Genomic DNA, 140,324 nt, shown 5'->3' on the forward strand with positions numbered 1-140,324 from the left:
AGCTACAAGAAAGATCTCCATGTGATGAAGTAGGTTGGAATAGAGGCGTGAGGTTGGGACCTGTGCCCCGAAAGGGTTGTGAAAGGAAGAGAAGGTCCACGTTGGCGGGTCCTTGCTCTAGGGAGCAGGCAGGTTGAGCCAGTCTGGACAGCTCAGTCATGGGGTCCTGTACAAAGGAGACAACACTCCTTGGCTGCTGGGAGAACTGCTGGGACAGACAGAAGGGCTACAGAAGCCTAGACTCTACTTGAGAGGAGTGTGTGTGCTGGCTTGCCAACAATCAGGGTGGAGAGAGCCTTGCACTGATGACTGTTGCTTTGTCAGTCTTCCCAATCCAATGGGACAAACACCTCAGCCTTGCTCACTCCATACCATAAGTTGGCATGAGATCTGGGCCAACCGAGCCCTGGAAAAAGATTTAGTCTAGCTATGCACAGACAGACTGGGGGCGTGCATGTGATCTGGGTGGGGCAGAGGTGGCCATTGTCAGTGCATGCACGGGGAGGTGGTGTAGGAACGTGCACGTGTTACTTCCCAGAGCACCCTGACCCTGCCCACCCCATCCTGCAGCTTAACACAGCATCTGGGGCAGACAGGTCCTGGGAGAAGACTGCCACAGAGGCAGCCCTGATCTCTGGCAGCAGCACAGACACCCCAGTCCTGGCAGCCACAACACCCTCACTCCCAGCCCCAGCCTGGTGGATGTTCTGGTTCCACCCACTCCACACCACAGCCTTGCACTAGATCTGGGATGACCACAGCAAGGGAAAGGACGCTACCTTGGGCTGTTCCTAAGTGGAGCCACAGATATCTACACAGGTGGCGTATCTGTCCTCAGTGAGCACATGAGCCCCACTTGCTTTAGAAATCACCTCTTTGGGGGCACGGCATGCACTCAAAGGAAATGGAGACTGGGTGACTTCTGCTCCAACAACTGAGGGGCAGACCACACCGCACCCTGACAAGGTGGTGACAGCTATTAAGCAGAGGGGAAGCCCCCACCTCACACCCTACATAGGCTTTGAATCCCCCGACACCAACCACACCCCCTTCAAGGTGAAAATGTCCAGCAAACCCTGAGGAAAGATGTGGTTGGTGTCCATATCAGAAAGAACTCTCACACCAAAGACATCAGACACACACAGTGTACACAGGGATGCTCCCACATAAAAACACTCCTTCCAGACCACAGTAGATAACTGTTTCTCCTAAATTCAGAGTAAAAGAAAGTTAGGCAAAACGAAAAAGCAGAGGAACTACTCCCAATTAAAAGAGCAAGAGAAATCCCCTGAAAGAACAAATAAAGTAATAGAACTCATAACTCTACCAGAACCTGAGTTCAAAAAAAGCGGTAATAAAAATGCTAACTGGGTTAAGCAAGAGCATTAATGGAAATGCAGATCACTGGAACAAGGAATTAGAAACTATAAAGATGAACCAATAAAAAATTAGATAATTCAACTTCCAAAAGCAATCTAGAAACAGTGAATAGTCAACTAAATGACACTGAAGAACAAATAAGTGTTGTGGAATATAGAATAATGGAAACCAACCAATCAGAATAGCAGATAGAAAGACAAATTTTAAAAATGAAAGCAACATACAAGGTCTATAGGGAATAATATAAAATGTGCCAACTTATGCATAATAGCGGTTTCAAAGGAGGAAAGAAAAAGGGATGAAAAATGTACTTGAAGAAATTATAGCTGAAAACTTCCCAAATCTGAAAAAGGAAACAGATAGCCAGGTACAGGAAGCGCACGCATGCACACGTGCTCAGGAAGCACAGAGGGTCCCAAACAAGATGAACCCTAACCCCAACCCTAACCCTAACTCTAGTTATATGCATGGCATATAATTAAAAGGGCAAAGGTTAAAGATAAACAGAGGATTCTAAAAGCAGCAAGAGAAAAACAAAGTCATATACAAGTTTTCTAAGAATTTCACCAGACTTCTTTGATCTCATCTAATCTATTAACTTCCCCTCAGTCTACTCTGCACGCATGCTCCATCGCTTCAGTTGTGTCCGACTCTTCGTGACCCCATGAACTATAGCCTGCCAGGCTTCAGCTCTAAATCTTAAACTTCTCTGTCTGCTGCTCTCAACAAATATTTATTGAGCATCAGTTATGTGCCACACTTTGTCCTACATACCAGGCATACAGAATTGAAATACTCCTGTCCTCATGGAACTCATGTTCTATTTATCCTCAGAACTAGCCCAGCCTGAATATCTTAAACCCTGGTAATATTCTGTCTTATCACAAGCGTTCACCCTCTCATTTTCTCATCCCCTCACTATTCCAAATCCCGTAACTTCACCTTACAAGGTCCTCCAGTCTCTTGGCCACTCCATACATCCATGCCTGACCATGCTTTCCTTCTCACAGAGTTTGGACCCACGCATAATACAGCACTTCAGCAACACTCTTTATCTGCACACCCTCATGCATGAGGATTTTCTTAGTTTTAATTACTAACTATATATCCACCACAGAAAACTCTCATAACTCCAGGTAATTCTTCTGGGTCCCATTCCCATTATATCCAAGTACCTGCTAGATGTCCCCACCTGGATGTCCCAAACTCAACATGTCTCAGATAGAGCTCATCTTCATCCACATTCCCACTTTTCCTTAAGTGTTCTCTATCCTCATCAATGGTACCACTGATGTCATCTTGGATCCCCACCTTCCCTCCCTCCATATCTAATTAATCACTAAGACCTGCCAACTCTAAATCATAAAATCTGTCTGCTGCTCTCTGTCCACAATGACATCATTTCTCTCCTCACTTTTATAATAGCTTTGTCACTGGTCCTTCTGCTTCTAGTCATGCTCCTTCCAAGCATTCTCCACATTGCCTTTATCTTTCTAATCATATTTCTTACCATATTCAGTTCAGTTCAGTTCAGTTGCTCAGTCATGTCCGACTCTTTGCGACTCCATGAATCGCAGCACGCTGGCCTCCCTGTCCATCACCATCTCCCGGAGTTCACTCAGACTCATGTTCATCGAGTCAGTGATGCCATCCAGCCATCTCATCCTCTGTCATCCCCTTCTCCTCCTGTCCCCAATCCTTTCCAGCATCAGAGTCTTTTCCAATGAGTCAACTCTTCACATGAGGTGGCCAAAGTACTGGAGTTTCCGCTTTAGCATCATTCCTTCCAAAGAAATCCCAGGGTTGATCTCTTTCAGAATGGATTGGTTGGATCTCCTTGCAGTCCAAGAGACTCTCAAGAGTCTTCTCCAACACCACTCTTTGGCGCTTAGGCTTCTTCACAGTCCAACTCTCACATCCATACATGACCACAGGAAAAACCATAGCCTTGACTAGACGGACCTTAGTCAGCAAAGTACTGTCTCTGCTTTTGAATATGCTATCTAGGTTGGTCATAACTTTTCTTCCAAGGAGTAAGTGTCTTTTAATTTCATGGCTGCAGTCACCATCTGCAGTGATTTTGGAGCCCCCAGAAATACAGTCTGACACTGTTTCTACTGTTTCCCCGTCTATTTCCCATGAAGTGATGGGACCAGATGCCATGATCTTAGTTTTCTGAATGTTGAGCTTTAAGCCACTTTTTCGCTTTCCTCTTTCACTTTCATCAAGAGGCTTTTTAGTTCCTCTTCACTTTCTGCCATAAGGGTGGTGTCATCTGCATATCTGAGGTTGTTGATATTTCTCCCGGCAATCTTGATTCCAGCTTGTGTTTCTTCCAGTCCAGCATTTCTCATGATGTACTCTGCATATAAGTTAAATAAGCAGGGTGACAATATACAGCCTTGACGTACTCCTTTTCCTATTTGGAACCAGTCTGTTGTTCCATGTCCAGTTCTAATTGTTGCTTCCTGACCTGCAGATTTCTCAAGAGGCAGGTTAGGTGGTCTGGTATTCCCATCTCTTTCAGAATTTTCCACAGTTTATTGTGATCCACACAGTCAAAGGCTTTGGCATAGTCAATAAAGCAGAAGTAGATGTTTTTCTGGAACTCTCTTGCTTTTTCCATGATCCAGTAGATGTTGGCAATTTGATCTCTGGTCTTATCATATTACTCACTGCTTAAAGCTCAAAATTTCCTGCAAAAGTCTTTTCTTCTCCATGATATACTTGGCTTTTATGATCTGGTCTCTGTCTTCCTCTACTGCCTCAGTATCTTAGTCAGTTTTGGTTCAGTTCAGTTCAGTCACTCAGTCGTGTCCAACTCTTTGCAACCCCATGAAACGCAGCATGCCAGGCCTCCCTGTCCATCACCAACTCCCGGAGTTCACCCAAACTCATGTCCATCAAGTCGGTGATGCCATCCAGCCATCTCATCCTCTGTCGTCCCCCTCTCCTCCTGCCCCTAATCCCTCCCAGCATCAGAGTCTTTTCCAATGAGTCAAGTCTTTGCATGAGGTGGCCAAAGTATTGGAGTTTCAGCTTTAGCACCAGTCCTTCCAAAGAACACCCAGGACTGATTTTCTTTAGAATGGACTGGTTGGATTTCCTTGCAGTCCAAGGGACTCTCAAGAGTCTTCTCCAACACCACAAACAAAATACATAGACTGCATACTTTAAACAGTGAACATTTATTTCTCATAGTTCTGGAGGCTGGGAAGTCCAAGATTAAGATGCAGGATGACTAGGTGTCTGATGAAGTCTCTCCTCCTGCTTGCAGACAGACACCCTCTGTGTCCTCACATGGTAAGGAAAGCAGGAGGTAGTAGGAGCAAGCTCTGGTCTCTTCATTCATTCCAAAATAAAGACCCCACCCTCATGACCTCATCTAAACCTAATTACCTCCCTAACACCCTATCTCATAATACCATCACACTGGAGGTCAAAACTTCAACTTACAAATTTCCTGGAGGACATAGACATTTAGTCAGTGACACTTAGCTTCCATCATTCCTTCCACTCTCCCGATCAAGGAATTTTCTAAAATTCATCCTACCTCTGTGACTTTTCTCTAGCTATTGCCTCTGTCTAGAATTCTCTCCTCCTCTCACTTGGCTCAATGTAAAAATAACCACTTTCTTTTAGGCAAATTTGTGCTCTTTCATCATGTTTCAACTCTTGTTTCAACTTATTGAGTAGCCTTCTCTGGCTTCCCCCAACAGACCAAAAATCATCTCTAGAATTCCATTACATTTGCACACATATCTATTATAGAAATCACCATGAGGTGAGGTGAAGTTGGTCAGTCATGTCCGACTCTTTGCGACCCCATAGATTGTAGCCTACCAGGCTCCTCCATCCATGGGATTTTCCAGGCAAGAGTACTGGAGTGGGTTGCCATTTCCTTCTCCAGAGGATCTTCCCAACCCAGGGATCGAACCCGGGTCTCCCACATTGTAGGCAGACGCTTTACCATCTGAGCCACCAGGGAAGCCAGAAATCACCATATTACTGTCTATTTATAGGTTTATTTCCCATATAATCTATGGTTTTAGATACAAGCCAGTCCTAGTTACTTAATAAATATTTGTGAAATGAGCAAGTAAATATATGGACAACATACACTTCTAACAACACAGCATACTAGATCTTCTGCTTTGAAATGGATTTACTATTCAGAAAACATTTATAGTACATATATTTTTTAACGTTGGAAAGCAATTTAGTCAACTCCTCAAGTTCAATGGTTTTCTTTAATAAACTTTCAAATTGAGGTATAATATACATATTGAAGGGGCTTCCCTGGTAGCTCAGCTGGTAAAGAATCCGCCTGCAATGTGGGAGACCTGGGTTCAATTTCTGGGTTTGGAAGGTCCCATGGAGGAGGGCATGGCAACCCACTCCAGTATTCTTGCCTGGAGAATCCCCAAGGACAGAGAAGCCTAGCAGCCTACAGTCCATGGGGTTGCAAAGAGTTGGACATGACTGAGCAACTAGCACAGTAGAGCATACATATTGAAAATAAGCATACAAAAGTTTACAGCCCAGTGAGTTTTCACAAAGTGAATACAGTGTGGTACCTACCAGCTGGATCAAGAAACAGAGCATTATGCTCCCTGAAGCAGCTCTAATGCCCTTCCTAGTCACATCATGACCCCCCAAAAGAATCACCATTTCAACTTCTAACACTGTAGGTTAATTTTCCCTTAATTATATGTTTTGAACTTTTTATAAATAAAATTACAGAGTACTTTTTTTTTTTTACATCTGTGAACTCAACTATCTTTTCTTTACATTTTTTGCCTACCAGCTTTCTTTTTTGGAACCGGTTTTACTGAATTCATGTAGAAGTGTTTCAGCCATTTAAAAAATAAGGCATTTAATCCAAGCAAATTGGCTTATGGAAAATACAAATTTCATATTACAAGCCTTGGCTATCAAATATTACATCTCTGTAACAATTTCTCAGTCAACATCTTCAGGTGACAGCATTCATCATGAACACTTTTTTAAATGTTTCAGTGAAATTTTCATTTTAGAATATTTTTAGACTTACACAAAAGTTGTACAGAGTTCTCACATACCTCTCACTTGGTTTTCCCTATCATTAACATTAGAATGGTACATATGTCACAGTTAAAAAACTAATGCTGATGCATTATTAATAAGTCCTGACTTCATTCAGTTCTCCTTAGTTTTTATACAATGCTCTTCTGTTCCAGGATCCCATGCACGATGTCACATTACATTTAGTAATCATATGTCCTTAGGCTCCTCTTGGCTATGACAGTTTCTCAGACTTTCCCTGTTTTTGATGACCTTGAAAATTTTGATGAATACTGGTTAGATATTTCATAGTGTCCCTTAATTGGGATTTATCTGTTTTCCCACGATTCAGCTGGAGTGAGGGGATTTTAGAGGAAGACCACAGAGGTCAAGTGCCATTTTCTTCATATAATATCAAGGGTGTGTGCGTGCTTTCAGTTGCTCAGTGGTGTCCAACTCTTTGCGACCCCATGGACTGCAGCCCACCAGGCTCATTTGTCCATGTAATTTTTCAGGCAAGAATACTGGGATGGGTTGCTATTTCCTACTCCAGGGGATCTTCTCAACCCAGAGATCAAACTCACATCTCTATCTTTTCTGCATTGCAGGTGGATTCTTCACTGATGAGTCACTGGGGACACCTATCAAGGGTAGATACTACTTATTGTTGCTGATTTTGACCTTGATCACTGCATTGAGGTAATGTTTACTAGGAGTGTTCACTACAAACTTACTCTTCTTTCCCTATTTCCATACTATGGAAGAAAGTCACTATGTGCTGCATACACTGAATAAATTGTATGTTATGCTCACATGCCTTACTGTTCTACTATCTCGTTCTTCTGTTTAGAACTAAAATTCTAGAAATATAGAATTATTTGCTGTTTAGCTCTAAACATCTAGAAATATTTAAAAATTCCATCACTGATATTTTCCCATGAATGATCTCCACCCTCATGTCATATAAAGCAGTGATTGAAAGGCGAAATGATCTGCTTACCCTCTACTCAGAAAAACTCCTTCCCTTACTCCAGGACTTGAACTGAGGCAGACTCATTCTTCAGAGAAATCTAAGGTTCTGTAGCATAACATCTGTCTGGCAATCTCTTGAGATACTTTTCTCTGCCTGATTTCTCTAAAGTGAGAGGCATTAAATTTGCCTCCACACTTACTTCATCTGCTTTTTAAAAATCATTTTATCCTGCCTCTCAATTACCCATTTCCTTGAGTCTTGTTATTCATAGCCACTGTCTTACAATTATCCAGTAAAATCAGAAATTCCAACAGCCTCTTTTCTTCTATTTTCCTGCTTTATGAAAAAGCTTTTTACACACTCCATTGGACTTTAAGCTACTTATGAGAAAGAGGCATTCTGAAAAGAAATGCTCTTCACTTTATCATTTCCCTATGTTTTTTTCTTCAGTTGGCTTGAAAAGAGAAGTGTTTTCAGATTCCTACATTTGCTTGAGGCTTTTAGAAATATTTCTTTGTTTGATGTACTTCAGTTTTTAAAAAGTCACTATATACACTATGCAGTTTGTTTTTTAAGTAATGAATAACGACTTTCTTGTGGTCAATTCTGGGGTCTCATTTTTTTTAAAAAGCCCAGTCAACTCTTTAATTGCCAGCGTCATATCAGCTATCTTATCAGTATAGTATCTGAAATAAGCCTACTCAGAGTTTGTATGCATATTTAATAAAAATATGAATTAAATACACCAAACATGTACAATATTGAAAAATACTCTATCATTAATCCATTTTGAAAATCTCTTCTCACTTTCCAATTATAACTTGAATTTACCCTCTCGCAAATATCTCCAAATTTGTTTTCTTATTTTGGCAACTCCAGCCATTTGTATAGACTTAAGTTTTATTAAATGCAATTTTTTTCTAACAGTTCTTAATATTAGGCCAAAAGCCTATAGAATCTAACATTCTCATGTTCAATAGATAAATGGACATATATTATGCACCTCTATGAATTCAACACATTAAGTTTTAAGGGAAAAAAGACTTGTTAATCCTTAGTCTGGTAGTACAGTAGAGAATAAAATATTAATAATCAATGAATACTTGATCCTGCCTATATTAAAATGATAATTTGAACCCTAGGCCACAAGTTTTAGTTGTGTTTAATGAAAATTTCAGAGTGAAATGTGACACAAATCATTTTTAGAAGGTAAAGCAGAGTTAGCCATTACCCTTCATTTAGAAAGATAAGGGAGAAGAGTCGAACATACACATGCCAGTTATCATAACATTTAAGGTGAATCTATCTGGTCCCATCACTTCATGGGACATAGATGGGGAAACAGTGGAAACAGTGTCAGACTTTATTTTGGGGGGCTCCAAAATCACTGCAGATGGTGACTGCAGCCATGAAATTAAAAGACACTTACTCCTTGGAAGAAAAGTTATAACCAACCTAGATGGCATATTGAAAAGCAGAGACATTACTTTGCCAACTAAGGTCCATCTAGTCAAGGCTATGGTTTTTCCTGTGGTCATGTATGGATGTGAGAGTTGGACTGTGAAGAAAGCTGACCGCCAAAGAATGATGCTTTTGAACTGTGTGTTGGAGAAGACTCTTGAGAGTCCCTTGGACTGCAAGGAGATCCAACCAGTCCATTCTAAAGGAGATCAGTCCTGGGTGTTCTTTGGAGGGAATGATGCTAAAGCTGAAACTCCAGTATTTTGGCCACCTCATGAGAAGAGTTGACTCATTGGAAAAGACTTTGACGCTGGGAGGGATTGGGGGCGGGAGAAGGGGATGACAGAGGATGAGATGGCTGGATGGCATCACTGACTCGATGGACGTGAGTCTGAGTGAACTCCAGGAGTTGGTGATGGACAGGGAGGCCTGGCGTGCTGCATTTCACGGGGTTGCAAAGAGTCAGACACGACTGAGTGACTGGACTGAACTGAACTGATACTTCATCATCATGAAGTTGGATTTCTGTCTAAGTCTGTTTACTAAAAGAAGTACTTGGGCTTTTTTTCCTTATTAGTAGTACTGGAATTTTTTTGGAAATTAGAAAAATATCTTTATTATTTCTGCAATATTCCACTATTCACTGTAAAAATCATGATAATGGCTTTTTCACAACTTCATAAATTATGTAAAAATTATTTTCCACCTTCTTTACAGAAGTCCTCCCCCCAGCCACCCTCCTTTGCTAAGTCCCAGAGACCTGTGAGCCCTGTGAGGGAGGCTCAGCCCACACACATCTGTGGCACACTGAGGCAGGCCACCCACAGAAGGCTGGCAGCATGGCACTTGTGGATTACAGGCCACCATACAGAAATTTAAAAAAAAAAGAAGTAAAGAAAAAGTCTACTTCACCTATGAATATGGTTTTTACTACACAATAAATATTAATTTTGTTCTCCATCCATTGCTTAGAGCAAGGTTTTCCCTATTTCCCATGACATACTAATATCCTAGAATATATGAAAAAATATTCCTAGCAAAAAAGATTCTGTGATGAAATAAGCCCAGGAAATACTAGACTAAATAGGAGTAAACTGCCTTCTATTCTACAGAATTTCTCAGGGTCTTTGATATTTGAACATGTGTTGTAATGCTCCAAGATAGAGATATGGCATGTATTATTCCCCAATGACATTTGGCCAACAGAACACTTCCTTCAAGAAACACCTGTTAAAATCTCCAGGCCAAATTTTTAGAAGTGAGAGATTAATAGAGAGAGCAATGGAGAAAGAAATTAAAATGACTATTGGGAAGATAGTGATGCTATTAATAGCAATAGGAAATAGAGGAGAGACAAATTTGCAATGGAAGATTATTTCATCTTGAACATAATGAGGTTCCTTTCCTGTCTGGTGGAGATGAGCAGCATATATGAGACTCAAGCTCAGGAGAGAGGTCAGGTTATTGATTATTATTAATTAGAAGTCTTCTACTATATAGCCTTAGCACTCTGATACATTACAGTGGCTTGTGAGATAGGTCACAAGTAACTTTTTACTAACATTGGTTAAAGTACCAAATTTGCAAAAGCTTTACACTTTTGAAGAAAATAATATTATAGGCTTTTCTGCATGTAATGAATGATACAAAGAAAATTTATTTTCTCAGCAACTAGTGACTGAATGGGAACTTTGATAAATCTGAGGGTGGCACTGGGCTTCCAGGGCCTCACATCAATAGTAGTAGGCAGATTCCCTGCATGAGACCAGGAAAAGGGTATGAGTTCAAGTCTTAAAATAGGAAATGGTTTGGTGAATGGAGGGATGCAAGAGAAGGAGGGGGATGAAGAAATGTGAGAGCAGAGACACTTGGTGGAGGTTTTCAATTAAACTGCCATGTGCTATGTGATATAACTTACCCTCACATCCCAGTAACTGAAGCAAGTTTTCAAAAAATCATAACTGAGTATGGTTTGATTTTTTTTTAAAGAAAGCAATGGGGTTTTTTTTTTTGGCAGAGCATCAAGACAACACTCAGATCATGAAAAGAAGGGACAGGCAGAAATAGGTGGCCAACTTGGTGGATTCTGTTGGCTACCTGCTCAACATCTGCTTTCTTCCTGACACCCTGCTTTACATCAGGTAGCCGTATAACAGAATCCAGTGGAAGCCAACCCCATTTGTAGTTTAGGAGTAGATTCTGGCTTGTCTAAGCCAGTCATGGCATCTCCCTTACCAGGGATGTTTTTAGGAATGTGCAAGTGACCCCATTCTGGCCACTGAGATATACATGAAGGAGACTCAGGGAAGTTTTCCTAGCTTCTGAGAAATGCATCCAAAGAAGAGAAAGTCATTCTCTTTCCTCTGAACATTTCATGCCTGGACATGAGGGCTGAAACAATTTTATCCATTATATAGCCAGTCTAAGGAGGGCAGAGGCAAGAGAACGCAGGAGCCAGGTACAGCAGACCAAGGGCCTGTCCTACCTTTGAACTTCATGTTACATGAGATCATAAAAGCACTTAGTGTTTCAGCCAATCTAAGAATTTTGTTTCTTGCAAGCAGAAGTATGTGAACTACGAATGCCTATAGTAATATCACTCTCACTGACCTACATTCTGAAAAGCTTTTCCAGGTGGGAGAGAAAGCAGCACAGTTAAACCCAGCCTGATCTAAATATTTCCTAATCTGTAGCCAATCTAATCTATATCATACCCTTATAAAATCCTTTACTGACTGTTATGCCCACCCTCTTCTCCCACCTGAATGCATTCTATGCACTGTTATATTAGTCAGGATTCTCCAGAGAAACAAAACCAACAAGGTGTATGTGTGTGTGTGTGTGTGTGTGTGTGTGTAGATAGATAGATTTTAAGGAATTGACTCATATGATTTATGGAGGCTGGAAAGTCCAAATTCTGCAGGGTGGGCTCTCAGGCTGCCAGGCTGGGGACTAGGAAAAGCTGATGTGGAAGTCTGAAGGAAGTCTGTTGCAGTATTCCTTCTTGTTCAAGGGAGGTCAGCATTTTTGTTCTATCCAGGCCTCCAAGCGACTGGAAGAGGCCCATCATATTTTAAAGGCAATCTGCTTTACTCCGTCTACCAATTTAATTGTAAATCTCATCCAAAAACACCCTCACAGAAAATATCCAGAACAATATTTGATGAAATATCTGGGCACCGTAGCTCAGTCAAGTTGACACATGAAATTAACCATCACAACTATTTTTTTTTAGTTTCCAACCAATTTCCTGGGACCTCATTGAACTTTGGGCATATTCAAGGCATTATGTCATACATGTGAGTATTTTCTGTCATTGGCATCATAACAAATAAAAGAAAAAAATGAATTCCTCATAAAGGTAATAGTAGAGTCTAAGACACTGTATGCAGAGAGCAGGATAAAAGTCAACCCAGGGCAACACCTGGGTATTACAGCTAGGAAAAGGGAGACATGACAGTGAAAGAGGAGTTGAAGGGGGCAGGGTAGTGCATCCATGACTCACAAAAAACTCCTGGGTCAATATTGTCACTGTTGTGAGAAAGGGAGGGTGTCAGGGTCCAGAAGACAATGTTGGGACTAGGTCTGTAAGAGCGCATCTGTTTAGGGATCCAGGCAGGAAACAGATAGCTGTTTGATTTGGTTTATTTAAGAAGCATTTAATATAGTATTGAAAGGTGTGGGAAATATTAGAAGGAAGCAGGGAAATGACAAGGTACCCAGGTACTATTAAGGACGAACAAAGAAATGTGAGCACTGGAGAAGAATTTACCTTCTCTGTGTTAGAAGAAACCTGGGAAAGGTGAGGCTTCTGGAACCAAGGACTGCATAACAAGAGACGGGACCATCTGTCAATGGATAAAATCAGCCTGTATCAACTTAGTCAGGAGGGAACAGGACAGGGAAATGCTCTGACTTCACTTCGATTTCCTTGATTACCTGTTGATGCTCCCACTGACTAAACCAATGACTAAGCCAGAGTGGGGTTGCCAGATAAAACACAACACATCCAGTTAAATTTGAATTTCTGGTAAGTCTAAGTATTCATATTACATATGACATGGGACATACTTGCATTAAAAACTTATCTTTTTACTGGAAATTCTAATTTAGCCTGATGTCCTATATTTTCATTTGCTAAACCATTCAACCCTAAGCCAGAGGGCAATGGAGTCCACCGAAGCGTCTCTAAAGCACAGCCTCTCAGGGTCCAGAACAGGAAGAGGAAGTGTGGGGAGTGGATCTGAAGGGCAATAGTTGATAGGAAGCACAGATGATCGCAGAAGCCAGACAAGAAGGAGTGGCTGGGGCAAAAGGTGCAGACAACCAAGTATCATCCACTTTTTGAGGATGCCACCGGTGGTTTGAGAGAGTAGCAGGATTAAGGGGTGGAGTGCATAGATGCAGCAAAGTGCAGAAGGGACGACCTCTCAAAAGCCTATTTGGAGAGGCCACAGCCCTTTACCTCCCCATTTGCGGGGCTCCTTTAATGCTTCTCCTCCAAAAGTCATTTATGTTGGTGCTCTGGATGCTCTCTAGAAAACACTCTTTATCTTTACCTTGAAGGATAAAGACATAAAAAATTATATTTGTGGATAGGCGAAAGTTTCGAGATTTCATGTTTAACTTTTAACCAGATTGCTCATTAGTATTAAGCGACTCAGGAGAAGAGATAAATCTACTTTCTCTCAAGAATTCTCAGAACTGAACTTTTACAGGTTTTTCCTTGCATTGCTGTATACCAAGACTGCAGACTGTAGAAAATCTTCTCTTGTTACAAATTTTACTATTTGGTCAGTCTCTATATTTTTAAGATTTAGGTAATGTTAATATAAATTAACCTTTCATAAAGAGAATATAAATTTTAAAATAATATTTTTATCTGGAAGTTGGGAATTGGTACGTGGTGTGTTTTGTTTTGTTTTTAGTGTTTTTTTTTTTAATTTTAAAATCTTTAATTCTTACATGCGTTCCCAAACATGAACCCCCCTCCCACCTCCCTCCCCATAACATCTCTCTGGGTCATCCCCATGCACCAGCCCTAAGCATGCTGCATCCTGCATCATACATAGACTGGCGATTCAATTCTTACATGATAGTATACATGTTAGAATGTCCTTTTTCCTTCTAACTGAAGCTCTGTAGAGTACTCACTTCCATGGCTAATTCTTGGTCATCTATGGTGCTGTAAATAGGTATGCCATGGAGAAGCCAAATTTGAATGTCATTCATTTTGATATTTTGGTTACTTATTTCAGCATTTTGATTCCTTTGTTTTACTTCACTGGGACAGCTACTGTTCACTCCCAATATGTGATAGAAAGGTGACTTACATCAGTAAGATAGTTTGTGTTCAGACAACCAAAAGATGACAAAATCCTGTCACTTTTTAAATATTTCTCAAGCCCATAACACAAACAGAAGGCTTGAGTAGAGATAAAATGAACCATTACCAGGGACCTTCAGAGTGCTTATGAAGCAATTTCATTTTCTACAGTAAGAAATTTAAGCAGGAAGGCTTGAGACAAATACAAAAAAGGCAAACTATTTATCCTCAAACATCCAATTCAGGAGCATCATTCTCCAAGTTTGTAGCTACCACGGGCAGTTGCACTTTACATAACCAAATCTGTACACAGACCGTGAACCTGAGAGAGCTAGTGAGCATGCTGATTTTCTTTCAGTGCAACATTTCTTCAAAACAACTTTCCTCTCCACTCCTCTTCCATGCCATCTTTTCAGCCTTCAGTCTTACTAGCTGCCTTCATCACACCTATTGTGCTACATTGTTCAACTTTCACCACTTTGGGGACATGAGAAGTACTCATTCAAACTGATGCTCTGGCTTGTGAGCAACTTTTTTTTTCTTTTTTTACTTTAAGTAGGATTTCAGTCAGATTAATAGATGCTTTGGCAAACTGTTTACCATGCAGGGCATAAATTTTTTTAGGTCAATTTTGCTATGTCCTCCCATTTTCCCAAGATTATAACTGAAACTCTTGGTAATATAAACCTGTTAATTAACTGAGTCTTTTTAGCTAACCCCATTCTGATCATATGGATTGCAATTATTGTTATCCATACACTCACCATACCAGTATATGATTATGACAGATGTCTTCATATCAATTCCCTCAGCATTTCTGAGTGCCCACTGTGTTCTAGACACAAGTGGCCCCCAATGAGTAGACATGATGCCTCGTCTCCAAAAACTGTTAAATGGTAATCAGAAAAGCAGGTGAGTGCCATAATAGAGAGACACACAAAAAGCACAAATTGCTGGGGAACAACTAATATCAGACTTAAGGAGAATTTGGGGATAATGTTCAGAGGGAGAAATGTTTCTAAAACAGTCAGAAACGGTCACAATTCTATGTTTTGAGCCTCTAAGTCATAGCAAGCTTCTATCTTTTGGTTCATAAAAATAATGGCTGATAAATCATTAATACATGGAAAAACAAGAATTTCACATACAGGTAACATCAGGCAGAAAGTGGTCAGGCTAAAGAAATCAAGACCTAGCTTTCTATTAGGAAGATCAGGTGGGCCATGGATTGTGTGCCCAGTTGACAAACTGGCCACAACACAGGACTGGAAAGTCACAGGCTAAATGAACAGTATCTCCTTAATCTCTAAGAGTTGAATCATACTTTGCTCAACTGTGAAGATGTGAAGAGTTCTGAGATTATTTTCAGATGATCTTGGTTTGAATTCCAACAAGTCCCTTCACCAATTTGAGGCTTAAGTGCCAAAGAGAAGTACTAATGATAATCACACACACACATACACATATACACACACAGTATTCACAGATTTTGTTGTGATGATGAAATGTAAATATACTAAAAGTGCTGGCACGTCTAATTATCAACTCTAAATCTGTACACTCTGTACTTTATCCCCTGATCACTTTTAAGAAACTGAATTTAGTTTTCTCACCTGCGTTAATTATCGCCTCCTACAACTTACAAGCCTGGATGACTTGGGTTCAGGGTATCAGCAAACCTCCTGAAATGGTAGCCCTGGATGGATGGTACTATCCTGTCGTTCCAGACACTAAGTCGTGTCTGACTCTTTGTGATCCCATGGACTGCAGCATGCCAGGCTCCTCTGTCAGCTCTTTGCATCAGCTTCAGCAACAGTCCTTGCAATGAATATTCTGGGTTGATTTCGTTTAGGATTAATTAGTCTGACTTCCTTGCCGTCCAAGGGATTCTCAAGAGTCATCTCTAGCACCACAGTTTGAAAGCATCAGTTCTTCAGCACTCAGCCTTCTTTATGGTCCAACTCTTCCATCCACACATGACTACTGGAAAAACCATAGCTTTATAGTTTTTTGGACTATATGGACTTTTGTCAGCAAAGTGATGTTTCTTCTTTTTAATATGCAGTCTAGGTTTTGTCATCAGCTTTCCCTCCAAGGAGCAAGCGTCCTTTAATTTCATGACTGCAGTCACCACTGCAGTGATTTTGGAGCCCCCCAAAATAAATCAACTCAATGGACATGAGTTTGAGCAAAGGAGTTGGTGATGGACAGGGAAGCCTGGTGTGCTATAGTCCATGGGGTTGCAAAGAGTTGGACATGAATGAGCTTCTGAACTGAACTGAAGAAAATAAAATTTATCACTGTTTCCATTTTTTCCTACAATGTGCTTAACTTAAGGGCTAGTTGCCTCCCTGAGTTAGGAACTGCTTTGATTCTTCAACTGCAGTGGAGTAGTTCTGGAACATCAGGAGATAGAAGTCAATGCAATATTTTTTCTTATCCCTTTTTTCTTTGTTTACACTATTCCAGATATGTGACAAAGAAAGAACTTCTCATAATTCTTAGCTATCCAGGACCCCTGAGTGGAGGGATTCACTTTGCCTTAGGAATGGATCCAAAATGTTATCCTAGCCCATAACTAGGTTCCATGAACACCAACAACTTGGGCCGCAAGTGACAAAAAAGCACCAAATTATGTTACCAATTCATGACAAATGGGAAAGGTTCCCTCTCGACTCTCTTGCAGAAGTACTGAGCAGGAAGAGGCATAATTTTTGTACAAAGGACTTTGCATAAGAAGCATGCAACAGCACAGACTGTGCTCAACTGCAAAAATAGAAATTACCCCCTCCTTCTACCCACACTCTTTGGTAGAGCCCACCCACACAGACTCCAGGCTGGCCTCCTGACTTGCTCCAGCCAGGCTTTAGTAAGCATGACACAAGCAGATATCTGACAAGCCCTTGTGCACAGAAGTATCCCCATCTGCTTCTTTGGTGATCCCTGCACTACTACCAAATGAATAAGCCCAGTCTGTTCTGCCACATGATGAACTAGTCAAGGCCAGGATGTCCCTTACATCCCAGCTGTCTTTGAACCAGGTGACAACTAGGGGAGGCCATCCTAGAACCATCCAACCCCAAAACAGAAACCACCCAGGGGGCCATAGAACAATAAGAAATAGTACTTTTTCTTTTAAGTCATATGCTTTTAGGTGGTTAGCAAAAGCTAATTGATAAAATTATGCATTCTCTTTCATGGTTGCCAAGTATAAATACATTATATGTATGTAAGTGTGTACATATATATATATACGTATATGCATGTATCCTTTATCTTCTGGAAATGGGCACACAGACCTTAATAGTAACTTGTTAATATTCACAATTGATTTAATCTTCTTCCAAAGGAAAGGAAAACTTCATTACTTAGTGATGTTAGAATATTTCTCAATATTCTTAGCAGGAATGTTTGTAACTTTTTCAGGGCAAAGGTCTGGATTTCATCAGACAGTCAAAGGAGTTCGTGAGCATAGCAGGGTGAGATCCACATTTCAAAGGAAAATTCTAGTATGAAGGAAGAATGTTAGAGAATGAGCTGAGTTTGGGATATTTCTGATATTTCCAGGATATATCCTGGAAAACAAGCCCTAGTAACTATCCTGATAAATGAAAAGCAGAACTGAGTGATGAAAAGTTAAAGAACAGAATTTTATGAATAATTTCAGTATTATTTACTGACTCACTGTATCATCACTATCATTATCAAAAATATTGGTTAAACCACATGTGTGCAATACAAATTTTCATTTGACAGTGCTTTCCTACAAGATCTTCCAGGTTCTATTCATTTTCAAATATTCTGTTGTGTTGGAACAGAAATACCAGTATTTGTTTATAAATGAAATCTCCCAAGCTACTTCTCAAGCCAACAAAACTTTTTTTTTCAGATTTATGTGTTTCAATTGCTTGAAAATTATATTACAAATAGGTTATGATCTTAAAAGCTAAATAACCCAATTTAAAATGGGAAATGGATCTAAATAAAGGCTTCTCCAAGGAAGATACACAAATGGTCAATAACCACATAGAAAGATGCTCAACATTACTAGCCATCAGGAAAACACAAATCAAAAATTGCAAATAGAACTACTACTGTATGACCCAGCAATCCCACTGCTGGGCATACACACTGAGGAAACCAGAATTGAAAGAGACACATGTACCCCAATGTTCATCACAGCACTGTTTATAATAGCCAGGACATGGAAACAACCTAGATGTCCATCAGCAGATGAATGGATAAGAAAGCTGTGGTACATATACACAATGGAGTATTACTCAGCCATTAAAAAGAATTCATTTGAATCAGTTCTGATGAGATGGATGAAACTGGGGCCGATTATACAGAGTGAAGTAAGCCAGAAAGAAAAACACCAATACAGTATACTAACACATATATATGGAATTTAGAAAGATGGCAATGACGACCCTGTATGCAAGACAGGAAAAAAGACACAGCTGTGTATAACGGACTTTTGGACTCAGAGGGAGAGGGAGAGGGTGGGATGATTTGGGAGAATGGCATTCTAACATGTATACTATCATGTAAGAATTGAATCGCCAGTCTATGTCTGACGCAGGATACAACATGCTTGGGGCTGGTGCATGGGGATGACCCACAGGGATGTTATGGGGAGGGAGGTGGGAGGGGGGTTCATGTTTGGGAATGCATGTAAGAATTAAAGATTTTAAAATTAAAAAAAAAAAAACTCTCCCCCCCCGCCAAAAAAACCCCACAATGAGACACTACTTCACACCCACTAGGATGGTTATAAGCAAAACAATAGAAAACAACAGATGTTGGCAAGTATATGAAGAAACTGCGATCCTCAAGCATTGCTGGTGGAAATGTAAAACACACTAGAAAATAGTTTGGCAGTTCATCAAAAGGTTAATCATAGAGTTAACATATGACCCAGCAGTTTCACTTCTACCTATATGCCCAAGAGAAATGAAAACATATGTCCACACAAAAACTCATACGTAAATATTCGTAGCAGCATTTTTTTAATAGTCAAAAGACAGAAATATCCCAGTGTCCATCAACTGATGAATGGATAAACTGTAGTATAGCTATAAAATGGAATATTATTCAGACAAAGAGGAATGATGCACTGATATTTCATTCAACATGAAACCTTCAAAACGTTGTAAGTGAGAGACACAAAAGACCAGGCATATGATTCCACTGACATAAAATATTCTGAATAGGCAAATCTATAAAGACAGAAAGGACTTCCCAGGAGGCTCAGTGCCACCACGCAGGAGACACATGAGACATGGGTTCAATCCTGGGTCAGCAAGATCCCCTGGAGGAAGGCATGGCAGCCCACTCCAGTATTCTTGCCTGGAGAATCCCATGGACAGAGGAGCCTGGTGGGCTACAGTCCAAAAGGGTCACAAAAGGTCTGTCATGACTGAAGTGACTAAGCATGCACACACGCACACGTGCACATAGAAACAGAAAGTAGATTAGTGGTTGTTCAGAACCAAGAGATGGAGAGGCAATGGGAAATGACAGCTAGTGGGTAAGGAGTTTCTTTGGGGGATGGTGAGAACATTCTAAATTGATTGTGGTGATAACAGCACATCTCTATGTATATGCCCCAAATCACTGAATTATACACTTTAAGAGTGAACTTTATAATTTGTGAATCTTATATCAATAAAGCTATTAAATTTTGATAAAGCTTATGATCTCAATATTTGGAACACTGTGTGGGGGGGAAACAGTTGAAACAGTGTCAGACTTTTTTGTGGGGGGCTCCAAAATCACTGCAGATGGTGACTGCAGCCATGAAATTAAAAGACGCTTACTCCTTGGAAGAAAAGTTATGACCAACCTAGATAGCATATTCAAAAGCAGAGACATTACTTTGCCAACTAAGGTCCGTCTAGTCAAGGCTATGATTTTTCCAGTAGTCATGTATGGATGTGAGAGTTGGACTATGAAGAAGGCTGAGCGCCGAAGAATTGATGCTTTTGAACTGTGGTGTTAGAGAAGAGTCTTGAGAGTCCCTTGGACTGCAAGGAGATCCAACCAGTCCATTCTGAAGGAGATCAGCCCTGGGATTTCTTTGGAAGGAATGATGCTAAAGCTGAAACTCCAGTACTTTGGCCACCTCATGCAAAGAGTTGACTCACTGGAAAAGACTTTGATGCTGGGAGGGATTGGGGGCAGGAGAAGAAGGGGATGACAGAGGATGAGATGGCTGGATGGCATCACGGATTCGATGGACGTGAGTCTGAGTGAACTCCAGTATTTGGTGATGGACAGGGAGGCCTGGCACGCTGTGATTCATGGGGTCGCAAAGAGTCGGACACGACTGAGCGACTGAACTGAACTGAACTGTGGGGTTTTGTTTGGGTTTTCCACCTTTATTTACAATATTTGCCTCAGGCTTACTCCACCACAGCTATTTAGAGGGCCAATAGAGTCAGACACGACTACTGGGTATTGGCAAACTGCCCTCCTGCTCACTCTGAAATAAAGTTAGCTTTGGGCCAGCACAGCTTTAAGAAAGGATCTTTCTGCCTCTCTGTTGTTGATGGTAGCAATACCAGCAATTCTATGGGCTCACCCACCCTGCCACCTACCTGTACTCTATGTCCCATAGAAAGGACTTTTACCATTTCTGCCTAGGGTCTTGGTAAATCTGGAGTTTTTCTGTGCCTTTAGAAAAATGAGCACTGGAATCCAGGGAGTGATTTTCCTCTGTAAATAAACCACTGAGGGGCTTCCGTGGTGGTTCAGTGGTAAAGAATCCGCCCGCCAGTGCAGGAAACATGGATTTAATCCCTGATCAGAGAAGATTCCACATACTGTTGGGCAACTAAGCTTGCATGCCCCAACTGCTGAGCATGTGTTCCAAAACCTAGGAGCCACAACTACTGAGCCTGCGTGCCAGAGCCCATACGCAGCAACAAGAGAAGCCACTGCAATGAGAAGCTTGTGCACCGCAACTAGAGAGTATTCCATGCAGCAATGAAGACCCAGCACAGCCATAAATAGACAAATAAACATTTTTTAAAAATACTCACTTCCTGCCTCAGCACAAAGGGATTCCCAGTATAAACCAGTGGATCTGAGATTTCTCTATTCAGTATTTCTAAGGTGAAGCCATCCACCCACTCTCCATTTCTATTTTCTTTTTTTGGCTTGAAAAAATGTATTATCTTACAGCTTTTTGGGTCAGAAGTCTGGCACAGCTCTCACTGAAATAAAATTAAGGCGGTAGGAGGTTGTGCTCCTTTCCAGAGCCTCTTGGAGAGAATCTGTTCCCTGCTCATTTGGGTTGTTGGAGGAATTCAGTTCCTTGTGGTTATAAGACTGTCCATCTCTATTTTCTACATCATATACTCCAGGATCTTGATTCTTACTTGAACTCAGCCAGATTTGCTGTCCCTACTATGAGGATGTGGCCTCTGCCTTTATCATCTTAATCTCAGACACCAAGAATCTGCCAATTTTGCCATTTTTCTACCACCTCTTTCCCTCTACAGCTTATTTCATAATTGTCCAACCTCTCCTTGTAACGGGTCATGGTGCCTCCATAAATAAGCATACCAGGTGAGAACCGCAGCAAAATGGTGCACTTACCCCATCCAGAGAGGGCTTCCCATCACATCCCTGATGATTGATGCTGTATCAAAATCAGACCAGTGCTACCAGACCTGTAAATGTGCCAAGGACATAAGAATTCAAATTTTAAAGTAAAATGTCCTAGTCTATAAAATGTGGCTCAATTTTCTAAAATGAAAGAAGAAACCACTGAAGATTAAATAAAATTTATTGTGGGCCAGATTTAATCAAGGACCACCACAGCAGTCTGCTCTCTGCCATGGTGAGCTCACACCAACAATTCAGACATAATACCATATAAAGGCCAAAAGAAAAATACTGAACAAATATGAATGCTAACTGTATAGAAACATACAAAATATAGTGTTCTTTTGGTGTCTCAGGTGGACTCTTTCGAAGTATACGTGTGGAACCATTAGAAGATAGCGCAGTCATTTCATAAAGAAGACATTCTCTAACAATATCTGAGTTTTAGCTTTTATTGTTTGAAACAGTCTCTGATACCGGTGAGTGAACCAGTAAAGCAGTTACCTAAAGAAATCCAAATCAACACAAAATAATTACTCCTGAAAAATCTAAGTAATCTTTAATTTTTCCAATGCATCATTTTATTCAACTAGTTTAAATACAACCCCCTTTATTTCATTCTCCTAATCAAACAAAAACTGATTTCTAAATTGATCCCTCATGACAGACCCAGGTTATTTATGTAAAATGTAATGCTAATCATTGTGACAATATAGAATTCCTGCTAAAGACGGTGAATTTTTTATTCTAAGTAAACGGCAAGTTCAAAGGTCAGTATGGCCATTGAGACTTTTCCCTTACAAAAAGAAAAACAAATTATAAGGAGCTTAACATACAGATTTGCATACTTCAAACAGCTGTCCATCCTATATGTTAATGAATGTTCAGAGTGATTAAACTTGAATTTATAATTTTTGGAAGGAAAGGTAAGCCACTAGAATAGGTACTACATAAAGAATTAATATTTCATATTCATATATAATATATATATTTATACATACATATTTGTGTATACGTACAGACACTGAAGCAGCAAGAAAATATAGTAAAGCGCTGCTGGTGAATGCTTCCTTGCCATTTCCACATTTTCTTTATTTTCATTTCCCTTTTCACAAGACTTATGTTCTCACCTGTATTTTGCTAATCACATTAATATTTATCATGAAATACTATTTCATGAATTTCTTTTTTTAAAGAAAAATAATGAGAGTAAATTTAGTTTAGGCTGACCAAATAAATAAACCCTTCCTCAGAAAAAATGAAAGTTCAAATGCACCTCAAAGTTCAACTAGAATCTGCTATTTATGTAACCCTGAGAAAGCTCTTTGAAACTTTATCTCTGCTCATCTGTAAAATGGAAGTGTAAGTCAAAACAACTGCTAAGATTTCTTCTAAATCTAACACTAGATGATTGGATTTTCCATTAAACCCTTAAAGTTTCACTAAGATTCGGTCTGCATGACTGTTACAAGAGGTGTTATATTAAATAAGGAAAATATTCCTTAAATATTAAATAGGGGAAAAACATCCTTAAATATTAAATAAGGAAAAATACCATGCTGAAATGATAATCCATAGTGCAGCTAGCCACCACAGATATGTTAAAGTCTGTAAACAGACACACTCCCCCTCAATACACATATACACACATTCAATACCATCATAGGGCCAGTGTTGCTCAAATTTCAGCAATTTGAGTTTCGTGTGGAATTTGAGAACCACCTAAAGTTTTATTCACTTAAAAGTGGAAGTTACCTCATTTTTTTAAATCAGACACACCCTAAGCAATCAAGAGCTTGACTATGTTAGCTTTATGTATTTTTCCTAATAAAATGTATTCAATAAAATAAATGTTGTCAATAAAATAAAGTACAATTAAATAAAATTCCTCCAAGTACTATCTAGAATTTGTTACATATCTTCAATGATAAACATGCTAAACTTTGGAAATACCAGAGTAGCTTGTGAAAAAAAAGGATATACACACTGGTGTAGAATTTAAGATTTTGTGTTAAAGGAATGTATTGTAAAGTTTCCACTGTATTTATTAGGATAGAAAATCATCAACTGTTACATCCACTACATTTCATTAGTTATAGAATCTGACTCCACACATTATTTTCAAAAGGGAGCAATAGGGCCACCTGTTAATGGGTAGAGTTTTCGTTTTACATATGAATTGGCATAAATCCCACTCTCGTCATGCCAAGTGTTGATGCCACATCTTTTGGAACCATCTAGATCTGTGAACTGAGAACGGCATTTTCTGTGGACAATTGAATAATCATCATCTTGACAAGGATCACCCTATGGGGGGAAAAAGACAATTTTAATATTAAATGACTGAAATATGTATAAAGGAATGATTTCCAAAAGTTGATCTTTAATGTGTTAGTCTTATTATGATCAAAGTTTAATTTTCAAACAATTGATTAATATAATCTCTCAAATTACTAATCACTTCTTGTATTTGGCTATTGTACTTATAAGCATTTCTAATTATGAATGATAAGTCTAATTAATGATTGTCTTAATTATAAAATTATAAATTATTATATGTGCAAAAATTTCTAAACCATAAATATACAGCATAAAGAAATATTTCTACATAAGACAAAAACAATTACAATTTAACTACCATTTAACACCTTTTATATTAATATAATTTTTCCAAAACTAATATCTTGGATTATATTTTTATTTTTTTATCTTTTTTAATATAAATTTATTTATTTTAATTGGAAGCTAATTACTTTACAATATTGTAGTGATTTTGCCATACATTGACATGAATCTGCCACAGTTGTACATGTGTTCCCCATCCTGAACCCTCCTCCCACCTCCCACCCCATCCCATCCCTCTGGGTCATCCCAGTGCACCAGCCCCGAGCACCCTGTCTCATGCATCAAACCTTGACTGGCAATTCGTTTCACATATGATAATATACATGTTTAAATGCCATTCTCCCAAATCATCCCACCCTTGCCCTCTCCCACAGTCCAAAAGACTGTTCTATACATCTGTGTCTCTATTGCTGTCTTGCATATAAAGTTACCATTACCATCTTTCTAAATTCCATATATATGCGTTAGTATACTGTATTGGTGGAGAAGGCAATGGCACCCCACTCCAGTACTCTTGCCTGGAAAATCCCATGGACAGAGGAGCCTGGTAGGGTGCAGTCCATGGGGTCGCGAAGAGTCGGACACGACTGAGTGACTTCCCTTTCACTTTTCACTTTCATGCATTGGAGAAGGAAATGGCAACCCACTCCAGTGTTCTTGCCTGGAGAACCCCAGGGACGGGGGAGCCTGGTGAGCTGCCGTCTACCGGGTCACACAGAGTCGGACACGACTGAAGTGACTTAGCAGCAGCAGCAGCATACTGTATTGGTGTTTTTCTTTCTGGCTTACTTCACTCTGTATAATCGGCTCCAGTTTCATCCACCTCATTAGAACTGATTCAAATGTATTCTTTTTAATGGCTGAGTAATACTCCATTGTGTATATGTACCACTGCTCACTTATCCATTCATCTGCTGATGGGCATCTAGGTTGCTTCCATATCCTGGCTATTATAAACAGTGCTGCGACGAACATTGGGGTACACGTGTCTCTTTCAGTTCTGGTTTCCTCGGTGTGAATGCCCAGCAGGGGGATTGCTGGGTCTATGGCAGTTCTATTTCCAGTTTTTTAAGGAATCTCCACACTGTTCTCCATAATGGCTGTACTAGTTTGCATTCCCACCAACAGTGTAAGAGGGTTCCCTTTTCTCCACACCCTCTCCAGCATTTATTGCTTGTAGACTTTTGGATAGCAGCCATTCTGACTGGCATGAAATGGTACCTCATTGCAGTTTTGATTTGCATTTCTCTGATTATGAGTGATGTTGAGCATCTTTTCATGTGTTTGTTAGTCATCTATATGTCTTCTTTGGAGAAATGTCTATTTAGTTCTTTGGCCCACTTTTTGATTGGGTCGTTTATTTTTCTGGAATTGAGCTGCAGGAGTTGCTTGTATATTTCTGAGATTAGTTGTCAGTTGCTTCGTTTGCTATTATTCTCTCCCATCTGAAGGCTGTCTTTTCACCCTGCTTATAGTTTCCTTTGTTGTGCGGGTTATATTTTTAATAACTGCTATCAGGTCATACTTGCAAGTAAATGCCAAGCTGGAAGTTTCATCCTATAAGAAATTTACCTCAGTATAACCCAGTATAATATTTAAGGTATTTATCCTTAGAGTGGGCTTCCCAGGTGGTGCTAGTGGTAGAAGACCTGCCTGCTAATGCACGAGACATAAGAGACACAGGTTCGATCCCTGGGTTGGGAATATACCCTGGAGGACAGCATGGCAACCCACCCTGGTATGCTTCCCTGGAGAATCCCATGGACTGAGGAACCTGGCTGGCTACAGTTCACAGGGTCACAAAGAGTCAGACACAACAGAAGTGACTAAGCACACACGCATCCTTAGAGTACATCATAAAAACCTCTATCGTAATAAAACAAGACACTATCACTTCCACTTCCCAAAGGAAATACTGATTCACTCAGATTACATCAAGGATAATGGCAGACAAGAAACATAAAGCCCCTGTAATGATTACCTAATTTCTGCTTTAAATTGATACTAATTTTAAAGCACTAGGACAAAATTGAAATTAAATCACCAAAACTATAAAACAATGAAAGAACACCAAAATAGTTCTAATCTTAGATAGGCTTTGTTGAAAACAATTGAAAATTCTAATCTCATAATAATTATGGTGTCTATTTATTTACTGAGTGCCTATTATGGTCTGAACATGGTAGTTGAGTATAACTTTTAATCCACAACTGGCTTTGAAGTAGGAATTATTACTCCCACTTTACATGAAGAAAATATCATTAGCTTAAAATCTCAGGTGAGAATCTAAATAATGCCAGTGATTCAGCCAGGGCTTCAAGCTGTCTGCTTGTAAGACACATTAGTGCACTAGCACCTTCATGAAATTCTTAATAATTCAAAGATAAAATATATAAACAATAAAACCTGAAAGCTACATAATATCCATGTCACTTTCTATATAGTTTGGGGCTTTTGCTTTGTGTTGTTGGGGTTCTATTTCTTTGAAGTTTGTTTGTTTGTTTTGGGTCAGGTAGAGATCCTTTAAATGAGATTAGAGCATCACTTGCCAAACTGCCCTCTAAGTAGGAAGCAGGATCTCCTCACTCCTACCCCTGTTGCAGTGGAACTGAGGAGAGTTTCGCATGTAAGTCAACACCTTCCTTTAGCATCTCCTGGGCAGAGGATGATATGTTTTGACGAGATGAATGATAAGAATAAATGTGATGTTTTAGGAGAAGTATTCTGGCAGCAGAAGGTGCTAAAGACTGAAGATGAAAAAGACTGGATCCCAAAGCTATGATTAGAAATGGATCTCAACAACTTACATGTCATTAACTCACAGATGTATAAACAAAATGTGGTCTATTCACACAATGAAATAATTTATTTGGTCAAAAAAGGAATAAAATACTGGTAGTTCTATAGCATAGATGATCTTTGGAAATATTATGCTAATTGCATGAAACTAAGCCAAACCCAGACTGTATGATTCCTTATATGAAATGACAAAATAGGCAAGTCCACAAAGAGAGAAAGTTGCTTTGCCAGAGGATGGTGGAGGGGAAGGAATGAGGAGTGACTGTTAATGAGTGTGATTGGATCAAAAGGCACCAAGATATGTGGCTAAACATTATTTGTGTGTTGTCCCCATGGACTACAGCCCACCAGGCTCCTCTGTCCATGGCATTTTCCAGGCAAAAGTACTGGAGTGGGGTGCCATTGCTTTCTCCGATCCAGATAAAAGTAGCATTTAAATCGATGGACTCGGTAAGGTAGTTTGCCTTCCCCAATGTGGGTAGGCATCATCCAATCTGTTGAGGGCCTGGATAGAAGAGAAAGGCAGAGAAAGTAAGGATTGGCTCGTTTTGCTTGACTGCTCGAGCTGAGATGTTGATCTTATCCTGCTCTTTGGTGCTTCTGGTTCTCAAGCACTGGCTTTCCTAAGATTTCAGCTTTGGTTTGTTTCTGTAAAGAAACCTGACTGGTACACTGGGTACGTGGTTTCTTTGGGGGATGATGAAAATGTTTCGAAATTGACTGAGGTGATGACTGTATGACACTGGAGATATATTTTTAAAAATCACTGAATTGTACATTTTAAAAGGGTGAATCTTATGGCATGTGAATTAAATCTCAGTAAATTATATCTCAGTAAGGCAATTATTTTTTACAAGTGGATAAGAAGGGGTAAACAATGCTGAAGTTAGGAAAACTAATTAAGAGAATGTTTGCTGCCTGTTAACACACATAAAACTGAATGCCTCCCATGATCAGAGATGGTAAACCAACCTCCCCACCCAAAAAATCCCCACACAACTGATCTGTAGTATTTGACAATTTCTTCATTGTCTATACTCCTACCATGGTTGATTTCAAGTGAAGTCAGTAGTGAACACTGAGTTGGGAAGACATGAACATACTCATTTCATCCAAACTTTAAGAGGTGACTCCAGCTCACCCTCAATCCACGTTTCTCATTTCCCATTAAGCAGCAGCCATGCGATGTGTAGATTAAGCCCCCTCTCGGTCTAGCGGCAGAATCTAACTGGCCTAAGACAATCAGGATAATCTCACTCCACTCTCAACGACAGTGATTAGTTCAGTGTTAGACATGTGACTTCAGTTTGTCCAAACAGCTTAAAGCCTGAGACTTCTGTTCAAGGGTTTGGGGAAGAAAACATTCTTTTTTCACTACTGGATATAAATAAGGGAGCATCTAGCTCAGGCTGCTGTTGGCAGCCTGCCTACAATCAGTATAGCATGGAACCAATACCATAAAAAAGCAGATATGAGAGTCAGTAAAAAGTATGATGACATTGCTGTATCAATCCTTTCCTGAAGCCAGACTTTTCAAAAATATATGGGCCAATAAGTTACTTTTACTGCCTAATCTAGTTTGAGTTGGTTTTTGTACAACCTACTAAAAGCATCCTATCTAATATATACCTGAATAATCTGCAATATTGGAACACTGAGGTACTGAGATGTAGAGCAAGCAAATGGGTCAAAAACAAGGGAGATGGAATTATATAAAAAAGTAGGAGTAAAGGCAAGCAGTAAATTTCTGCCTAAGCATACACTCAGGAATTAGAACGATGCAAACATGAAATAGGTGAAAAAAAGAAGGTTTTCAAAAATAAGAACAAACTATTAGGAACCATGAGGGTATAATTAATATAAGGAAGAAGAATAAAGTATGTTTTTCAAAGTTTAGTACAAAAGGCACCAAATAGAATAGAAAAAAGCAGCTTCATCAACCAAGATGATCCTACATCAAAGGACCTTTTACATTGACTGCAGCTCATACCCAAGGCCAAATTGAGATGCTGGAAGTTTTGGACGAGCAAGTAATTTGGTCTACCTCTGAAACTAAATATATAGGGAGGTAGTAATCATTTCAAAATTGTTAGTAGTTTTCTCTTTTCATTGTATGTAATCACCCATTTCCCCAACGGGTGATCAAAATTTGTTTTAGAAAAAAATGACAAGGAGCAAAGTAATATCACCTTCTAATGCAAAATGCAGTTTTTCCTAAAGACAACAGCCTTGCAATCCAATGCACACTCTTGAGGATTTTAGACCATCAATGACCATACCTGGAAGATTCAAATCATAGATTTCTCCAAGCATGGAGAGAAAACATTCTTTGCCATGAAGCCTTAAACAAGAGTTGGAATAGAGAGTAGGAAAATACAGAAGTTTGGGGCATTGTAGAAAGATGAAAATAAGGGGAAAGCAAAGAAGGACAGGAGAAATAGTTGATGCATTTCCCAGTTTTCCCATCCCTAGACTTAAATCAGGGCTTCCCTAGTGGCTCAGACAGTAAAGAATCTGTCTGCAATGGAGACCCAGGTTCAATCCTTGGGTTGAGAAGATTCCCTGGAGAAAGAAATGGCAACCCACTCTAGTATTCTTGCCTGGAGAATTCCATGGACAGAGGAGCCTGGCAGGCTACAGCCCATGGGATCACAAAGAGTTTGACATGACTGAGCAACTAACACTTTTCACACAGTTTCATAAGCTTCCCTGGTGGCTCAGCGGTAAAGAATCCACCTGCCAATGCAGGAGATGCAGGAGACGTGGCTTCGATCCCTGGGTCAGGAAGATCCCTTGGAGGAGGAAATGGAAACCCCCTCCAGCATTCTTGCCTGGAAAATCCCATGGACAGAAGAGCCTGGTGGGCTATAGTCTATGGGGTCGCAAAGGAGTCAGACACAGCTGAGCTTGCAGCACAGATTTGAACCAGATAGGGTCTCATTGATATGGACAGAGAGAAGTACATCAGATACATGAGAATAATGGCAGAAAGGCATAGAGGTCTCCTGGCCCTCATTTCTCATGAGATCTTTAAACAGACCACCTCTCACGCTGTTCTTTCATTTGACTGGGGCACAGCCAAACCCAAACCAGTGAAGCAGCCTGGTCAGGCAGAGGGAGGCCTGAGAATTATCAGTCCTGAGGCATGTTTGGTATTCTGTGGCACAAACAAGACCCTGAAATTAGTTGCAAGTCTGGAGAGAGGGTTCAACTGTTAGCTGCAGAGCTGAGCACTGAAGCTAGGTATTGAATGGGAATCACAGAAGGCTTCTGTGGGGTCAACAGTATCTATGGAAGTGGAAATGAAGTTGAGTCATCTCAGACAAGCCATGAAGGCTCCAACCAAGCCCAGAGAAAAAGAGTGGGAAATAGAAAAAGACTGAAAGACTCACAGACTATAGCCACTTATCCCAGTAAGAAAAAGAGCAGCCAGGTAGACTTGGGATATCATCCCAGAGACTAGATGTTGATGGAACAGCTACACAACTCTTTGTGCCTGCCTGGGCTTCCTCACAGCATGGTGACTGGGTTCTAAGAATAAGGTTGGCGCAAAGAGAACAGGAGGAAGCCGCATTGCTTTTAAACAGCTACTCCAGAAATCATATAGCATCACTTTCATCACAGTCAGAGTTCACCCAGATTTGGGGGGAGGTAACATGGACTCTACCTCACAAAGTGAAGAGTGTCCAAATCACATTATAAGAGCACACGCCATGGCAGCACATGTGGTAAGCATTTTGGGAAAATAGCAATTTGCCAGAGGGAGAAAAGTAGGGTGTGTTGGGATTCCCAAGACCACCACTAGATTCAGTGACCTGCTCAGAGGGCTCATGAAACTCAACATATAATTGTACTTGTAACTATGATTAGGGTTTCCCAGGTAGCACTAGTTGTAAAGAATCACCCTGCAGATGAAGGAGACACAAGAGACATGGGTTCGATCCCTGGGTCAGGGAAGATGTCCTGCAGTAGGAAATGGCAACCCACTCCAGTGTTCTTGCCTGGAAAATCTCATGGACAGAGGAGCCTGGCAGGCTACAGTCTGTGGGTTGCAGAGTCGGACATGACTGAGCAAATGCACGCACGCACTTGGCTATGCTTGATTACAGCAAGTTGATTCAAAGCAAAGTGGGCAAAGGGAAAAGGCACAAAGGCTAAAGTAAAAAACAAACAAACAAACAAACAAAAAACAGGTATGAAATTCTGAGATCAAAAACCTTCTCCCAGTGAGTCACATGGGATGCGCTTGATTCCCTCCAGCCATGAGGTATGAGATGCTATCTACTGGGGAAGCTCATTAGAGACTCCAAGGCCAGGATTTTTCTTAGGAGCTGGTCACATAAGCACCCTCTGCCTAGCATATACCAAAATTCCAGACTCCTAGAAGGAACATAAGGCACATTGTTTGTGCCAACAGTTTAGACACTGTGAGCTACTTTTATTAGGGAATTCTTATCTCCACGTGCCAACCAAAGGCCAACCTTGTAAGCAGACCTTTTAATAGATAACAGTCTCAGTTCTTTTCTACACATTGAAAGTGGGAGAGGATCCCTGAGAAAGTGAGGTTTTTTTTTTTTCAAGAAAGATTCAATTTTCTTATAGGAGCTATTTAAATCATGGAATCAGACTACGCTTTATGTTGATTAAGAATTAGTATTTTCCCACTGGTGATGGGCTTAGGAAGAGGGCCAATGATCAGTTAGACATACTTCCTCTGCATATGTGAATTGCAGACAAATGGAGTTTCAACACCCTAACATAATATTTAAAGGATTACTCAACATCCATTAAGTGGGTTGGGAAGAAGTGTTTAAAAATTGTATATAGAAAGAGATTTGTGAATTATCTCACATTATTGGCTGACCCACTATTCTGGTGCCACACAGACCCTGAGTTCTGACAAAGTACTCTTAAGATAGGACTATCACTGAATTGTCTGAGTCTTCTGGATACATAAGGGTAACAGAATTCGTCTGAAGTGTGGAATTGGGTGGGCAACAGAGCACAGCAGCTTAAGCAGAGCTGTACTAGAGGAGACATTTCACAGGAAGAATTTAGAGGATGTACCAGCCTAACTGGGGATAAAGAATCGAAGATGCTCATACCTTCAAATCTGGATGAATGGGAGAGTTCTAACACCATTAAAAAGAATTAAAAAGACACGGAGATGAGGAGGACTTGTTTAAGGGGGCAAATGATGAGTCACTTCTCAGACATTTTTAATTAGGGATGATATCAGTACAAAATGCTTATTTGAAAGGTAATTCTTTTGGACAGATGTCCTAGAGAGAAGTCAGTGCCCTATGCACAGCAGTGATAATTGACTGGGTAAAATAGTGATAAAGAATATCACTAGGACCATGGGTTATATTTGAATATGGACTCTGGCTTTCACAATTATCCTGTATCAATTTTCTGTGAGGCTGAAAACTTTACCATGGCTATGTGTCTGTTATTAAGAAATGCACGTTGAATTATTTATAGGTAAAGAGGCACAAAGTTTCCAATCTACTCTCAAATGGTAAATAATTGGTGACTACTCTCAAATGGTAAATAATTGATTATATGGGAGCTCCTTGCGCTGGTCTTATAAACTTCCTGTAAGTTTGAAATTATATAAAAATAAGTTACCCCTCAAAAGTCATGGTTACAGAGCCGTGGGAGTGGATTAATTTTCTGAGATTATGTAAAATGAGAGGAGCAGGGTTCTGGGACCCAATTCTTGGGAATACTTAAGGCTGGCTTCATAAAGAAGCTATGAAAGATAGAGACAAAAAGCCATGGAGAGAGCATTGCAAAGCCAGAGATTCTGAGGAAAGGCAGGGCACAAAGAATGGAGCGGGAGCCAATGACTACTCACTTCCAAAGAGGCATCATAGAGGGCACGACCTGATAAAACACAACCAACTGTAAGAATCAATCTCTTGTCATCTTTGAGTGTGCTGTTTCAGGGAATGACTGGAGAAAGTGAAACATCCTGACAGAAGATGGGAAAAAAGTGTCAGAGAAAGGAACACAGAGGGCAAACAGGTGCTCTAGCAACAGGAACTACTAAAGACCCAGCAAGAGAATCACTGTACAGAAAATCTGCATTAAGGCTGACAAAGTTTTCTTTTTCCTTTCCTTCTCTTTTTCTTCCTTCTTCTTTTTAACAGATAATAGAAAAACAGGTTAGGATATTACAGAAGGGTCCTCTTGAGTGCCCAGTCAACCTTCCCTCATGGTGAAAGACAAATAAGACATGGTTTTACCACTTACATCAGTAAAATGTATCAGTAAGTAATGGGTATTCAATTCTTAGAGTCCCATCTGTTTCCCACCTGATTCCCATAACCTCTAAGCATCATTTATCTTACAAACCATTTTCTCAGGATAAAATGACATTGCTGTTTCTTAGTCAACCATATACCCAGTCCTTACCCATTTCTGTGGTTTCACTTATTCTTATTTGATTTCATCCTGTTTTTTTAGGACTTTTTATTTTTCATAGTTTTATTTCTCAAGGTCATTTTCAGATTTAGGTCTGCCTTCCGGAATATCAATAACTCTACCCAATTTAATATCACTAGATAATTTGAGGGCAGTCTCAGTTCCTTCATCTAGAGAGCTCATCCATAAAAATACATAATGGGTTATGTTTCCTGCCCAAATCAGTCACTGCAAACTAACCTTGTGTCCACCATTACAGATAGCTATTAGCCACCTGGCATTTATACAGCAAAGATCATTCTTCCCTAGCATGCCTTTAAGCATCCTCTTTTTGTGTACCCCATTTACTCTTTAAAATGTATGGAGGCAACAAGCTTATTTATCCAAATGTCACACTGGATGGAATTAAAAGAGATATTACAGTAGATTGCTGTGATATTTTGTTTAATTTCAGTATATATCACATATAAAATTCTTCCCTACTTACATGCACTTGACTGAAGACCTGTCTTCCCCTAATAAGGCTGTCTTCTAAATATACACACAGAGTGATTGTGGGAAGAAAAGAACAATTCCCCTATGGCCAAAATTACTTTACTGACTCTGAGAATCACAGGGCATAGACATTTTAGACAGATTCCTTTGTTCATTTCCCTACATTACTTTTAAATTGATTTCATTTCTATTGGATATTTTTTCCTCAATGATTGAATAAGAGTAACTGGCAAATGCAGCTGTAAAGAACATGCAAATAGTTGGAAATATTTTTATTATCTATTTAAGAAACCTTTAGTATATCTTTTTATTTGGTAAAATTTTACAAAGGAGAAACATTTGTAACAAATAAAGGTATTCAACTAAAGAAAAATAGTCATGGGAAGTTCAAGGAAGTATAGACTGTGAATATAAGTATAAACATCTATATTATTAATGAGTTAGGGTTAGAGTCATCCCAAAGAAAAATATGGAGGTCTATATGAATAGTCACATCAAAAAATAACCAGACTTTTCAGTGCAGTTCAGTCACTCAGTCGTGTTCAACTCTTTGCGACCCCATGGACTGCAGCATGCCAGGCTTCCCTGTCCATCACCAACTCCTGGAGTTAAACCAAACTCATGTCCGTTGAGTCGGTGATGCCATCCAACCATCTCATCCTCTGTCATCCCCTTCTCCTCCCACCTTCAATCCTTCCCAGCATCAGGATCTTTTCTAATGAGTCAGTTCTTTGCATCAGGTGGCCAAAGTATTGGAGTTTCAGCTTCAGCATCAGTTCTTCCAATGAATATTCAGGACTGATTTCTTTTAGGATTGAATGGTTGGATCTCCTTGCAATCCAAGGGACTCTCAAGAGTCTTCTCCAACATCACAGTTCAAAACCATCGATTGTTTTAATTTTATGGCTGCAGTCACCATCTGCAGTGATTTTGGAGGCCAAAAAACTAAAGTATGTCATTATTTCCATTTTTTCCACATCTATTTGCCATGAGGTGATGGGACCAGATGCCATGATCTTAGTTTTCTGAATGTTGAGATAGAGATGATAGATACGATAAATAGATTATCTATATATCTTATCTATCTCTCCATCTTATCTATGTGTCTATCCATCTCTATATCTAAATAAAGATCAATGAGAGAGGCTGGGGAAGCCTATATGAGCAACTGCCAAATGATCCTAGGTTAAAGCTTATCGTTGTTGCTCAGTCGCAATCGTGTCCACCTCTTTTCGACCACATGGACAACAGCATGCCAGACTTCCCTGTCCTTGACTACTTCCTGGAGTTTGCTCAAACTCATGTCCATTGGGTCAGTGATGCCGTCTAACCATCTCATCTTCTGTAGCCCTCTTTTCCTTTTGCTTTCAATCTTTCCCAGCATCAGAGTCTTTTCCAATTAGTCAGCTCGTCACATCAGGTGGCCAAAGTATTGGAGCTTCACTTTTCAGCATCAGTCTTTCCAATTCAGGGTTGATTTCCTTAAGGGTTGATTGACTGGTTTGATCTCCTTGCAATCCAAGGGGCTCTCAAGAGTGTTCTCCAACACCCCAATTAGAAAGCATCAATTCTTAGGCCCTCAGACTTCTTTATAGCCCAACTCTCACATCCATGCATGACTACGGAAAAACAATAGCTTTGACTATATGGACTTTTGTCAGCAAAGAAATGTCTCTGCTTTGTAATAGGTAGTCTGGTGGTGGTGGTTTAGTCACTAAGTCATGTCCAACTCCTGCAACCCCATGGACTGTAGCCTGCCAGGCTCCTCTGTCCATGGTATTCTACAGGCAACAGTACTGGAGTGGGTTGCCATTTCCTCCTCCAGGGGATCTTCCTGATCCAGGAATTGAATCCAGGTCTCCTGCATTGCAGGAAGAGCCTTTACCAACTGAGCTACAAGGGAAGATTTTTGTCTAAACTTTCCTTCCAAGGAGCAAGTGTCCTTTAATTTCATGACTGCAGTAATCACTGCAGTGATTTTGGAACCTAAGAAAATAAAATATTTCACTTTCCCCCCATCTATTTGGCTTCCCAGGTAGCCCAGTTGGTAAAGAATCCACCTGTCAATGCAGAGTATGTAAGAGACACGGGTTCAATCCTTGGGTCAGAAAGATCCCCTGGAGTAGGAAACAGCAGTCCAGCATTTTTTCCTGGGAAATCCCATGGACAGAGGAGCCTGGAGGGCTACAGTCCATGGGGTTACAGAGTCAGACATGACTCAACACACACATATTTGCCATGAAGTGATGGGGCCAGATGCCATAATCTTAGTTTTTTTTGAATGCTGAATTTTAAGCCAGCTTTTTCACTCTCTTCTTTCAACCTCATCAAGAAGCTCTTGTTAGTTCCTCTTCACTTTCTGCCATTAGAGTGGTATCATCTGCATACCTGAGGTTATTGATATTTTTCCCAACAATGGTGATTCCAACTTGTGATTCATCCAGCTTGCCATTTCACATGATGTACTCTGCATAGAAGTTAAATAAGCAGGGTTACAAAATACACAGCCTTAATATACTCCTTCCCCAATTTTGAACCAGTCCATTGTTCCCTGTCTGGTTCTACCTATTGCTTCTTAACCTGTATACAGGTTTCTCAGGAGACAGGTAAGGTGATCTGGTATTCCCATCTCTTTAAGAATTTTCCACAGTTTGTTGTGATCCACACAATCAAAGCCTTTATAGCATAGTCAGTGAAGCAAAAGTAGATGTTTTCCTGGAATTCTCTTGCTTTTTCTATGAGCCAATGAATGTTGGAAATTTGATCTCTGGTTCCTTTGCCTTTTCTAAACACAGCTTGTACGTCTGGAAATTCTCTGTTCATGTACTATTGAAGCCTAGCTTGGAGGATTTGGGGCATTACCTTGCTAGCGTGTGAAATGAGTGCAATTGTGTGGTAGTTTGAACATTCTTTGGCATTGCCCTTCTTTGGGATTGGAATGAAAACTGACTTTTTCCAGTCCTGCGGTCACTGCTGAGTTTCCAAATTTACTGGCGTATTGAGTGCAACACTTTTACAGCATCATCTTTCAGGATTTGAAACAGTTCAACTAGAATTCCTTCACCTCCACTAGCTGTGTTTCGTAGCGATGCATCCTCAGGCCCACTTGGCTTTGCATTCCAGGATGTATGTGTCTAGATCAGTGACCACACCTTCATGGTTATCTGGGTCATGATCTTTTTTGTATAGTTCTTCAGAAGGTGATGGCAACCCACTCCAGTATTCATGCCTGGAAAATCCCATGGACCAAGGAGCCTGGTAGGCTACAGTCCATGGGGTCGCAAAGAGTCAGACACGATTGAACAACTTCACTCTGTGTATTCTTGCCACCTCTTCTTGATCTCTTCTGCTTCTGTTAAGTCCATACCATTTCTGTCCTTTATTGTGCCCATCTTTGCATGAAATGTTCCTTTGATATATCTAATTTTCTTGAAGAGATCTCTGGTCTTTCCCATTCTATTGTTTTCCTCTATTTATTTGCATTGTTCACTTAAGAAGGCTTTCTTATCTCTCTTTGCTACTCTATGGAACTCTGCATTCAGTTGCATATATCTTTTCCTTTCTTTCTTGCCTTTCAGCTCTCTTCTTTTCTCAGCTATTTAGAAAGCCTCCTCAGACAACCACTTTACCTTCTTGCATTTCTTTTTCTTTGGGATGGCTTTGGTCACAGCCTCCTGTACAGTGTTACAAACCTCTGTCCATAGTTCTTCAGGCACTCTGTCTACCAGATCTAATCCCTTGAATCTATTCATCACCTCCACTGTATAGTCATAGGGGACTTGATTTAGGTCATACCCAAATGGCCTAGTGATTTTCCCTACTTTCTTCAATTCAAGCCTGAATTTTGCAATAAGTAGCTCATGATCTGAGCCATAGTCAGCTCCAAGTTTTGTTTTTGCTGATTTATAGAGTTTCTCCATCTTTGACTGCAAGGAATATAATCAGTCTAATTTGAGTGTTGACCATCTGGTGATGTCCGTATGTAGAGTCATTTCTTGTGTCATTGGAAGAGGGTGCTTTTGCTATGACCAGTGTGGTCTCTTGACAAAACTCTGTTTGCCTTTGTCCTGCTTCTTTTGTACCTTAAGACCAAACTTGCCTGTTATTGCAGGTATCTGGACTTCCTACTTTTGCATTCCAGTTCCCTATGATGAAAAGGACATCTCTTTTTGGCATTAGTTCTAGAATATCTTATAGCTCTTCATAGAACCATTCAACTTGACCTTCTGTGGCATTTGTAGTTGGGGCATAGACTTGGATTATTACTGTAATGTTGAATGGTTTGTCTTGGAAATGAACTGAGATCATTCTGTCATTTTCTGGATTGTACCCAAGAACTACATTTCAGACTCTTTTGTTGACTCTGAGGGCTACTTCATTTCTTCTAAAGGACTCTTTCCCATAGTGGTAGGTATAATGGTCATCTGAATTAAATTCACCCATTCCTGTCCATTTTAGGAAATGTGGTCTCTTAGAACTGGGAGAATGCCATGAGACTCAGATTCAGAATTATTTGCCTATAAGCTACAAAATCTTGGCCATATGTACATGTTTCAGGTCAGCACACATATGTACAACACACATTGAGATCTTTCAGGTATGAATATACATCAAGGAAAGCCACCATCTCCTTCTGAACCCAAGTAAGAGAAGGCTGTTTCTGTGGTTAACTAGAAGCAGGATTTTGAAACACCTTGATGTCAATCAAAAAATACTAGTACAATCATGTGACCTCTCTTCCTTCTTCTCCAATTCCACTCCCTCACCACTACACCTCTTTTGCAGAATGTAAACTTCTCTCTCATTTCATTTCAGTCAATAGTACATAATAAGACAAACAAGAGTATTCAGCAAATGGCCATGATTATTCTCTTAGTAGACAGTGAGTCAGAACCTTAACAGAAGAAAAAAGAGAAAATTAAATAGTAGATATATTAAGATGCAGTACAAAGTGAAGTAGTACTAAAATAAAAATCATGAAGACACATTATGGACTCTGAAACATTGCCTAATTAAAGTTCAACCTTAATTTTTTGGATGAAAGCTTGGCAAAACTACAGTCTGTTCTAGACTACAAGGCTTACACATGATTATTCAGTGTGACCAGATTTACAATGAACAACTTTTCATGCTATTACGTTTTTAAAACAATAATAATAACAACAAAAGAACAAGAAAAAAATAAAAAGACTATCTACACTGGAATTATGGAAGATCACAGGGAGACAGAATGGAGCAAAGATACAAAGAGAAGGACTTAAACAGAAGTGGTAATGAAAGCTAATTTAGTTCAGATAGGTAATGTTTCCTACAGAAACCCCAACCTGTTCTAGACTCACTTTCTGACCCAGCTATTGGTGGTTTTCGGTAAGTCACTCTTTACCTTACCTTCTTTTTAAAGCCCCTGTTAGACATCCCTTCCTGGGAAGCAGGAAACTAAGGGTAATTCCAGCCTTTAAGGAGTTTATTTCATGTTTCTGAGCCTGATCGAACAATAAAAGGCTCTTGATGGTGCTCAAGGTGATTCCTAGCTGAGGTGAATCTTGGTTTGGGATGATATTCAAAGTGTTTATAAATCAATACACACCAAGCAGTATGGGCAAGTTTTAGATGCCCCTATCAGGCAGGTGTTAAGCTACCAGAAAAAAATCCGGGCTCGGCCCACTCAGCCATGAGGCACAGAAAGCCCAGTGTCTAAGGCCCATAGTATTTTGAAGTTCCCACAAAAGTGTTTTAATTTATTTTCAAATCAGAATTTTCAAAGTGACTGTAACAATAATGTGAATGTACTTGGTGCCACTAGATGGTAAACTAAAAAAAGGTTAAAATGATACTTTTATATTCTATATATGTTTTACCATAATGAAAAATGCAAATGCCATTTCGAAAAACTAACTCTATTAAATGATAGAAACTCATATTGAAGCCAGGAAATGATGCCAGTAATTTAATACCCATAAACATCTCAAGGCAGTAGGCAATGGCAGCTATTATACAGAAAATTTTGCTTAAAATAGAGTACCAAAGTCCAAAAGTATTTCTCAGGAAAAAATGAGTGTTGTATGATTTAGTTTCATGTAATAACACCCACTGGACTTCCCTAGTGGCTCAGCAGTAAAGAATCTGCCTGCAATGCAGGAGACGCAGGTTCAGTTCCTGGGTCAGGAAGATCCCCTAGAGAAGGAAATGGCAATTCACTCCAGTATTCTTCCTGGGAAATTCCATGGACAGAGAAGCCTGGCAGACTATAGTCCATGGGATCACAGAAGAGTTGGATATGACTTAGCGTCTAAACAATGACAAAAATAACACCCATAGTATACTGACAATTTCAGGAGGGTTAACAATAACATGATCACATAACATGGCTATAAAATACAATAATATAACCACAGTCAAAAATAGGCAAACAGGAAAAACAGTATAAAAATATAAAAGAAAAAGATAGGTAATCTTTACAAAATACCAATGAGAAATGCAGCCTAAAAATACATCTCTTCAATAAGCCTTTAAATTAACAAAAATGAATATAATCCAACCTGGATTATATTTGCCTTTACGGCAATACAGTTGTAAAATAAATTAATTTTTTTTTCTTTCAGTGGAAGAAGGAGCCCATGAAAGTCCTTAGGGCCCAGGTAAGTCATAATGCACCCCTGGGTCCTGGGAGTCCAGAATCCTGGGCTACTGAGGCAGCAGGGTTCTGGAGAACACAGTTCAGTTCAGTTCAGTCGCTCAGTTGTGTCTGACTCTTTGCGACCCCATGAATCGCAGCACGCCAGGCCTCCCTGTCCATCACCATCTCCTGGAGTTCACTCAGATTCACGTCCATCGAGTCCGTGATGCCATCCAGCCATCTCATCCTTGGTCGTCCCCTTCTCCTCCTGCCCCCAATCCCTCCCAGCATCAGAGTCTTTTCCAATGAGTCAACTCTTCGCATGAGGTGGCCAAAGTACTGAAGCTTCAGCTTTAGCATCATTCCTTCCAAAGAAATCCCAGGGCTGATCTCCTTCAGAATGGACTGGTTGGATCTCCTTGCAGTCCAAGGGACTCTCAAGAGTCTTCTCCAACACCACAGTTCAAAAGCATCAATTCTTCGGCACTCAGCCTTCTTCACAGTCCAACTCTCACATCCATACATGACCACAGGAAAAACCATAGCCTTGACTAGACAGACCTTAGTCAACAAAGTAATGTCTCTGCTTTTGAATATACTATCTAGGTTGGTCATAACTTTTCTTCCAAGGAGTAAGCGTCTTTTAATTTCATGGCTGCAGTCACCATCTGCAGTGATTTTGGAGCCCCCCAAAATAAAGTCTGACACTGTTTCCACTGTTTCCCCAGAACACAAGGCCACAGCAAATTTCTAAACAGCACAGAAATATCAATATTTTAACAATGCTGTATCTGTACCAGGGCATAGAATCTCAGTGACAGGATAGGTCAATCCTACCATTGTTGGGAATATTTTAAACAGATACAGCCTCTTTCTTACCTACTGGCCAACACTGCTTAGGTTCCTTGTAATCAATTTGGAATGCATGCCAGCTTTAATACATAACTCTCTAAAAGGTTCCTCAGTTTTTTAATCTCTGAAAGAACTGAGATATGCAACATTTTTGGCTTAAAGCTACACATATGCCTGGAAAGATAATTCAATAGACAGCTCTATTTAGGAAAAAGGATGGTAATTCACACAGTAAAGACCAATCTTCTTCTTCTAAGTCGCTTCAGTTTTGTCCGACTCTGTGACCCCATAGATGGCTGCCCACCAGGCTCCCCCATCCAATCAGATGTACTCAAATGGCAGCTGCACAGCTGGGAGGAGCCATGAATCTCCAAAATGCTCCCACCGAGGGACTGGTCATTTGACTCAGTCTTTGGTCCTACCTTTCTTTCCTACTATCTTATAGGCTGACATCAACACTCATATTTAGAATCTAGCCAACACTCTCACTTACCATTTTTTCACCTTCTCAAGTCAATGGCTTAGATTCCATTATAACACCTCATTCCCATGACCACATCTTGGGATCTATCATTCCCCCAAATTGTTCTAAATCAGAAATATCAATAAATTCCAGTACATCCCCTTCACTCACTACCTCTAATTCTTTTAGCTCTCTCACTCCTTCACTATTGCCATGCTTGTTCTTTTTTTAATTCCCCAGACTCCTCAACTTCCTGAGTTTGCTGGTCCATGCCTGAAATAATGATTTTCCTTACTGATCCTGAGTGTGTTCATTTGACTCTCCACCATTACCTTCTCCTCACTTGTCCTTTGTCTAAAAGATTCATGTACCCTACAAACATCCAGTCTTAGACCAATCTTCTGATGTAATATCTCTGTGACTTTTCCTTTATTTTGGTTCTTTGGGAGAAGGATAGGGAAGATTTTAAAAGAAGGTATCTTTCATTGAAATTAAAAACCCCCTTTAGGAAGTGGAATTCTGAAGAAGTAACTTGCAATTCTCTTTCATTTCCCTCCTTAGAAATAATTTCATAGCTTCCTAATATTTTGGATTTATTCATTCATATGGGGAGATAATTTGCATTCCCTTAAGACTTCTTATAATTCTATCCTACTTTATGCAAATATGAATTAAACAAATGTAAGAGACCACAATATAAAAATTTATAAAGCCTCAATTCATGCACAAAATTTGAGATAACACAAATCAAAATATTTTAAGATTTCTTCAGAAACTGCATAATTGCAAAAGTGATAGGCTAAGTGAATGGTGAGTTGTATTTATGCAAAGGACACATGGTAAGGTCTCTAGCAAGTAAAAAATATTCTCTTTATTTTGTCAGTATTTTATGAATCATACTTTTTTATGTGAATGTTATCTTCTGAGTTCAGTCACTATTCTGCTATTACTTAACCATTCACTGTCATTACAATTTAAAATAGTTTTTATATTCTATAACAATGTAATGCAAGCATTATTAAATGCGAGTGCTAGAAGCAGTACTGAAAACATGCCTCAAAGTCAATTACTTTGACAAGAGACTTAGAAGTAAATGAACAAAACTCTAAATAAAGCCAAACAACTGCCATCACATGCTGCAAGCTGTGCTGTTAACGTGGAAACAAGCAACATGAGAAATACTAGACATAATGCTGAAAAAAATTAAAAGCACAAATACATAACACAGTGGCTGCTAAAGAGTTATCCACCCAAAAAATACATCCCACATTCTTTATATTTATGCTTATGGGAAAATTAGTCCTTTGAATTTTGTGAGTTTTTAATTATGTGTCTTGCAATTTCCTTTTTTTAGAGATGGGGCCAAATCCCATGCAAATAAGGAAATGAGCCTGAAATTCATTTTTAAATAATACACATTTCCTTGTGGTTCTGATTATAAACCACCATGCTTACTACACTGAAAAGTACTGAAAAGTATAATGATGAAGGAAATCACCTAGAATTTCACCATTCACTGGCCAGCTTTTCTAGCATTTAACAGTTTCTTCAGGCTTTTTCCCTCCATACTTTTGGATAAAAGTATGGAGGAAAAATATACATACAATTTTGTATCTTAATGATTTTTCTTGTCCTTAAATAAGAAGATTTATCAAGACACTAAGAACTATCCATGGACTTTCTAAAGTGTGGAATATATAAGTACATAAAATATCTCATTATATGATTACAACCTATTTAATTAGTACTGTCAGAAAGGAAAACAAAACTTTCCTTTACACTTATAGATTCTTCTGATTAGTCTAAGAATTAAACTGACATAAGACAGATTAGCCAGAAAAAGTCTAATTTAATTTCATACATACAGGAATCTGACATACATGAGAAGGTTTAAAGACAGAAAGATAAAATGAGGTATACATGTCATCCTGAGCTAAGGAATGGGATAGAGGCCTGGGGCTTCCAAGAATAGGAATTGTCTTATTTCAAGACAATAAGAGCAGATGTTTGGCCATTAGACATTTGCCCTGCAATATAGATGCAGCTACTTAGCTAAAATTTATCTCCAGTAATAACTTTTTTTTCCCCTGAGAAAAATTCCCAATTTTAACTCTTCTAGGTAGTTAAAGGAGGAGAGTAGGTTATCTTAACCCACAGGGTCTTTGGCTCAAAAAAATCCTCATGCAGGAGTGATACATTTTTTGGAGACTCATTCTGAATCCCTAGAGTACTGTACCCAATTCTAAAACATTAGGTTATTTCCAAGTTTGCCATAATAAATAATTCAGTGATGAATATCATTGGATATAAACTTTATCCCTGGATTGAATTATTTTTCTTGGGGAAATCCTTAGAATTATTAGATCAAATAGTATATCAATTCATATTGCAAAATTCCTTTCCAGAAAGACAAGCAATTTACAATATGTCTGGTAATAGAAAAAAAAAGTAGCCATCTCACCCCAGTGTCATTCAACAGACTATTATTATTTTTAAAAATATCATTGAAACATGTATAATATCATATAAGAAACGAATCGCCAGTCTAGGGTCGATGCAGGATACAGGATGCTTAGAGCTGGTGCACTGGGATGACCCAGAGAGATGGTATGGGGAGGGAGGTGGGAGGGGGGTTCAGGATTGGGAACACGTGTACACCCGTGGCAGATTCATGTTGATGTATGGCAAAACCAATACAATATTGTAAAGTAAAAAAATAAAAAATCACCAATTTTACTAGCAAAAAAATGTACTGTTTTAATTCACACATTCTGTTATTTGTAGACTGGGATTTGCCCTGTATTTGTCAGTTAACTAATAATAATTATTTCCTAATTTGTGAATTGTCTTTATATGCCCTTGGCTCATTTCCCTATGATTTTAACAGTTTTCCTACCAATAAATCTGAATTCTTTATGTATTAAGCATATTAATCCATAAGCCATATTTGCTTTTCTAACAGCTTAATTTCTATTTTTTAATAAGCAAAAATAAATAATATTATAACATTAGTAGTATCAAGAATCTTTTATTTCCATAAATGGTTATGCCACTGTTTCAAAAAACTTTTGATTATTCTCATCTGTTTATACTCTCAAATAACTTTCAGAATCTTAGAGTTCTCAGATAGTAAACAAAGTCCATTGGGATTTTTTAATGTAATTATATTAAATTTATAAATTTAACTTATAATTAATTTAGTTTTCCAGTCCCCTAAACAGTAGTTATTCCCTTGTACTTGGGATTTCTGTTTCAGTTACCTTTGGTGTGTATTTATTAAAAAAAAAAAAAAAACAACAACACCCAAAACGTAATGCCTTCAAATAACAGTTTATTATTTTCTTGCAATCTCTTGTGGTATGTAGTCAGATGACAACTGAAGCTTCAGTCTATGCCCACTAGGCTGGATGTCCAAGATGGTTTCATTGTTCATTAGTTAAGCTCATCATTATCCTTCCTCATGGCCTTTCCCTTCAGCAGAGTAGCCTAGATTTCCTAGCCTCGGTGGCTCAGGGCTCCAGGAATTGGAAGCAGTCTTATTAAAGCTAGCCTAGATTTGGCATAGGGTTACTTTTGTCATGTTCTATTGATCAAATCTGTCACCTGACAACCGTGATGCAAAAGATGGAGGAACATTTAACTCTTGGTGGGTAAGTAGCCTGTCTACCATCTTTGGAGAGGCGCTTCCACATTTTCTTTATTGATCTTTATCTGAGAATTTTCTTCATAAAAGTACTTAAAATTTGTGTTGCTATAGCAATTTGTATGTTTTTTTCTTTTATGGCTTGCTTCCTAAGCAGTTATTGCTAATATGAAAGAAAGATATTATCTTTGACATATTTATTTTATATTATATTAATATTAATATTATATTACTAAGTGGTCTAAACTGATTCTAATTACTTATTATTTTAACATCCTGGTTCTCCTGAGAAGAAATCATACTATCTGAAAATAAAGATTTTTTTCTCCTCTTTTTCAGTAGCTAAGTCTCTTATCTATTGCACCAGTTAGGACTTCTAGAAAAAGGCTAATAGGAAGCAGCCTTGTTTTGCTTTTGTTGTGTAATGTTTTAAGTACAAGTATACTGAAGTTGTAAACTGGACATATTTTATCAGCATACATATTTCCCAGGGCTAAATTAAACCACTTATTTTCATATGCTAACATAATACAAATGAAGAGAAAGGTAGATTCTTATTCTAGATAAATTGAATTTATGGAGCAGGACAATAAAACAAAGATGAAGAAGGAAGTAACTAATATATTTTAGATACTGCAATATTTTCTCCCTGAAATCTATAAACTTGTTCCCAAAATAAATCATAACCATAAAATATTCCATTAACTCCCACAAATAGCTAATATCTCTAGATAAATATAAAACATCATAAATCTCAACAATTTGTCCCTTCTTCTCAAGCTTGACTATTTACATTAGATGTAAAGAATCATATTAAGCACAGAAATATTAGAATATGGCTTTTCAGCTCTCTTATACTCACAAGTGGCTGATATTCATATGGTGGAGCATATTCTTCAGCATATGTTGTCAATGTACACCTAAGAAAGATAAGTCAATATCTGAGAAAAGAATTACTCCAAAAGAAAAATATCTTAATTTTTTAGTAGTATGTGCTTTAAACAAAATAAAAATATTTCAAGGAAGATTAGCCCTAATAAAAATTTTTAATTTTTTTAAATTCCCAGGCCTCATTTATAGTGTTAACTATCACCAGCAAGGTACCTTCCTTCAATTACTTCCACTACCACCTACTATTCTTCTGTACTAATGATATGCTATCAAGTCCCAAAGCTCAGGTGCATTCCAGACAAGGATTCTCTTTTCCACTCACTTTCTACTTTTCAAACTTTTTGACCCTATACCCCATGTTCTCTGCTAGATGGCAACTGAAAAATAATACACAACCAGGTAGTCTGAGATTACATAGTTTCCCCAACCTCCACTCCATGAAATACATAGAAATGCTGAGTGAAATACATCCTTCTCCCCCAAGTCTACAAACACAGCCTAAGACTCAAAGCTAGAGTTTGAACTGCCTATCAAGGGCAGGAGACATGACCTTGGGTTCACAGAAGGTACAGAGCTAAATTGCTACTTATACAAAGGAGTCTGTAAAGGCTGTACCTCCATATGTGTGCGTGCTAAGTGTCCAACTCTTTGTGACCCTATAGACTGTATCCCACCAGAGCTAAACTACTGCTTCCAGTCAAGAGTCTGTAAATGTACCTACATATAAAAGAGACCAAAGAAACTCTAGCCATCAGACTAGGGAAACTTGCAAGAAAGTTTCTCTCATCTGGTACTCAGAATAGGGGAAAATTTTTTTCTCCTATGAGAAATTACTGTCCTGATTCTGCTCCTGGCAATATTATGGGATTAGATGGTCAAAGAAATTCATCTGAGAATTGCAAACCTAAAAATACCAGGAAAAAGGACATTTAAACATTTTAACATATGACTGAGCTGATGGGAGGGTAGAGAACAAGTAGAAGAATTCAAAAATAACTAGGATGTCAACTAAGAATGGTTACTGGGTACAGATGCTAATATTTATCTGGTGGTAACCACCAACTAATTACTGTCAGACTTTCAAGATGTGATTTCCAGAGGCACAACATTAGCATTATCTGGGGACTTGTAAGAAATGCAAATACTTGGATGTCACACCAAGTCCACTGAATTAGAAATTCTAGGAGCAGGCCCCACAATCTTGCTTTAACAAGCCCTTTAGGTCAGTGGTCCCCAACCTTTTTGGTAATAGGGACCTACTAGACTGGGAATGGGGGGACGTGGTTTGGGGATGATTCAAGCACATTACATTTATCGTGCATTTCATTTTTATTATTATTACATCTGCTCCACTGGAGACCATCAGGCATTAGATCCTGGATGTTGGGGACCCCTGCTCTAGGTGATTCTAAATATATAAGTATTGGCAATGAAAAGAACAAAAATTAGAAGTGTAACTTTCAGTCCAACAAATAGGATATTCTTTAATATTTTTAAAGAACAGTCTAATAGAAAGCAGGAAAAGATAAAAAAATGTCAAAAATTTTTCTGCTCAGAAGACAAATTAAAATCATAAAAAATTAACACCTTGGTAATCACAAAGAAAGTAAAGGAATTAAACCCGTCAGTGAAAATATTTTCTCAGACTTAAATTGAAAATCAAGTTGTATTATATAGCCCAACTCTATGGGGTGTTTTTTTGTTTTTGTTTTTGGTTTTGGTTTTCAAGTATAGTTATCTATAATATTATCTTAGTTTTAGGTACAGAATAGTGATTCAGTATTCTTATAGATTATACTTCATTAACAGTTTTAACAAAATAATGGCTATAATTCCCTGTGTTGTACAGTCTATACTTGTTGCTTGTTTATTTTATACATAGAGGTTTTATATATCATACTCCTATCTTCCTCCTCCTCTTTTCCTTCTCCCCATTGGTAACCCACTAGCTTGTTTTCTATGGGTCTGTTTCTGCTTTGCTATATACATTTGTTTTTTTTTACATTACACATATAAGTGATAACATACAGTATGTCTTTTTCTGACTTTTCTCACTAAGCCTAATATTCTCTAGGTCCACCCATGATGCTGCAAATGGCAGGATGACATTCTTTTTATGGCTGAGTAAAACATACCATTGTATATATATACCATATCTTTATTCATGTGTTGACAGACATTTTGGTTGCTTCCATATCCTAGCAAGTGTAAACAGTGCTGCTCTGAACTTTACAGTATATGTATCTTTTCAAATTAAGGTTCCTGTTTTTTTCTGGAAATAAACTCATGAGTGTAATTGCTGGATCATAAGGTAGTTTTATTTCTGATTTTTTGAGAAAACTTCATACTGTTTTCCACAGAGTCTGTACCAATTTACATTCCCAAGAGTGTGCAGGGGTTCCATTTTTCCCACATTCTCACCCACGTTTGCTTTTTGTGTTATTTTTTAATGATACCTGTTCTGATAGGTGTAAGGTGATATCTCATTTTTGTTTTGATTCAGTCAGTTCAGTTCAGTTCAGTCACTCACTCATGTCCGACTCTTTGCAACCCCATGAACTGCAGCACAACAGACCTCCCTGCATATCACCAATTCCCGGAGTCTACCCAAAACCATGTCCCTCGAGTCGGTGATGCCGTCCAACCGTCTCATCCTCTGTCGTCCCCTTCTCCTCCTGTCCTCAATCTTTCCCAGCATCAGGGTCTTTTCAAATGAGTCAGCTCTTCACATCACGTGGTCAAAGTATTGGAGTTTCAGCTTCAGCATCAGTCCTTTCAAAGAACACCCAGGACTGATCTCCTTTAGGATGGACTGGTTGGATCTCCTTGCAGTCCAAGGGACTCTCAAGAGTCTTCTCCAACACCACAGCTCAAAAGCATCAGTTCTTCAGTTCTCAGCTTTCTTATAGTCCAAATTTCACAACCAAACATGATTACTGGAAAAACCATTGCCTTGACTAGACGGACCTTTGTTGGCAAAGTAATGTCTCTGCTTTTTAATATGCTGTCTAGGTTGGTCATAACTTTCCTTCCAAGGAGTAAGCGTCTTTTAATTTCATGGCTGCAATCACCATCTGCAGTGATTTTGGAGTCCCCCAAAATAGCCACTGTTTCCACTGTTTCTCCATCTACTTCCCATGAAGTGATGGGACCAGATGCCATAATCTTAGTTTTCTGAATGTTGAGCTTTAAGCCACTTTTTCACTCTCCTCTTTCACTTGCATCAAGAGGCTCTTTAGTTCCTCTTCACTTCGTGCCGTAAGGGTGGTGTCATCTGCATATCTGAGGTTATTGATATTTCTCCTGGCTATCTTGATTCCAGCTTATGCTTCCTCCAGCCCAGCATTTCTCATGATGTACTCTGCATAGAAGTTAAATAAGCAGGGTGACAATATACAGCCTTGACGTACTCCTTTTCCTATTTCAAACCAGTCTGTTGTTCCACGTCCAGTTCTAACTGTTGCTTCCTGACCTGCATACAGGTTTCCCTAGAGGCAGGTCAGATGGTCTGGTATTCCCATCTCTCTCAGAATTTTCCACAGTTTATTGTGATCCACACAGTCAAAGGCTTTGGCATAGTCAATAAAGCAGAAACAGATATTTTTCTAGAATTCTCTTGCTTTTTCCATGATCCAGCAGATGTTGGCTATTTGATGTCTGGTTCCTCTGCCTTTTCTAAAACCAGCTTGATATTCTGGAAGTTCACGGTTCATGTATTGCTGAAGCCTGGCTTGGAGAATTTTGAGCATTACTTTACTAGCGTGTGAGATGAGTGTGATTGTGTAGTAGTTTGAGCATTCTTTGGCATTGCCTTTCTTTGGGATTGGAATGAAAACTGACCTTTTCCCATCCTGTGGCCACTGCTGAGTTTTCCAAATTTGCTGGCATTTTGAGTGCAGCACTTCCACAGCATCATCTACCAGGATTTGAAATAGCTCAACTGGAATTCCATCACCTCCACTAGCTTTGTTCGTAGTGATGCTTCCTCAGGCCTATTGACTTCACATTCCAAGATGTCTGGCTTGAGGTGAGTGATCACACCATCATGATTATCTGGGTCATGAAGATCTTTTTTGGACAGCTCTTCTGTGTATTCTTGCCACCTCTTCTTAATATCTTCTGCTTCTGTTAGGTCCATACCTTTTCTGTCCTTTATTGAGCCCATCTTTGCATGATATTTCATTTGCGTGACATTTCATTCCCTTGGTATCTCTAATTCTCTTGAAGAGATCTCTAGACTTTCCCATTCTATTGTTTTTCTCTATTTCTTTGCATTGATCACTGAGGAAGGCTTTCTTATCTCTCCTTGCTATTCTTTGGAACTCTGCATTCAAATGGGTATATTTTTCCTTTTCTCCTTTGCTTTTCACTTCCTTTCTTTTCACAGATATTTGTAAGCCCTCCTCAGACAGCCATTTTGCTTTTTTGCATTTCTTTTCCATGGGGATGGTCTTGACCTGTCTCCTGTACAATGTCACATACCTCCATCCACAGTTCATCAGACACTCTGTCTATCAGATCTAGTTCCTTAAATCTATTTCTCACTTCCATTGTATAGTCATAAGGATTTGCTTTAGGTCATACCTGAATTGGTCTAGTGCTTTTCTCCACTTTCTTCAATTTCAGTCTGAATTTGGCAATAAGGAGTTCATGATCTGAGCCACAGTCAGCTCCTGGTCTTGTTCTTGCTGACTGTATAGAGCTTCTCCATCTTTGGCTACAAAGAATATAATCAATCTGATTTCAGTGTTGACCATCTGGTGATGTCCATGTGTAGAGTCTTCTCTTGTGTTGTTGGAAGAGGGTGTTTGCTATGACCAGTGCGTTCTCTTAGCAGAACTCTATTAGCCTCTGCCCTGCTTCATTCTGTACTCCAAGGCCAAATTTGCCTATGACTCCAGGTGTTTCTTGACTTCCTACTTTTGCATTCCAGTCCCTTATAATGAAAAGGACATCTTTTTTGGGTGTTAATTCTAAAAGGTCTTGTAGGTCTTCATAGAACCGTTCAACTTCAGCTTCTTCAGCGTTACTGGTTGAGGCATAGACTTGGATTACTGTGATACTGAATGGTTTGCCTTGGAGACGAACAGAGGTCATTTTGTCATTTTTGAGATTGCATCCAACTACTGCATTTTGGCCTCTTTTGTTGACCATAATGGCTACTTCATTTCTTCTGAGGGATTCCTGCCCGCAGTAGTAGATATAATGGTCATCTGAGTTAAATTCACCCATTCCAGTCCATCTTAGTTCACTGATTCCTAGAATGTCAATGTTCACTCTTGCCATCTCTTGTTTGACCACTTCCAATTTGCCTTGATTCATGGACCTAACATTCCAGGTTCCTATGCAATATTGCTCTTTACAGCATCGAACCCTGCTTCCATCACCAGTCCCATTCACAACTGTGTATTGTTTTTGCTTTGGCTCCATCCCTTCATTCTTTCTGGAGTTATTTCTCCACCGATCTCCAGTAGCATATTGGGCACCTACCAACCTGGGAAGTTCATCTTTCAGTATCCTATCCTTTTGCCTTTTCATACTGTTCATGGGGTTCTCAAGGCAAGAATACTGAAGTGGTTTGCCATTCCCTTCTCCAGTGGACCACAGAAACTTAGATTTGCATTTCTCAGATAATTAACAATGCTGAGCAACTTTTCATGTGCCTCTTAGCCATCTGTGTGTCTTCCTCAGAAAAATGTCTATTCAGGTCTTTTGCCCATTTTTTAATTGGGTTGTTTGTTTTTTGATATTGAGTTGTATGAGCTATTTATATGTTTTGGATATTAACCCCCTGTTGATCACAGCATTTGAAAATATTTTCTCCTATTCAATAAGTTATCTTTTCATTTTGTCAATGGTTTCATTCACCATGCAAAAGCCTTCAAGTTTTATTTGTTATCCTATTTGTTTATTTTTGCTTTTATTTATTTTGCTTTAGGAGACAGACTCCAAAAAGCACTGCTATGATTTATGTCAAAGACTGTTCTGCTTATGTTTTCCTCTAGGAGTCTTATGGTATCTGGTCTTACATTCAGGTCTTTAATCCATATAATTTATTTTCTGAATATGGTGTTTGAGAATGTTTTAATTTCATTCTTTTACATGGAGCTGTCCAATTTTTATGTCCAGCACTACTTATTGAAGGGAGTGTCTTTTCTCCACTGTATATTCTTGCCTACTTTGTCATAGATTATTGGATGATAGATGCATGGGTTTATTTCTAGACTCTCTAGTTTGTCTCACTAATCTATGTATCTGGTTTTATGCCAGTACCATGCTCTTTTGATTACTGTGGCATTTTAGTAGATTCTGAAGTCAGCAAGAATGATACCTTCAGCCTTGTTATTTTTTCTGAAGATCATATTGGCAATTTTTGCCACACATTAACACACATTAGTCTTTTGTGGTTCCATATAAATTTTAGGACTATTTGTTCTAGTTCCATGAAAACTGTCATGAGTATTTTAACAGGGATTGCATTAATTGCTTGCTTTGGATAGTATGGCCATTTTAACAATATTAATTTTCTAATCCATGAACATGGGATATCTTTCCATTTTAAAATATCATCTCTAATTTCCTTTATGTATTTTAAATATCATCTTCAATTTAAATTTATAAAAATATAAATCAATGTTTTATAGTTTTCAGAGTATAGGTATTTCACCTCCTTGGTTAAGTTCATTCCTAGGTATTTTATAATTTTTTATTCAATTTTAAATGAGTGCCCCCCTTTTTTGCTTTCTCTTTCTGAAAGCTCACTATTAGTGATTAATAATATACAAATTTCTGTATATTAATTTTGTATCTTACAACTTTACTGAATTTATTTATTAGTTCTATTGGTTTTTTGTTAGAGATTTTAGGGTTTTATATACACAGTATCAGGGCTTCCCCATTAGCTCAGATGGTAAAGCATCTGCCTGCAATGCAGGATACATGGATTCGATCACTGGGTTGGGAAGATGCCCCGGAGAAGGAAATGGCAGCCCACTCCAGTACCCTTGCCTGGAAAATCCTGTGCATGGAGGAGCCTGGTAGGCTACAGTCCATGGGATCGCAAAGAGCTGGACATGACTGAGCAACTTCACTGGTTCACTGGATACACAGTATCATGTCATCTGCCAATAGTAACAATTTGACTTCTTCCCTTCCACCTTGGATGCCTTTTATTCCCTTTTCTTATGTGACTACTGTGGCTAGGACTTCCAATACCATGTAAATAGAAGTGGCAAGACTGGGCATCCTTGTCTTGTTCCAGACTCGGCATATATTGGGGCATGAGCTGTGGTAGACTAGCCACGGTCACAGTACTGTTCTGGGCTGTCTCTGAGGCATTGCTTGAGTAAGCATTAACAACGGCCACTGTGCCTCCACTGAGAACCAAGTCACTTTTGTATCCCATGGCCAAGCTTTTTCCCTGGTCTTGGCAGTCCTAGATCTCTGTGATGTGAAGTAAGTGAGGCTAGAGCATTTGCTCAGCTCAGGCTGGGGCACATGCCAAAGTGTTTGCAGGAAACTCAGCAACCACTAGAGCTGAGTTTTTGAAGGACTTCCAATACCGTGTAAATAGAAGTGGTGAGACTGGGCATCCTTGTCTTGTTCCAGACTCTTGGCATATATTGGGGCATGAGCTGTGGTAGACTAGCCACGGTCACAGTACTGTTCTGGGCTGTCAGTTGACCTCCGATCTGCCTCAGAATCCAGGCTTCACATAACCCTTCTATTAGTCTCAGCGGTCCTCCAGCCAGCCAAGGGGGCTCATCTCTCCTTTTCTGAGCCCTAGGACTGGGGTACCCAATGTGTGACTTGAACCATTCAGTCTCTGGGACATGTCTCCACTCATGCAATCTTTTCTTCTGGGTCCCCTCCCAGGGGCACAGATGCCAGGCTGACTGCTTTTCTTTCCTCTCTACTTGATTACATGTGGATTTTTGTTATAGTCTTGGTTGTACAGAGGTCTTTCTGCCAGTTTCCAGTTAGCTTACAGTGAGAATTTTTCTATGTGTAGATGTATTTTTTAATGTGTTCATGGGGGGAGGAGAGTTCCATGTCCTCCTACTCTACATCTTGGTTGATCTCCTCCCAACTCTATGCTTTTTACACCTAAAATAAAATTATTTTCCAAAAAATGCTTGAAAATAAAAGGATATAAAAATATATATCCAGCAAATATTAACCAAAAGCAAGTGTTCTTATTAATATCATATGTAATTGATATTGAATCAAAATTATTAATTATAAAGATCATTACCTTCTGATTAAAGGAATAAGTCACTAAAGAAGACATAATAATCCCAAATCAATAAACATAACAACACACAGAATATGTAAGACAAAAAATGACAGAATCACTAGGATAAAATGACTAATTCACAGTTATAGAGGAAGAATGTACCACATGCCTAGAACTTGGGTTTCTTAAACCTAAATCTACATACAGCTTCCAATACCATATAGATTAACAGCAAACAAAATCATGTAAGTGTTGATGCATAGAGTGTAACAGAGGCTAGAAAAGATTACAAACTTCTGTTTACACATAGGTGGGAAAACAATCCAGAATCAGCAGAACCAGATCCAGAGCCCTTTAGGAGCAAAATCATGCAAGGATTACATGGAAGAGGAGAAAGAGAAATACTGAAAACAAGTTGGGAAAATGCTGAAAACAAGCCTGAGACTAGAGAATTTGAACAACGGCTTTCCAAGAAAGCTGGGCTTTCCTGGTGGCTCAGAGGTTAAAGCGTCCCGCCCGCAATGCGGGAGACCTGGGTTCGATCCCTGGGTTGGGAAGATCCCCTGGAGAAGGAAATGGCAACCCACTCCAGTATTCTTGCCTGGAGAATCCCATGGACGGAGGAACCTGGTGGGCTACAGTCCATGGGGTCTCAAAGAGTCGGACACAACTGAGCGACTTCACTCACTCTTTCCAAGAAAAAGACTTGGAAAGTATGAAAGACCACAATAACAGTCTTGGGAAGGCACTGCCTCTAGTAAACTAACAAGGTAAAGAAAAATAAGAAATTAAGCCCACAAGTTAAGCGTCCTAGAACCACCATTCTTTCATAAAAGATGCCATTAACGAAATAAAGCTAATTTCACTGATTCAACAGAAGAGGGCACTCCTGAACCAAGATATTGAGGAAACTGCCCAACTTTCACTCCCTCTTTGTACAATTACATGGTTGCTACTATTCCAAGAAAACTCAACATACTTAAACAACAAAAGGCAACATTACTATGAGAAGAAAACAATAAGTGAAAATCAAAACTAAGCTGATGAAAATCCTCCCAAGAAATATTTTCCCAAATGGTCACAGAAGTTCTCCATCAACATTTCTATTCAATGAAGTACTAAAGATTCTGGCAGATACAGTAAAACAAGAAAAAGAAGCACAAATATACTAATGTGAATGGAAGAACAGTATTCTCATTTTCCAACAGATGATAAGGTTGTATGTTAGACTACCCAAAAGAATCTACAAATCATAAAAACAGGCAACTTTCAGGGAGGTTGTTAGATATAAGATCAATACACAGAAATATAATAGCCATACACCAATAACAAGAAATTAGTAAGTGTGGTAAAAGTGGTAAAATCCCACTTACAACTGCAATAAAATCTCTGAGCTTACTATAGGAATACAGTGGAAGATTGACATTTATGAAGAAAATGTATAAAAGAATCAAAAGGACATAAAAGAACTGCTTTATTTATAATGGATGACTCAACATATGTTACATATGTGTATGTGTATATATATAATTTCTAAAAGGTTTAATGTCTGATATTTTATATATAGGTCTTGATTAAATTTTAATTTAAAAATTCTATTGCTCAAAAGACAGTATAAACAGAGTTATAAGACTAGAAGGAGTTATTATAATATAAAATTAACTAAAGCAAGATTAGCCCAGATTTTTAAAATTCTTACAAATCAATAAAAGACAACATCTCATAAAAATGGGGTTTTTAAATAACCAGTCAATTCATAGTAGAAAAATCAGAATGACTAATAAAATTCTAAAATTAATTAAAGCTTAAAATTCAGACAAATTTAGTGATTAGTGAAATGCAAAGTAAAACTACAATGATATACCATGTTATATCCATTAGATTGGTAAAAACTAAAATTTTTCTAAATGTTGATAAAAATATGAAAGAATGAAAGATTCATACACTATTGGTGGCAATATTTTTACAAAATTGAAGATGCACACCTCTTAATACTCAGGAATTCTGAGTATAAAGAAACCCTTGCATATATATTGAAGGAGACATATGTACATGTAAACATATTCAGTGAAGCCTTATTTGCAATAATAAAAATTTGGAAACTATCCAATGGGTCCATTGACAGGGTGATGATATATTGGATAACTAGATAAATCATTTTTCAAAAACAATTATAAAGCATATGTGATTAAAAATATTAACTTACATTGTAACCAGATAATGAGTTGATGAGTGTTTGAAAGTATTTTATTTGGAAATATTCCATCTTAAAAAATTTAAGTGTGAATAGATGACTATGAATAAACTTATTCTCCTGTTTTATTCTCACCTGATGTTACGACTCAAATATGATTATCATTCAAAGTTTGCTTTGGGCAGGTCGACCTTGAAAGCTAGCACTGGGCATTTTTCAACTCACTTAAAGCAGGCAGAAACCCATCCCCCGAGTTCAGGCCCTTTTCAGTTCAGTTCAGTTGCTCAATTGTGTCCAACTCTTTGTGACCCCATGGACTGTAGCACTCCAGGCTTCCTTGTCAATCACCAACTCCCGGGGTCTGCTCAAACTCATGTCCATTGGGTCAGTGATGCCATTTAACCATCTCATCCTCTGTTGTCCCCTTCTCCTCCTGCCTTCAATCTTTCCCAGCATCAGGGTTTTTTCCAGTGAGTCAGTTCTTCACATCAGGTGGCCAAAGTAGTGGAGCTTCAGCTTAAGCATCAGTCCATCCAATGAATATTCAAGACTGATTTCCTTTAAGGTGGACTGGTTGGATCTCCTTGCAGTCCAAAGGACTCTCAAGAGTCTTCTCCAACACCACAGTTCAAAAGCATCAGTGCTTTGGTGCTCAGCTTTCTTTATAGTCCAACTCTTACATCCATACATGACTACTAGAAAAACCATAGCTTTGACTAGACAGACCTTTTTTGGCAAAGTAATGTGTCTGCTTTTTAATATGCTGTCTGGGTTGGTCATAGCTTTTATTCCAAGGAGCAAGTGTCTTTTAATTTCATGGCTGCAATCACCGTCTGCAGTGATTTTGGAGCCCAAGAAAACAAAGTCAATCACTGTTTCCATTGTTTCCCCATCTATTTGCCATGAAGTGATGGGACCGGATACCATAATCTTAGTTTCCTGAATGTTGAGCTTTAAGCCAACTTTTTCACTCTCCTCTTTCACTTTCATCAAGAGGCTCTTTAGTTCTTCTTCACTTTCTGCCATAAGGGTGGTGTCATCTGCATATCTGAGGTTACTGATATTTCTCCTAGCAATCTTGATTCCAGCTTATGCTTCCTCCAGCCCAGCATTTCTCATGATGTACTCTGCATAGTAGTTAAATAAGCAGCATGACAATGTACAGCCTTGACATACGCCTTTTGTGATTTGGAACCAGTCTGTTGTTCCATGTCCAGTTCTAACTGTTGCTTTTTGACCTGCATACAGATTTCTCAAGAGGCAAGTTAGGCAGTCTGGTATTCCTATCTCTTGAAGAATTGTCCACAGTTTGTTGTGATCTATACACTCAAAGGCTGTAGTGTAGTCAATAAAGCAAAGTAGATGTTTTTCTGGAACTCTCTTGCTCTTTTGATGATCCAGCGGATGTTGGCAATTTGATCTCTGGTTCCTCTGCCTTTTCTAAAACCAGCTTGAACATCTGGAAGTTCATGGTTCATGTATTGCTAAAGCCTCGCTTGGAGAATTTTGAGTATTACCTTGCTAACATGTGAGATGAGTGCAATTGTGCGGTAGTTTGAACATTCTTTGGGATTGGAATGAAAACTGACCTTTTCCAGTCCCATGGCCACTGCTGAGTTTTCCAAATTTGCTAGCATTTTGAGTGCAGCACTTTCACAGCATCATATTTTAGGATTTGAAATAGCTCAACTGGACTAGCTTTGTTTATAGTGATGCTTTCTAAGGTCCATTTGACTTCGTATTCCAGGATGTCTGGCTCTAGGTGAGTAATCACCCCATTGTGGTTATCTGGGTCATGAAGATCAGGCCCTTTTCCCTTTTTTATCACCTCCAGGCATAGAGTCTGATACAAGGTAGACACTGGAAAGTATTTACTAAATGAATAAAGCAATAAAATAAATTAAAACATAAAGAAATATAGAGAATTCAATTCAATGAGAATTCAAAGTAAACAGAGGTAGAAGATTAACTGAAAAGGCAATGATATAGCTAGACAACATGGAAACTTTTACAGTACTGAATAATGAGTTTCAGTCAGTTATGGCTACTTATAGACTCTTAGTGATTCTCCTTTTCTTTTCTATAAATCTGAAGAAGAGAGTAACAATCTTTAAGTGATGTATTTAATCAAATTATTGTTTGAGGATAAAAATATGAAAGACCAACATGAATCTTCCTCTCAGATATCAGCTTAAAGCTGTACCCAAATAAAGAATATAAGGAAGGAAAGAAAAAGTCCATAGAAGAGAAATGGCCTTCAGAGAAACTCAGGAAAGCAAAAGGTGAGAGAGATAAAGGAAGCATTGGTTCTTGGCATATCCTGGGGAAGGGGTATTCTGGCTCATGAATAGAACAGAGCTGGAACATATCAATGTCAGGGCTCCAGTCCAACTTATGGCAGACAACTTTGACTTTAATTCACGTCTGGAGTCATAGGAGCAAGCCTATGCTATGCCTCCTCTACCACTCCATCACCATCCATAGCCGAGAGGGCCAAACATCAGCCTCCAGCCCATGTCTGTCAGAGCTTTCCCCTGAAATATCTTAAGAAACACTAATGGGAAAGGGTCACTCTCCTGTGATGAGAATCATGGGCTATAATGTCCCTGTCCTAAGAGGGAGCAAATGAAGCCGACAGGAAGAGAATCCTGGAGGTTTTCTAGTCCTAATTTCAGCAGTCTCTGAAGCTCAACTCTTCAGTGCACTTTCCCAGAGTTCCATGAGGTACTTGAGTGCTGTTTTCAATGAACTCCCTTTTGGGCCCAAGGTAATTTTAATTGTGCCTTCTCTTACATACAGCCAAAAGAGTCCTATTACAGTCAGGCATTCAAAGCCTGAGGCCACTGATCACTGCAATCATATAGCTAATCCCCTTCACTCTGATTCCAAACAGATTGGCAACCTTCTGATTAGAGTTTGGCTTTTTATACAGTTTTTTTTTTTTAATGAGAGAGAATGCTTTTATTAGGCTGACATGACTGGTATGCTTGAAGATTTTATTTCCCATTATAAATTAACTAATTAGAATTCTGGCTTTTCTTGTAAGTTTATTGTGTACAACTCAATTTCCATGAGTCAGATAAATTCTGAAGCCTAGATAAAATTGTCTTTCTGGAAATGTAAAACTGAAGACCAGATGCTGGTAAATTCACCAAGACATGCCATGCTGAAAGGACACTCGGAAGTTCACCAGCTGGCTTTAATCCAGCACCACCCACAGTTTGCCACTCATGCCCTCTTCAACCTTTAACAGTTGAAACGTAGAGAACAGCTAAAAGTGTTTTGCAAGATGAGAAAGGAAAAGGAGTCTGTTATGGCAGTTATCATTAAAGCCGTGTATTATTTAAAATACCAACACCCAGTAACATCAGTGATAACATGTATGACTCTATAAGACGATGCACCAAAATCTAGGATAAGATGATGTACCATGGAATCACAGCTTCTTAAATCTGGAAAAATTTTAAAGGTTAACTACTTCTTTTCTTTTTTGTCAAGAAGAGGGGCAGATTTTTTCTCACCCCACTTCCCAACAGCCAGAAAAGTGACATGTGACATCTATTCAACTAATCAGATGGTCCCACCTAAGAACCTGAATCTAAGTTACCAACTCAATTAATGAATTAATTTGGAATCAATCCAATCACTGACAGCAGTAGAAGCAGCATCCATTTTTAGAACGAGAATAGCCACAGAGGGCCTTGAATTCTACTTGACATTCTGTGATACAAGGGAGGGGAGATCTTATAGCCGCTCTGGGAAATCTGTCTCACCCTCAACAAGCAACCATCATTTTAAAAAATCTCCTATCAAGCTAAAATGGATATCCCTGTCATTTCCTCCTCCTATTTACTGAGGAAGCTGTGAAGACAAATCTGATAGTTCTTCCACAACTGCTGAATGCCAAGACTATTTTTCAGAGACCAACCTTGAAAAAGCTAGTGAGCAAGAGGTGGGGAAGAAAGAGAAAGTGGAGGATAATTTGAATCTGCTTTTACTCCTGATCCGACCCAAGCCGTGGTTTAGTTTCATAGCAGCTTAGAAGCAGTATTCCCCTCTCATGAGGAACACAGAACTGAACCCCAAAATTCTAATCTCTGCTTTTACAAGCAAGTGGTCATGGGACTTTCGGCAAGTAACTTAAGCCTTCTGCATCTTAATTTCCTTTATTAGTATCTGACCCATATGTATTTATAGAATGGATGGATTAATTAATGAGGAATTGGAGTCCTTTATTACCTCTGTGCTTTGATTTATTCATCTATACAATTAATAAAATGTCTATCCAAATGGCCTTGTAATGATGTGAGGAGGAAAATGATAGAGGATCATGCATACTTTGAAGGATATGGAGTGCTCTTATCCATTTAAGCATGAAAGACAATGTACTAGAAGGGTTAAGAACAGACCCTGCAGTCAGATAGACCAGACAGGAAGTTAAAACCCAGCCCTGGTGCTTATTAAGTAAGGACCAGAGGAAATCCTGGAAAGTTACTTTACTTCTCTGAGCCCCTTTGTAATGGAGATAGTAGCAACATCCATCTCAAAGAATGAGGATTAAATGAAATAAGGTATGAAAGCCCTTAGCTCAGTGCCAGAGTATGTGCTCATTAACACTAAACGAAAAAAAATACTGTAATGATACTAAGTAAACAGAAGAACATGATTTACTTTTCATTTTAATTGTATTATTCAAGCTGCTTAATGGAGAACAAACTGAAAGGGACAAGACTGGAAGCAGAGGAACCAGTTAAGATATTTGTATTAGCAACAGGGTCTGGGTCACTGACTCTTCTCATCCTCCAGTCTCAAATATCCACTTGCTATCTAACATTTACTTTTCCTCCCATCGTCACTGCCTCAATGAATGGCCCCATTAAGCCCTTGCTGCCTAAGCCAGAAGCCTGGTATTCAACTTTGAATCTTCTCTACCTTCATAACTAACCAATCATCAAGTAAATGTTTATTACTCTCTTTTAAGATGTCTAAAATCTGAGCCCTTCTTTCCCTCCATGACTACTGGAAAAGCTCAGGCCTTTATTGTGTCTTGCCTTGATGAGTTCAGCAGTCTTTTGACTGTAGTCTCAGGTACCTACCAATCTGTTTTCTGCTTTCTGAACGCAAATCTGATCTTTCCTACCCCTCAGGTGAAAACTTTTCATTCCTGCCTGCATGATAAAGACCATATTCCTTAACATAGCTTTCAGGCCTTGCTTTGTCCCCAGCATCTCTCTCCAACTTTGGCTATCACCAGGGCAAATGTGTACTCTGAGCCAGGCATGATCATCATAGGTCCCATGTCTGTATGGCCAATATTCTCTGCCTGCGCTGCCCTTCTCTCCTGTTGATCTCAGTTCAGTTCAGTCGCTCAGTTGTATTCAACTCTGCGACCCCATGAACTGCAGCACACCAGTCCTCCTTGTCCATCACCAACTGCCAGAGTCTACCCAAACTCATGTCCATTGAGTAGGTGATGCCATCCAACCACCTCATCTTCTGTCGTCCCCTTCTCCTCCTGACCCCAATCTTTCCCAGCATCAGGGTCTTTTCAAATGAGTCAGCTCTTTGCATCAAAGTATTGGAGTTACAGTATCGTGGCCAAAGTATTGGAGTTTCAGCTTCAACATCAGTCCTTCCAATGAACACCCAGGACCGATCTCCTTTAGGATGGACTGGTTGGATCTTCTTGCTGTCCAAGGGACTCTCAAGAGTCTTCTCCAACACCACAGTTCAAAAGCATCAATTCTTCGGTGCTCAGCTTTCTTCACAGTCCAACTCTCACATCCATACATGACTACTGGAAAAACCATAGCCTTGACCAGAGGGACCTTTGTGGACAAAGTAATACCTCTGCTTTTTAATATGCTGTCTAGGTTGGTCATAACTCTCCTTCCAAGGAGTGTCTTTTAATTTCATGGCCGCAATTACCATGTGCAGTGATTTTGGAGCCCCCAAAATAGTCAGCCACTGTTTCCACTGTTTCTCCATCTATTTCCCATAAAGTGATGGGACCAGATGCCATGATCTTAGTTTTCTGAACGTTGAGCTTTAAGCCAACTTTTTCACTCTCCTCTTTCACTTTCCTTTTAGTGTCATCTGCATATCTGAGGTTATTGATACTTCTCCCGGCAATCTTGATTCCAGCTTGTGCTTCCTCCAGCCCAGCATTTCTCATGATGTACTCTGCATAGAAGTTAAATAAGCAGGGTGACAATATACAGCCTTGACGTACTTCTTTTCCTATTTGGAACCAGTCTGTTGTTCCATGTCCTTTTCTAACTGTTGCTTCCTGACCTGCATACAGGTTTCTCAAGAGGCAGGTCAGGTGGTCTGGTATTCCCACCTCTTTCAGTATTTTCCACGGTTTATTGTGATCCACACAGTCAAAGGTTTTGGCATAATCAATAAAGCAGAAATAGATGTTTTTCTGAAACTTTCTTGCTTTTTCGATGATCCAGTGGATATTGGCAATTTGATCTCTGGTTCCTCTGCCTTTTCTAAAACCAGCTTGAACATCTGGAAGTTCATGGTCCATGTATTGCTGAAGCCTGGCTTGGAGAATTTTGAGCGTTACTTTACTAGCGTGTGAAATGAGTGCTCCTGTTGGTCTAGCTAATTCCAACTCCTATTTCATGATTCAACTCAGGTTTCACTATGTTCACCCTAGCATGTTGTAGGGTATAGAGTGGCTTTAGTTCAGTTCAGTCACTCAGTTGTTTCCAGCTCTTTGAAAACCCATGGATTGCAGCATGCCAGGCTTCCCTGTCCATCACCAACTCCCAAAGTTTGCTCAACCTCATGCCCATTGAGTCAGTGATGCTATCCAACCATCTCCATCTCTGCCATCCCTTTCTCCTCCTGCCTTCAATCTTTCCCAGCATCAGGGTCTTTACCAGTGAGTCAATTCTTCGCATCAGGTAGCCAGAGTATTGGAGCTTCAGCTTCAGCATCAGTCCTTCCGATGAACATTCAGGGTTGATTTCCTTTAGGACTGACTGGTTGGATCTCCTCGCAGTTCAAGGGACTCTCAAGAGTCTTCTCCAACACCACAGTTCAAAAGCATCAATTCTTTGGTGCTCAGCTTTCTTTATAGTCCAAATCTCACATCCATGCATGACTACTGGGAAAATCCATAGACTATACAGACTTGGTCAGCAAAGTAATGTCTCTGCTTTTTAATATGCTGTCTAGGTTGGTCACAGCATTTCTTCCAAGGGGCAAGTGTATTTTAATTTCATGGCTGTAGTCACCATCTGCAGCGATTTTGGAGCCCAGGAAAATATAGTCTGTCACTGTTTCTATTGTTTCCCCACCTAATTGCCATGAAATGATGGGACCAGATGCCACGATCTTCATTTTTTGAATTTTGAGTTTAAAGCCAGCTTTTTCACTCTCCTCTTTCACTTTCATCAAGAGGCTCTTCAAATCCTCTTCGCTTTTTGACATAAGGGTGGTGTCACCTGTATATCTGAGGTTACTGATATATTCTCCTGGCAATCTTCATTCTAGCTTGTGCTTCATCCAGCCCAGCATTTCACATGATGTACTCTGCATATAAGTTAAATAAGCAGGGGGACAATATACAGGCTTGATGTATTCCTTTCCCAGTTTTGAACCAGTCTATTGTTTCATGTCCAATAGATTGGCTCAACCTCTATTCCAACTTCCCTTGTCTTTCTCTACTTTGAAGACTCTTGTAGCCAAGGGTGGCCATGTCATGATTTATCCAATAGATATAAAATGAAGATCCTCTTCATTTTCCAACATCCTCCTTTCTAGAACAGATTGCTGTTGGGAGACATAGTAACCATCTTGAGACTATGAGGATGAAAGCTAATTAGCAAAACTGGTAGAGAAGAAAGACAAAAAGACCCTGTATCCTTGATGGCATTGTTTAGGTGCCACATCAGTCTTGAGCTTCCTTATATTTCATGCCAAATGACCAAATTCCTTAATTATTTAAGTTGCTTCTAGTTAGGTTTTCTATCACTTTCAGCAAAGTGTATCTCCTACTAATACACAAGAAACGACTAGTTATTTTTCTGTTGTTTATGTTGAAAGAATAAACTCAGATATATGGAACAAATAAAATTTGTTTAGGCCTAATAATTTTTGGAAGCTATTTGAAAGCAATATATTGTTCTTACATGTTAGGGTAATAAGTTAACTATGTGAGCAGTAAATATGGGACCAAATTAAATATGGATAGTAGCAAAGATTTCTGTAATTCTGGAAAGTTCATATTCTTGTGAAATCACCTCTGTGGCTCAAAGATGCATAGTATTGTACTATCCACTGGGACCCACTGAAGACTTACTTTAAGTAATTATAAATAACAATAAATTTATGACAATTACATAAACTTCCAATATTATAAAGATTAATACAAGCTCATCATTAATGGGCATAGGAAGGAAACAGGATTAAGTACAAATTACACAATATTGACATTTTGAAAATCTTTACCACTCATTTGTTTTATTAGCTCATCAGTCTCAAAAGTTTGAACTGCTTGCATGCCTTATGGATTAGCTATGACAAAACTATACCTATAGGCCAAATAATGGTAGAAGTAGCCATATAATCATGGTAGTTAGAGACATGAAGGTTGTTTTCAATTACCTATTGCTGTGGCTTAAATGTTCCTGGCTTAAAATAACAATCGTGCTATCATCTCTGATTATTATGTGGGATGGTGGGCTCCACTGGGTGGTTTTTCTGCCCCATGTGATGTCAGTGAGAGCTAAAGTCATTAGGTATCTGACTACACTGAATAGTTCACTCGCACGGCTGGCAGCTGGTTTTGTCTGTTGTCTGGGAAGCTCAGCTGGAGCTGTCAAATACAGTGCCTTTGTTCTCTTCCATGTGTCTTGGTTACTTACAGCATGTCAGCTAGAGTCCAAGAATCAGAAAGCAGCAACTACCAGTCCCTTTAAAGTCTGCACTCAGAAGTCTTAGGACATCAGTTTTGCTACATTCTACTGATCAAAGCTAGTCATAAGGCCAGACAAGAGAGATAACCTCTGCCTCTTGATGGGAGCATGCATATACAGAGAGAGAAGGAACTGCTGGCAGCCATCTCTGGAGACTAGTGACCACACTTTCACCAGTACTTCCTTCAAGAGCTTAGTGCTCAAGGCTAAATGTAGCAATTATCATCTCTGAGTTAGCAAAAGAAAGTGATATTCAGATATCACCTAGTTGATCTATCATTCAGAGAAGCAGCTTAGTAGAGTAGCTAAGACCATGAACTTTGATGTAAGAACTTCTCAGTTCAAATTCTGGCTCATTATTACTTACCAGCTTGAACATGTTACTCAACTTCTCTATACCTCTTATTTTTTCCCTTCATAGAATGTGGATGATGACGGAATCAACTCATAGTGAGTAAATGAGTCGGTATATATAAAACCCTTAAAATGGTGCCTGGTACGTAATAAACATCATATAAATATTTGCTATTAGTAGTGTTACTCTTAAGTTATAAATTATTTAAACTCCATGAAGAGGGAAAAAAGAAAAATACCAGCACAGGTAAAAAGAATATAATCAAACTCTTTTCCCACACCTCTGTTCAGTTTCATTCACAGACATGCTCCACTAGCAGCAAGATGCCCTCTATAACTTGTTACCTGGAACACTAGAGGGCACTTTGCCCAAAACTCTGATTACTATACTAGAGTGCATTCTGATTGGCCTGGCCTGGGTCATATGGCCAGGTGTTTGTGGGTTTGTGAGGAGGTGAGAGTGGAGAAGAGAATCATCCCATTCATCACACAGTCTAATTGGATTGCACTGAATGGGAGAGAGAATGTTATCCAAAAGAAGAAAGTTGGACACAGAAACAAAAGGTCCTACAACAAATAAGAAGAATCAAGAAAAGATATATACCTGCACATTCATAGCAGCACTGTTCACAATAACCTAAATGTCCATCAAGAAGATGTGGTACATGTATACAATGGAACATTACTCAGCCATAAAATATAAAGAAAAAAATGCCATTTGCAGCAACATGAATGGACACAGAGATTATCATACTAAGTGAAGTAACTCAGAAAGAGACAAATACCAGGTTGGCCAAAAGGTTTGTTGGATTTTTCCACAAGATGGTATGGAAAAACCAGAACAAACTTTTTGGCCAACTCAATACTATACATCACTTACACTTGGGGTCTAAAATATCACACAGTGAACTTTCTATTTACAAAACAGAAACAGACTCACAGACAGAGAGAAACAGATTTGTGGTTTGCTAAGAGAGAAGGATGGATTTGGAGTTTGGGATTAGCAGATGCAGACTGTTATGTACAGAATGGATTAAATGACAAAATCTTAATGTAATATAGCACAGGGAACTATATTCAATAACAAAAGAATATGAGAAAGAACATATGTGTGTATATAAATACACACATATACATCTGAATATATATACCTGAATCACTTTGCTCTACTGTAAAAATTAACACAACATTGTAAGGTAACTATATTTTGGTAAAATAATTTTTTAACGAAAGAAAGGAAGTCAATAATTGAATTCAGATGCCAACAAACATAAAAGGGGAAATCAACAGTAACACAATAATAGCAGGGGACTTTAACACCCCACTTTTGCCAGTGAATAGATCATCCACATAGGAAATTAATAAGGAAACACAAGCCTTAAACCAGATGGCTTAATTGATATCTTCAGGATATTTCATTCCAAAACATCAGAATACACTTTTTTCTCAAGTGCACATGAGACATTCTCCAAATCACATTAGTTATTGTTCAGTCACTCAGCATGTCTGACTCTTTGTGACCCCATGAACTACAGCACACAAGGCTTCCCTGTCCCTTACCATCTTCTGGAGTTTGCCCAAACTCATGTCCATTGAGTTAATGATGCCATCCAATCATCTCATCCTCTATTGCCCTCTTCTCCTCCTGCCCTCAGTCTTTCCCATCATCGAGGTCTTTTCCAATTTCGGCTCCTCGCATCAGGTGGCCAAAGTATTTGAGCTTCAGTTTCAGCAACAGTTCTTCCAATGAATATTCAGGGTTGATTTCCTTTAGGATTGACTGGTTTGATCTCCTTGCTGTCCAAGAGACTCTCAAGAGTCTTCTCCAACACCACAATTGGAAGGCATCAATTCTTTGGTCCTCAGCCTTCTTTATGATCCAACTCTCACGTCCGTACATGACTAATGGAAAACCCATCATTTTGACTATACAGACCTTTGTTGGCAAAATGATATCTCTGCTTTTTAATACACTATCTAGGTTTGTCATAGATTTCCTTCCAAGGAACAAGAGGCTTTTAATTTCATGGCTGAAGTCACTGTCCACAGTGATTTGGAGCCCAAGGAAAAAAGTCTATAACTGTTTCCATTTTTTCTCCATCTATTTGCCATGAAGTGATGTGACCAGATGCCATGATCTTCGTTTTTTGAATGTTGAGTTTTAAGCCAGCTTTTTCACTCTCCTCTTTCACCTTCATCAAGAGGCTCTTTACTTGGGTCACAAATCAAACCTCAGTAAACTTAAGAAAATTAAAATCATATCAAGCACACTTTCTAACCACAACTCTGTGTGCTTGCCGCTGTGGTTAGTCCCTCGGTTGTGTCTTGACTATTTGCAACTCTTTGGACTGTAGCACACCAGGCTCCTCTGTCTATGGGATTTTTCAGGGAAGAATACTAGAGTGGTGTGCCATTTTCCTTCTCCTGGGGATCTTTCTGACCTAGGGATCAAACCTGTGTCTCCTTTCTGAGTCATTGGGGAATGAGACTAGATATCAATTACAGGAAAAAAAATCAGTTAAAAAAAAAAAACACAAACACATGGAGGCTGAACAGCACACTTCCAAATAACCGAGATGTCACTGAAAATATCAAAAAAAGAAAGTTAAAAATACCTAGAAACAAAAGACAATGAAAACACAATGACCCAAAACCCATGTGTGCATGCCAGGTCCCTTCAGTCATGTCTGATTCTTTGTGACCCTACGGGCTGTAGCTTGCCAAGCTCCTCTGCCCATGGGATTCTCCAGGCAAGGATACTAGAGTGGCTTGCCATTTCCTCCTCCGGGGAATCTTCTCAACCCAAGAATTGAACCTGCACCACTGAGGAAACCCATATCTTTTTGTAGATGACTTCTATGTAAAGTTCTCCAAAAGTTTTCAATATATATCACTGATCTTCCAAAAACCTATGGGACACAGCAAAAGCAGTTCTAAGAGGGAAGTTTATAACAATATAAGCCTACTTCAAGAAATGAGATATATATAAATGGAATATTTGTTGGTTTTGTTCAGTCATTAAGTTGTGTCCATTTCTTTGCAACCCCATAGCCTGAAGCATGCCAGGCCTTCCTGTCCCTCATCATCTGCTGGAGTTCACCCAAGTTCATGTCCACTGAATTGGTGATGCTATCCAACCATCTCACCTCTGCCACCTTTTTCTCCTTTTGCCTTCAACCTTTTCCAGCATCAGGGTCTTTTCTAATGAGTCTTTTCTGGGCTCTTCACATCAGGTGGCCAAAGTATTAGAGCTTCATCTTCAGCAACAGTCCTTCCAATGAGTAATCAGGGTTGATTTCCCTTAGGATTGACTTGTTTGATCTCCTTGCTGTCCAAGGGGCTCTCAAGAGTCTTCTCCACAGCTCAAAAGCATCAATTCTTTGGCATTCAGCCTTCTTTGTGGTCCAACTCTCACATCTGTACATGACTACTCGAAAAAGCATAGCTTTGACTATATGGACCTTTGTCAGCAAAGTGGTCTCTGCTTTTTAATACTCTGTCTAGGTTTGTCATAGCCTTCCTTCCAAGAAGCAAGAGTCTTCGAATTTCATGGCTGCAGGCAATCTGCAGTGATTTTGGAGAACAGGAAGTGAAAATCTATGACTGTTTCCAGTTTTTCCTTTTCTATTTGCCATGAAGTGATGTGACCAGATGCCATGATCTTAGCGTTTTGAATGTTGAGTTTTAGGCCAACATTTTTGCTCTCCTCCTTCACTCTCATCAAGAAGCTCTTTAGTTCCTCTTTGTTTTCTGCCATTAGAGTGGTATCATATATATATATATATATATATATATATATATATATATATATATATATATATATATATTTCTCCCATCAATCTTGATTCCAGCTTATAACTCATCTATCCCAGCATTTCACATAATGTACTCTGCATATATGTTAAACAAACAGGGTGACAATATACAACCTTGTTGTACTCCTTTCCCAATTTTGAATCAGTCAGTTGTTCCATGTGAGGTTCTAACTTGCTCCCTGACCAGTATACAGGTTTCTTAGGAGACAGGTAAGATCGTCTAGTATTTCCATCTCTTTCAGAATTTTCCACAGTTTGTTGTGATCCACACAGTCAAGGGCTCTCATGTAGTTAATGAAACAGGTGTAGATGTTTTTTTCTGTAATTCGCTTGCTTTCTCTAAGATCCAGTGAATGTTGGCAATTTGCTCTCTAGTTACTCTGCATTTTCTAAACCCAGCTTGTACATCTGGAAGTTCTTGGTTTATGTACTGCTGAAGCCTAGCTTGAAGGATTCTGAGCTTAACTTCACTAGCATAGGAAGTGGCTGCTATTGTCCAGTAGTTTGAACATTCTTTAGTACTTCCCTTCTTTGGAACTGGGATGAAAACATTGACATTTTCCAGTCCTGTGGCCACTGCTGGGTTTTTCAAACTTGCTGACATATTGAATGCAACACTTTAACACCATCATCTTTTAGTATTTTCAATAGTTCAGCTGGGATTCCATCACCTCTACTAGCGTCATTGGTAGTAAGGCTTTCTGAGGTCACTTGACTTCACCCTCCAGGATATCTGTCTCTATGTGAGTGACCACACCACTGTGGTTATCCAGACCATCAAGACACAGAGTATTACTGTTTGTTATCACTGGAATGCAAAAGTAGGAAGTCAAGAAACACCTGGAGTAATAGGCAAATTTGGCCTTGGAGTACAGAATGAAGCAGGGCAAAGGCTAATAGAGTTTTGCCAAGACAATGCACTGCCCATAGCAAACACCCTCTTCCAACAACACAAGAGAAGACTCTACACATGGACATCACCAGATGGTCAATACCAAAATCAGATTGATTATATTCTTTGTAGCCAAAGATGGAGAAGCTCTATACAGTCAGCAAAAACAAGACCAGGAGCTGACTGTGGCTCAGATCATGAACTCCTTATTGCCAAATTCAGTCTTAAATTGAAGAAAGTAGGAAAAACCACTAGACTATTAAGGTATTTGACCTTAATTCAGATTTGACCTAAATCAAATCCCTTACGATTATACAGTGGAAGTGAGAAATAGATTTAAGGGACTATATCTGATAGAGTGCCTGATGAACTATGGACAAAGGTAAGGAGAGGGTGGGACAAATTGAGAGAGTAACATTGAAACATATAAATTGCCATATACAAAGTAGACAGCTAATGGGAAGTTGCTATATAACATAGGGAGCTCAACTCTGTGCTCTGTGACAACACAGAGTGCTGGGATGGGGTGGAAGGTGGGAGGAAGGTTCAGAAGGGAGGGTGCATATATATACTTATGGCTGATTCACATTATTGTATGGCAGAAAGCAACACAACACTGTAAGCAATTATCCTCCAATTTAAAATAATTTTTTTATTTAAAAAATAAAAGAATTCAGTTCAGATCTGTCTCCCTCTCATTCCATAATCATTTCACCAAACAACTCTCCTCTCCACATTTTCTTTGTTGTTATCCTCATCGCCATCACCATCAGGCAATTTTAAACTTTTTTCTTGTAGGAAAATGTTCAACAACTTGGTGTTATTTTACCAAGAAACAAGCCACAATCCAAGTGCCTGAGTAGGAAAAGACAGTAAATGCCTTACACACTGAGGGGGGAAAAAGACCCTCCTGCTCTTCATATTCAGTCCCTTTCCTCTGAAGAGTGCCAAAGGTTTTACAGATGTTATATGCTCCAGGGAGAAGAGTGAATTGGAAGTTTAAACCGTGCCCTAAGCTTGCTACTGCAACTATGAGGTGATCATTGCACACATATATGGATAAGTGCTCTGTGCCAACAATGAAAGCTTAACTGTCTGAACTACTTTTTGGCCTCATTTATCTTGTCCATTTATGCAGCTACAGATGCCTTTCTCCTTTAGAAGCATAAAATTTTAGAGCAGGAAAGGACTTTACAGATCGTTTGGTTCAATCCTTTCACTTTCCAGATGGAAACAACTGGAGCCCAGAGAGGATTATTAGCCAGCACAAGGTCACATAGTAGGTTTAACACATGTCTGAAAGTAGAATCCATGTCTCCTATTTTCCTATACCATCCCCTTTCTTAAAAACCACACTATGGCCAAAAAGCTATCCAGTGATCTAAAACACTACTGATTTCTTTCTTCTCCAGTCAGGTGGATCACATAAATGTTTGGACAATTCTGGAAACAAGACACATTTATCATAAAATTTCAACAATAAACACTAATCACTACCATAAGAAGGCAATGAAATTTGGCAAAAATGATAGGACACATTAGTTAGAGCTGACCTTGTAAGAGATCTACCTTGCTTTTTCTCCACCCTCTAGTAGGTGATTAATACTTCTGGGCTGCCCTCAAACTGGCCCAGAAGCCCATGGATCTGCTTTTCACCCAGAAAATATGTTATATTAGAATTGGCTTTTTCCTATTAAAAAAAGAAAAACTTCTCCTGTGAACCATTATTCCAGAACCATATATAGTTATGTACATATGTTTAAATAAGGGCTTCTGAGAAATAAGATCTTAAAATTACATTTATACCACATCTCTCAAAATTGGATTTGCTTTATACAGTTTTGGCGGTTGTTTGTTCTGTTAGTTTGGTTTCTGCTTTTTTGTTTGTTTAATGGTCATAGACACAGTCAAGACATTATATTGTACATGAAAAACCTTACTTCTTAGAACAAATCAGCTACAACTGTCTGGTTCTATGGACAAATCATAAAATGATTTTGTATTAGATAATAGATATCCAGGAGCCTTCTGACAGTGACTTTTTCATCCCTCACAAAAAGTACTTTCAAATTAAGTGAAAGCTCCTTGAGGAGTCTTAAGAATCAGGTAGAAGGGCAAAGAAAGACCTTTAACTTTTTACAGTTTCCTGTTTCTATCCACTTTTCCTATATGCCTTAAAAGAAATGTGCCTCATTATTTTTCTAGACCTTTAGTCTCTCTATCCATGTAGTAAAAGTAATGTATGTTAGAGACCCCTAAACATGCAACTGTATCCATTTGAGACCATAAGAGCACTGTTGACATCTTTGAGCATTCTTGACTCTCACCCCTTCCATCACTGGCTAACGCCAATTCCTTGGTTATTCACTGATGGAAATGCAATCAACTCTCAAGAGAAGCAATAACTCTAGTTCTGGACAAGCTCACTCCAGCCTCAAGGCATATCAATCTCATTTTTAAAGTGTAAGTTATCAATATCACTTTTGGTCTCAACCTGACCACTCTATATATTGCAGTTGTCAAAAACATATCTCCATCTGGATGTGTGGAAGGAATTATTCACCAAGCCCTTTTCTCTAGTTAAGGTCAGGACTGATAAATCCAGTGATGTCAAACATTCTGTTTGTTCTGATTTTCGAAATGTTCCACTGAGATGTTTGCTGCCAGTTTAAGGAAGAGAGGTGTGTCTTCTTCACATTGGCTCAAAATAAAGTAGGTGGGCTACTGCTTTTGAGTTGTAAGAAAAGAAACAGACTGTCAAATGCTATCACAACATAATGAATGTTATCTAAAATTAAGATAAATGCATCTAACTAATGTCTCCTGAATAACAAAGCTATATCTGTATTCTGATTTTTTTCCATCAGGGTAACCTGAAGTTTAAATTTATATTATGATTATAGCTTTTATTTTATAAGTTAAAGGCACATTATTTTGGTCCATTGAGCAAACCCATTTTTATTCATTGCCTTTTAGAGTTGACATTTAACTTCTACAGCTGTACAGTTGGCAAGAAGCAAAAGAATATTTAATATTCAAGAGAGCAGATTCTACAACACCAGAGCATTCTATTGTATACAATGCCCTATAATTAGTGTACATTAACTGAAAGAAAGAATTACATATGGAATTAGTGGGGGATGGTTGAAGGTACTCATGTATTCATTTCCTTGCTAATACTTGTGAATCAAATAAAACAAGTAATTCTAGTAATTCAAACTAATAAGAGCTGATTTTCTAAAAGACCTTGTGTTTTAATATATTTACCAAACTAACATTGAGAACTTTAGTTCTTCAGGACTTAAAGTTGTAAAATCAAGCAAAATAGGAATTAGTTATACATCTTTTCCAGTATAATTTGCTGTTCAACATCAGAAATAGTTTGTTCGCGAAATTAATTATATCTACAGTAGGTCAGGCTCTTTATTAGGACTGGGGAGAGCTGCAACAGCCTTTGCTTCAGAGCACTGATTTCAGTAAGAAAGACAAATAAGAATGTAAGTAACAGCAACCTAACTGGATAGGGATAAAAGAAGTACATGGTACTATGAACACCCACAAGAGACCTACCATGAGGACTGGGAGTGGCAGTAGAAGGGGAAGGTCCTTCAGAAAAGGTGAAATTTCAGATGAGACTGAATGACCTCAAGGTTAAGATTGAATGTACACTCTGAATCTTGCTTCCTCAAAAAGCTTCACTAAAATCAAATTAAAGAGATTTAAAAAATAAAAATAAACCCACAAGAACAAGGAGAACAGAAAAAGGAACATGAGAAATGAACATTCAAAGCTCAAGAGAAGATGGACAAGTGGTCTCTGACTTAACAGAAAGCTGACCAAATCCTAAGGCAGCAAAGGAAGATTGGGGCAGAGCTTTTTGAGAAGCACATAAACTCCAGGCAGGATCTTCCTCCACACCCCATTACTGAATAACCGCCCCTCCCTTACTCCCTTACTTCAGGAGGAAGCTAGAGATTTATTCACTTGAAATGATAAAAGAGAAAGTCCTTGACCAACAACATAGTTCAGCGACCATACAAAGTGAAGGATCAACATGGATGTCCAAGCTAATTGCCCTGTTTACTCCAACACCACAGGTACTAGCACAGATGGGCAATTTGGGGAACTTCCTCTGGGGAATGTGACCAGCCCATAAGGAAAGACTAAAATACTGATACCAGGGCTTCTGCAAAAAAAAAAAAAAAAAAAGACATGCTTAGATCCCTCCAGTGAAGCTCCAAATAAATAAGCCTCACACACAGGCTCTGAGCCTCATCTCTTAATTATGAGCAGGAATGCTTAGTTGCTCAGTCATGTCCAACTCTTTGCAACACCATGGACGGTAGCCCACCAGGCTCCTCTGTCCATGGGGATTCTCCAGGCAAGAATACTGGAGCGGGTTACCATGTTCTCCTCCAGGGGATTTTCCCAACTCAGGAATTGAACCCAGGTCTCCCACATTGCAGGCGCATTCTTTACCAGGTGAACCACCGGGGAAGCCCATGAGCAGAGAACCAAGAAATAATTACCAAACATCTAAGGAAAGCTTCTAGTATCGAAGATAGACACCAAACAAACAAAAGGCAAACTAATAAAAAGCATCTTGGAGGAAATAGATACTATGCATGGATAAAAATTTAGTAAAACTATTACTAACATCCTCAAATAGATATTTGTTTGTTTCATGAAACAAACAAACAATTCTACAAAAACCAAAGGATTCAGAAAACAAAAAGAGAACTCAATAGTAGGGTTGAAGACACAGAGAGTAAAGTAGACAGTAAAGATAAATATGAGAGAGAAGACAAGAAAATAAGAAGACCAGGCCAGGCAAACCAACATTTAAATAAAGTATTTCCAAAAGTGAGACCAGAGAAAACAGAAGGTATAAATCATCAATCAGTGAAATAAATGAAGAATATTTTCCTGAACCGAAAGATAGGAGTTTCTTAACCAAAAGTGTTTGCCAAGTGGCTGGACCAGCAGATCTGCTTAGCATTTAACATACATGCATGAATTACTGTTCTGTTTCACATGTATTAACTTACTTGGTCATCCCAACTCTATAACCCAATCCTCATTTTACAGATGAAGAAACCAAGGTACAAAATGGTTAAGCAACTATTAATAGCCCAAGTTCACATAGCTAGTAAGTGTCAGAGCCAGGATTTGAAAGTAGGTAATGTAGCCCTGAAGTTCACTACACAATACTACCATGCAGGAAGGGGCAGCACTGTGAAATTTCAGAAAACACTACAGACAGTTCCATTTGATTTTTTAAAAGCAGGAGTATGTTCTATTTTGATAGTGTATGCAGAGCCGAGCAATTGACTAACAACCTGAGGGAAATTGCATGCAGACTTCTGTTCCTACCTCCAAACACAATATCCTTCTGTCCAATAGTCTGTCCTACAAATTCCAATTACATCAGAAGCTCTAAATTCCTATTCCCCACCCCCAGCTCAACAATAACACTGCTCTACTCTTGGGCTCACCTCCCTGCCCTGTAGCCAGGAAAAGTGACCTCAGTGAGTAAGTGATCCTCAGTTCTCATCTTCAGGAGCACAGAACCCCACTGGTTGCTATTCAAGCCTTGACAACAGTTGCATAACATTTTATGCAGTTCTATCATTATCCGTGTCAGGACAGTAAGTCTGAAACTAGTCCTTGTATACCTAAAAGTATCTTTATTTGACTTGCACATTTAAATAATTATGGATTCAAAATTCTTTTCCTTCAATACTTTAATATTATGCTCTTGCATCCAATGTTGCTGTTGGGAAACTAATGTCAACCTGATTTTTATTATTTTGCCTTATATTTGCAACCATTTTCTTTATTTTCCTAAGTAATTAAGCTTTCTATTTTTGTTCCATTGGTTTTGAATTCCTGTTATATTTGTTCCATCAGGTCTATTTCATCTGGTAGAAGTTATCTATGTCTTTTCATTCTTCATGATGCTTTTGTTCTTTAGATGTGTCATGATATTTTTAAGACCAGGAATTCAGCTGCATTATTAATAAGATGATCAGTTGCCTCTGCTTTTGATGATTCTACAAATGGTCCACTGAAAAGGGAGGCTCAGCTGGTGTCTTCACTGTGAGTATAAGAGATATGAGTTGAGTGCCTCTGCTGTACTTCTCTGGGCTTAATTGCACTTATTTTCCCTGGCATTTCTTTCTCCTCAAGATATACTGCCCAGGTCCTCTATATCTGAGAATATTTTCTCTACTTGGAGTTGTAGGAGACAACTCAGGGTCAGCTTACAGCACTTTCCACTACCACCCTACACAAACTCTGCAAAATAGGTTAGCTTTAAAGCCAGACAGTTCTCAAAGGAAGCAAAAACAACTAAATTGCCAGTGATGATATATATACTCATATCTTCATAGTACACGATCCAACACTTCGAATTTTTTCATGCTTATGCTGCTGCTCCTGCTAAGTCACTTCAGTTGTGTCCAACTCTGTGCGACCCTGTAGACGGAAGCCCACCAGGCTCCCCCGTCCCTGGGATTCTCCAGGCAAGAACACTGGAGTGAGTCGCCATTTCCTTCTCCAGTGCATGAAAGTGAAAAGTCAAAGCGAAGTCGTTCAGTCATGTCTGACTCTTAGCGACCCCATGGACTGCAGCCTATCAGGCTCCTCCATCCATGGGATTTTCCAGGCAAGAGTACTGGAGTGGGGTGCCACTGCCTTCTCCATTTCATGCTTATAATTACCTATATTTCATCACATATATATATATATATATATATATACATCATTATAGCAATTATGAAAGTTTGTCTTCTTTAAAAAGATGAGTAGAAAAGAAATATTTTTTCTATAGTGACAAATCATGTTGTCTCCAAAAGTAATTTCTTTTATTAGTTAAAAAAAATAGTAGTTTCTTCCTATACAGTCAATTCTCAATAGTCACAGTAATGTTCTGCAAAGTCATTGTGAACACTGAATTAGAAAATCTTGAATGTATTAGAAGAAATACAGGGGTAGGTTCCTTCAAGCTCTGGTTACAACATTTTCATCAGCAAATCAATACATATTTTGGTTTCATGCGTGTTTCTGTTTAAAGACATTCTATTCAATATATAGTTTATGCATTAACTTTGAGTATGGCCAGCAGAACTGTAACTCATACCTGAAGGAAGTTTATCTATTTTCTGCATAAATCATATCACAGCCTTCTTGCCCTAGGAACACTAAATAACATTTCAGCACTACACTTAGAAACCATTTCAAACAGCAAAATCACTAAAAAAATCACCAAAAAAATGCAAAAAATACATGATTGTGAAAAGGACACTTGCATACACTCTGAAAACTGAAATAAGAAGGTAGGCTCACTTTGTTCCACCTCAGCTGGGAATGTGTGCTTTGGGTGGCTCAAATATTTTGCCACCACTAATGTCGTTATGCATATCCATTATTGTCTGCAACAGCACCCTTACTATTGACTTGGGGGTTACAAATCAGTTTTAGCAGTAAGAGAATTTACAAATATAGAATCTACAAATATTGAGTATTAACTACTGTATTATTATTATTATTGCTTGCATATTGATGGGAAAAGCTTGTTAAAGGAAAGAAGTCTCATGCTAATTTTTGTGTATACACATACATACAAACACATATATCACTGTTCATATTTTTTAAATGATAATCTACTTTTATTCTAACAGTCTGATGGTGTTTATAAATTGGAAAAAAACAAACACCATTTTTTTAAGAAAGGAAGGTAACCTGTAAGATACCACATAAAGGGCAGTTTGTTGACTTTGGTCCACCACTAATTCCTTCACCCCTGCAATCAAACCTTCTGAACTATTAACAAACATTTTTTGCAATCTGCAGCAGTTTAGGGACTACGAACATTTTGCACCAATCTGGTGGGTGTCTAGTAAAGAGAGCTCCAAAACCTGTGGCAGGCAATCCAGTGTCCCTGGAAACAAGATAACAATTTTTAGAAAACATGTCAAACTGACATTTACAAACTTTCAAAGCCATATAAAACAAATTTGGGAGCTGAATTTTTATTATAAATTTTTAAAGGATTTCCATGTTTGCAAGTTTAATGCACTTTGCAAAATATTAATAAAATGTCTCAATAAGTAAATGGAAAATTTCAGCATTCTGTCCAATAACTACAATACAAGAGGAAGTCTATGTCATGCATTTCCATAGAAACGCACTAACTTTTAGCAATAAATTGTAGAGATGGGGTTCAAACCTAGGTTGTCAGAATGATGACCAGAAAAAAAACACGTAAAGGGAAAAAGACACTTTAATTGGACCTATAATGCGCAGAGCTGACTGGCAAACAACCAAGGGAAAGAGAATTCCAGACAGAGGGAGCAGCACGAACAGAAAGCATGGCAGCTTGAGATGCAGTGTCCGTGCTTGCTGTAGTCCAATAATGTGTAGCTGGGGCCAACCTTCCTCCTTCACTGCTTATATATTAGCCCTTTCCTATAGATAGATGCCAGTTCTAAGCAAAGGGCTATATTAAGCATACCTTTCAATAATTCCAGAGTTCATCGTTTCCTCATTCAATAAAGCCTTACTCGTTATTTTGGCCAGTTTTGTGTTTAAACAAACTTGTGCCATTTTTTCACGTGTTTCTGATATCCAAGTCTGAAAAAAATAAAAAATCACATATAAAGAAAATAAAGTTAAAAATTCTCACTTACTAAAATACATTTCTGCTGAAGTACATTCTGATTTTAATTGTTGACTCTATTCATGTAAAAAATAAATGTCCCATAGCAGTCAATGATTTCATCATAAATATGTGAAAATGGCAATTTCTTACAATGTTTTGTTGGAACAAAAATCAGATTGGTTGTTTCCGTGAAATGGAAAGTACTTCATTCAACTAAATACTAACTCTTGTTTGCTTTCTATTTCTTTCTCAAGGTAGCATACTTTAACTTCCCTAAGTAAGAAAATGTAACAATCACTTTGTAAATCACACACAACTTTAGATACCATCATTATCATTGTTATCCATTCTCTATCACAGAAGATAATTCAATGAATTATCAAACAATTATTACTATGAGAAAAACCTGATAATTATAGTGTATACTCAAGTCAATTGCAGAAGCATCATGGGTAATGTCTAGAGGATCCTAGGAATAAAAATGTATGCTGAGGATTCAATATTTGTCCCATACAAAACTCTAGAAGATCACAAATATGGAGGTTCACAGCAGAGATTCAGAAGTCACTACCACCAAGAGAATCAATTACTTGCTACAAACCTGAAGACAAGTTTCCCTAAGATATCCAGCGAAGCCCCAGATCACATCAATTCCACTAGATTTTGTTCAAAAAAAAAAAAAAAAAGAGAGAGAGAGAGAGAGAAAATACTGTTTAGAAAACTGAAGACCTTAACTGCAACAGTATCCAATAGCTAGAGTCAAATTCCTTTGGTCCATTTTTGTGGAGAATAAAGAGGCTCTGTAAAGCTAAGAACCCATCCTATTCAAAGCAATTTTAACTATAGTCTCTGATCCTAGTTCCTTGGTCTACTCCATGGCTTCTATGATTTCTGTCCCCTAAGACCTCAACCTCCTGAATCATCAGCCTCCCAGCCTAATTTCCCAGCTCTGACTCTTATACTTGTAACTCAACTACTCTTCCTCAGAGATTCCAAGTTTCACAAATCAACAGCAGAGGACTCTGTATTGGGCTCCATATTTTACACTCTAATGAAAAATAAAGCACTATCTTTTAGGGAAGAAATTACTAGGTATAATTTTGTTTTTAAGGTGTAAATTGGCCCAACAGTTAATCTTAGATATGCTCTAATCATTTTTGACAGTAAATATTTCAATAAATCAATCAACACCATTGACACTTATATAAAACAAAGGTACTGCCAAATTGAAATAATGAATAGTAAAAGGAAACAGATAATAGCATTAGTGGCTCTTAAGTTTATTGACTCCTTATTCTGTATCAGGCACCATATTAAGCATTTTATATACATTATCCCTCTAAATACTTAAAGCAACACTGAGTGTTATGTATTAATTATGGTGGCAGAAGGAAAAGAAAAATCATATGGGAGAAATGAAGAAAGTTTAATAGAGAATCTACTTATAAAAGTGTGGCCAGAATTCAGAAAACCAGCAAACAATGATGAAGCACCCTGACGACAGCAATACTGGTGAGTCACAGGGTAGGGCAGTTATGGAACCCAGATCTACAGCTGTAAAGAGAGGGTCACTTGGTAGTTGTCGCTTTCAGAACAGAAACAGTGTTTTAGTCTGCTCATGCTGTTGTTACAAATATCATAGACTGAGTGACTTGTACACAATAGGAAATTATTTCTTAGAATTCTGAAGGCTTAGAAGGCCAAGATCCAGGCACCAGCAGTGACTGATGAGAGTCTACTTTCTAGCTGACAGACAGCCATCTTTTCACAATGTCTTCATAACGGCAGAAGTGGGGAAGAGCTCTTTGGTGTCTCTATTATAAGGGTATTAATCTCATTCATGAGGACTCCACTTTCATGAACTAAACACCTCCCATATGCCCCATCTCTTAATTGCATCACACTAGGAGTTAGAATTTCAACATTTGAGTTTGAGAGGGACACAATCATTTAATCCATAGTAGACAGCCACTGCCAAAATGGCCTCTCAGAAGGAAAGCAAAGAAATGTCCAAGCCAGCTCTCCTCCCATTGCTGATCACCTGTCACTGCCTTCCACAGGACAGTTCCTGGCAATTCACAGAAAGCCAGAGGGCAAAAGATCTCACTGACATAATCCATAAAGGTCAGCCTCCTTGGTACACACAGCAGGGTTGAGAAGGGTGGGGCGTAGATCTGGAGGGAGAAAGGAAGGACTCTTGGTTTATTTTAATCTTCATTTGAAGGAGGGGAAAACCGAGGTTGAAAGGGATTAACTAATGCTCAGATAAACCAGAGAGAAAAGAAGTTCCACAATATAAAACAAGCAGTCTGACTCATTCAGTCATTCATCCATCCGTCTATATCTGTGAAATGCCAGGAATCCTACTAAGTTCTAGAGCTATAAGCTAAGTCACTTCAGTCGTATCCGGCTCTGTGCGACCCCATAGACAGCAGCCCACCAGGCTCCGAGGTCCCTGGGATTCTCCAGGCAAGAACATGGGAGTGGGTTGCCATTTCCTTCTCCAATGCATGAAAGTGAAAAGTGAAAGTGAACCCAGAGACTATACTGGCTGTAGCTTCAGTTCAGTTGAGTTCAGTCGCTCAGTCGTGTCCGACTCTTTACGACCCCATGAATCGCAGCACGCCAGGCCTCCCTGTCCATCACCAACTCTCAGAGTTTAGTCAGACTCACGTCCATCGAGTTGGTGATGCCATCCAGCCATCTCATCCTCTGTCGTCCCCTTCTTCTCCTGCCCCCAATCCCTCCCAGCATCAGAGTCTTTTCCAATGAGTCAACTCGTCGCATGAGGTGGCCAAAGTAATGGAGTTTCAGCTTTAGCATCATTCCTTCCAAAGAAATCCCAGGGTTGATCTCCTTCAGAATGGACTGGTTGGATCTCCATTGCTGTCCAAGGGACTCTCAAGAGTCTTCTCCAACACTACAGTTCAAAGCATCAATTCTTAGGCGCTCAGCTTTCTTCACAGTCCAACTCTCAAATCCATACATGACCACTGGAAAAACCATAACCTTGACTAGACAGACCTTTGTTGGCAAAGTAATGTCTCTGCTTTTGAATATGCTATCTAGGTTGGTCCTAACTTTTCTTCCAAAGAGTAAGCGTCTTTTAATTTTATGGCTGCAGTCACCATCAGCAGTGATTGTGGAGCCCGCAAAAATAAAGTCTGACATTGTTTCCACTGTTTCCCATCTATTTGCCATGAAGTGATGGGACCAGATGCCATGATCTTAGTTTTCTGAATGTTGAGCTTAAGCCAACTTTTTCACTCTCCTCTTTCACTTTCATGAAGAGGCTTTTTAGTTTCTCTTCACTTTCTGCCATAAGGGTGTCGTCATCTGCATATCTGAGGTTATTGATATTTCTCCCAGCAATCTTGATTCCAGCTTGTGCTTCTTCCAGCCCAGCGTTTCCCATGATGTACTCTGCATAGAAGTTAAATAAGCAGGGTGACAATATACAGCCTTGACGTACTCCTTTTCCTGTTTGGAACCAGTCTGTTGTTCCATGTCCAGTTCTAATTGTTTCTTCCTGACCTGCATACAGATTTCTCAAGATGCAGGTCAGGTGGTCTGGTATTCCCATCTCAGAATTTTCCACATTTTATTGTGATCCACACAGTCAAAGGCTTTGGCATAGTCAATAAAGCAGAAATAGATGTTTTTCTGGAACTCTCTTGCTTTTCCCATGATCCAATGGCTGTTGGCAATTTGATCTCTGGTTCTTCTGCCTTTCTAAAAACATCTGGAAGTTCACAGCTCACGTATTGCTGAAGCCTGGCTTGGAGAATTTTGAGCATTACTTTACTAGAATGTGAGATGAGTGCAATTGTGTGGTAGTTTGAGCATTCTTTGGCATTGCCTTTCCTTGAGATTGGAATGAAAACTGACCTTTTCCAGTCCTGTGGCCACTGCTGAATTTTCCAAATTTGCTGGCATATTGAGTGCAACACTTTCACAGCATCATCTTTCAGGATTTGAAATAGTTCAACTGGAATTCCATCACCTCCACTAGGTTTGTTCATAGTGATGCTTTCTAAGGCCCACTTGACTTCACATTCCAGGATGTCTGGCTCTAGATGAGTGATCACACCATCATGATTATCTTGGTCTTGAAGATCGTTTTTGTATAGTTCTTCTGTGTATTCTTGCCACCTCTTCTTAATATCTTCTGCTTCTGTTAGGTCTATACCATTTCTGTCCTTTATCAAGCCCATCTTGGCATGAAAAGTTCCCTTGGTATCTAATTTTCTTGAAGAGATCTCTAGTCTTTCCCATTCTGTTCTTTTCCTCTATTTCTTTGCATTGATTGCTGAGAAAGGCTTTCTTATCTCTTCTTCCTATTCTTTGGAACTCTGCATTCAGATGCTTAAATCTTTCCTTTTCTCCTTTGCTTTTCACTTCTCTTCTTTTCACAGCTATTTGTAAGGCCTCCCCAGACAGCCATTTTGCTTTTTTGGATTTCTTTTCCATGGGGATGGTCTTGATCCCTGTCTCCTGTACAATGTCACAAACCTCAGTCCAAAGTTCATCCAGCACTCTATCTATCAGATCTAGTCCCTTAAATCTATTTGTCACTTCCACTGTATAATCATAAGGGATTTGATTTAGGTCATACCTGAATGGCCTTACGGTTTTCCCTACTTTCTTCAATTTAAGTCTGAATTTGGCAATAAGGAATTCATGATCTGAGTCACAGTCAGCTCCTGGTCTTGTTTTTGTTGACTGTATAGAGCTTCTCCATCTTTGGCTGCAAAGAATATAATCAATCTGATTTCGGTGTTGACCATCTGGTGATGTCCATGTGTAGAGTCTTCTCTTGTGTTGTTGGAAGAGGGTGTTTGCTATGACCAGTGCATTTTCTTGGCAAAACTCTATTATCTTTGCCCTGCTTCATTCTGCATTCCAAGGCCAAATTTGCCTGTTACTCCAGGTGTTTCTTGACTTCCTACTTTTGCATTCCAGTCCCCTATAATGAAAAGGACATCTCTTTTGAGTGTTAGTTCTAAAAGGTCTTGTAGGTCTTCATAGAACCATTCAACTTCAGCTTCTTCAGCGTTACTGGTTGGGGCATAGACTTGGATTACTGTGATACTGAATGGTTTGCCTTGGAGACAAACAGAGATCATTCTGTCATTTTTGAGATTGCATCCAAATACTGCATTTCGGCCTCTTTTTTTGACCATGATGGCTACTCCATTTCTTCTGAGGGATTCCTGCCCGCAGTAGTAGATATAATGGTCATCTGAGTTAAATTCACCCATTCCCATCCATTTTAGTTTGCTGATTCCTAGAATGTCGACGTTCACTCTTGCCATCTCTTGTTTGACCACTTGCAATTTGCCTTGATTCATGGATGTAGCTTAGTGAATTGCAATAAACCATGGAATAATGGCAATAACAATATCACATTGACCAGACACCATTCTAAATGTCTTCACATTAAATGCTCATGAAAACTCTATTCCCACTTTTTACCCAAGGAAATAAAGAAACAGAAAATTGTAAACTCTTGACCAAAGTTACTACCTAGTAGGTGCTGGAGCCAAGAATCAATGAGAAGCAATCTGTCAGCAGAGCCCACACTTACCCTCTGTGTCTCCCACATCAGAGGTAAATAGTATCCTCCAATATTAGACTTCCCATTCTGTTATTCATCAATAATAAAATCCTCAAATTTTAGTTGGGCCCATGAGGTTTCAGACTACATTTCTAGCTTCCCTTATACTTAGAAATGACCAGTGACTGGTTCTGGACAATAAGGCATAATGGAATTAATATATACAACCTCCAGCTTCTATTTCTCTTTTTATGGCATGGAATGTGGACATAATGGCAGATTTCCAGCAGCCATATTGGGCCTTTTGTAAGGGATGGCAGAGCAGAAAGCAAGAAGAAGTAGGTGTCTGACAATTTATCAAACTTTCATATCACTCCTGGCCTGTTATCCTCTAGACTTTTTTTTTCATTTTTCATTTTTTTATTGCTGTTAATTCAAAGAAAAAAGGTTGCATAAAATCCTATCTTTTCTAGAAATATAAGTGGCCTTTCCAGTACAGAACATTTCAAATATCAAAGTATATGGTAAACATACAAATAAGGAGAAGGTAACATACCTCCTTTATATAGTACAGTCTTTTAAATCATAAAATAAGCTCCATAAAATACAACTGGCAAGTGATTCACAATGCGGTCCATACAAGGCTTATCAAAACTCTCACTTCCACAACTCGACTGCAGCTTAACAATTAATTTAATAATATGGTCCAAAAACACCTAAATAAAATATATTTAATCAAAAGAATTTCCTTTCATTGAACTTTCTTTTTAAATTAAAGCTTTCATCTACCTCTTCACCCATCCCCATCCCTTTCTTCCCCTTTTACTCCCACCCCTGAAAGAAGGTTTCAAAATGTACATTGGTGCTTAAATATAAACTCTACCTATGAAGCTTTACAGGAAGCTTCTTACTTCAAGTGCTTCCTTTTGTCTGACAATCTATTAGGTTTCTGAACCAAGGCCAGATATTTAAGTTCCTCTGCCACCCACCAACGTGACCCCACAGAAACACCTGCTGTCTCTGCTCTGTACTGAAGGTGGGGCACAGCACACCCAACCCCAAGCCCTTACACCCACAGCTCAACACCGGGGGCTGCTTGGTGCCATCGATCTTTTATATAAAAGAATAAAACCTTATGTGAACAGCCACTGTTGATTTTTGGTTTCTGTTGTGTGTAGGCAAACCTAATCCTACACCATCTTAATGTGAAAAATCACTGTGGTCTAGAAATGTTCATAACCTGACATAAAGGTGGATAATTTATAAAAACACTTCATATGTTTAAAAGTCTTTTGGGCTTTATATATATGTATCACAAACTGGAGATCGGCAATTTGGTATGTGCAGTTATCATAGCACAAGCTTACAGGATAATCATTAAAATTTCCATTTAATTTGCATAATAAAATCTAGCTTGAGTAAAATATTAATATAAAAAATATCTAATATGTATACAGGAAGTACACGTCATAATATCATTATTATTCCCCATTTTCCTGAGTATCAATTTTTTAAGTCTCTATTTCTAATCTTCCAAAATGAACTCTTCCAGTATGGCTACATTTAAGAAAAGCCAGTAGGTGTATAATCTGGGTAATGGCTACAGGAAATGAGTAGGTCACTTAGGACTTCCCCTCAAGTTTCACATTTGAGTGTAACCAGCCTATTTGTGCTGAGGAAGACTTACCCCCTGGAAGAATCTCTCTCAGCAAGATTCATTTTAAATGATGCCCAGCAGGCATTTCTTTTTGGGTTCCTTATAGGGTTCCCTGAAAGCATGCTCCTCTAACTCATACTGAAGGACTGAATCAACTTAGAACACACGCATGCACGCAAGCAAATTGACACATATGAAATATTAAAAGCTAGTTTCTCTAGAAGTTAAATTAGGGCACGACTGTGCTCAATCGCTCAGTCGTGTCTGACTCTTTGCAGGCCCCATAGGCTGCAGTCCACAAGGCTCCTCTGTCCATGGAATTTTTTAGGTAAGAATACTGGAGCGGGTTGCCATTTCCTACTCCAGGGGGATCTTCCCTATCCAAGGATCAAACCCGCATCTCTTGGGCTGCCTGCACTGGCAGGCAGATTCTTTACCTCTGAGCCACCTGGGAAGATATGTGACATGACTATTGACACAGAAAAAGAGTCACAAAGGAGAGTAACTGGATCAAAGTAGCAGATACCTCCTTTCATTCACATTCCAAGTGCCAAGAAATGATACTTGACAGAATTCCCAAGCCCATAGCTGAAGCATAAGACAAGGAAAGTACGGTCGAGTTGGCCAAAACTTATACAGAATTCCTGAAACAGGAAAGTCAGATGCAATTGTACTGACATAGGAAAAGCCAAAATCCAGGAGAGCATGCTGGAACCTGTGGCATCAACTTCAAATTCAGAGATGATGGAGATAGAAAGCAAGAGAGGGCCCTGACTAAACAGTCCACTACCTTCCAAACATCTTCCTTCTCCCTGGTTTAAGTGGATCTCTTTCACTGACATTTAAAATTATTCCATTTATAAAAGATTTGATCCATATGCGTTTTTCAGGTAGTACTTAGATCTGAATGCAGGAAGCATCTGTCAGATTGTAGTGCTCAAAATACTATTCTACTATGTCAATAAAAGAAAATACCTGAACCAATAAGTAAATGACAATTTAATTCCTCAAATCCATTATAATTATATCCCTTTTAGAGTCTTTAATTTTTAAATGTTGTATTTTCATCTACCAAAACAGCTCGTATTTGAGACCTACTTAGTATTCATCTGTTCATAAAATGAATGTTAGCACACTTTTGTCCTATTCATTTATTTGCCATTTTAAGCCCAAAATGACTGTGATGTTGTTAATACTAATCTAATATTAGCCTAATTTGCTCATCAGTTTTATCCTGTTCCAAAAATGCCTTGGCATTGATCCATTAGCTGTATAAGAAAAATCTGCTTAATAAAATTACTCAAGTTTCTCTTTGTTCCTTTCTATCTGACATTTCTTATCTTCTGTGACACAACATCAAATTTACTCTGTATTTAATCCCTCTGAGTTTATGGGATTCAATGTGCAACTTCCTGTGAGTTCCTTAGAAGTGGTCTTACATAAGTGATTATAACAGGGGGTCATAATCTGCCATGAAGTCCTTGGGTGAGGGATTTAACAAATGAAGAAACAATGATAGATGTACTCTTGATCATTTACTTTGCATGGAACTCACTCTGTTATAGCTAAGTAATACCTCAATGAAGTCCAAATAAAATAACACAAACTATTATAATTAAAATAAAATACTACTCCCCATAATCACTTAGACTACTATTAACACAACCAGAAATTCCAGTGGTTTGAATGACTGCTCCCCTATGAATCCATGGCTCCACTCAGCTTCCTGAAGCCAGAGGGGTCACTGGGGTAGGAATTCAACTATGCTACCACTGAAACTTGGGTAGTATTTTTCCAGATTCCACCGACAGATAGTTCCTTTAAATATTCAGCCCAGGAGCTTCAGGTGGTCACCTCTACTGGGAAGCCATACTTTTCTTTGGCCACACCACCACACAGCTTGCGAGATCTTAGTGTCCAATCAGGGAGTGAACCCAGGTTTCTCGGCAGTGAAAGCACTGAGTCCTGACCACTGGACCACTAGGGAATTCCCTAGGAAGCCATCCTTGACCCTCTCCTTAACTTACCTCAGTTCAAGTGCCCTGCACAGCATCCTGACCTTCTTGTCATATTATCCATCATACATACCACCACTCTGGTTGCATGCACCCATTACCCACCAAAAGCCTGTGAGTTCCTAATGTAGAGTGACCTTGCTTTGAATTATGTTTCTTACCCTAGCACTCTTCATGATAACTTGGCACAACATTTCTTATCCTGGCACTTAACAAAATAATAGGAACTTAATATATGTTTGTGGAATACAGTCTTCCTTTCTATCCTCCTTCCATAAATATTTATTGTGTACCTACTATGTGCCAGCCCTGGAGAAGGGAATGGCAACCCACTCCAGTATTCTTGCCTGGAGAATCCCATGGCCTGGCAGGCTACAGTCTATGGGTCACAAAGATTCAGACATGACTGAGTGACTAACACACACACACACAAACACACACACACACACACACACACTATGTGCCAGACACCATTAGAGGAAATGGAGATATAGCAGAGAACAAAAAAGACCAACATCTGTTCTCCCATAAAGCTTGTATTCTAGTAGGGAGAGACAGACAATTAATAGCTAACAAGTCTTAAATATGTCCAGTCATTGAAGCGCCATGAAGAAAATTAAAGTAAGGGAAGGGGATGGAGAGGGATGATGTGAATAGACTTCTATTTTATATACAAATGGGCAACTGGCTCATTGAACAAGTAGGTCTTGTAAGTAGGTACAACCAGAAAACAAATCTATTCTTCTTTCATTGCTGTCCATCCATAGTTACTTGGAAGGGATAATTCCTTTTTATGCTCTTAGCTGAAATATAGGACAGGCTTCAGGACTTTTCCAGTCACTCAGATATTATAAAAACCTTTTGGCTACTTCTGTTCCAAGAACAGTTTTACTGAGTGAGTAAAACGCCAGTCCCATGTACCAGCCAAAATTTCACTTAAAATGAAAGGTTCTCAAGAAGCATGTGTGCCAGTCTGGTCTACTTCAGCTGGCTTCTTCCCAATTATCCCCCTTGGAATTCTTCCCTACACCCCAACTCCTTCTGGCTCCTTGAGGGTTTGAGTGTAAGAAGACATGAGGAAGGAGAAGCAAGCTCAGGAAAAGTGGACATGCACTCTTGTTTTGGCTTTCTCTGGGTTTGCCGGTGTCTGACCCTCTCTGGCACTGAAGGATGTTCAAAACTGACTTTCTTGAGGTGTTCTAATAGAAGCTGAGAACCCTTCTGGGAACATTCAGTGGTGCGTTTCATGATACAAGATGCCAATCTCTGCACTTCGATCTCCTGGCTCAGCTCATGGGAATACAGTCAATCCCTCTCCCATTCCTACATGAGGTGCTCTTGGGCAGGCACTAAAATGGCTCTCTGTCATCTTTCTCTTCTACATGGCCCATATCTCATCTCCCAAAGCCAAATCTGGGCCTGATTATTCACTTATCTTTGTCCCACCACTGATGAATATGTAGCTAATTCCCTTCTTGCTGCTCTGCTACTTTAGATAGATTACCAGAGCCTCACATCTGTAACTTAGTTTTGCAGATGAGACTTATAGCACACCTTTTACAAAATCCTGTCTCTGTTTTTAAACTGAATTTTGGCTTTGCTGCAGGTTGGGAAGTGGATCCAAGTTCATTTCAGTAACATTCCTATCTAACACACACTGGAAACCTGGTAGGACAAGGTTTCAATGACTATGAATGAAAGTCATAAAGAGGGTAAATATTATTTCATTTATACATTCTCTATTAAACCTGAGATTTAACTGCTACAATGCATGGAATATAAGGAATGAATGTTTGAGGTTCCTACTCCTTATATTTCACTTCATCTCACTCCCTCCCACAATCTAGAGACCAAGAGCATTTTCATTTAGGAATCAAAAATAAATGCTTTTAAGGGTCAAAGATGCTAAGTGCATGCCAGACAATGCCTGCATTGTCCGCCTTGTTTTCATCCTCACCATGCTTAAGAAAGCAAGGGTAAGCTGGGTTTGGAGAAGCGGGAAGGGGTGGTTATTTTCTGAGTTGGACATTATACTCAAGAGCTCCATCCATGTGCTGGCTAATGACCAATTAGGCAGCCTTATGCAAAGGCAAGAGGGCAGGGTAGAAACTGGGGAAACTGACAGAATGCCCCTGAGATTTAAGCTGTGGGACTAAAGGAGGACAAAGCAGAGAGAAATAGAGACACTGAGAGAGTGTGTGTGTATCAGATAGAGAGAAAACAGAGAGGGGGAGAGGAAGAGAGAGGGAGAGAGAGAGATGACTTACTTTAGAGCTGTCTTGGTTCCAGCAAGTGTCCTTGTTCCATATCCAGGCAGCTGCATCTTTATAATAAATTCCCATTTTCAGGCTATGTTTATTATTCTCTGCCTATGATAACTATAAAAGGAATGGGGAACAGCATAGGTTCTGCTAAGCTAATTTATTCCCATCATCTTGCAGAACAGAGAATTTTCTAGAGCCATTCTCAATGGTAGAATTATGGATCTTTCTAGGCTTACTGTTTTTTAAAGTAGCCCAGCCTTTGAGGGGAAGAATGTGATCCAAACCCAGATGTCTGTGAAATTACCAACTCTTCAGGCCCCAAGGCCAAACTAAGAAGTTGAACTGAGCCGTCAGCTAGTCCCAAATCTCTTGACACTGTAGGACAGAATTTGGGAGGCTCCTGCCTCACACTGATTGAGCAAACACCTAAATAGTTTGAGAAAGAAGAATGGAGCTGGAGGAATCAAATTTCCTAACATCAGATTATACTGCAAAGCTACAGTCATCAAGACAGTATGGTGCTAGCACAAAAACAGAAATATAGACCAATGGAATAAGATAGAAAGCCCAGAAATAAACCCATGCACTTATGGGTACCTTATTTTTGACAAAGGAGGCACGAATATACAATGGGGCAAAGACAGCCTCTTTAATAAATGGTGCTGGGAAAACTGGACAGCTACATGTAAAAGAATGAAATTAGAACACTTCCTAACACCATACACAAAGATAAACTCAAAATAGATTAAGGACCTAAATGTAAGACCAGAAACTATAAAACTCTAAGAGGAAAACATAGGCAGAACACTCGATGACATAAATCAAAGCAAGATTCTCTATGACCCACTTAGAATAATGTAAATAAAAACAAAAGTAAACAGTGAGACCTGATTAAACTTAAAAGCTTTTGCACAGCAGAGGAAACTATAATCAAGGTGAAAAGACAACCCTTGGAATGGGAGAAAATAATGGCAAATGAAAAAACTGACAAAGGATTAATTTCCAAAACACACAGCAGCTCATACAACTCAATACCAGAAAAACAAACAATCCAGTCAAAAAGTGGGAAAAAGACCTAAACAGACATTTCTCCAAAGAAGACATACAGATGGCTAACAAACACATGAAAAGATGCTCAACATCACTCATTACTAGAGAAATGCAAATCAAAACCACAATGAGATATTACCTCACACCAGTCAGAATGGCCATCATCAAAAAGTCTACAAACAATAAATGCTGGAGAGGGGGTGGAGAAAAGGGAATGCTCTTGCACTGTTTGTTGGTGGGAATGTAAATTGATACAGCCACTATGGAAGACAGTATGGAGATTCCTTAAAAAACTAGGAATAAAACCAGCATATGACCTAGCAATCCCACTCCTAGGCATATACTTGAGGAAACCAGGATTGTAAAAGACACATGTATCCCACTGTTCATTGCAGCACTATTTACAATAGCTAGAACTTGGAAGCAACCTAGATGCCCATCAACAGATGAATGGATAAAAAAATTGTTGTACATATACACAATGGAATATTACTCAGCCATAAAAAGGAACTCATTTGAGTCAGTTCTGATGAGGTCGATGAACCTAGAACCTATTATACAGAGTGAAGTGAGTCAGAAAGAGGAAGATAAATATCATATTCTAACACACGTTTACGGAATCTAGAAAAGTGGTTCTGAAGAATTTATTTACAGGGCAGGAATGGAGAAACAGACATAGAGAATAGACTGATGGACATGGGGAGAGGGGAAGAGAGGGTGAGATGTATGGAAAGAGTAACATGAAAACTTACATTACCACATGTAAAATAAATAGCCAACGGAAATTTGCTGTATGGCTCAGGAAACTCAAACAGGGCTCTGTATCAACCTAGAGGGATGGGATGGGGAGCCAGGTGGGAGGGAGGTTCAAAAGTGAGGGGATATATGTATACCTATGGCTGATTCATGTTGAGGTTTGACAGAAAAACAGCAAAATTCTATAAAGCAATTATCCTTCAATAAAAAAATAAATTAAAAATAAAATAAAATAGGAAAAAAATACCCAGTACAGCTAATAAATAAATAAACAAAATTATCTTTTAAAGAAAGAAAGAAACAAACAAACAAAAAAACACCTAAATAACAATGGAGTAATCCATCCACAACAATTCAAACAGGAAGTACTTATGTAATGAATCCTCCTTTAGTAACTTGATTGTACAGATGTTATAAGAAATAATAGCATGTTTAAATTACTTACAACTCTGTCATCTTAAATACAAAAGATATAAAATCAAAGAAATGGGTTCAAACTCTCACTCTTTCAGTCCCTGGCTGGGTGACTTTGAGTAAGTCATTTAATGTCTAGGAGTTTCTCTGCATTTATAAAATAGAGATAATAATACCTACTTCATAGGGTGATGATGAAGGTTAGAGGAGACATCTAGCAAGGTATCACAATAGCAGTAATAATTTCCTGAGCACTTGCTATGTGTCAGGCACTGAGTTAAGCACTTTATTTGCTTTATTTACCCAGTAAACTTATGAAGAGTTCCCATCTTATAGGTAAGGTCACTGAGGCAAACAGTGGCTAAGCCACCTGCCTAAGTAACTAACACAACTAAGAGGAGCCCTGAGAAAGTGTTCCTCCCTCTACTTTTTCATGTTTCACTAGGAGGAAGATTTAAACTTAGAGAAATTAGTGGTTACTACTTACTAGGGGTTCACTGGTTCCAAGTTGACGATATGTTGAATTACATAGTTTTTTCACTTCTTCAGGACCCTCTATATCATAATCTTTGGGATAAGTTTCTCTGTCACGGTGCCTTAAGAGAAAAAATAGAATCTGTTAAAGGACAAAGCTTATTTATCATGTATTGCATTTAAATATTTTAAAAATAATGCAGTAAAAGTTTACCATATTTGTGATATTGTTCTAATGATAAGTTTACTGGACTTGGGACATATATTGCCTGTCTCTTTTCAGGTAATACTGAGACTACTTCCTAAAAACAATTTAGCATATGTGATAAAACTAATGTCATAAAACAACACTTATCCAACACAGTGATTATTCAGTGACTCCAGTGAAGTGAATCTTATTTAATAATGTAAATTAGTTACTGAAAGTAAGAATTAAAACAAGACAAGGTAATATCTTAGAAAGGCAGCTTACCACTTTAGAAATTGTTCTACCATGAAATTTAATTACAATTCTTCTCAAAACAAGAGACAGTAAAATATTTACTCATATGGATTTATAACATGTGGTCTCTGCTTCTAAAGAGGGTTTAAAGGAAGTTAACAGTTAAACATAACAGTTCTTAAAACATGTAGATGAAAGAGGAAAAGTATTCTGAACATTTTGACTAAAACAGTGGTGGAAAATAATAATAAAAGAAAGGTTTGGGAATAAGGAAGGAAAGAGGAGGTGAAGTGGCCCACAACAGAAGGAGCTATTTTCACAAAGCTTTCTCAAGTGAGATAAAGGAAACTGAACCCAAACACCCATCAAAAGAGGCTTGCTTTTCTATCAAGAGATATGGAACTAGGACTATGTGAGGGACACTGAGGTACCCAGGAACTTATTATCCATCCATCCACCTAATCTGCTCATTCATTCAGCAAATATTTTAAATACCTATTACATGCCAGGCATTCTGTTAGGTGCAGGAGATACAAATGGGGAGAAAATGTGGTGTAATTACTGCCTTCAGTTGCTCATAGTCTGGAAGGGGGTGGGCAATTAAACAAGAAAAAATCTACAATGTTGTTTAGTGTGGGCACAGGACTGTAGAAGCAGAACAGCATTGACTAACCTGGGTGGGGCACCCAGCCTAGGACCTGACCACCCCATCTCATCCCACTGCATTGGTGCTGGGGCCCTGTACTGTATTCAGATTATACCCTTACCTCCCCACCATCACTCATGGAAGCAGAGCTCTGCATAGAACACAGCAGAGAGGGAGCCCAGGGCATGTTAGCAGAGCTCCAGCAGATGAGCCCTCAGCCCTCCTCACATCTCAGCATTAACTGCAAAACACTAACAGCATTTTAGTACCAATACCATTTTTTGAGAGCCTGAGAGAAAGCTCTCACTGAAGTTCTTTAGGTGAATTTTGGACATTAGGAACCAGGAGTAGGGGGCTTCCCTGGTGGTCCAGTGGTTAAGAATCTGCCTGCCAATACAGGGGACATGGGTTCGATCCCAGGTCTAGGAACTAGGATACCACATGCTGCAGGGCAGCTGAGCCTGTGCACCATAACTATTGAAGCCCGAGCACTCTAGAGCTCATGCTGCACAAGAGAAGCCCATGTAATGAGAAGCTTGTGCACCACAGTTGGAGAATAGTCCTAGCTCACTGCAACTAGAGAAAGTCTGCACACAGCAGTGAAGACCCAGCATAGATAAAAATAATTAATCCCCCTCCCAAAAATAAACCCCACAAAACAGGAATGGTAGAGTGAATGGGATCATGGGCTTGAGTCACTGCTCAGCAAAATGCTAGCTGTGTGACCTTGGGAAAGTCACGTAACTTTTCTGTGCCCTTTTTTCCTATGTGTAAAATGAGGATAGAAATTATACCAATACATTTTAAGATTTTTAGAAGAGTTAAAGGAAAAAAAATAAAGGTGGAAGGTCCTGCAAATAATGTAAAGAACCCATATAAACCTACATATAGTGAATACTAATCTGGCTTCAAAAAATTCTAAGGTACAAAATTTGTAACTTAATTTTTCCATTATTGTACTTAATTTCTTTCCCAAGTGCTCATAATTTCAGGTGAAAAAAAACTAATCTCAGTCAATTCTGGTTCTCATCCAACTCTAAAGAGTTCGTGTGGTACCACAATACCAAGAATCCATCTTTGTTGGCATCGTTAGAACCCATGGAAACATCCTCATTCTCCAGTGTTCTTCCATTATGGATCCATGCAGAGCTCTGCTCTGCCTACCTCGTCCTGCCACACAGTCTACGCAGACTGGCACTTTGCCAGAAGGGTGAAAGTGAAGTAGCTCAGTCGTGTCCAACCCTTTGCGACCCCATGGAATGTAGCCTACCAGGCTCCTCTGTACATGGGATTTTCCAGGCAAGAGTACTGGAGTGGGTTGCCATTTCCTACTCCAGGGGATCTTCCCAACTCACGGAGTGAACTCAGGTCTCCTGCATTGCAAGCAGACATTTCCCATCTGAGCCACCAGGGAAGCCTGCCACTATCCAAACCACCAAAAACCTTTTTGTGTCCTTCTCTAACTAAAAAACCCAGATGCCATCCCTGAGTTGTTTGCCTGGCCCACCAAGAAGGCGCTTGTTTAATGTCTCCACCACACTGGGCTTGGGAGACACATCAGAGCCCCACACATCAACAGGTCTGGAAACATTACTCTGGGAGTAAAATATTAGGTAGTGATAGGTCCCATCTACTCTAGGATTTCCAAAGTTTTAATCCAAGTTTGGGATCCCAGACAAATCCACATATTCTCAATTTCTCTGGCCTCTTTCATCTTCAGTGCTTGAACTCTTCATCTACTAAGGGACAGAATAGCTCAGATCTTCATTTATTCTTCCAAATCTACAGTGCTATCCCAAGACCTAAGTTTTTGAACCTCAAAGCCAAGAATTTGGCTCTTTTGTTGCCTGCTGGGTCATTCTTCCCTGAGGCAATAAAACCAGAATACCTCCCTAGGAACACAGGAATGAAAGGCCAAAACACCAAGTAATATTTCAAATGTATTATTTCCAGGGTCCATCTCTATCTTAGGCAATATTGGATCCCTGGGTTGGGAAGATCCTCTGGAGTATGGAATGGCCACCCACTCCAATATTCTTGCCTGGAAAACCCCACAGAAAGAGAAGCCTGGCAGGCTACAATCCATGGGGCTACAGAGAGTTGGACATGAATGAGTGACTGAGCACACACACACAGGCCAGTGTCCAGGGCCTGGGAAACTTTTAGGGGCCGAGGAAAGTGTTTTAATCACTTTTAAATCAGTAAAAAAGAATATAATCAAGCTTGAACAATTATACATCTTTATATCAAAGCAATCATAAACTATCATTTAAAACTTTTTTAATGGAGGAAGGGACCCATGAAGGCAAAGATGGTGTCCATGAAAGTCAGAATGCAGCCTTGATTATCCCACCATGTATTTTAAGTTGTACTATAACTAGATTATTACCCAAATTACAGAAACATTCCTTTTCTTACCACAATCTCAGACAACAATCAAAAGCCCAGCATTAAAACATCAATCTATAGTGAAACTTTGGAGAACTAAGCGAATGCAATTGGCATTCCATAAAGTCTTCTGGCTGCCCACAAATGATGTGCTCAGAGCCAGCAGGTTCTGAGAGATGCACAGCTGAAGACCTGCCCCTATTTCCTAGATGCTGCCAACCCAGCAAAAATAAACATATGTGTTCAAAAATGTAAAATATAAAATATGCAAAATGTAAAATTAACAATAAAAATAAATTTATTATAATACTAAGTGTACACATGGGGGCTTATTTGCCACATATAATAACAGTAAAAATGATTAGGGTATTATGAAGGATAAGGGAGGCCTAATTATTCCTGATTTTATCATGTCAGTTGAACATTGACTTGCACCTCAGTTTCCCCAAGATGAACTGGGAATCATACATTAAGGACACAAATCAATTGAATGAGAGTCTCAAGTGAAAAGTGACATAAAAATGCAAATGTTATTATGGGTAATAACATTATATCTATCTACAATATGCTTTGTTGGGGATTTTTAAATACTTTGTCAATATCAATTAAGCTTTATAGCATCTTTGTAATACATATAAATATGCATAATCAAAGTATTATATACATAGACATATATATGTCTATACGTATACATATATTTTATATAGCCTTATTTCACCCGCTACCTGAATTTATTTATGGTTGCCATGACTTCTCATTTATTGCAATAAAAATTCTTTATGAGAAAATAATGAATATAGTGAAATAAAATTTACAATGTCTGTAGAGCAGTAACTTTCAAACTTTTTGATCATAGTCCCCACCTATACCATTAAAACCTACCTGAGACATTTTTAATTGTTGCATCTGGGTGGAGTGGTTTGCTATTGGCATTTAGTGGAAAGAGGCTAGCAATGCTCCGCTAAATATCCTATGGTGCACAGGACAACCCACACAATAAAGTACTATCTGATCCAAAGTGTCAAAGTACCAAGGTTGAGAAAGAGCTAGAGAATGACTGTATACCAGATTCTTAGGTCAGTCAGTTCAGTTGCTCAGTCATGTCCAACTCTTTGCAACCCCATGGACTGCAGAATGCCAGGTCTCCCTATCTGTAGTCAACTCCTAGAGTTTACTCAAACTCATGTCCATTGAGTTGGTGATGCCATCCAACCATTTCATCCTCTGTCATCCCCTCTCCTCCTGCCCTCAATCTTTCCCAGCATCAGGATCTTTTCAAATGAGTCAGCTCTTCACATCAGGCGGCTAATTGGAGTTTCAGCTTCAACATCAGTCCCTCCAATGAACACCCAGGAATGATCTCCTTCAGGATGGACTGGTTGGATCTCCTTGTAGTCCAAGGGACTCTCAAGAGTCTTTTCTAATACCACAGTTCAAAAGCGTTAATTCTCTGGTACACAGCCTTCTTTATAATCCAGCTCTTACATCCATACATGCCTACTGGAAAAACCATAGCCTTGACTAGACAGACCTTTGTGGGCAAAGTAATGTCTCTGCTTTTTAATATGCTGTCTATGTTGGTCATAGCTTTTCTTCCAAGGAGCAAGCGTCTTTTAATTTCATGGCTGCAGTCACTAACTGCAGTGATTTTGGAGCACCCCCCCCCCCTTCCCAAAATAAAGTCTGTCACTGTTTCCACTGTTTCCCCATCTATTTGCCATGAAGTGATGGGACCAGATGCCATGATCTTAGTTTTCTGAATGTTGAGTTTTAAGTCAACTTTTTCACTCTCCTCTTTCACTTTCATCAAGAGGCTCTTTAGTTCTTCTTCACTTTCTGCCATAAGGTCAGTGGTCCCCAAACCTCAGCATTTCATGGAGCAGAAAATCTTTACCCCCAAATTTGTAAAACCAACAAAAAATTGCCAACACTTTCTCTTAACAGGAACATTAAAAATAAAATAACTATCCATCACCTTTAATAAGAAGGCTTCCAACAGCAAAGATAAATAAAATCAATCTTAAAATCCTTTAAATTGAATAAATATAGCTATGTGAAAAACTTGCTACATTGTCTTTATAGTTTGCACATCACCTTGGATTAGTATAAAGGTCATTATTGACCAGCCCTGGTATAGTCTACAGACTGGATCTGCAGATGTTAGTTTTCTCCAGACATGAATTTGACAGCAGAAGTCAGTTCAAGGCTAAAGCAGCTTGATACAGGTATTCTGTGTTGTTCACTGAAGGAAGAGCTGCGTTTTTGATGTCAGGTGTGCAGATACAGACTAACATTCTTGCTGGGAGGAGCGCTTCTAGGACCTCCTGACCTCCTGCCAGCAGGGCCAGAATATTCTTTGACAGTCAGCCTTGCTTCTGCTCTGTCAAGCCCAAAGCTAAGCTGTGGCTATTTTTTTATATGAGAAATCTTTATGTAAGACACCCTTATTTACAGAAAAGGAAATTTGCTTTCTCTACCCTACTGTGGGAGAAACAGTATGAATATGAACAGAATCACAAATGAGGAAAGGGCTGACAAGACAGGATCAGAGCTGCCAACTGTATAAAAAGGAGCTTGCTTGGAATGATGACCCTAATGTCAAAAATGCCACTTGGACTGATGCAGAGAGGATTAAGGTCAATTGAATCTAGTAAGGCAAAGATAGCACAAGTAGGTTCCATTGTAGAAAATATTCCACTACCAATTCTACAATTACCTGAATGCTCTAGATCCTGTATTTCCTGTCTCCTCCAGTCTAACATAGTCCCAAGTAAAACTTTGAGAAAAACACTTTCTGGATTTGTTTCTGGGGTCCTTTGGGAGCTTGGATTTCCTACCATAAGAGCTGGATGATTTCACATCAAATCAAATCTGTAAGCCCCAGTCGACTGAACACATATAAATTCCCAACTGAGTTACAGGACTAAACAAACTCAACTGCAGAACATACTTGGGGCAAGGATCTGAAGATTCTCTCAGGCTGCCCTAAGCCATAGTGGTCCAGCTCTCAGAAAAGGACAAGGTTGGGTTAGATCACAGGATTCTTCTTGCAGGAGAGGAGACCAAGTTACTCCCTAAGGTTTCTTTCTGTGGTCTCAAGACCAACTGAGGGAAGTGCAGTGGGGTTTTTCAAACAGACCATTATCTTTATCACCTCTCCACCTTTCACGTTTTGAAACAATTATCCACTAATGAATCTTTCTTTTCATTAGACTAAGAACATCTTAGACACAGGGATCATTTTTTTTTTTAACTCATTTTTGTGATCTCAGTGCCTGAAGACTTACATGTTGTAAATGCTCATTAAATCTTAAATGATTGATTAATTGAATTTCTTACATTTTGTTCCTGTCACCTTAATATAAATGCTGAATGCAAAGGCTTTCAAACATGTCCATAAAAATAAAGAGCATCCCAGCTCACTCAACAAAAATGCACATAAAAAAGGAGTGATTATGCATATAGAGATGCTAGTTCTTTTCAACAAAAACTTGTCTCCAGAGGAATTATAAATCTGCATGCTGAATGGGAAAAGTCTCAGCATACATATGCATAACACTGATTGCAAAGGGGGTGTGAACCTGAACAATATCTGACAATGAAAATCCGAGCTGAATTCTGGTTCCTGGTTACTTGACAAGAAACACATTTTCTTCGTGAATTTCAAAGATGTTAAAAATGTTGACTCCAGATGGGAGAATATATTAATTTTACATTTTAGAACTATTAATGTAGTTCACAACTACTCTGTCAGCTATTGTATTTCTGATGTAAATCTGAGCCAACCGTTTCTATTAGGTTTTATAATCAACTGCTATCTAGGACTTTACAAGAAAATTACCCTAGAGACTCAGCTATATTTCCTGGCACATTAGAAGCATTAAAACTAGTAGAATCACAGACTACAAAGAAATGTTTGCCAATCCTCTTCAAAGATTTCAGAGGCAAGTGATTTATATGCCAAGGTAGTGCTATTTTGTGACACATTTCTCAAACTGACAAATGAAGACTTTTAGATATATTTGCAAGAGTCATAAAGAAAATGTTATGTCCTTGGGGAGAAATGGTGACATTTAGGACTTATGAAGAGAGACTTTGTTTTTCAATGTGTCTCATACTCTGTGTGATTTGTGTATTTATAACTATGAAGCCACAGAATTTGAAACCTAAAAACTGCACCAAAAAGAAAAATATTTGATGGAGACAGATAAGTGAGGTCATTTTCCTCACTCAGCGTATATTGAATGGCATGTAAATAAGACCCATCATTAATGTGAAATTTTTTATAAGAAATTTTAGAAACAGGAAGCCCCATGGAGAAGATAGGAAGTAAACAAAAGGAATACAGCATGGGAGACTGTCTATCTTAACAGTTGAAATGTTAAATGTTGTCAGTATAATTAACTGCCAAACATATTGTTGTAGCCACGCGTTCTGGGAAACAAACTCACTCAGAAGGACAATGCAGATAGTGGAGTGAAGTTTATTACACTGACGGGCCCAAGACAGAGTCTCCACTTAGCCAAGGATCCCAAACAGTTTTTGTGAAAATCTTATATACCCTAAGTGTATATAAGGTGCTCAAAATCACCTCCCCAAATTCTCTGAAACTAGGCTAAACAAGGGAAAAGAAAGATACAATCAAAGTTAACTTATGATTCGTATGCCTTAAACCTGTGATTCATATGTCTTAAGCCTAGGTAGTTAACAGTGGACAATTATCAACAGGCCTGTGGTCATACCCCAATAAGCATAATAGAATTCATGATTCTATTCAGTTACACAGATAATTAGGGTATTCTTTTAGGCAAGGGAGAGTCTAGGTACAAGCCCTAGAGCTCCTCCATTCAGGGGGTCTGGTTTTCCAGTAGGTATGTTGTTTCCATAGATACTGAGCATATAGCTCAAAGTCCACAGTCCAGCCCAAGATGGAGTCCTGCTTTCAAGATGGAGCTTGTTCTGTTTCCTCCTTCAATATGACTTTGAAAAGAGCTGGAGGAACATGGATTAAATGGAGTGACACTATAATTGATTATCCCACCTGGGACACTGTTAGAGGGAAATCAGGTACTAAGTACACTGAGAGTGGTGAAAACCAGCATTGTCCTGGTCAAATCAGGATTGGGACATTTTGTTAACCAATGTTTTTTGACTACTGAATCTCAATTATCTTCAGATTCAAAGATACTTCTTACGGTTCCTTTAATCTCCCCTCCAGAAACAGCTTATGTTGTCTGGCCAAAGACACTTAGGGTGGTAGAATAGTAAGACTAAAAAGAGACCGAGTCTTTAAGGTGTGTTATATATTGGTAATTACTGTTATCCAAAGAACACTTTGATAGTATACTGGCATGAATGGCATGAAGACTAATTTGGCCCCTGCAAACTAGAAACAAATGCTTGATTACCTGCATAAACTCCTATCCCTACAGTCTTAAAATTACTGGCTTAGATAACTTGAATTAATTACTGTATAGTAGCATAAAATGGAGTTTCCCAGATGACGCTGGTGGTAAAGAATCTGCCCGCCAGTGCAGGAGACACAAGAGACACGGCTCAATATCTGGGTTTGGAAGAGCCCATGGAGGCAAGCGTGAAACCCTCTCCATAATTCTGGCAGGGAGAATCCCTTGAGAGGAGACTGGCGGGCTACAGCCCACAAGGTCACAGAGTCTGACACAACTGAAGTGACTGAGCATGAACATGCAACATGAAATGATTATATTATGTGAGCTTAAGGACCATTTTAACGCATTTTTCTATGAATCCATGAGCAAAGTATATTGAGTAGATAATACAAGGTTCTTTCATTTCAAAGCAATTCATTCTATTAATATTGAAACAAATGAAAAAGCCTTTCTTCATAAACAGTATTTATAGCTAAAACAGTCTTTCATTATGAACATAGCTACACAGTTCAGTTCAGTCACTCAGTCATGTCCAACTCTTTGCAATACCATGAACCGCAGCACGCCAGATCTCCCTGTCCATCAACAACTCCCGGAGTCCACTCAAACCCATGTCCATTGAGTCGATGATGCCATCCAACCATCTCATCTTCTGTCATCCCCTTCTCCTCCTGCCCTCAATCTCTCCCAGCATCAAGGTCTTTTCAAATGAGTCAGCTCTCTGCATCAGGTGGCCAAAGTATTGGAGTTTCAGCTTCAACATCAGTCCCTCCAATGAACACCAGGACTGATCTTCTTTAGAATGGACTGGTTGGATCTCCTTGCAGTCCAAGGGACTCTCAAGAGTCTTCTCCAACTTCACAGTTCAAAAGCATCAATTCTTTGGCACTCAGCTTTCTTTATAGCCCAATTCTCACATCCATACATGACTACTGGAAAAACCATAGCTTTGACTAGACAGACCTTTGTTGGCAAAGTAATGTTTCTGCTTTTTAATATGCTGTCTAGGTTGATCATGACTTTCCTTCCAAGAAGTAAGCGTCTTTTAATTTCATGGCTGCAATCACCATCTGCAGTGATTTTGGAGCCCTGAAAAATAAAGTCAGCCACTGTTTCCACTGTTTCCCCGTCTATTTCCCATGAAATGATGGGACCGGATGCCATGAAATGATGGGACCGGATGCCATGATCTTCGTTTTCTGAATGTTGAGCTTTAAGCCAACTTTTTCACTCGCCTCTTTCACTTTCATCAAGAGGCTCTTTAGTTCTTCTTCACTTTCTGCCATAAGGGTGGTGTCATCTGCATATCTGAGGTTATTGATCTTTCTCCCTGCAATCTTGATTCCAGCTTGTGCTTCCTCCAGCCCAGCGTTTCTCATGATGTACTCTGCATAGAAGTTAAATAAGCAGGGTGACAATATACAGCCTTGACGTACTCCTTTTCCTATTTTGGAACCAGTCTGTTGTTTCATGTCCAGTTCTAACTGTTGCTTCCTGACCTGTATACAGGTTACTCAAGAGGCAGGTCAGGTGGTCTGGTATTCCCATCTCTTTCAGAATTTTCCACAGGTTATTGTGATCCACACAGTCAAAAGCTTTGGCATAGTCAATAAAGCAGAAATAGATGTTTTTCTGGAACTCTCTTGCCTTTTCCATGATCCAGCAAATGTTGGCAATTTAATCTCTGGTTCCTCTGCCTTTTCTAAAACCAGCTTGAACATCTGGAAGTTCACAGTTCACGTATTGCTGAAGCCTGGCTTGGAGAATTTTGAGCATTACTTTACTAGCATGTGAGATGAGTGCAATTGTGTGGTAGTTTGAGCATTCTTTGGCATTGCCTTTCTTAGGGATTGGAATGAAAACTGACCTTTTCCCGTCCTGTGGCCACTGCTGAGTTTTCCAAAATTGCTGACATATTGACTGCAGCACTTTCACAGCATCATTAGCTACACAAATGAACACTTTTTCCATTTCTTCCTAAAAATCATTCAAAAGCAGCAAAGGAAATGAAAAAATTAAAAGAAAACTAATTTATGGCAAAGTTATAACCCCTAGATTACATCATGTATAAGGGCTACTTTAAGCAGCCCAAGATCCAGTTGAAGACAAGTAGAAGAAGCAGAGATAGAGCTGATAATCTCAGTAGAGAGATTGCAGAGAAGCAAGAACTCTCAGAGCACCAGCCAGACTACATTCTCATAGTTTTGCAGATAAACTCTTTTACCAAAAACAATGGAAAATGCTAGATCAATATATATATACGTGTGTGTGTGTGTGTGTGTGTATTTTAAATTCCAACACATTGAAAGTATGTAAGAGCTGATAATAGAGTGGGGAATTTAAAGGCCAATTTTTGGATGAAAGCCTGTAACCAAAGGGATAAATAGAATTTTAAAACACCAAACCTGCTGATGCCCTTGGGGCATTTGCTTATATGCACAGGGGCAATGGCTTCAGGGCTGGAGGTACTAAAGTCTAGCCCTGGAGCCCACCTAGGATGGGAGTTTTACAAGGAAGTCTTCCATATGTGACAGATATTATGCCTGCCAATACAATTTCTCCTTTTTACTGTAAGTATAAGCAATTAAAATTCCCAGCTCCTTTGCAGTTGGTGAGGTTCATTTGACTAGCTCTGGCCAATTAAAAAAAAAAATGAGCAGAAATGATACATTTAATTTCTCCCGTAGAATTGTCAAATCTTTTTTTCCCTGCCAAAGCAAAAGACTTTCTAGATGATGGCACCTCAGTCAGCCTGAATCCCAGAGGATCTCTGTGGAGGAATGCCGAAACTTCACCAGAAACCTAAAGAAACTTTTGTGTGAGTAGGAAATACACCTTTATGTGTCAAACCACTGAGATTTTAGGAGCTGTATGTTATCACTGGAATGTAAAACTAGGAAGTCAAGAAACACCTGGAGTAACAGGCAAATTTGGACTTGGAGTACAGAATGAAGCAGGGCAAAGGCTAAAAGAGATTTGCCAAGAGAACACACTGGTCATAGCAAACACCCTCTTCCAACAACACAAGAGAAGACTCTACCCATGGACATCACCAGATGGTCAACGCTGAAATCAGCTTGATTATATTCTTTGCAGCAAAAGATGGAGAAGCTCTATACAGTCAGCAAAAACAAGACCGGGAGCTGACTGTGGCCCAGATCATGAACTCCTTGTTTTCAAGTTCAGACTTAAATTGAAGAAAGTAGGGAAAACCACTAGATCATTCACATATGACCTAAATCAAATCCCTTATGATTATATAGTGGAAGTGACAAATAGATTTAAAGGATTAGATTTGATAGAGTGACTGAAGAATTATGGACAGAGGTTCCTGACATTGTACAGGAGGCAGGGATTAAGACCATCCCCAAGAAAAAGAAATGCAAAAGGCAAAATAGCTGTCTGAGGAGGCCTTACAAATAGCTGTGAAAAGAAGGGACATGAAAAGCAAAGGAGAAAAGGAAAGATATACCCATTTGAATGAAGAGGTCCAAAGAATAGCAAGGAGAAATAAGAAAGCCTTCCTCAGTAACCAATGCAAAGAAACAGAGGAAAACAACAGAATGGGAAAGTCTAGAGATCTCTTCAAGAAAATTAGAGATACCAAGGGAACATTTCATGCAAAGATGGGCTCAATAAAGGACAGAAATGGTATGGACCTAACAGAAGCAGAAGATATTAAGAAGAGGTGGCAAGAATACACAGAAGAACTATACAAAAAGATCTTCATGACCCAGATAACCATGAAGGTGTGGTCACTCATGTAGACCCACACATGCTGGAATGCAAAGCCAAGCAGGCCTGAGGATGCATTGCTACAAACACAGCTAGTGGAGGTGATGGAATTCCAATTTAACTGCTTCAAATCATGAAAGATAATGATGTTAAAGTGTTGCAGTCAATATGCCAGCAACTTCAGAAAACTCAGCAGTGGCCACAGGACTGAAAAAGGTCAGTTTTCATTCAAATCCCAAAGAAAGGCAATGCCAAAGAATGCTCAAACTACCGCACAGTTGCACTCATCTCACACTCTAGCAAAGAAACGCTCAAAAATTCTCCAAGCCAGGCTTCAACAGTACATGAATCATGAACTTCCAGATGTTCAAGCTGGATTTAGAGATGGCAGAGGAACCAGAGATCAAATTGCCAACATCCACTGGATCATCAAAAAAGCAAGAGAGTCCCAGAAAAGCACCTACTTCTGCTTTATTGACTATGCCAAAGCCTTTGACTGTGTGGATCACAACAAACTGTGGAAAATTCTTCAAGAGATGGGAATACCAGACCACCTGACCTTCCTCCTGAGAAATCTGTATGCAGGTCAAGAAGCATCAGTTAGAACTGGACATGGAACAACAGACTGGTTCCAGACTGGGAAAGGAATACAACAAGGCTGTATATTGTCACCTTGCTTATTTAACTTCTATGCAGAATACATCATGTGAAATGCTGGGCTGGATGAAGCACAAGCTGGAATCAAGATTGCTGGGAGAAATATCAATAACCTCAAATACACAGATGACACCACCCTTATGGCAGAAAGTGAAGAGGAACTAAAGAGCCTCTTGATGCAAGTGAAAGAGGAGAGTGAAAAAGTTGGCATCTGGTCCTGTCACTTCGTGGCAAATAGATGGAGAAACAATGGAAACAGTGACAGACTGTTTTTAGGGGCTGCAAAATCACTGCTGATGGTGACTGCAGCCATGAAGTTAAAAGATGCTTGGTCCTTGGAAGAAAAGCTATGACCAACATAGACAGCATATTAAAAAGCAGAGACATTACTTTGCCAACAAAGGTCTGTCTAGTCAAAGCTATGGTTTTTCCAGTAGTCATGTATGGATGTGAAAGTTGGACAACAAAGCTGAGCGCTGAAGAATTGATGCTTTTGAACTATGGTGTTGGAGAAGACTCTTGAGAGCCCCTTGAAATACAAGGAGATCCAACCAGTCCATCTTAAAGGAAATCAGTCCTGAATATTCATTGGAAGGACTGATGCTGAAGCTGAAATTCCAATACTTTGGCCACCTGATGTGAACAGCTGGCTCATTTGAAAAGACCCTGATGCTGGGAGAGATTGAGGGCAGGAGGAGAAGAGGACGAGAGAGGATGAGATGGTTGGATGGCATCACCGACTCAATCCACATGAGTTTGGGTAAGCCTCGGGAGTTGGTGATGGACAGGGAGGCCTGGCGTGCTGCAGTCCATGGGGTCGCAAAGAGTCTGACATGACTGAGCAACTGAAGAGAACTGAATATATTGATGATTTCCTACATTAGCTATTATTTTGACTTTAAACTTCCCCACTCACCCACCCAACTGGCACCCACACATGCAGTTTTCAAAAATTGACCTTAGGGACTTCCCTGGTGGTCCAGTGGTTAAGAATCTGCCTGCCAATGCAAGTGACATGGATTCGATCTGTGGTCCAGGAAGATCACACACACTGTGAAGCAACTAAGCCAGTGTGCCACTACTACTGAGCCAGCTCACTAGAGCCCAGGAGCTGCAACTACTGAAGCCCATGTGCCTAAAGCTTATGCTTCACAACAAGAGGAACCAGTACAATGAGAAGCTTGAGAATCTCAACAAAGAGTAGCCCCTGCTCCTCACAACTAGAGTAAGCCTGCACATAGCAATAAAGCAATAAAGACCCAGCAGAGCCAAAGATAAATTTTAAAAAAACTGAATCTTTAAAAAATTATTTTAAAAAATTGACTCTAGGTATCACAGATAGAAAATAAAAATCTTGTGTAGAGATTTGGTGAACAAAAGATTTTGTGGTGTTTTGAAAAATTTCTGAATAAATTTGAGTATTGCTGCTTTTAATAGACACATCTTCTATTACTGTTTATAATATTTAATTTTGAAATACAATTACATTTTAAGTGATATTAGTCACACTAAGTATTTTATTTTGATCACACTAAGTTTTGATGCATTAACGAAGGTAATTATTCACAGAAAAATGATGTTTATTTGTTGAGACGTTAAATCCTCAGATAGTTCCAGATTCAACCAAATGGAAGAATTAATATAATTTCATTTATTTATTGCAAAGAATTTATCTTCCTTTTATAGAAAGTGGTAGGAAGAATATTTTTAATTTAAAATTTATGAATCATTTGTCACAATTTTTAGAACACTTGGGAAAACACTGAGCTGTTCAGCCAGGACCCAGAAGCGTGAAATGAGCTTTTGAAAACAAAAAGCAAAATACCAAATAACCCCTACCCCCTCAAAAAAAATGTTTTTTTCTAAATAAAGCAATAGCACCCCACTCCAGTACTCTTGCCTGGAAAATCCCATGGAGGGAGGAGCCTGGTGGGCTGCAGTCCATGGGGTCGCTGAGGGTCGGACACGACTGAGCAACTTCACTTTCACTTTTCACGTTCGTGCATTGGAGAAGGAAATGGCAACCCACTCCAGTGTTCTTGCCTGGAGAATCTCAGGGACAGGGGAGCCTGGTGAGCTGCCATCTAGGGGGTCGCACAGAGTCAGACACAACTGAAGTGACTTAGTAGCAAATAAAGAGATCTTTTAAGAATGGCATCAACTGGGTTTCAGATTTGACTGAATAAGACATTCTCCCTGCCCTTAGGAGGTCAAGATTACTGTGAGACAGTAATAAGACTTATAATAAATCACATTACCCTCAGAGGAGTCTTGCTGGGCAATTACTATGTACTGTAATACTTCCTAGGACTGGAGTAAGCAGAGTGCTCTGGAGACATCTAAGAGGAGCACTTAGGCCTATTGGACCAGGGAAAGTTTTCTAGAGCAGGTTGTCCTAACTCCTAGGATTCACATGGATAACTAAAGATAGCCCATTAGTTTTAGTTTTCAAAGTGAAGGAATTACTTGTCCTTCCCCTATAGTATTTGAAAATATGTGTACATTTGTATATCAGTTAATTTCAGTTGATCAGTTGCGTCCAACTCTGCGACCCCATGGACTGCAGCATGCCAGGCTTCCCTGTCCATTACCAACACCCAGAGCTTGCTCACTCATGCCCACTGAGTCGGTGATGCCATCCAACCATCTCATTCTCTGTCATCCCCTTCTCCTCCTGCCTTCAATATTTTCCAGCATCAGGGTCTTTTCAAATGAGTCAGTTCTTCGGATCACGTGGCCAAAGTATTGGAGCTTCAGCTTCAGCATCAGTCCTTCCAATGAATATTCAGGACTGATTTCCTTTAGGATGGACTGGTTGGATCTCCTTGTATTTCAAGGGACTCTCAAGAGTCTTCTCCAACACTATAGTTCAAAAGCATCAATTCTTCAGCGCTCAGCTTTATTGTCCAACTTTCACATCCATACATGACTACTGGAAAAACCATAGCTTTGACTAATTAATCACTTTTAATTTCATGGCTGCAGTCACCATCAGCAGTGATTTTGCAGCCCCTAAAAACAGTCTGTCACTGTTTCCATTGTTTCTCCATCTGTTTGCCACGAAGTGACAGGACCAGATGCCATGCTCTTAGTTTTCTGAATGTTGAGCTTTCAGCCAACTTTTTCACTCTCCTCTTTCACTTGCATCAAGAGGCTCTTTAGTTCCTCTTCACTTTCTGCCATAAGGATGGTGTCATCTGTGCATTTGAGGTTATTGATATTTCTCCCAGCAATCTTGATTCCAGCTTGTGCTTCATCCAGCCCAGCATTTCACATGATGTATTCTGCACAGAAGTTAAATAAGCAGGGTGACAATATACAGCCTTGTTGTATTCCTTTCCCAGTCTGGAACCAGTCTGTTGTTCCATGTCCAGTTCTAACTGATGCTTCTTGACCTGCATACAGATTTCTCAGGAGGAAGGTCAGGTGGTCTGGTATTCCCATCTCTTGAAGAATTTTCCACAGTTTGTTGTGATCCACACAGTTAAAGGCTTTGGCATAGTCAATAAAGCAGAAGTAGGTGCTTTTCTGGGACTCTCTTGCTTTTTTGATGATCCAGTGGATGTTGGCAATTTGATCTCTGGTTCCTCTGCCATCTCTAAATCCAGCTTGAACATCTGGAAGTTCATGATTCATGTACTGTTGAAGCCTGGCTTGGAGAATTTTTGAGCGTTTCTTTGCTAGAGTGTGAGATGAGTGCAACTGTGCGGTAGTTTGAGCATTCTTTGGCATTGCCTTTCTTTGGGATTTGAATGAAAACTGAGCTTTTTCAGTCCTGTGGCCACTGCTGACTTTTCCAAAGTTGTTGGCATATTGAGTGCAGCACTTCCACAGCATCATTTTTTAGGATTTGAAATAGCTCAACTGAAATCCCGTCACTTCCATTAACATCAATATATTAATGGATTATATTTTAAACTTGTGTTATAAATTTGGGTATTTGGAATTTAGAATTCATTCTCCACTACAGTAACTTTCTATAGGATATAGTATTATATCATTTAAATATCTACAAAATAGGATGGGACATAGCAGATATCTATGGGATTATTGGGCTTCCCTGGTGGCTCAGATAGTAAAGAATCTGCTTGCAATGCAGGAGACTCAGGTTTAACTCAGATGTGTGGGGGAAGATCCTCTGGAGAGGGGAATGGCTACCTACTTCAGCATTTTTCTCTGGAGAAAACCAGGGACGGAGGAGCTTGGTAGGCCACAGTCCATGGGGTTAGCCTAGCACTCCTTTCTCCTGGGAATGTCCATTGTGCCCTATGGCTATTGGTGAGCTGCCATTTTCTACCTAACCTTGACCAGTCAGATGACCCCAAATAGATACTTGGCCCAGTAATGGACATCTGACCTGAAATTTTAAAATTCAGAACTTAAACTATCTTAAAACCAACTTTTTTGTTGGTTGAAGATCTAAGTTATAAATTACAGAACCATAGCGGCCATGTATCCCATAGTCTTCAGTGATAAAATGAGGGTAAACAAAGAGGAGGAGAGAGGAGAAGTGAAGCAAGACCTGGAGGCAGTAGCATCCCTTACACCTGTTTTTCCTGAAGTTGAGCTGCATCCCTGCACTTCTTCTTATCTCGTGATCAATCATTCTATGAATACCATGACCTAATTCATATCTTTCCTTCCTTACGCTAGTGCAAGCTGAGTATTTGTCAACTGCAGTCTGATCAGTACACACAGAAAATAGTACTGATGAGGTGGCTTCTCAGGCCAACTTAGAGAAGTTTATCAAACAGTACTCATTCTAGTCCTATTGAAAACCTTGAGCCCTGAGCCTGGGTATCCTGGGGTCCATAAGATTGAACCTCTCCTTATCAAAATATCACTAAGCCCCACCTTCTTCTTACCTCCTCCCTCACACCCTACACATCCTTACCTAGAAAGGGACCATCATTAAGGGAAAGAAAGCTGGTGAAAAAGCACATGTGACTCTCTGTGAAGAAGAGTGCAGTAGCATTATGACAAGGCTCTGGTGACTCCTGTAGCCCAGGAGAGAGCTGGTCCCAAGAACAGGAGGGAGTTGGCTCTGGCAGAGGTACTTGTATACAGCAATGATCTTTTCTAATCTAAGTACACCCATATGAGGAAATGCCTGTCCTATAATATCTGCCCTACAGGTCAAGGGTTCATCTTGCAAGTAAAACTGTTTTATTTTGGCCATCAGGTAAATTAAGCAAAACCTCACACAAAGGTCAAGGTACAATTTTATAACCACTGGTTTTCAGAAAATGAATTTGGTTGGGATTTCACAAAGAGAAAAGTAGCACTGAAAGAAAAATACAGTTAGGACAAAAAGATGCACAATGTCCTGCATCATTCTGAAAAATAGAAAATAAGATGTTTCCCTCCCCAAAACTACTACATTCAAAAGCATTTGTGGGCATGTGCGTATGTTGAGGAATAAGAATGTAGCACTAAGATTAAAAATAACCATCGTGTAGGACCAACCATTATAGAACACAGACAAGAATGAAAGGGTGGTTAAACTAAATGAATGTGAATAGCATCATCCTTTTTATCCAACATAAACTGGCAATTAAAAAGATATTTTAAAAAGATCCATAATAAACCATGAAGAATGACTCAGACTATGAAAGAGATGAAGTATTGTGTTTAAATTCTGATCATTTAGAGAATGTTTGCTCCAAGGGAAAAGCTGTAGAAAGCAATATCAAATTTTTTAAAGTACTTTTACTTTATTCTTACTATGAAAATAATACACATTCATTATGGAAAATGTAAAAGTGGCAAATAGGAAAAAAGAAAAGGACAAATAATCCATAAATCCACCATCCAGTAAGAAAATATCTCATGTTGCATAGTAAATATCTTTCAGCCTCTTTCCAATGCATATAGACATATATTTTTAACAAAAGAATTTATTACATGCTGTTTCTTTTTTTTACTTAAAATGAGATTATATTTTCAAATATTACCCTTTACATTTTTCTTTGCTTAACTCTTTAGTCTTTATTCTAATAAATCAGAGGCATCCACATTCGCACTGGGAAGATCTACGACTGTTCCGGATATTAAGAAAAATAAAGTGTTGATGATTAACTTCTGAATAACAATAAATTCCTTTAGTCCTGCTGCTGCAGCTGTTTAGTCACAAAATTGTGTCCAGCTCTTTGTGACTCCATGGACTATAGCCCGCCAGGTTCCTCTGTACATGGGTTTTCCCAGGCAAGAACACTGGAGTGGATTGCCATTCCCTTCTCCAGAGGACTTTCCAAGCCCAGGGATCGAACCTGCATCTCCTGTTTGGCAGGCAGATTCTTTACCACTGAGCCACCTGGGAAGCCCTCTTTAGTCCTGGGTCAGATGGTTTTATTGAAAGTGAGGAGCTGTTAAGAAATAAAAGGGCTAAATTTCTTAAACTTTGAGAGTCAGTGGGCCAGCTACAGGACCACTATGTTCTGGGATGAGGTACCCCTACCACAGCGCTACTGCCAACCTAAGTCAGGGGACAGGGGAGGATGAGCTGACATGGGGATCTATAGTGCTAAGGAGAGCCAAAATGGAAATGAGTCTGTAAGCAGACCCTTCAGGTCTTCAACGAACCAAGTGGATTAGTCAAAAATTTACCAATAGCTAGGACAGAAGTTGGATTAAGGATGAAGTGAGCAAGAACAAGGACCCACATGTAGATCTGGGAGACTCACTACCCCATCACCAAAATACCATATAACTTCAGTCCCTCATGCACACACAGATCACACCAGGAAAAGGAGAGGGTGGAGGAGGTAGGACTCAGAAGATTGGGCACTGTTCTGAAAGAGACTATTTTAATCTAAAACAAACTATTTAAACTCAGAGATAGAGAAATCCTTTAATTGGCATGTTTGAATTTTTCTCTAGTAACCAACAGTTGAAAAACCTTGAGGATCAGTTTTAGAAAACAAATTTTATATATGTATCTGTTTACATGAAAATTTCTAATTCTGCTACCGACTAGATAGTAAATATATTTCCACATCTTTGATCTACTATCAGTTCAGTTCAGTTCAGTCGTTCAGTCGTGTCCGACTCTTTGCGACCCCAGGAATCGCAGCATGCCAGGCCTCCCTGTCCATCACCAAATCCCAGAGTTCACCCAGACTCATGTCCATCGAGTCAGTGATGCCACCCAGCCATCTCATCCTCTGTCATCCCCTTCTCCTCCTGCCCCCAATCCCTCCCAGCATCAGAGTCTTTTCCAATGAGTTAACTCTGCATGAGTTGGCCAGAGTATTGGAGTTTCAGCTTTAGCATCATTCCTTCCAAAGAACACCCAGGACTGATCTCCTTTAGAATGGACTGGTTGGCTCTCCTTGCAGTCCAAGGGACTCTCAAGAGGCTCCTCCAACACCACAGTTCAAAAGCATCAATTCTTCGGCGCTCGGCTTTCTTCATAGTCCAACTCTCACATCCATACATGACCACAGGAAAAACCATAGCCTTGACTAGATGGACCTTTGTTGGCAAAGTAATATCTCTGCTTTTGAATATGCTATCTAGGTTGGTCATAACTTTCCTTCCAAGGAGTAAGCGTCTTTTAATTTCATGGCTGCAGTCACCATCTGCAGTGATTTTGGAGCCCCAAAAAATAAAGTCTGACACTGTTTCCACTGTTTCCCCATCTATACTATCACATCATCTTAAACAGTCACACACTATTATAACTTGATATGTGTTTTAAAGCCCGAGTTAAGGCACAACTCCTGAGCTTGTGCACTCTAGAATCTGTGCCCTACAAGAGAAGCCCATGTATTGCAACTAGAGATGTCCTTGCACCACCACAAGAGAAGGCCTGCACCCTGCAATGAAGACCCAGCGCAGCCAAATTTTTTTTTTAAGTATGAGTTAAGAAATTAGAATGCCTCTTTAAAATGTAGCTATCATTTGTCCCTATACTAACTAAAAATTTCCTAAGTACCCGTTATTCATGTACCTGTCATTAATAATACATTCCTGGTAATTCGTGTACTACATCTAGGAAGAGTACATGTTTAGCTCCCATTTTTAAATTCTTTACCATTCTAATCAAAACCTAATGTTTTATAATCCTCTAATCTTACCTCTACAGAAGTGACCAAACATGCTTCAGTGTCATCCTGCTGTATCAGGATCACGGCTGTGCACGTGCAGAAACACAGATGGACTTAGAGATTTATTATGCCAAACCAATTAAGTCAGGAAGACAAAGATTAAAACCACATACTATCACTTATATATGGAATCTAAAATAGGACACAAATGAACATTTCTATGAAACAGACTCACAGAGTACAGACTTGTGGTTGCCAAGGGGGAGGGCGCTGGGGGGAAAGAAGGATTGGGAATTTGGGATTAGCTAAATACAAACTTGTATTATATACAAGATAGACTACCAACAAGGTCCTACTGTATAGCACAGGGAACTATATTCAATATCATGTAATAAATCATAATGGAAAAGAATTTGAAAAAAATATATATGTAAAACTGAGTCACTTTTCTGTACAGCAGAAATTAACACAATATTGTAAATCAACTATGTATAATTTAATTTAAAAAAATTTTAAGGGTCAAGACTGTGAAAATCAGCTCTGGATTTATTATGGATTTGGATTATCCTATAGTCCTTCACCTTAGGGCCTTTTTAAAATATAAAATAGAGGCCCCCAGCTTGCAATGCCTTTTGTGTTTGTGTGTGTGTCCTTTCTATCTGCTCATTTGTTCATTTCTTTGATAAACATTATTTGAGCACCAACTGTGTTCTTATAATTTACCCTGAGGCTTGCTCTTCTCAATTCTCATTACTGACCAAAAAAACTCTTTCCTCTCCATATAACCAAACATTTAAAATGCACAAAAGAAGAGTTAAAAGCTTTTGACTGAGGGTCTAAGTTGTTAAAGTAAAAGAATGGAGGCTTGCTGGAAGAGGAAGCATTTATGGATTTCAATAGAGGCAGGCTGCAATATGTGGTTACTAAAGAACTTACTTTATTTTCTTTGCCTTTTTATCCTGAGTGTGTGTTGGAGATGTGAGAAGATGGGATTGATGGATAGAGAAGATCTGTTTAACTCTAGCTTGGTCCTTAGCAGTGCGAAGGACTCTAAAGACTTCCAAGTTAGTCCACGAGAAAACTGCTGATTAAATGTAAGACGAACATACAGCACATTAGAAAATTTATCTCTATTTTCTAATTATCATAGTAATGATATCCTAGTGCCTTGAAACTGGATTCTCCTCTCAATGTGAAGTACCTTGAATTCATATGAACTCCTTGTTCAAACAGCACAATAGAATATAAGTCTGAAGAGCATCATAGAAAGTTCTTTAATTTCTTTCCCCTGCCCAAATGGTTTTCTGTAAAAAACTTTAAAACTATAAAATTCCCTACCCTACAATTATCACCACATTTTAATTTTTCTTACTTTCTCCCCTTTCTCTTTCTGTTTTCTTTCTATAATGGGGGTGGTGGGGCAGGAGAGTAAAATACCCTTTAATTTAGGACTCAGGCAGGAGAGAGAAGTAATTGAAATTACAAATATATAAAATTAACCTGAGTGAGTCCTTAAAACTCTTTAAATGTCACCATGGAGACCAGAGCATGAACTGTCTCCATGGAGACTTGAGTGAATTTTTTTGGCTCATCACTTACTGCTGCTGCTGCTGCTAAATTGCGTCAGTCCTGTCCAACTCCATGCGACCCCATAGATGGCAGCCCACCAGGCTCCTCCGTCCCCGGGATTCTCCAGGCAAGAACACTGGAGTGGGTTGCCATTTCCTTCTCTAATGCATGAAAGTGAAAAGTGAAAGCGAAGTCGCTCAGTCGCGACTGACTCTTCAGGACCCCATGGAATGTAGCCCACCAGGCTCCTCTGGCCATGGAATTCCCCAGGCAAGAGTACTGGAGTGGGTTGCCATTGCCTTCTCCCATCACTTACTACCATATGTCAATTTGGCCAAGGAAAAAGAGATAAGTATAATAAATAAATAAATAAGAAATAGCCTCACACTAGAGAATTTATTTAGGGCAAATCTAGTTGTCCTGGTTCTTAGTATTTAATTATTCCAATGAGTGGGAAGATATCCCAAGAGGAAACTTCCCCTCAACTCATAATTTCCAATGGAAACATCTGATGATATAGGTCCATAAATGCTACAGGAATGAATAGAGAAAGATAATTTCTAGAAAAAATCTTTCTCTTCAGAAGCATCAAGGTATAATGCAAGTGATATGCCTCTCTATTCACCACTCCAACTGCAAGAAGACAAGGCTCCTATACAATTTCTTATCCAGTAATGGACCAGAAACACTTTTAACAACCATTCTGGGTATTTCAGCTTATCATGTCTATTATACACAACTGTTTTTAATGTGTAGTGAAGTCAAACAGACTTGCATTACATTCTGCATAAAAAGGAACACAGGAATCACTTAAATGTTTATTGAGAGGTACCTCAGAATTTCTCCCAGTTAGATTATATTTTGCAAACCTATAGGCACAGTCCCTTAGTTGATCAACTACTCAACTGAGAGGCCACCAAATGATTATTTTATTTTACGTTTTATTCTATGCCACACCATGAAACATGAAGAATCTTAGCTCCCTGACCAGGGATTAAACCTGTGGCCCCTGCAGCAGAAGCATGGAGTCTTAACCACTGAACCACTATTGACATACCCTCAAATGGTGTATTTTAGATAGTAGGTGTTCATCAATTAATCACTAACATAAGGTTAAAATTCAATAAAAGTCTTTTAAAAATTCAATAAAAGTTTTAATATATAACAAAATAAGTCAAAAGAAAGCAAACAGTGATGACCAGAATACATAAAAACAAAATGGTCAATGACATTTATTCATCTAGAAATTTATACAATTTGAACTTTATATAATTTTTTTTAGGAAAGATCTTGGTGAATGGATATGGAAGGAAAACAAGGATGCCAGCAGCACAGCCAGCTCAGAGAAATGCGAATGTTTCTCAGATTTGACAACTGATTCTCATTATTTGAGGCTGTTATGTTCTAAAAAGTCACAAACAATTAGAATATACTGAATCATTGTTCCTAGGGGAAATAGAGGATTAGGTTCCCATGAGCCTCAGGTCACATTTTCATCAACTAATCAATACATGACCCAGTTTTATGTGTGTCCCTGGTTTAAACACATCTTATTTAATAAATATTGTTGACTCACTAACATTGAAATTACAGCCAATAGCATTGTAACTCAAGTCCGAATGAAGTTTATATAACACACATACTTTCTTCATGAGGCACATAACAGCCTTCTTGCACTTAGGAACATTAGACAGCACTTCAGCACTATGTTTGGGGGCCACCTGAACAATAATATCACCAACAAAATTTACAAAAATGCAAAAAACATGGCACTAAGTAGACTGTGAAAAAAATATTTGTTTACAGGAAGAGGAGCTAAAACAAGAAGGCAGAGTGTCTGACATCAACTGAGACTATGTGTGTGGGATGATTCAAATTTTTTGCCTCTCAGCACATGTCAATAAATGACCATGAAAGCACTGCAAGTAATGACTGGGGTTACATATAAATTTTTGCAAGGAATTTGCAAATACAGAATCTACAAGGAATGAGATCAACTGCATTTACCAACTAGAGAGAACCTCTTCTATTTCCCTCTGACACTGCTTCTTCCTATTACATTGCTCTTGTCTATTCTCTTTTGTGTACCTATAGAACCCCTATTCTTCCTCTAAACCTTGCTCAGAAAACCATATGCACACTAACCACCCCCTCCTATTACATTTGCCTCTTACACTCATCTCTGTTTTGCACAAATCAAATTATACTGAATTTATTGACATTCTACTTTATTGGCCAATGAAATTCATTGAGGTCAATGATCATGTCCTAATACATGTGTATAATCTTTACTGTGTTTACCTGCTAGGCTATCTGTCAAAAGATGCTTCACATATAATACCTTGTTTAATCTTATAATAATACTATCAACCCCATTTTACAGAGGCCTAGAACAGTCATATCACTTACCATATCACAAGGTGCAGAACTGGTATTGAAACCTAAAATCCAAGCTTTTAATCATTATATTATACTAAATAAATATTAGTTACTATGTATGATTGACTCCTTATATGCACAGGCATGGTATTAAATGCTTTATATAAATTATCTCATTGAACCACTTTATCCATCTCTGTATCTCCAACACATAGCAAAGCCCATGACATAAAAATATTTGTTGGGTTGAATTTATTTCTTCCTGCTCCCAAACCTTCTTTCTAAAACCAACAACATGAGAACTCTCTACAGTTCCAGCAGTGATCAGAACGACTTTCAGTTACACCACCCTTTTCTCCCACCAAGATCCTCATCCTCTTCCTCATACATATTTTTCTGTGTTTTGTTACTGATGTCTGTGATGACCACAAGCAAAATCTTCAAAGCAAAAGAGGTACAGAAGGGAGCAGAAGCACTGTCCACTTGAAAAATGCCTTTCTCCTTAACAACAATTTCTGGCAGTGATTTACTTTATGACCTAAATCCTTATGGAATAACAAAATCATGGAAGAGTTAAGTGTTTTGCCTGAGGCCTGTGGGGTAACACTTCTATGAGGCTAAAGAGGATTTTTCTACTTCCCAGTGTAGGTTTTGATTTCAAATTAATATAACCTGTCATAGTGAGTTCAAAGTAGGCAAAGAGTTGGTTTTAGGGATAAGAAGTAAAAGTAAGGGAGAAAGCTCATGGGAAAGGGAGTAGGCTGTAAAAATTTGCAAAACAGAAACAACAGGAGTCACATACATTACATGAATGAAGGGATCAGGGAAAGTTTAGCCCTGGGCTAGAGCCAAAATTATTTTCTTTCAAAAGTGAAAGTATAAAGAGGACAAGATATGAAATTTCACTTCAGATCTTCCTCTTTACCAGAATATTCCAAATAATCCAGAAACAATAATTCTCAACAATACAGCCAGGAAAATTGACCCAAAGGACAGAATTCTAAATGCTCTAAAAGGCTTCATTTTTTCCTCCCAATTATATGTGTCATGTTTTGCTACTGGGCACTGTCATAGTTACTAAACAGCAGAATCTCTAAATGAATTCCAAGCCCAAAACTTAATGCAGGGAAGTAAATGTTTCCTGAGATCAGGCAAGAAGTCAAAATTACCAAAGAAAGGAGTAGACTCATCTTAAACAGTAGCCAGTGTTCAACTCCCCAGTACATTCATAGCTGCCAGAAAGAATAAAATTCTTTGTTGCCAAGGCTTTCATCTTTTCAAAAGAAGACACAATCCTCTATTTCCATGTGAAATCTTCTGGTTTTAAATGTGGTGAATTAATTTAAAAGAAAAAATGTAAACACAGTGCATGTCAAATAAAGTCTGTTTGCTGGTTTACCCAGTGGGGGACACAGGGAATATTTTAGGGACCTCTTTCAAATCATTCATTGTGTTTCACTGCCCCCAAGAAATGGCAGTCCTGAGGCCATCCTCTGAACAGACATCTCCTCCTGTGCCTTGGTCTCCTAACAGACTCTGTCATGATTCCCTGGCCTCTGCAGATACCCTCTACCTCCACTCTCTGTGTGGGTGATCTGTGACCTCTGGCAGACAGGGTCTGGTGGCAGCAGGTCTCCGTGTGTGCTAGGGAGCTGCTCTTGGAGGCCTCTTCTACCTCTCGTCTGCCCTGCCCAAACTCTCAATCCTACACTCTCCATTTCTCCTTTGAAAATCTGTTTCCCTTTCTTTTCTCTCTTCTGATTTCTCTCTCTTGAATGATGTTTTTCTTTATCTGCTCTTCTTTTCCTCTTTTTCTTATTCTTTCCTGTTTATTTCACGCTCTTCACCCTGGTCCTCTGTCTCTTACTCTCCTTTCCTCCTCCGTCCCCCATCCCTTCCCTTCTTCTCCATCTCCCAGCACCTAGGAACCCGAAGAGAGCTCGCTCACCAGGAATGCACCAATACTGGCTTCGAGTATTTCTTGTGATGCGAGCGGAGGGTTAGGGAGCCCTTGCGCTCCATTAAGTCCGTGGGTCCGAGTTCCAACAAGTATTGTCCATGGCTGCACCATTCCTGGCAGGAACTGTCAGAGCTATCCATGGCGGCCCTGACACAGACCTCGAAGGATTTCTCTCTGTACCTATCCTGTTCCGTATGCTGACACAGTCCAAGATTCGGCGTCTCTCATCTCCTAAGCAACCTGGAGCGGGGGTCAATGGAGGGGCGGGGTCAATGGAAGGGCGGGGCCAATAGAGAGGCTGCTGCAGCTGCTAAGTCTCGTCAGTCGTGTCCGGGTCTGTGCGACCCCATAGACGGCCGCCCACCAGGCTCCCCCGTCCCTGGGATTCTCCAGGCAACAACACTGGAGTGGGTTGCCATTCCCTTCTCTAATGCATGAAAGTGAAAAGTGAAAGTGAAGTCGCTCAGTCGTGTCCGACTCTTCGCGACCCCATGGACTGCAGCCTGCAGCCCACCAGGCTCCTCTGTCCATGGGATTTTCCAGGCAAGAGTACTGGAGTGGGGTGCCATTGCCTTCTCCACTCAAAAAGAAAGTCGCTCAGTCGTGTCCGACTCTTTGCGAGAGGCCGATCCCTCTAACTTAACAGCCCTGGTTTCCAAGACAGTGTGCACAATTACTGATTAGGAATAAACTGCACTCCCCAGAGTGCAGTGAGAGGAGTGAGCAGGCTACCCACAGCTTGGGAGGGACAACTGCATCCTGGGATATGTAGTTTCACCCTCCTAACAGCCTACGCCTTTGAGCGCACAGAGTTAAGCAAGAGCGCTGGGTCACTTAAGGCCTAAGTGGACCTGAGCCCCAGGCCGGTCTGTTCTGGCTGTCCTTGGGGAAGTTTCTCTTTACCATTCATCATCTGTTGCCACCACACCTTCTGCTTACAAGTTACATAAATTTGACTAAAAGGAGCTAGAGAACACCCCTCAAACCATAAAATATGTCTTTTCCGCACAACTTTTCTGAGAAAGCCTTAGGCTTCAATACATTCCAGAAGTTTCTTGTGTAAGACCACATTACACAAGCTTAAAAACACAAGAGCTATTTCACATTACAAATAGATTCTCTAGTTCTCAAAAGATTTATCATGGTATGCCTAATAGTATTCTGGATTAGATTCCACAAATTTGAATACACACAACTACTAAGTGCTTTTCTGTGGCCTGCAGTGCCCAGTGTGGGCACCTGTGGTATGTGTAGGCCCCTATTTTACTGACAGTCACAGTTAAACCACATTTCTTAGAACCAAATAAATAGCCCACTGTCACCTGCCTAGTGCTAGTAGAGCATTGATTGGTATTTTAGCTCTTTACTTCTTGAAGGAATGAAAAGAAAATCAGAAGTGTAAACAAGATCCATGCTAAGCTCAATTCTGTCCAATCAAAGCACAGCACATTGCTGTTGCTCCAAAAATACTAATCATATTATCATTTGGTTTATTTTATTTTACTTCTGTTTAAAGTGTATTTGTTTTAAGTGGTGGCAACATAATATAAGTATATCCAAGATGTCAGGTCTCTCTAGCCAATCTGACTGAGAGATGGAAGCTGCCCAGAGCCAAGTCTCTTTTCTTGTGCTGCTGAGATTTAAAAGCTCTTTAACACACCAACTAGCAATATATTACAAAAACAAACAAAACAAACATAATTCATTTAGAGTTCTTTAAGCCAAACAGACAGCATTTTGAAGCCTAAGAATTTGCTTTTTTGTTATACTCTTTCCCTTTATACCAACTTTATAAACTTTATTGTCTTGTGTCTACTAAATACTTTTCAATATCCCAAGTTGAGATGTATGAGATTGACTCTCTGATACCCTCAAGTTCAGGCATAATCTATTCTCTTTGTATACAGCAGTACATTCCATAGAATTTTCTGTTGCTAATTCCATCCTTACAAAACAGAATAATAGTTACAGTAATAGAACAGTATTTATTGCAGAGGGGTTTTGTGTGAATTACATAAGATGGTAAATATATTGAAAGCAGAAGGAACGGTGCCTAACACATGCTCAGTCCTCAATTAAATTTCAAATTACTAATGTTATAACTACATACTAACTTTGTTCTTATCATTTTAGAAAAAATACTCTAAACTGCTTGTTCTTTGTGTAGAGTTTCCTAAGTATACTTCACTATTTTTCAAGCTTTGTCTATAAGGTCTATTTAATAAATATCTTTTTATCATATTTTAATATGAAATTTAATAGCCTGAGTCAGAAGAATGTTGGCAGATATTTTTATATATTGTTACCAATGTATGTTTGTGTTCATATGGAATCTTTTCAAGATAATTAATAAGCTTTATTTTTTATAACTATGAAATCACTGATCTTCAACATACTTGAGTTATTCTTGTTTTCCTCAGTCTTCATCAAACCAATGACGTGTAGGGCTTAATGGAAGGCCTTCTCATATAGTAATCTCTTTTCAACATAATATCCTTGGAGTGAGAAAATTACAGCTCAAGTGGCTGAATCAGTACTTCTCTGTAAGATACATACAGGCAGACCAACTTGCAAAGTGGGAATCCCTTCATCTGAACCTACTCCAGTGTATTTCTTTATTAGCTTTATCAGATCAATAAAGAGGTTCCCAAGGAGACCCAACCAGGACAGCAAACCTAAAACAGATGTAATCCAGCCAGATGTAAATAACCATGGTGGTTAACCTCCTTACCATCTCCTTTCCTGTCTTAACAGTCTGCTCTATTCTTGGAAAAGCCCCTGCTCAGGACCTTCCAAAGTCATGATCAACTTATCCTCTCCTATCATTAAAATTCTTCTACCAAGTGTCATGCAATTATTTGAGAGAAAAAAAAAATTAATTACATAAGAACATTAGTTTGTACTATCTTCATGCTGCTGCTGCTGAAGTCGCTTCAGTCGTGTCTGACTCTGTGCGACCCCCTAGATGGCAGCCCACCAGGCTCCCCTGTCCCTGGGATTCTCCAGGCAACAACACTGGAGTGGGTTGCCATTTCCTTCTCCAATGCATGAAAGTGAAAAGTGAAAGTGAAGTCGCTCAGTCGTGTCCGACTCTTCGAGACCGCATGGACTGCAGCCCACCAGGCTCCTCTGTCCATGGGATTTTCCGGGCAAGAGTACTGGAGTGGGTTGCCATCGCCTTCTCCTATCTTCATGATGAGTCTAGTTTAAATCTATTAAAAAACTTGTACTGAAATTGTATAATACTTAAAAGTTTGAAACAAGTATTTATGTCCTAATTAAGGATTGCATAGAATTTCTTTAGTTCTCCAGAAATGAGGAACTCCTGTCACCCACCATATACATATCTAGGGGCTCTCTTTCAAATATTTTGCATAAAAAATTTAGGATCAAAATGAATGAGGGGTGCCTGGTCCTCCCTGTTCCTGCTGTCCCCTCTGCTCCTGCTGTCCCCCCATGTATCTCCTGTTCTCTCTCCCTTCTCTCCTTCGTTTCATTTTCCCCACTTTTTCTCCCCTTATCTCTTCCTCTTCCATTACCACTCTTTATTTTCTTTCCTTCTTTCCTCTTCTTTCTCTCTTCCTACCTTCCCCTCCCTGTTTCCTCCTCTTCTTCTTCCTCCTCTGAGAAGTGGTATGGGTTTAGAGTCAAAAACTACTGCTGAGCCCTCAAGACAATTTGGTACAATTCAATTACATGAAAAATATAAAAGGAAAATAGTATGACCTGGAAATCAGGGCCAAAATTTATTTGAATAAGTTCATATTTAAAGGAGTAATGCTAATGAAAGCTTCAATCTTCTTGCCTTTCCTTTAGCTATTCATAACCACCAGCAGTCTTTTTAGAGGAATTTAACCTTGAATATGATTCTTCAGTGCTTCTAATTTGGATTGCAAACATATCAGGCATTGACCTACTCTCAAGTCATTATTAACTAGTATTGATTAAGTCCTGTCATACAGCAGACATTATTTCTGGAACTCCTACTGTCAACATGGGGATTAATTTATTAAATATTCAATGTATCAGTTCAGTTCAGTTCAGTCACTCAGCCGTGTCCGACTCTTTGCGACCCCAGGAATCGCAGCGCGCCAGGCCTCCCTGTCCATCACCAACTCCCGGAGTTCACTCAGACTCACGTCCATCGAGTCAGTGATGCCATCCAGCCATCTCATCCTCTGTCATCCCCTTCTCCTCCTGCCCCCAATCCTTCCCAGCATCAGAGTCTTTTCCAATGAGTCAACTCTTCACATGAGGTGGCCAAAGTACTGGAGTTTCAGCTTTAGCATCATTCCTTCCAAAGAAATCCCAGGGCTGATCTCCTTTAGAATGGACTGATTGGATCTCCTTGCAGTCCAAGGGACTCTCAAGAGTCTTCTCCAGCACCACAGTTCAAACGCATCAATTCTTCAGTGCTCAGCCTTCTTCACAGTCCAACTCTCACATCCATACATGACTACTGGAAAAACCATAGCCTTAACTAGACGGACCTTAGTTGGCAAAGTAATGTCTCTGCTTTTGAATATGCTATCTAGGTTGGTCATAACTTTTCTTCCAAGGAGTGAGCATCTTTTAATTTCATGGCTGCAGTCACCATCTGCAGTGATTTTGGAGCCTCAAAAAATAAAGTCTGTAATTCAGCATTTCCCTTATTTTGATATGTAATCCAGCCAATAAGTGAAATTCTTCAGTAGAGTTGCTCATAGATATCATGTTAAAACTTTAATCTGGGTTAGTAATATCATACTCTAACATAAATGTAGATTAGGGATTTCTTTAATATCCTACAAGTTGGATATCCTTAATTATTCAAAGACTGAATACCCATTTTCACAAATGATCGAAACCCTTAGTTTCTTCCACATTTCTTCTGTGCTGCTTTGGTGTGTTGGCACCTTCACTGTTTATTAGCAGCAAGAATGAGATAATTTAGCTACCAGTTACTAGTTCTTATGTAAAAGTGGCACTGGAAATTAAGTTCAATATCTTTGTGACTTTCTTTGTTCCCTGTGGTCTTTAATCTAGATGAAGGAACATTTTCTCCCAGGGAAGAAGCTCAGAGGAAAGAAATCGGATTTGGGCTCCTTTCTGCTCCTGGTGGTGGTAAACATTTTCCTGTGTTCCTCATAAGTCCCACCTCCAGCTGCACGATGAGCAGGCTGATAAGAAACTTGCAAAAAGGCTTCTCCCAGAGGGTCAAGTCTACGCAGAAAGTTTCTAGATGTTGAGTAAGCCAAGCACATAGCTGATGGTTCTGAGTCATCAGTCTGGGGAAAAGAAGGGGAGCTTAGGGCAGAAACTGAAAAACTTTCTGAATCTGTAGGGTCTTTCCCAGGGTTGCATGATTTCGAGTTTCCAGTGTTCAGTTGGCTTATGTCAGGCTTATGACACTCTTTCCTCTGTTAATTAAATCTCTTTCTATACCATGATGTTTAGATTGCTTTAAGTAGGAAGGCTCAGGCTATTTCAGAAGGATCATTTTCTAAACAGTCAAAAAGTGAAAGTGTTCCTTACTCAGTCCTGTCTGACTGTTTGCCAGAAGGGGGCTAAAATCAAGTAAGATAACATTAAAAGATAATAATAAAGAAAATAAGGACTTATGCATAAGGATCTTCAAGACAGAGGGTTTGTTTACTTTTTTGCCGCTATTCTATGACTAATTAGTATACTTCTTAAAATTTGGAGCATGGCTCAGGTTGGGGAAGAGTTGAAATGTTTCTTTTCACAGGAAGCTGGAAGTACTATTCAACAAATAGTGTTTGCCAGAAAAGGAGTGTTTGGGGGTAAGCCCACCATGGAATTCGAGGCAGGGTCAGCTGTATACTATTCCTTCACCTTAATAACTCCTCTCTTCCTCCTGGGTTCGCTATGTAGCTCCTTTCCTTGTTAGGATTGAGGGTTGGAGGAGAGCTAAGGGGGAGGGGGTGGGAAGGAGCATCTTATTTGACTGCTGACCTCGTAATTTCTGTCAAGGCTCTCTGGGTGTTGATGCCTAAATGTTGGTCATAGGGAATTTTTGTAGGTTCCTCAAAGGCCCCCTTAGAGGACTGCATTATTGCTAAGAGCAGATTATGTATCCTGATTATTTAGGTCATCTTACCCTTGCCCTCATACTTCTTGAGCAGAGTCCTTTGAAATCAGCCCATCCTCAGTTAATCTTTCCAGTGTCCATTCTTGCCCATGGAAAACAGCATGTTTGGTGCCCTCTAAATCCTGGAAGCACAAGCTGCTCCACTTCAGGCTCTGCTACTGTATAAAGCTCCAGAATGCCTCTAACCTTCAGATATTTCTAGGCTAGAAACTGGGCACCACTCACCAGGTCCTCCAAATTGCTGGGTGACATGTCAAGCTCCCTGAGAGAATTCTAAACTCTTCTCACTTGATAAAGCTTTTCTGCACTCAGTTGCTCTGTGGGAGTTGGGAAGCAGGGGAGAGCCCAGACCAACAAGCAATTCTCTGGATACCAGCCGGGCATCCTATAATTCAGCTCAATTCTGACACAATCTACCCAGAGATAGCATTGGATATCATGGGTTAAGGGTTCAGCCCTACAAGACTGCCCCCCACTCACCAGTCACCAGGTTATTACCTGTACTTCTGACCAAACTGGCTATAAATCAGAGATTATATGTTCTCCTTGAGTTCAGTTAGATTGCTAGAATAGCTCACAGAACTCAGAAAACATTTTACTTACTAGAACACCAGTTTATTCTAAAAGGATATAGCGTAGGAACAGGCCAGTGGAAGAGAGGCAGAAGGTAAGGTACAGGAAAGGGCACCGGAGCTTTCATGCTCTCACCACGTGAGCTACTCTCCCTGAATCTCCACATGTTCGCCAAATCAGGAGCTCTCTGCACCCTGTTCTTTTGGATTTGGGGGGAGGCTTCATTACATTGTTATGACTAACTAAATCACTGGTCATTGGTGACTGATTCAATTTCCAACTCACTCCCTTCCCTGAAGGTCAAGGATGGGACTAAGTTCCTACCCTTACTTTGCTGGTTCCCCTGGCAACCTGCCCTTAACTTCAGATGAGGGCCAGAAGTCACCTTATTTACATAACAGGAGACACCTTTGTTGTTGAAGGTCTGGAAGGGCGGCGGTGAGGAGATATCCCTCGTCCAAGGTAAGGAGCAGAGGCTGCACTTTGCTGGAGCAGCCGTGGAGAGATACCCCACACACAAAGTAAGAGACACCAAAATAAGATGGTAGGTGTTGCAAGAGGGCATCAGAGGGCAGACACACTGAAACCATCCTCACAGAAAACTAGTCAATCTAATCACACTAGGAACACAGCCTTGTCTAACTCAATGAAATTAAGCCATGCCCACGGGGCAACCCAAGACAGGCAGGTCATGGTGGAGAAGTCTGACAGAATGTGGTCCACTGGAGAAGGGAATGGCAAACCACTTCAGTATTCTTGCCTTGAGAACCCCATGAAGGGTATGAAAAGGCAAAATGATAGGATACTGAAAGAGGTACTCCCCAGGTCAGTAGGTGCCCACAGTAATGCAAGCCTATGCTCCAACCAGTAACGCTGAAGAAGCTGAAGTTGAACAGTTCTATGAAGACCTACAAGACCTTTTAGAACTAACACCCAAAAGAGATATCCTTTTCATTATAGGGGACTGGAATGCAAATGCAGGAAGTCAAGAAACACCTGGAGTAACAGGCAAATTTGGCCTTGGAATGTGGAAAGAAGCAGGGCAAAGACTAATAGAGTTTTGCCAAGAAAATGCACTGGTCATAGCAAACACCCCCTTCCAACAACACAAGAGAAGACACTACGCATGGACATCACCAGATGGTCAACACCGAAATCGGATTGATTATATTCTTTGCAGCCAAAGATGGAGAAGCTCTATACAGTCAACAAAAACAAGACCAGGAGCTGACTGTGGCTCAGATCATGAACTCCTTATTACCAAATTCAGACTTAAATTGAAGAAAGCAGGGAAAACCGCTAGACCATTCAAGTATGACCTAAATCAAATCCCTTATGATTATACAATGGAAGTGAGAAATAGATTTAAGGGACTAGATCTGATAGATAGAGTGCCTGATGAACTATGGAATGAGGTTCGTGACATTGTATGGGAGACAGGGATCAAGACCATCCCCATGGAAAAGAAATCCAAAAAAGCAAAATGGCTGTCTGGGGAGGCCTTACAAATAGCTGTGAAAAGAAGAGAAGTGAAAAGCAAAGGGGAAAAGGAAAGATATAAGCATCTGAATGCAGAGTTCCAGAGAATACCAAGAAGAGATAAGGAAGCCTTCCTCAGTGATCAATGCAAAGAAGTAGAGGAAAAGAACAGAATGGGAAAGACTAGAGATCTCTTCAAGAAAATTAGAGGTACCAAGGGAACATTTCATGCCAAGATGGGCTTGATAAAGGACAGAAATAGTATGGACCTAACAGAAGCAGAAGATATAAAGAAGAGATGGCAAGAATACACAGAAGAACTGTACAAAAGAGATCTTCATGACCCAGATAATCAATATGGTGTGATCACTCATCTAGAGCCAGACATTCTGGAATGTGAAGTCAAGTGGGCCTTAGAAAGCATCACTACAAACAAAGCTAGTGGAGGTGATGAAATTCCAGTTGAGCCATTTCAAATCCTGAAAGATGATGCTGTGAAAGTGTTGCACTCAATATGCCAGCAAATTTGGAAAATTCAGCAGTGGCCACAGGACTGGAAAAGGTCAGTTTTCATTCCAATCTCTAAGAAAGGCAATGCCAAAGAATGCTCAAACTACTGCACAATTGCACTCATCTCACATGCTAGTAAAGTAACGCTCAAAATTCTCCAAGCCAGTCTTCAGCAATACGTGAACCATGAAACTTCTAGATGTTCAAGCTGGTTTTAGAAAAGGCAGAGGAACCAGAGATCAAATTGCCAACATCTGCTGGATCATGGAAAAAGCAAGAGAGTTCCAGAAAAACATCTATTTCTGCTTTATTGACTATGCCAAAGCCTTTGACTGTGTGGATCACAGTAAATTGTGGAAAATTCTGAAAGAGATGGGAATACCAGACCACCTGACCTGCCTCTTGAGAAATCTGTATGCAGGCCAGGAAGAAACAGTTAGAACTGGACATGGAACAACAGACTGGTTCCAAATAGGAAAAGGAGTACGTCAAGGCTGTATATTGTCACCCTGCTTATTTAACATATATGCAGAGTACATCATGAGAAACGCTGGGCTGGAAGAAGCACAAGCTGGAATCAAGATTGCTGGGAGAAATATCAATAACCTCAGATATGCAGATGACACCACCCTTATGGCAGAAAGTGAAGAGGAACTAAAAAGCCTCTTGATGAAAGTGAAAGAGGAGAGTGAAAAAGTTGACCTAAAGCTCAACATTCAGAAAACAAAGATCATGGCATCCAGTCCCATCACTTCACGGGAAATAGATGGGTAAACAGTGGAAACAGTGTCAGACTTTATTTTTTGGGGCTCCAAAATCACTGCAGATGGTGATTGCAGCCATGAAATTAAAAGATGCTTACTCCTTGAAAGGAAAGTTATGACCAACCTAGATAGCATATTCAAAAGCAGAGACGTTACTTTGCCAACAAAGGTCCGCCTACTCAAGGCTATGGCTTTTCCAATGGTCATGTATGGATGTGGGAGTTGGACTGTGAAGAAAGCTGAGTGCCGAAGAATTGATGCCTTTGAAATGTGGTGTTGGAGAAGACTTTGAGAGTCCCTTGGACTGCAAGGAGATCCAACCAATCCATTCTAAAGGAGATCAGTCCTGAGTGTTCATTGGTAGGACTGATGCTAAAGCTGAAACTCCAATACTTCGGCCACCTCATGCGAAGAGTTGACTCATTGAAAAAGACTCTGATGCTGAGAGGGATTGGGGGCAGGAGGAGAAGGGGATGACAGAGGATGAGATGGCTGGATGGCATCACCGACTGGATGGACATGAGTTTGGGTGAACTCCTGGAGTTGATAGACAGGGAGGCCTGGCGTTCTGCAGTTCAAGAGGTCGCAAAGAGTCGGACACGACTGAGCAACTGAACTGAACTGACTAAACTGAACTGTGCACCAGGAACCAAGGACAAAGACCAAATATATATTTCTCATTATAAATCACAATATCATATTTGACTTGAATGGAAAGGGGAGAAGAGAAAATTATAGCATTATGCCAACTCTCTCCAAAAAAATCCTCATTGCTGCTCTTCCTCCCCTCCATCAGTCTGACCTTCGTATATGTGTGTGTGTGTGTGTGTGTGTGTGTGTGTATGTGGATAGATAGATGATACATATTATTGTATCAACTTCTCTTTGAAAGTCTGTCACCTCTGCCCACAGCCCACCCTACATTCTCTGGCTATAACTGATCACTCCCTCTTCTCTGTTTTGAAGTATCTTGAACACCTTTTATGATGGTGCCTATCACACTGTAGAAAAGTTAATTTTTTATATGTTTATCTTCCCCACTAGAGTGACTTGAGGACACCATCATTTTGGCATCCCTAATATGTGGCTTGAAACTCAACATTCAAAAAATTAAGATCATGGCATCCTGTCCCAACACTTCACAGCAAATAGATGGGGAAACAATGGAAACAGTGACAGACTTTATTTTCTTGGGCTCCAAAATCACTGCAGATGGTGACTGCAATCATGAAACTAAAAGATGCTTGCTCCTTGTAAGAAAAGCTATGACAAACCTAGACAGCATATTAAAAAGCAGAGACATTACTCTGTCAGAAAAGGTCTGTCTAGTCAAAGCTATGGTTTTTCCAGTAGTCATGTATGGATGTGAGAGTTGGACCATAAAGAAGGCTGAGCACCAAATAATTGATGCTTTTGAACTGTTGTGTTGGAGAGGACTCTTGAGATTCCCTTGGACTGCAAGGATATCAAACCAGTCAATCCTAAAGAAATCAGAACTGAATATTCACTGGAAGGGCTGATGCTGAAGCCAAAACTCCAATACTTTGGCCACCTGATGTGCTGACTCATTGGAAAAGACCCTGATGCTGGGAAAGATTGAAGTCAGGAGGAGAAGTGGATGACAGAGGATGAGGTGGTTGGATGGCAACACCAACTCAATGGACATGAATCTGAGCAAGCTCCATGAGTTGGTGATAGACAGGGAAGCCTGGCATGCTGCAGTCCATGGGTTCACAAAGACTAGGACACAACTGAGTGAACTGAATGTGTGGCATAATGCCTGGAACCTGCTTGGTAGCAGAGAAAAAGCAAAGTCAGAAGTCACTGGGTACTTTCTAGTTGTCACATACTATACCAAGCATGTCAATATATATTATCTCACTTAATCATCATAGCAACTTTATGAAGTTGCATCTATTTTATATTTATTATAAGATGAAGAATAGGGCTCAGTTAATTTAATGACTCCCCAAATCATGAAGCTACATAGTGAAGACAAGATTTGAATGCAGTCAGTTGGACTCCCAATCGAGTCTTTACTCAATTTTGTCTCCTAGGACAGAAAATTATTACAGTTAAAGTTGTGGATTTCTAATTTATTTTTTATTGAAGGATAATTGCCTTACAGAATTTTGCTGTTTTCTGTCAAACCTCAACATAAATCACCCATAGGTATACATATATCCTCTCCTTTTTGAAACTCCCTCCTGTCTCCCTCCCCATCCCACCCCTCTAGGTTGGTACAGAGCCCTGTTTGACTTTCCTGAGCCAAACAGCAAATTCCCGTTGGCTATCTATTTTAAATATGGTAATTTAAGTTTCTATGTTACTTTTTCCATACATATCACCCTCTCCTTCCCTCTCCCCATGTCCTTAGTTTGTTCTCTATGTCTGCTTCTCCCACTGTTGCCCTGTAAATAAATTCTTCAGTACCAATTTTCTAGATTCGGTATGTATGTACTAGAATACACTATTTATCTTTCTTTCGGACTCACTTCACTGTGTATAATAGGTTCTAGCTTCATCCACCTCATTAGAACTGATTCAATGCACTCCTCTTTATGGCTGAGTAATATTCCATTGTGTACCACAACTTCTTTATCCATTCATCTGTCAATGGACATCTAGGTTGTTTCCATGTTCTAGCTATTGTAAATAGTGCTGAAATGAACAATAGGATACATGGGTCTCTTTCAATTTTGGTTTCCTCAAGGTATATGCCTAGGAGTGGGATTGCTGGGTCATATGGTGGTTTTATTCCTAGTTTTTTAAGGAATCTCCATACTGTCTTCCATAGTGGCTTTATCAATTTACATTTCCACCAACAGTGCAAGGGCATTCCCTTTTCTCCACACCCTCTCCAGCATTTATTGTTTATAGACTTTTTGATGTATGTCTTCTTTGGAGAAGTGTCTGTTTGGTTCTTTTTCCCACTTTTTGATTGGGCTGTTTTTCTGGTATTGAGTTGTATGAGCTGCTTGTGTATTTTGGAAATTAATCCTTTGTCAGTTGTTTCATTTCCTATTATTTCCTCCCATTCTGAGCACTGTCTTTTCACCTTGATTATAGTTTCCTTTGTGGTGCAAAAGCATTTAAGTTTAATCAGGTCCCACTTGTTTACTTTTGTTTTTATTTCCATTACTGTAGGAGGTAGGTCATAGAAGATCTTGCTTTGATTTATGTCATCGAGTGTTCCGCCTATGTTTTCCTCTAAGAGTTTTATAGTTTCTGGTCTTACATTTAGGTCTTGAATCCATTTTGAGTTTATCTTTGTGTATGATGTTAGGAAGTGTTCTAATTTCATTCTTTTACATGCAGCTGTCCAGTTTTCCCAGCACCGTTTATTGAAGAGGCTGTCTTTGCCCATTGTATATTTGTGCCTTCTTTGTCAAAAATAAGGTACCCATAGGTGCATGGGTTTATTTCTGGGCTTTCTATCTTATTCCATTGGTCTATATTTCTGTTTTTGTTCCAGTACCATACTGTCTTGATGACTGTAGCTTTGTAGTATAATCTGGTCAGGAAGGTTGATTCCTCCAGTTCCATTCTTCTTTCTTAAGACTGCTTTGGCTATTTGGGGTCTTCCGTGTTTTCATATGAATTGTGAAATTTTTTGTTCTAGTTCTGTGAAAAATGCCATTGACAGTTGGATAGGACTCACATTAAATCTGTAGATTGTGTTTTGTAGTATAGTCATTTTCACAATATTGATTCATCCTACCCAGGAACATGGACTATCTCTCCATCTGTTTAGGTCATCTTTGATTTCTTTCATTAGTGTCTTATAATTTTCTGTGCACAGTACTTTTGTATCCTTAGGTAAGTTTATTCCTAGATATTTAATTCTTTTTGTTGCAATGGTGAATGGGATTGATTCCTTAATTTCCCTGTATGATTTCTCATTGTTAGTACATAGAAATGCAAATGATTTCTGTGTATTGAGTTTGTATCCTGCAAGTTTGCTAAATTCACTGGTTAGCTCTAGTAATTTTCTGATACTATCTTTAGGGTTTTTTATGAAGAGTATCATGTCATCTGCAAACAGGGAGAGCTTTACTTCTTTTCTGATCTGGATTCCTTTTATTTCTTTTTCTTCTCTGATTGCTGTAGCTAGCACTTCCAGAACTATGCTGAGTAATAGTGGCAAAAATGGACACCCTTGTCTTATTCCTGATCTTAGCGGGAATGCTTTTAGTTTTTCACCATTGAGAATAATATTTGCTGTAGGCTTATCATATATGGCCTTCACTATGTTGAGGTAGGTTCCTTCTATGCCCATTTTTTGAAGCGTTTAATCATAAATGTGTGTTGAAAGTTATCAAAGGCTTTTTCTGCATCTATTGAGATGATCATATGGTTTTTATCTTTCAATTTGTTAATATGGTGTATCACGTTGATTTATTTGCATATAATGAAGAATCTTTGCATCCCTGGAATAAACCCAACTGGATCATGGTGTATGAGCTTTTTGATGTGTTGCTGAAATCCGTTTGCTAAAATTTTGTTGAGCATTTTTGCATCTATGTTCATCAGTGATATTGGCCTGTAGTTTTCTTTTTTGTGTTGTCTTTGTCTGGTTTTGGTATCAGGGTGATGGTGGCCTCATAGAATGAGTTTGGAAGTGTCTTCCTCTGCAATTTTTTTGAAAGAATTTTAGAAGGATAGGCATTAGCTCTTCTCTAAATATTTGATAGAATTCTCCTGTGAAGCCATCTGGTCCTGAGCTTTTGTTTTAAGGGAGATTTTTGATCACAGCTTCAATTTCAGTGCTTGTAATTGGGCTGTTCATAATTTCTATTTCTTCCTGGTTCAGTCCTGGAAGATTGAACTTTTCTAAGAATCTGTCCATTTCTTCCAGGTTATCCATTTTATTACCATATAGTTGTTCATAATAGTCTCTTATAATCCTTTGTATTTCTGCAGTCTGTTGTAAACTCTCCTTTTTCATTTCTAATTTTGTTGATTTGATTCTTCTCTCTTTTTTTCTTGATGAGTCTGGCTAAAGGTTTGTCAATTTTGTTTATCTTTCCAAAGAACCAGCTTTGGTTTTATTAATCTTTACTATTGTTTCTTTCATTTATTTCTGCTCAGATGTTTATGATCTTTCCTTCTACTAATTTTTGGGTTTCTTTGTTATTCTTTTTCCAGTTGTTTCAGGTGTAAAGTTAGGTTGTCTATTCTATGTTTTTCCTCTTTCTTGAGGTAGGATTATATTCCTATAAATTTCCCTCTTAGAACTGCTTTTGCTGCATCCCATAGGTTTTGAGTTGTCATGTTTTCATTGTCATTTGTTTCTAGAAATTTTTTGATGTCCCTTTTACAGGTTTCAGTAACCTGTTGGTTATTTAGAAATGTTTTGTTTAATCTCCATGTGTTTGTGTTTCTTATAGTTTATTTTCTTAAAATTGATATCTAGTCTCATAGCATTGTGGTTGGAGAAGATGCTTGATATGATCTGAATTTTCTTAAATTTACTGAGGTTTGATTTATGACCCAAGATGTGGTCTATCCTGGAGAATGTTTCATAGGCAGTTGAGAAGAAGGTATATTCTTCTGCATTTGGATGGAATGTCCTGCAGATATCAATAAGATCCATCTCACCTAATGTATCATTTAAGACTTGTGTTTCTTTATTAATTTTCTGTTTGGATGATCTGTCCATTGGTGTGAGTGGGGTGTAAAGTCTCCTACTATTACTGTGTTACTGTCAATTTCTCCTTTTATGTCTGTTAGTATTTGTCTTATGTATTGAGGTGTTCCTATGTTGGGTGCATAGATATTGACAACTGTTATGTCTTCCTCTTAGACTGATCCCTTGATCATTATGTAGTGTTCTTCCTTATCTTTTGTAATCTTCTTTATTTTAAGGTCTATTTTCTCTGATATGAGGATTGCCACTCCAGCTTTCTTTTGCTTCCCATTTGCATGGAATATATTTTCCCATCCTCTTACTTTCAGTGTATATGTGTCTTTAGGTCTGAAGTGGGTTTCTTGTAGACAGCATATATATGGGTCTTGTTTTTGTATACATTCAGCAAGTCTGTGTCTTTTGGTTGGAGCATTTAATCCATTTACATTGAAAGTAATTATTGATGTATACGTTCCTATTGCCATTTTCTTAATTGTGTGGGGTTGATTTTGTAGATCTTCTTTCTTCTCTTGTATTTCTTGACTATATAAGTCCCTTTAACATTTGTTATAAAACTGGTTTGGTGGTACTGAATTCTGTCAACTTTTGCTTGTCTAAAAAGCTTTTTTATTTTTCCATCAATTTTGAATGAGATCCTTATCAGATACAGTAGTCTCGATTGTAGATTTTTCCCTTTCAGAACTTTGAATATATCTTGTCATTCCCTTCTGGCCTGCAGAGTTACTGCTGAAAGATCAGCTGTTAACTGTGTGAAGTTTCTCTTGTATGTTACTTGTTGCTTCCCCCTTGCTGCTCTTAATATTCTTTCTTTGTGTTTAGTCTCTGTTATTTTCATTAGTATGTGTCTTGGTGTGTTTCTCCTTGGGTTTATCCTGTATGGGACTCTTTGTCCCTCTTGGATTTGATTGACTATTTCTGTTTCCCTGTTGGGGAATTTTCAACCATAATCTTTTCAAAAATTTTCTCATACCCTTTCTTTTGCTCTTCTTTTCTGGGACCCCTATAATTCAAATTTTGGCTTGTTTGAGATGGTTCCTGAGATCTCTGAAACTGTCATTAGCTCTTTTAATTCTTTTTACTTTATTCTGCTCTTCAGAAGTTATTTCCACCATTTTATCTTCCAGCTCACTGATTCGTTCTTCTGCTTCAGATAGTCTGCTATTGATTCCTTCTAGAGTATTTTTAATTTCAGTAATTGTGTGGTTTGTCTCTGTATGTTTATTCTTTAATTCTTCTAGATGTTTGTTAAGTGAGTCTTGCATTTTCTCCATTTCGTTTTCAAGGTTTATTATCATCTTTACTATCATCATTCCAAATTCTTCTTCAGGTAATTTGCCTATTTCCTCTTCATTTATTTGGACTTTTGTGTTTCTAGTTTGTTCGTTCAGTATTTTTTCTGCCTTTTCATTATTAATTTTTTTCAGTTATTGTGTTTGAGGTCTCCTTTTCCCAGGTTTGAAGGAAAGTTGAATTCTTTCCTTGAAGAAGGATGAATTCTTTCTTCCTTTTGGTTTCTGCCCTCCTAAGGTTGGTCTAATGTTTTGTGTGAGCATGTATAGGGTGAGATTTGTGCTGAGGTTGGTTTGTTTGTTTTTCCTCTGATGGGCAAGGTTGAGTGAGGTGGTGATCCTGTCTGCTGCTGATTGGGTTTGTATTTTTGTTTTGTTTGTTATTTAGATGAGGTGTCCTGCACAGGGTGCTACTGGTGGTTGGGTGATGCCAGGTCTTGTATTCAAGTGGTTTCCTTTGTGTGAGTTCTCACTATTTGATAACCCCTAGGGTTAGTTCTCTGGTAGTCTAGGGTCTTGGAGTCAGTGCTCCCACTCCAAAGGCTCAGGGCTTGATCTCTGTTCAGGAACGAAGATTCCACAAGTGGTTTGTTATGCATTAAGTGAGATTAAAACAAATATCCAAAAATGAGAAAGCAAAGATGAACCCCAGACAAATGGCAGTTACAAAATCAGGCAAATAGTAATTAAAACAATCGAATATATACATATACACCCATGAGCAAAGTTAAAACAGTCCAACAAAAATATAGTAGATTGACCCAGTGAACAAAGGAAATAAAAAATTATATTTGCCAGTTAAGAACAAAACTAACTTAAGCACAAACTGGAAAACAAAACTAAAGCAAGGTGCCAAGTGGGGAATAAAGCAATGAAAACAAAACTAACAAATATGTTGAGAGTAAAGGAAAGAAAGGAAAGAGAGAAAGAATAGATATGCTAATAGGTAAGTTAAATAGAGGTAGATGAAGATTTCTATACATTAAAGATTAACTGCAAGGGGAAAAGAACATAGGAAAAGCAAACAAAGGAATAAATGTAGAAAAATATAATAGGTTAAAAAAATTAAACATTAGAGTTATAAAAAAGAAGAAAGAAAAAAGGGGGAAAAAATGAAAACTCCACAGAACTGCAAAAGCCCAACATAGAGGCAGAGGTTTATAACAACAGTAGAAAGTGTGACTGAATATACACATATACCTATACAACCATAAGCAAATCAAAACAGTCCAAGAAAAATGAAGTACAATAGATTGACCTGGTGAACAAAGGAAACCAAAAACTATATCTACCAGAACAAAATGAATTAAAGGACAAACTGGAAAACAAAACTAAAGCAAGGTGCCAACTGGGGAATAAAGCAATGAAAATAAAACTAACAAACATGTTGAGAGGAAAGGAGAGAAAGAAAAGAAAAAGAATAGATATGCAAATTTAAATAGAGGTAGATAAGATTTACAGAGAAGGTGATGGCACCCCACTTCAGTACTCTTGCCTGGAAAATCCCATGGATGGAGGAGCCTGGTAGGCTGCAGTCCACGGGGTCACGAAGAGTTGGACGTGACTGAATGACTTCACTTTCACTTTTCACTTTCATGCATTGGAGAAGGAAATGGCAACCCACTCCAGTGTTCTTGTCTGGAGAATCCCAGGGACCGGGAAGCCTGGTGGGCTGCTGTCTATGGGGTCACACAGAGTCAGACACAACTGAAGCGACTTAGCAGAAGCAGCAGCAGCAGATAAGATTTATGTATGTTAAAGATTAACTGCAAGGGGAAAAGAACAGTAGGAAAAGCAAACAAAGGAATAAATGTAGAAAAATAATAATATGTTTAAATAATTACAATTTTTAAAAGATAAAATAAAAATAATGAGGAAAACTAGAAATCTCCAACGTAGAGGCAGAGGTTTATGACATGAACAAAAAAATGTGACTGAGGAAAAAAAAAAGCTCAAAAGCATAATCGGATTTCTTAGTGCCAATAAAATCAACAACTACAACAGACGGGGAAAAAAAGGAAAACAGAAAAGACAAAAAAAGAAAAATCCAAAAGGATCTAGAGAATAAGTCAAAAAATATGAATAATAAATGTTTTTCTTGAGTCACTGCTGTCAGAGTCCTTTCCCTTGCTGGGAGTCACAGTCCACCTCACTTCCCTAGGATGCCCTCCAACACTGTGCTGATCTCTGGATTTGCTGTGGGGGCAGCTCAGATTCTAATCTGGTCCTACTACTGTATGTTCTTGCCTCCAATGTCCACAGCTATCAGAACCATTGCGTTTTCTTTTGTGGGAGCTCTCAATGGCCTTTTATATATTCCATAGACATGGAATCTACTTAGTTGACCGTGTGGATTTAATCCACAACTTGTACAGCTGGTGGGAAGGTTTTGGGTTTTCTTCCTTAGCCACATTGCCCCTGGGTTTCAACTGTGGTTTTATTTCCACGTCTGTATGTAGGTCATCCGCTGGGGTTTAGCTCCTGAGGCTGCCCTGCAGGGCTTGAGCTTGCCCCATGAGGGCCAGGTACGGAGGTGGTGCAGCTGCTTGGGTTGCAGGGGTTCTGGCAGCACCAGGTACCCAGGGGAGTTGGCGTCTAGGGCAGCAGGAAATATGGTGCTCTAGAAGGGTATGGCAGAGAAGGCAATGGCACCCCATTCCAGTACTCTTGCCTGGAAAATCCCATGGACAGAGCCTGGAAGGCTGCAGTCCATGGGGTCACTAAGAGTCAGACACGACTGAGCGACTTCACTTTCACTTTTCACTTTCATGCATTGGAGAAGGAAATGGCAGCCTACTCCAGTGTTCTTGCTTGGGGAATCCCAGGGATGGGGGAGCCTGGTGGGCTGCCATCTAT

At 39.2% G+C, this 140,324-nt stretch overlaps 1 protein-coding gene across 1 annotated transcript; it reads right to left on the minus strand.

Annotated features, from left to right (window-relative positions):
• Nucleotides 1-21,957: 21,957 nt before the first annotated feature.
• CFAP95 (cilia and flagella associated protein 95) lies at nt 21,958-121,335 on the minus strand. The gene is made up of 7 exons (XM_069574107.1): nt 121,101-121,335; nt 93,894-94,002; nt 79,547-79,665; nt 78,905-78,973; nt 46,579-46,636; nt 23,939-24,101; nt 21,958-22,298 (listed from the first exon to the last, which is right to left on the minus strand). The coding sequence occupies exons 1-7, from the start codon at nt 121,250-121,252 to the stop codon at nt 22,246-22,248; spliced, it is 723 nt and encodes a 240-aa protein (XP_069430208.1). The 5' UTR covers nt 121,253-121,335; the 3' UTR covers nt 21,958-22,245.
• Nucleotides 121,336-140,324: the final 18,989 nt, after the last annotated feature.

Source organism: Ovis canadensis, chromosome 2 (assembly GCF_042477335.2).
Source record: "Ovis canadensis isolate MfBH-ARS-UI-01 breed Bighorn chromosome 2, ARS-UI_OviCan_v2, whole genome shotgun sequence".
NCBI lineage: Eukaryota > Metazoa > Chordata > Mammalia > Artiodactyla > Bovidae > Ovis > Ovis canadensis.

What these genes read in the sequence shown, in the direction of transcription:
- CFAP95 (XM_069574107.1), bottom strand. Translation starts at nt 121,252, where the DNA reads ATGGATAGCTCTGACAGTTCCTGCCAGGAATGGTGCAGCCATGGACAA. An exon ending in TTGGAACCAGTGAACCCCTA is followed by an intron (nt 79,666 to 93,893) that starts GTAAGTAGTAAC and finishes TATTTTTTTCAG; the next exon opens with ACTTGGATATCAGAAACACG. An exon ending in CCACCAGATTGGTGCAAAAT is followed by an intron (nt 46,637 to 78,904) that starts GTTCGTAGTCCC and finishes TATCTTTCTTAG; the next exon opens with GTGTACATTGACAACATATG.